This window comes from Cyprinus carpio, chromosome A3, assembly GCF_018340385.1.
Source record: "Cyprinus carpio isolate SPL01 chromosome A3, ASM1834038v1, whole genome shotgun sequence".
Lineage (NCBI taxonomy): Eukaryota > Metazoa > Chordata > Actinopteri > Cypriniformes > Cyprinidae > Cyprinus > Cyprinus carpio.
The window spans coordinates 3,480,234-3,602,129 of record NC_056574.1 but is presented as its reverse complement, the minus strand read 5'-3'; the positions used below and the strand labels follow the sequence as shown (position 1 = coordinate 3,602,129).

Below are 121,896 nucleotides of genomic sequence, written 5' to 3'. Positions count from 1 at the left end.
GAGCCGAGATTTCTTTCAGTGATACAGTGTTGAACAGGGGACTTTTCCCCACGTGTTCCCTCTACCAAAAAATAAAAAATAAAAAAAATTTAAAATACACTTATACTCGTGAATCCTTTCCTTTGGAATTAAATACAACATTATTAATGCATACAAAAACTGTTTAGAATATCGCAAAAATGTTTCTGTGCATTAAAAAAGTTCAGTGCAGTGTATCATCCGGTTGGGCTACGGAGTTGAGAGAATGATCTACTTCAGCAAGAGTCGGCTGTTTCAAAACCTAGTAAGCTGCCTAGATAGGCAGCATTTTTGAGCATCACTGAAAGAGAAAATTTCAGTATTTCATTGAGACTTGAGATTAAATAAACTGCTTGTAGTATTAATTTTCACATGCAGTTACACATTGTCGGTTTAAAACAAGAAAGTGGCTGGTAAAAAAATTGAGTGGCTGGTAGATTTTGAAATTGAGTTTGAAATTGACAAAAAAAGTTTATTTCCATCCCTGAAAATATAATATATAAATAAATAAAAAACATAAATATAAAACAAATACTTAAATAAAACAAATATTCTATCATCCTATCAGTGAGTTGTGGGAACATAAGGAAAAGATATATCTGTCTTTCAAAAATGCACCAAATAAAAGCCCCTTAGACATGATGTTTACACAAACTTGGCATTCAGACAATTCTTTGTGAATGGACGTGCTTCCCTTTACCACTTACGAAAGCAACATTTTTTTCAGCTCTAAGTTTAGAGGGTTATCATTTTGCATATTTCTGAAGTAGACTTGTGTCTCACAGAATGCTTTATCATTACATCAAATATTACTCATAATTACTCAATCAAAAACTATGAGGTCTTAATTTTAATTAGGTTTCATCATTGGCTAAATTTAATATGTTGATATCAGGAGATCTAAAGAAATGCAGGTGTAACCTGATTTTTAACATATTGTGTGTAATAAAAAATAAATAAAAATAAAAATAAAACCAAGAGCATAGTATAGATTATTTTGCTTCCAGCTCACACATATCTTTTATGCTTGGTTTTCTCAAAATATTTAACTTATTTAATTGATTTATTCGTGGCCCTAATAGTGGGTGATATTTTGTTTCCAGCAAGTTGTAGATAAGATGATGGCGGAATTATCTAGTAAGACAACTTAAACAAGTGAAGGCTCATTTTCAAACTATGAGGGTAACTGAACTAATCAGATTTTAAATTGCAGTAACTACAATCAGTTTGAGAGTTTTCTCTACAATATTTAATGGTCTCCAGTGATGCAGATACTAAAGGAGAGAGATGAGGGTATTACAGGCAGAATGATTGAAGTCTGTTTCAGCCATTACGAGAAAGTATTCTATTATAGACTGATACATTATTCAACAAAGCAGAATGATTATTACGGAGAGATCAGAGTCAAGTCTTTTCTCTCTAAGTCCATTGTGACTGATACTTTCTGACCCACAGCCAAATTCTATCAGTGTTTGAAATAACACGCCATTGGAACATACTGAGTAATACTTTCCCTACACTCCCTGCTCCAATCATGCTGTTTGACCCCCACTATTTAAACTCAAATCAGAGACCACAGAGCAAATACAAACTCTTCCTCATGGGAAAGTTTCAATATGTATATATTTAGGATGTAGAACAACATTTTTGCTACCTAATGATCGTTGAATTATTTGCTGTATCTGCAATAAAACTACTGTGGCTGCTGTCACAAAGATCAGATTTTAGATTTTCAGATTTGTTTTCTGAGACAACATTTTTATCACTGAACAGTGTAAGTACTGAAACTGAGCTTTATATAATGTCCTGTGACCTAAATGGAGCCCTTTTTTTCCAGAAAAAAAGCTCTTTATTTGTTATTGATAAAGAAAATATATATGTTCTATTTGTATGCAAGGTCTACCAACAAATAATAAATTGTTGACCTTCTCCAGAATGTAAATGTGGTGCATGTGGTACAGATGCTTTTTGCATAGTTGCTGAAGTCATAGATTTCAACTTCAGCAACTATGCCAAAACGACTAAGAACTGATTTAGCAAATAGACCGACTAAGAACTAAGAACAACCTCTAGGCAATAATTAAGTTTGGCCATTAAATATTTGTTTTTCTGCCTCCTTTATGCCTAAAGCATGGCACTGTGCTGACTGGAAGGTGTGCAATCAATGATTAAACAAATGATCAAAACCTTAAGAGTCAGTTTTCCCTTAATGCAACTGCATGCCCAGTTACTGCTCACTGCACCATTCCGGATGAAAAATAAATATATAAATCAAATTAGGAGATCAAATAGGAGAACAATGGTTTATGTTTATAGTAACTGCTTGATGCTGAACTAGATATTAATACAGAGACATTAATATGACATTTTAAATACTTTTGAGAGTCACTGGTAGGACTATTCTTATAGGCTAATTAAGTATTAAAACATAAATTAATTGTATAAAATGAATTGTTTAAGCATTATGATATACAAAGGAATGTAACCGATATTCCAGAGAAATCACAGTAAGCAGTTCTTGATAGAACTTAAACCAGTTGTGACTCGTGAGCTAAGAGCATCCAAACATTACCAGGCATGTGATTGGCTAAGGACAAAAAAGCAGGATCAAACTGGTGGCGGATCAATATGGACAGTAAAGCAGGACCCATAACAACTTATTTGAACAAAAAAATACATTTTATTTTATAGCTAGATGTGCAACGTGCAACTTTTTTTGTACAGTATGAAAAATAACAAATTATTTGGTGGATGCATTTTTACCCAACTTTAACAGCTAAATGTGCAACATGCACATTTTCATGTCAAAAGAAGGCCTCAATTTTTGTACGACTCTTTAGCCTTTGTAGCAAGCTTTTTTAGAGCCTCTACACGTTTCTTTTGGAATTTGCGCCTGGCACTCACAGCTGCTGCCACGATGGCATCTTTTGCCATTTTCTTGCCGGCCGTTGGCTTCTCAGAGTGATAAGGCCTTTTGTTCAGTTCTTCTTTATCTCTGAGCAGAGCTCTGTACCTTTGGCTCGATCGTTTTACATTTCTGCACAGCTGTACATTAACAGGACTCTCCTTTGTCTTCCGGGAGTAGTGCTGAATGGCCGACACCTGCATGGCCTTCAGGTTGTATTTGACCACTTGATAGGACTCATATGTCTCAACACTTAGGTTTGCAGCTTTGGCTTGCAGGATGTTGGACATTACACTGAATGCTGATTCCACCTGTGGACCATGAAATGGGCATAGTGCAGACAGTGCAAGCTTGCAGAGCGCCGGGTACCTCTGAGTCTTTCTCACAACATTCCACCATAAATCAACTCTTGCCTCCTCTGTCATCTGAGGTAGTGTCATGTCACTTGCATATCTAGGATGGGAAACAACAGTTTAAGCTCATTATTTGACAATAAAATAATTCCTTACAAACAACAGGCTACATTGTACAATTACTAGCAAAATAATCAAACATTTGACTTATTAAGAATCTGTGTAAATGGCATTCCAACAATTATATACACCTGTGTATTTCATGTTGAAATCCAGCTCTCTCCAGTTCATTAAGCTTCACATCTGGAAACATGTTCGGCAACTTCTGGAGATGAGGAAGAATGTGATGGCTTCCCCGTGCATCTGGGTCCAAGCATGACAGAGTCCTTAGGGTTGGACTGTCAAGAGGTAGCTTTGTTTGAAGGTCACCTGCACAGCTGGTGTAGGCTTGGATTACCTTTTATAAATAGAGTACAGTTTAAGAAACAAGTAAAGACATACTGTATATGTGGAGCCTGCTCCAAGATAAATTGCTTAGGAAGTGTTTTTCTTTTAAATGAATTAAATGTGTATAGTTATGGTGTGATGTCATTATGTCGTGTCTAATATTGAGGACCATGTTGGAAATAAGTGTTTAATTCGCTTTCACAGGCTATTCTCATCCTACGATGACATGTTTCAATGTTTTACCTAAATAAAGCCATACCATACCTTAGTTTTGAAAGCCTTCACCACAGGGTGTTCCCTCCCTAGTTGGTCAAGGAGGGATGAGGCCTCAGAGCCAACAAAAGGTGCTGCGAGATGGGCCTCTGTCGATGTCAGGTCAAGCAACTTCATCTTTGGCCCAGACAGATTCCTTCCTTTGCTGTTAATTAATTTTTCTGGCTTGATGAAGCAAGATAAAAACTCCCTGACAAGTTTCTCCTGCTCATCATGGAGTTTATGAACCTTTGGGTCCTTGGACTGAAAAAGCAGGACGTAATGTTTCAGCATGGGAAGGACTGCTGAATAGAAGTGGAGCTCAAGAAGGGTTTTCTTGTCCTCAAATAGCACCTGTTAAAACATAGAAACATATTTTCTCTCTGCACCAATCACAGCAATGTACATCTAACAAGCACCTTGAATAAATAAATAAATATTTACTTTTTAAATGTGGCTGACACAGTGAATAAGACACATGCCTTTGGTGTGAGAGATTCGAGGTTCGAATCCACTGTGAGACACTATTGTGTTCCTGAGCAAGACACTTAACCCCTAGTTGCTACAGAGGCGTGCAACCTCTGACATCTATTGCAATTGTAAATCGCTTTGGATTAAAGAGTCATCTGAATGTAATGTAAACATTAATCTGACGCTTTTATCAAAATTTACTTATAAGTTAGAGGTTGCACGCCTCTGGAGCAACTAGGGGTTAAGTGTCTTGCTCAGGGACATATTGGTGAACGTGTCGCAGTGGGAATCAAAGGCAAGTGTCATATCCACTGCTCCATCGCTACAATTCTCTATAATAATAATAATAATCTTATTAATAATAATGATAATAACCAATAAGTAAATGTAATGTTTGAATTTTTAAATTTTGCCCACTCCCCCCACCAATATAGCTTCAGCTGATGTCTAGGGCGTTTTTCTCACCTTCTTGCAAATCCTGACCTTCCTCATCTTCCCCTCGTTTGTGAAGTTCTTGGACCTGTTCCCCAACTCCTTCCACAACTCCTTGATCCGGGCCCTGCCTGTTCCCTGTACTTCACGCTTCTGTAGAATAGCACTGACAATGTCCTTGTATGTACACTTATCTTCATTGCTCAGGAAGGCATAGTAAAACATGACCAGTGCATCCCACATTCGCAGTGTTTCCAGACTGACATCCAAGACTGAGAGCCACCGGTGTGGAATATAGCACTCTGGCTGCGAGAAATGGATTCCAAATATGCTGCAAATTTCTTTCATGTCAGCTGACCATTTGTGGTCTGTGTGCAGGTCTGACAGCAAAGACTCAACCCAACGCTCAAAAGGACAGCACAATTTCTTGCTGGCATTATGAAGGTGGTGACATGAGTCACCATCGATGTCAAGGAGATGAGGGGCACGACGGTCTCTGATCTTCTTTTCCAAGCCATTTTTAGAGCCCCTCATAACAGCACAGAATGAGAATTGACACCAGATTATCCCATGGGAGATTCATCCTTTCAAAAAGCCCATCCAGTGCACTGAAGAGAGATTCTGCCGTTACAGATATGAGCTCCAAAGCTGCAAGGTGTTGGACAACCATCCTCTCATGTTTCTCGGACCAGTAGCTGACAAGCACACCTAATACTCTTTTGTTTGTCTTGCTTGTGGCCTCATCTATGTTGAGGGAGAAGGGGACATTTCTGATTTCCTCAAGTACTTCATCCAGGATAGTCTTCTTCACACCATGGGTGAGCTTGTATGAGGCAGATGTCCTGTCCATTGACAGTTCAGCAAGTGCTTTTGGATCTTTGGCCAACTCTTGAGCCAATTTAATAATCCCAGACGTGACTGACAGGGGAAGAGAATTTTCAGCAATGAATCCAAGAATGAGTGCCTGCAAAACAGAATTTGATTAAACACCATACATCCTAAATAAAATCATTTTTAATAATTAAATGAACAGGTTTATAATATCATCTTCACTGATTATAATGTAGTCAAAACAATTATTTTAAAGGAGTAGTAGGAGTATTTGTTTTTGAGTATTCGCCCCATTGGAAGCAATCTTATTTGCTGCTTTTGACAGCAAATTTGTAGATTTGTTTAAATTCAGTCCACCTCTAGTTATGTCTAAGTTAATAAACACCTGTTTCAAACATAGTAAAAAAGAAAAGAAGAGTTGACTGAAAAAGAGTTACTACAAAATCAGAAAACACTTACTTGATCCTGAGCAACACGGTTGCAAAGAGAAGGAATTGATCTGGGTTGCGCCGAGTTGTTGTGCAGAGCCGCAACAATTATGTTATCAGCTCGTGCGATCTCAATGTGCATGTTCTGCTGTTGGATCTTCCACAGTTTCACATGTTTTGGATGCATCATATGTTTCCGGAGTGCAATCTTCCCACTTGTGCCATAGTTAATAGGGTGGTTGCAAATGTTGCAAATAGCTTTGCCTGGTTCTCTAATTTTGCTAAAGCAATTGAGTGAGAAAGTGTTTCCCTCAACTTGGACAGTCTCCAGCAAACAGCTCCATTTGAACCGATTCTTGACCCCCTGTTCGATAGAATTTAATTCAGGGCTGTTCAGTGCTAGCTTGGCCATGAGTCTGTGTATGCTGGAAATCAAGAATAATGGAAAATTTTCATTAGAATGTAAGAATCCATATCAGAAAATATATTCATTTTTACATGTTTGACTATGTACTGTATGTCTATCCGCTCTTCAGAAAGGTTGAAAACTAGAGCAGAGGTGCGCGAGCCCAAAATGGAATAACACTTGCTATAGCTTAGAAAGTTAATACTTTCCATGTCTGCTCTGCCATTAAACATATTGGATCCACGGGGTCACTGGGCTCCTCATGTGAACAGACAGGCACAGAAGTGCTGCGCGATTAAACTAAAACACCACTCTATGGGTAGTAACCACATACATCATACAACGATTCATACAGCAAAGTTTTAAGGGTGGCTAGTAGTAGCTAACTTAGCTATCTTATTATGGGATGCAAACACATGTATGGTCAAAAAAGAATAAATATTTTCAAATCCAACACAAAACACAAAAAACAAATATAAATACATAAATTTAATCCTTTGTAAATTATTATTTTGCAGTGTAAGATAAATTACAGTTAACAACTTTAAATATTACATAAATTTATTATGTATTTTTATTAAACTTAGTGAGTGTATAAATCAAAAGCAAAAAGTAATTCTTGAAAAAATCTGCACAGTAATTTTATAAAATCTAAACATGTTAATAAAAACAAATTACTATTAGTGCTCTTATAAAATTGAATCAGGCAATCATAAATTTCACAATTATATATTTATATATGAATGTCAAGAATTCAGAAGTGTTTATATTTATATAGCCTACACTAGGGCTGCACAATTAATCGAATTTCTAATCGCGATTACAATTATGGATGCCACAATTACGTAATCGTTCAAAGCGGCAATTAATCGTTCAAAGTTCACTTATGTTATTCTGCACACTTAAGATATGTTTTTTTCTTTCTACATGTTATCTTAAGGGTCTTTCCATTGTTTTAGTTTTAGTATAACATTATAATACCATTCATATTTTTACAACTTTTTTTATATTTTAAAGAAACCAATCCGATGTATATTTGACATTTGAGGCTTATTGCTATAGAAATGCACTAAAGGTTTTTCAGTTAGTGTTTTCGGCTTGTTTGTTTTCATATAAAAATATGGCATGCAGTTGCATCAAACAATGGTATAAACATCATTCAATGTAAAATGTGATAATCGTAATTAATAATCGCAATTACAATTTCAAGGGAATAATCGACAATTATGATTTTTGTCATAATCGTGCAGCCCTAGCCTACACTACACTACACAGAAATAACATACAAGTGCGCATTTAAAAGTTCACGGCACAAAGCCAAGAAATGTCGAGCGCACAAATCCTAGTGTTATCTGTCCAACAGTTTATTGATCATTTAATTCTTCAAAGTTTTAAATTCCAGTTACTGTGCGCGTTTGATGCCGATTCCTTGTGATGTGTGTGATCTAACAAGCACACGGTAGCGAGTCTTTTAAAAACAGCAACAAACTCCAACAATTTAAAATAAAGTAATTTTATGCAAATCCACAGCCTTTTATCCACAGATCAAGCATTATAGTGTGAATATAACGAGGCTGAATCCAGCTTCTTATTCGCAGCTTCTTATTGACGCTATCCGTTCCACCTTAAATGACGCGAACTTCCGCGTTTGCTTGGCTTCTTATTGACGCTCAACTTAGGGACCGTGCGGTTTTTTTCTCTTTTTCGCGTTTTTTAACGGAATTGTGTTACTTTTGTGTCTATTTTCAGAATAAAAGAATATATATATATATATATATTTTTATGCAAATAACACTGATATATATCAGCGAACATGGACTGTAAAAATATAAAGGCACATAATTAGGCTACAGTATTCTTCAATAATTGTACATGTCATCAGCTCAACTTAGGGACCATATTTCTCTTATTTACACTTTTTAGGGACCCTGATCATATTGTAGGCCTATCTATTTTCAGAAAAGAATAATACACTATTTTGAAAGGTAAATAACAAATAATAATAATAACATAAAATGACTGTAAAAAATATGATGAGGCCTATACATCAACCTTTAATTATTGCAAATAACATAATTTGAATGTATTTGAAAAATAAATATATTGAATACCCATTGAATTGTTACTGTACATTTTTAAGTTACGGACCCAATCTGACAATACAGAAGAGTTATCACATTGTTGGCCCATTTGGGGGTGTTTCACTGATGCTTTATCCTGCATCTGTGCTTGAATATAATCATACACAATTTCTGATATTTATACTGAAGAATTTTGAAATTATGAACCCATGAAATGGGCCAAAATTACCCATTACCCATTGGGGGATATCTCAGCTGCCTTTGAGGGTGCATTAAAAGTTGCACTGGGACCTTACCCATTGTGCTTGACTGTCACCATAAACAAATTTAGACATTTTTACTGTAGCATTGTGAAGTAGTAGAGCTACTACTCTAACGAAATACAAATTTTCAGCAGTTTTTACTGTAGAATGTTTTTTATGAATTTTTGAATTTGACAATACACAATGTACAATCCGCCTATTGCATTTTCTGCACAATTCGCGGCGCTGTTTTTCGGTAACCTCAGAGGGTGCGTTAGATTGGACATTACCACGTAAGACTAGAGCTACTTCCCTAACAAAATCCAAATTTTCAGCAGTTTTTACTGTAGAACTATTTTTTTATGAATTTTTGAACTTGGCACTTTACACAACGTACAATAATCTGCCTATTGCATTTTCTGCACAATTCGCGGCGCTGTTTCTCGGTAACCTCAGAGGGTGCGTTAGATTGGACATTATCGCGTTAGACTAAAGCTACTACCCTAACAAAATCCAAATTTTCAGCAGTTTTTACTTTAGAATTATTATTTTATGAATTTTTGAACTTGACACATTACACAATGTACAATAATCTGCCTATTGCATTTTCTGCACAATTCGCGGCGCTGTTTCTCGGCAACCTCAGAGGGTGCGTTATATTGGACATTATCCCGTTAGACTACTACCCTAACAAAATCCAAATTTTCAGCAGTTTTTACTGTAGAATTATTTTGTTATGAATTTTTGAACTTGGCACTTTACACAATGTACAATAATCTGCCTATTGCATTTTCTGCACAATTCGCAGCGCTGTTTCTCGGCAACCTCAGAGGGTGCGTTAGATTGGACATTATCCCGTTAGACTAGAGCTACTACCATAACAAAATCCAAATTTTCAGCAGTTTTTACTGTAGAATTATTTTTTTATGAATTTTTGAACTTGACACAATACACAATGTACAATCCACCTATTGCATTTTCTGCACAATTTGCGGCGCTGTTTCTCGGCAACCTCAGAGGGTGCGTTAGATTGGACATTGTCCCGTTAGACTAGAGCTACTACCCTAACAAAATCCAAATTTTCAGCAGTTTTTACTGTAGAATTATTATTTTATGAATTTTTTAACTTGACACATTAATGTACAATAATCTGCCTATGGCATTTTCTGCACAATTCGCGGCGCTGTTTCTCGGCAACCTCAGAGGGTGCGTTAGATTGGACATTATCCCGTTAGACTAGAGCTACTACCCTAACAAAATCCAAATTTTCAGCAGTTTTTACTGTAGAATTATTTTTTTATGAATTTTTGAACTTGGCACTTTACACAATGTACAATAATCTACCTATTGCATTTTCTGCACAATTCGCAGCGCTGTTTCTCGGCAACCTCAGAGGGTGCGTTAGATTGGACATTATCCCGTTAGACTAGAGCTACTACCATAACAAAATCCAAATTTTCAGCAGTTTTTACTGTAGAATTATTTTTTTTATGAATTTTTGAACTTGACACAATACACAATGTACAATCCACCTACTGCATTTTCTGCACAATTCGCGGCGCTGTTTCTCAGTCGCCTCAGAGGGTGCGTTAAATTGGACATGATCCCATTATAGTAAAGCTACAACTCTAACGAAATACTAATTTTCAGCAGTTTTTACTGTAGCATTATTTTGGTAGGAATTTTTGAACTTGACACATTATACAATGTACAATCCGCCTATTGCATTTTCTGCCCATTTCGCGGCGCTGTTTCTCAGTCGCCTCAGAGGGTGCGTTAAATTGGACATGATCCCATTATAGTAAAGCTACGACTCTTAACGAAATACAGATTTTCAGCAGTTTTTACTGTAGCATTATTTTGGTAGGAATTTTTGAACTTGACACATTACACAATGTACAATCCGCCTATTGCATTTTCTGCACAATTCGAGGCGCTGTTTTTCGGCAACCTCAGAGGGTGCGTTAGATTGGACATTATCCCGTTAGACTAGAGCTACTACCCTAACAAAATCCAAATTTTCAGCAGTTTTTACTGTAGAATTTTTATTTTATTTAATTTTTGAATTTGGCACTTTACACAATGTACAATCCGCCTATTGCATTTTCTGCACAATTCGCGGCGCTGTTTCTCGGCAACCTCAGAGGGTGCGTTAGATTGGACATTATCCCCTTGGACTAGAGCTACTACTCTAACAAAACCCAATTTTTTTTTTAGCAGTTTTTACTGTAGAATTATTTATGAATTTTTGAACTTGACACAATACACAATGTACAATCCGCCTATTGCATTTTCTGCACAACTCGAGGCGCTGTTTCTCAGTCGCTTCAGAGGGTGCGTTAAGTTGGACATGATCCCATTATAGTAAAGCTACAACTCTAACGAAATACAAATTTTCAGCAGTTTTTACAGTAGAATTATTTTTTAATTAATTTTTGAACTTGACACATTACACAATGTACAATCCGCCTTTTGCATTTTCTGCACAATTCGCGGCGCTGTTTCTCGGTAACCTCAGAGGGTGCGTTAGATTGGACATTATCCCGTTAGACCAGAGCTACTACCCTAACAAAATCCAAAGTTTAAGCAGTTTTTACTGTAGAATTTTTTTTTATGAAGCTTTAAACTTGGCACTTTACACAGTGCACAATGAACTGCCTAATGTATTTTCTGCCCATTTCGCGGCGCTGTTTCTCAGTCGCCTCAGAGGGTGCGTTAAATTGGACATGATCCCATTATAGTAAAGCGTACGACTCTAACGAAATACTAATTTTCAGCAGTTTTTACTGTAGCATTATTTTGGTAGGAATTTTTGAACTTGACACATTATACAATGTACAATCCGCCTATTGCATTTTCTGCACAATTCGAGGCGCTGTTTTTCGGCAACCTCAGAGGGTGCGTTAGATTGGACATTATCCCGTTAGACCAGAGCTACTACCCTAACAAAATCCAAATTTTCAGCAGTTTTTACTGTAGAATTATTTTTTTATGAATTTTTTACCGAAAAGCGCGCTGTTTGCATCCCTATAGCTAGTGCTAGCAAATACACGTAACGTTAGCTGCTAAGTTAATGTTAAATGCAGCTTAAACATCCTGCCATAGTGGAAAATCAATCAAAATCGATCATCTAATCAATCGACAACAAAGTCAAATTAGTAACTTACAGGTTATATATAGACACAAGCAATAATACATACCCAGATCATCCGATCCGGCGATGTTCTTGTCACGATACAGTCCTTGTTGCGCATCCCGCGATTGTGGTTCCGTCCCGGGTTACCATGGTGATGGCTGTGAGATGACGGCCAACCCCCCCCAGATCTGCATGATTCACGTAGGTCACATTTTCAGGTCGGAAAATCCGGAATTCCGGATTAATCCGGAAAAATCACATCCCAGATTACATCTTATTTGCTAAATCAGTTATTTACTTGAACAACGATCAAAACAACCTCTCATAAGACCATTCCCAGATAGCAGACCAACACTGAATCAACGCTGAATCAATGTTAATGCATTAACCAAATTATCATGTTGAAGTTTAACATTGATTTTTCGTCAGGGTATCACCCTCAAATAATGTTATTTCAATTATGAAAAATAGATCAAGATGGTCATAAAAATCAACATTTCTTCAACTTAAACTAAACCACTTATTTAACATTGAATCTACATGGAAATATGATCAAACCAATCTTGATTTTTTTACTCTTTTCAATCAGAGAACATACAGGACTGCAATTAATATGGTTTTGAATCAAAAGGTCACTCAAAGTAAACAACATCCTTCAGTTTATATGCAAATATTTATTTTCCCCCCCAGACGATTTAAACAAACTACTTGAACAGGAAAATAGCATCACATTTAAGTAAAACAAGTGATTATTTAATTTAAAACAAAACAAAAACAAACAAACAAACTTTGTGGTGCCCTCAATACATATAGGCCCTGATTCACAGACATGGTTGAGCTTTTAACAAAGGGTTCTGCCTTAGTAAAAATAGGATATTTAAAGTATTTTATAAAAATGCATTAGGAAAAACACATTACTGGTGTGCATCTTGAGACAACATAATGACACTGACATATTTGAAGATCTGTCAGCGGAAGTTATTTTCAGCTCAAACTTGCATTTTAGTCTGGGACTAGGCTTAAAGGGATACTCCATCCCAAAATGAAAATTTTGTCCTTATTCACTTATCCCTATGTCGTTCCAAACCCGTAAAAGCTTAGTTCGTCTTCGGAACAAATGTTCTAAATCTGTATGAGTTTCTTTCTTCTGTTGAACACAAAAGAAGATGTACATGTTAAAGAATGTTGGTAACCAGACAGCTGACGGTAGCATTGACTTCCATAGTATTTTTATTTTAGTCCTACTATGAAAGTCAATGGTTACCGTCAGCTGCTGGGTTACTAAAATTCTCTGGGTTACTAACATTCTTTACTAACGTTCTCCCCGTACGGGCCACACATGTCTGGGGGCAGCTGTGGCCTAATGGTTAGAGATTTGGACTTGTAACCAGAAGGTCCCAGGTTCGAGTCTCGGTGCTGGCAGGAGTTGGTGGGAAGGAGTGAATGAACAGCGCTCTCTTCCACCCTCAATACCCATGGCTGAAGTGCCCTTGAGCAAGGCACTGAACCCCCAGTTGCTCCCCGGGCGCTGGATATAGCTGCCCACTGCTCCGGGTGTGTGTTCACGGTGTGTTCACTTCTCAGTGCTGTGTGTGTGCACTTGAATGGGTTAAATGCAGAGCACCAATTTCGAGTATGGGTTACCATACTTGACAAATGTCACGACTTTCACTTTCACTTTAACATATCTCATATATTGTGTCCAACACAAGAAAGAAACTAATACAGATTTGGAACATAGTGCAGGTGAGTAAATTACCATTTGAATTTCTGGCTGAACTATCCCTTTAATAATCATATTAAGCCATTTTGCATTTTAAGTTTAAGACATCTTGAAAAGATAATTAAGACTTTTCTCATTCCATTTAAGATACCCAAGACTTTTTATGGACTTAAATTTGATCAAACTGAATTTAGGATCAAAGGACCCATGTGGACTCTGACTTACCAAACAAACACACCTTTTTCCTCCAAACTCATCTTTCATTCTCATGCTAACCCTTCAACCCGCTACTGCCAGGTTCATCTGAGAGGCCGGCTCATTGGTTAGACTACAGCCCAGCATCCTACATGCCTCAACTGATGCTCCTCCCACAACAGCAAAACGGCCAACCTAAAAGAGTGTCAGGGACATATTTGCACAAAACATGGATAGGTTACAAATAAATGTTATGGGAATGTATTTTTCCTGCTAAAAAACATTAAAAACAACATTCACCTGGTAGATGTGTGTTGAATTAAAAATTTATTTTCTCAAAATAAATAAATAAAAAATAAGAAAAGAAAAAAAACTCTTAAAATTTAAATTACCATCACACGTCTGGCATCTTCACATTGAAGAGTCTGCTTTGGTTCTTCTAACTTGGTCAAATCCTTTAGAGGGAGTGAAATGTAATGAGGAGAGATGAAACCCCAGACAGAGTTCTTTCACTTTGGACACTTGTTCAGCCAGTATTACAGTCTTGAAAGTGAAACCCACCCACCATCCTCTGACCTAGATTTAAAAAACAAAGTAAAAATGAAGAGTATGCAACACCTGTCGCAGGTAACAATTAACATTAATTCATTCTTACCTTATGCAAGCAAACCTGGGAAATATCCTTCTGATGGGCCTACGAAAAGGGAAAAAAGTAAAGGGTGAAAAACATAGCCATTGGTACACCAAACATTGGTTGTAATTAGTTTTGTGACATACTGACTTAAGGTGTGTTAAAAGTGTAAAGTAAAACAAAAGTAATTTATAAAACTGGTCACATAGAACATAAAAATTACATAAAATCAAACAATGCTAGGTTTTCCTTTATTATCAAACTCAAAGTAGGAGCACGAATAATAATTTTTGTACAAATATTTATTGCATATTGATATATTCGAGATTTTTTTCAGGAAAAAAAAACGTCAAAATCGTGATCAGCATGCTCGTGCTGTCACACGCAGTGTTCAAATACATACATTACACTCTCACGCTCATATCTGTTTTATACGGTGCCTGTGAGAGGACATGGTGGGAACGTGAAAATATGTCGTGGCCACGAAATATTAATTCGTGGGAACGTCTTATTATGTCGTGGCCACGAGATCATTTTGTCGAGGTAACGACATCCATTTCTTGTGGCCACGACTTCTTATGTTGAGGGAACGACATATTTTTCTCGTGGCCACGAGTTTAATGCGTAAACAAACCTGCGTGACCATAGCAACCCGAGATTATCAGAGATGTATTCATTATAATATTTTATTTTGAATTAAGAAAATATTAAATTATTATAGAAAATATTTTATTATTAAATTATTATATTAACCATATGCCTTGGCTACCGGACTTTATTACATGCCAGTGACGGCTGTGGTGCTTGAAGGGGCTATAACTAGTTTAATTTGTAAATGAATACACAACAGGCTCATTTATCATTTATCTGACAATTATGCCAATAAAGTTTTGACGTAATGTGATGATAAATGAACATGTTGTGTTTTCATTTACAAATGAATCTATTTATTCATTCATTATAACAATTATTCATTCTATTTATTATTTATTCATGATAAACTTCATTTGAATGCAGAGTTTTTCCTACATTGAAAATTTTTTGGCGGCCGCCAAAAGATTTTTTCTATATCCAAACCCACATCCGAATTCCAATTGGGTTTTGTGAGTGAAGCAGGCTACAGACCTATTTTTTTACAGTCTATGCTACAGACGGAGTGACGGAGAGAACGAGCAGCGCCCCTCCCCCGCGCGCGCACTCTCCGTCTTCAGTTCTGCCTTTGCTCTCTCCCTCGCATCAAAATCAACTGATCCTAAAGGTCGGAAGACCGAATCCATGTTTCACGTGGTGCATTCGGAGAATATTTTTGCTGAATTACCGGCGGGGTGTGAATTGCAGTCAAAAAAAAAAGTTGCCTTATCTTCTCTTACAACTTGTGACAAGCGTTCCGCACATGCAGCTGACGTAACTTTAAATAAACGCAAAAAAAGTTCATAAAACAGTTATGAAGTGTTTTGTGTGTGTGTGTGTGTGTGTGTGTGTTGACAAATCTTTCGCGATGTCCTAACAGCCAGGATTCCCACACAACACATCCGCTAAAGTCCGATTCGCGACCTAATGACTCCTTTGAGCCGATTCATTATAATGAATGGTTAAAGCAATTGGTCTGCCCGTCAGCGTCTGAAACGGTATATAATAAAACATTACTTCTTAGAAGAACATACACATCTGAAATGAGAAAGTAAGTGGGCTTACCCCATTTAGCAAGAGTGTTTAGTCTTAATAATCCACAGTATGTATAGGCCTCTGCCAATGTGTAGTAAATTACCTATAAAATCATTTAGTTTAAAGATAGACTGGAGTGAGATGAAACTAGATCAAAGCACAAAGCAAGCTGTTGCTAGCTAGCTGCTAATTTTATATGGTAAAAAAATTACACTATTACACCTTTTAACGTTTTTAATGCTACTTTTTAATTTTTATGATTATGCTAAAATAATTATCAGGTCTATCAAAAAAGGATTTTATCTTTCAAAACTATGAAAGCCAGTCGTGGAAAAATCACAGCTTTTTTTTGCAAATAAGGCAAGAAAGGATGACAGTGAGAGTGACAGGTAATATCTGTGTCTGATAATTGCATAATTTGTAAACAGATAAATTGTGATACCTTTGACGTTTCAAATATACTTTGGTATCAATGATGTTTACATGTAAAATAAGTTGTAATCGCTTTCTTTTACTACCTAGCCTAACAGTGATCGTTTTTTCATGAATAAATAAGGATAAGAAAAAAAATCACAAACTGTTTCTTTGTATTTATTTTAAATTTAACATTTATTGTCAATATTGGGCTTGCGGATCATGTGGGTACTAGGGTACTCTTTGCTGTGTGTGGATGACCATGTCGGGCAGCCACCACCTAAGACCAATTTTGACCCAGGAAAAACCCTGGAATGCTGACTATCACACGCAATAACGTCCCGTAGCCAAGGCATATGGTTATTATAATAATTTAAGAATGAAATATTTTCTATAATAAATTATATAATAATTTCGTAATTCAAAATAAAATATGAATGAATACACTTGGGTAAAGTTGGTTTTATATTCGCACATTCGCAACTTTTCCCACATTTCCGCGTTCAATAACTTTCAAATTATATGTGCAATAAAGGTTTTTTTGGCATATTCTAATCAGCGACATCATTATGAACCAAATTCATTGGTTTCAAAATCGATCAAAATGGCCAAATATTGTTTTTATGGCATATTTAGAAGCGAATGTCTGCTGAATGTCCAATGTAGTGCTGGAAATTCGTTAGGGACCGTCTAAAAATTTCGAGTTTTTTTCATTGTGTGCGAACAGACAAGTATTCTGTAGCCAACTACAGATGTGCCAGCAAGTATCACTTACATTGTTATCACTTACACTTACTTACTTGTAATGCTGTAGAATTTATTTTAGCCACAATAAAAATGGCATTATAATGATGGTGTTTGAAAAGATGTTTAGGAATTTAAAAAGAATGAACGTACATGAACTGTAATGTAGTAACAATTCAGACAAGTGGGAAATCACGTGTAATCTCCTGAACATAGTTAATGACAGTTAAAACAACTTTTTTATTTATGTATTTGCCTCAAAATAAACAAGAACTGTGTTGATGTATTGCTTGTAACAATGACATATGATTTATTTCAATAGGTTTTGAAAGCATGGCTTACCTTCTCTGAAGCAAGTTGGAAAATCTTGTCTGGACCCTACAGAACATACTACAACCCACATCTTGTTTTATTCACTTTTTTTTCTCCTTTCTGATTTTAAGTAAGTATAATAAAGACTTAACAGTGGTCTCCAGGTGTTGAATAAAAATAATGTCTAAACTATCTTTTATGGTTTTCTATTGTATGACATCTTTGTTTAACATGAAACTCTCACAATTCACGTGCATTGATTAATGTTTGCAGTCCTGCAAAAATATCGCTTTGCATGGTACTGAATCCATCAGATTATTGACAAGTACTCAGAACTCCTGACAGCAAACAGGATGTTCATTTTGGGTGAACATTTAGAAAACTATGGCAAAACTGTCTTTAAGATGGTTTATAAAGAATTTGTGCCTCACATATATATTTAATTTGGACCATCACTGATTTTATGGGATTCCTCAATGTCACGTCATCCACTTTAGTAGCTTTTGAAAGAAGGGAACAGGTGCTAAGTAGCAATATATGTATCTGACAAAAAATAACATACATCAAGTCTGTAATGTACAAGTATTTAGTGTAGATGTTCAAAAAGAACCATCACTATGTATTTGTCCATTGACACAAATTCCAGTGCAATAACTTTTCAAAATAGTCTCATATTGTAGCAAAACAAGCTGCTAAATAATTAGGTGACCTTGCAGAACAGAGCAGAAGTCCTGAAATATGAGTATAGGCCTTCAAACAGACATCTGCAGCATACCTGTATTTCTTCATAGACACACCATAACTTCACTTCCAGTTCAATACCTTTTTAAAAGAGGCTCACACGATTACAAAACAATCTGCTAAATAATTATGTGACCTTGTAGAACATATCAGAACTCTTGAAATAGAAGTATCGGCCGGAAAAACAGACATTTGCAGCATCCCAGAGTTTCTTCATAGACACACCATGACTGCGTTTCCAGTTCAATAGCTTTTTACAAGAGGCTCACACGGTTACAGAACAAGCTGCTACATAATCATGTGACCTTGTAGAACAGATCAGAAGTCCTGAAATATGAGTATCGGCCGTCAAACAGACATCTGCAGCATCCCAAAGTTTCTTCATAGACACACCATTACGGGGCTCCCAGTTCAATACCATTTCACAAGTGGCACACACCGCTACAAAACAAGTGACGACATGTTTATGTGACCTTGCAGAACAGATCAGAAGCCCTGAAGTACGAGTATCAGCCATAAAACAGACATTTGCGGCATCCCTGTATTTCTTCATAGACACACCATAACTTCACTTCCAGTTCAATACCTTTTTACAAGAGGCTCACACGGTTACAAAACAAGCTGCTAAATAATTATGTGACCTTGTAGAGCATATCAGAAGTATTGAAATACAAGTATTGGCCATAAAACATTCATTTGCAGCATCCCTGTGTTTCTTCATAGACACACCATAACTTCACTTCCAGTTCAATACCTTTTTAAAAGAGGCTCACATGGTTACAGAACAAGCTGCTAAATAATCATGTGACCTTGTAGAGCATATCAGAAGTCTTGAAATACAAGTATTGGCCATAAAACATTAATTTGCAGCATCCCTGTGTTTCTTCATAGACACACCATAACTTCACTTCCAGTTCAATACCTTTTTAAAAGAGGCTCACACCGTTACAAAACAAGCTGCTAAATAATCATGTGACCTTGTAGAACATATCAGAAGTCTTAAAAGTACAAGTATTTGCCATGAATTATACATTTAAAGCATCTCTTTATTCTATGGGTTTCTTCATAGAGACACCTTCCAGTTTAATAACTTTCCAAAGGAGGCTCACACCGTTACAAAACAAGTTGCTAAATAATTATCTGACCCTCTACATCATATCAGAAGTCTTGAAATACAAGTATTGCCCATAAAACATACATTTGCAGCATCCCTGTATTTCTTCATAGACACACCATAACTTCACTTCCAGTTCAATACCTTTCCAAAGAAGGCTCACACGGTTACAAAACAAGCTGCTAAATAATCATGTGACCTTGTAGAACATATCAGAAGTGTTGAAATACAAGTATTGGCCATAAAACATTCATTTTCAGCATCCCTGTGTTTCTTCATAGACACACCATAACTTCACTTCAAGTTCAATACCTTTCCATAGAAGGCTCACACGGTTACAAAACCAGCCGCTAAATAATCATGTGACCTTGTAGAACATATCAGAAGTCTTAAAAGTACAAGTATTTGCCCTAAATTATACATTTACAGCATCTCTTTATTCTATGGGTTTCTTCATAGATACTCCTTCCAGTTTAATAACTTTCCAAAGGAGGCTCACACCGTTACAGAACAAGCTGCTAAATAATCATGTGACCTTGTAGAACATATCAGAAGTCTTGAAATACAAGTATTTGCACTAAATTATACATTTATAGCATCCCTGTATTCAATGGGTTTCTTCATAGAGACACCTTCCAGTTCAATAACTTTCCAAAGGAGGCTCACACCGTTACAAAACAAGTTGCTAAATAATTATCTGACCCTCTACATCATATCAGAAGTCTTGAAAGTACAAGTAATTGCTCTACGTTATACATTTACAGCATCTCTGTATTTCTTCATAGAGACGACTACCTTTACTTCCAGTTCAATAACTTTTTAAAAGAGGCTCACAATGTTGCAAAACAAGCTAATACATAATTATGTGACCCTCTACATCATATCAGAAGTCTTGAAAGTACAAGTATTTGCTCTAAAAGATACATTTACAACATCCATGTATCATATTATATAAATGGCACTGTCCGTGGTCCTGATGCTACCTGCACCTTAACATTGCCATACTTTTTCAGTGTTTGCCCAAGTTAACCCCAAATGACTTTGTTATTAAGCACACTCCAAAGGGCACACTACACCATGGGGATTGGCTCATTTATTACATTTAGTTGACTTTGAAAAGCAGCTATACATAAAGCTAAACAAAAAATAAATAAATAAATAAAGACCTAAAACATTTAGGTCTTTTAAGTATTTTGTAGATAATGAATAAAGAGTGAACTATCAACATATCTAATGTCACAATAATTTCTCCTTCACAAATCCACGTAAGTTCTTACAAACTGCATTCACTTAAAAGGCCAGCAGAAGACATCATGCACTACAACAATATGTGATGCAGAGAGAGATCCAGGCAGACAAAGTCTTTCCCTAAAATGTATTAACAACAATTATCAGTAATATGAATACAATGCAACAACAAAAAAAATACATATAAAAAAAATGACTTGGAATTATTATACTGTACTGCCTAAAGGAATATGTTGTATTAATGAATATGAAAAAGAACAACACACATAAGCACATTGGAAATTTTCATACACCAATAGACCCATATCAAACATAAACCAAACACTACAAAAGTAATTCCATAACATATCAAATACGCAAGACACATTTCTTGCTGTTTAAACACACTTTCAGCATAAGCTCCTATAAGAGCTTACCATCACAAATCCATGCTTGTTCTTCTGGTGGCACATTACTGTTGAGGCACCGAACATGAAACAAATCACATTGAATCTGGAAGGGAAATATGACATGTTGTTAGATATATTTAGAAATTGTAGAAATAGTTAAAAGTAGTTGTGAAAACGCTTGTTTTCAATTTACATATGTAGTCAGCAGGCAGAAATGGCATAGTGAATACCCAGGTGCTTTGGTCCTCTGTTTGGCCTTTTTCTGATTTTCCACATACAGAGCAGTACACCTGTTTTGACACTGCAGTTATTAGAATGTAGATGGGATTATAAGTAATCTCTGTGTGTCTAACATGGAAATAAACTGTTTGTTCAAAGTGCTTTATACCTGATGCCAGCAAAATCTGCAGCAACTGCATGATGCTGTCATGTCAATATGGACCAAAATCTCTGAGGAATGTTTCCAACACCTTTTTGAATCTATGCAACAAAGAATTAAGGCAGTTCTGAAGACAAAAGGGGGTCCAGCCCTCTAGCAAGGTGCACCTCATAAAATGGCCAGTGAGTGTATGTGTACTGTATGTGAGTCCTGTATTGCACGGAGATGATGTGCCACTACTGGAAAAGTTTGGCCAAAGACATTTGACACTGAAAAATTATGGAAATGTTAAGGTGCAGGTAACCTCATGACCATGGACAGTGCCATGAAATACAAACATAGCCTAGTTTTCCTTTGAAATTAAAAATTCCAAGTTCATTTCAGGTTTAATGCTTAGTACAATATTCTGTACAGTTCATAAATATAATATTACCTATCTATCTAGCTATCTATATATATATATATATATAAATATATATATACATATATACAAACCCGATTCCAAAAAAGTTGGGGGACACTGTACAAATTGTGAATAAAAACAGAATGCAATTATGTGGAAGTTTCAAATTTCAATATTTTATTCAGAATACAAAATAGATGACATATCAAATGTTTAAACTGAGAAAATGTATAATTTTAAGGGGAAAATTAGTTGATTTTAAATTTCATGGCATCAACACATCTCAAAAAAAGTTGGGACAAGCCCATGTTTACCACTGTGTGGCATTCCCTCTTCTTTTTATAACAGTCTGCAAAGTCTGGGGACTGAGGAGACAAGTTGCTCAAGTTTAGGAATAGGAATGTTGTCCCATTCTTGTGTAATACAGGCTTCTAGTTGCTCAACTGTCTTAGGTCTTCTTTGTCGCATCTTCCTCTTTATGATGCGCCAAATGTTTTCTATGGGTGAAAGATCTGGACTGCAGCTTGGCCAGTTCAGTACCCAGATCCTTCTTCTACGCAGCCATGATGTTGTAATTGATGCAGTATGTGGTCTGGCATTGTCACGTTGGAAAATGCAAGATCTTCCCTGAAAGAGACAATGTCTGGATGGGAGCATATGTTGTTCTAGAACTTGGATATACCTTTCAGCATTGATGGTGCCTTTCCAGATGTGCTGCCCATGCCACACGCACTCATGCAACCCCATACCATCAGAGATGCAGGCTTCTGAACTGAGCGCTGATAACAACTTGGGTTGTCCTTGTCCTCTTTAGTCCGGATGACATGGTGTCCCAGTTTTCCAAAAAGAACTTCAAATTGTGATTTGTCTGACCACAGAACAGTTTTCCACTTTGCCACAGTCCATTTTAAATGAGCCTTGTCCCAGAGAAAACGCCTGTGCTTCTGAATCATGTTTAGATATGGCTTCTTTTTTGACCTATAGAGTTTTAGCCAGCAACGGCTAATGGCACGGTGGATTGTTTTCACCGACAATGTTTTCTGGAAGTATTCCTGAGCCCATGTTGTGATTTCCATTACTGTAGCATTCCTGTATGTGATGCAGTGCCGTCTAAAGGCCCGAAGATCACGGGCATCCAGTATGGTTTTCCAGCCTTGACCCTTACGCACTGAGATTGTTCCAGATTTTCTGAATCTTTGGATGATATTATGCACGGTAGATGATGATAACTTCAAAATCTTTGCAGTTTTTCTCTGAGAAACTCCTTTCTGATATTGCTCCACTATTTTTGGCCGCAGCATTGGGGGAATTGGTGATCCTCTGCCCATCTTGACTTCTGAGAGACACTGCCACTCTGAGAGGCTCTTTTTATACCCAATCATGTTGCCAATTGACCTAATAAGTTGCAAAATGGTCCTCCAGCTGTTCCTTATATGTACATTTAACTTTTCCGGCCTCTTATTGTTACCTGTCCCAACTTTTTTGGAATGTGTAGCTCTCATGAAATCCAAAATGAGCCAATATTTGGCATGACATTTCAAAATGGTCTCACTTTCAACATTTGATATGTTATCTATATTCTATTGTGAATAAAATATAAGTTTATGAGATTTGTAAATTATTCCATTCCTTTTTTACTCACAATTTGTACAGTGTCCCAACTTTTTTGGAATCGGGTTTCTATATATAATACATGCATGTTGTAAATGTATCTTTTATAGCAAAATACTTGTATTTCAAGACTTCTGATATGATGTAGAGGGTCAGATAATTATTTAGCAACTTGTTTTGTAACGGTGTGAGCCTCCTTTGGAAAGTTATTAAACTGGAAGGTGTCTCTATGAAGAAACCCATTGAATACAGGGATGCTATAAATGTATAATTTAGTGCAAATACTTGTATTTCAAGACTTCTGATATGTTCTACAAGGTCACATGATTATTTAGCAACTTGTTTTGTAACGGTGTGAGCCTCCTTTGGAAAAGTTATTAAACTGGAAGGGTGTCTCTATGAAGAAACCAATAGAATAAAGATAATGCTGTTTAAATGTATAATTTAGGGCAAATACTTGTACTTTTAACACTTCTGATATGTTCTACAAGGTCACATGATTATTTAGCAGCTTGTTTTGTAACCGTGTGAGCCTTCTATGGAAAGGTATTGAACTTGAAGTGAAGTTATGGTGTGTCTATGAGGAAACACAGGGATGCTGAAAATGAATGTTTTATGGCCAATACTTGTATTTCAACACTTCTGATATGTTCTACAAGGTCACATGATTATTTAGCAACTTGTTTTGTAACGGTGTGAGCCTCCTCCTTTGGAAAGTTATTGAACTGGAAGGTGTCTCTATGAAGAAACCCATTGAATACAGGGATGCTATAAATGTATAATTTAGTGCAAATACTTGTATTTCAAGACTTCTGATATGTTCTACAAGGTCACATGATTATTTAGCAGCTTGTTCTGTAACGGTGTGAGCCTCCTTTGGAAAGTTATTAAACTGGAAGGTGTCTCTATGAAGAAACCAATAGAATAAAGATATGCTGTAAATGTATAATTTAGGGCAAATACTTGTACTTTTAACACTTCTGATATGTTCTACAAGGTCACATGATTATTTAGCAACTTGTTTTGTAACCGTGTGAGCCTTCTATTGAAAGGTATTGAACTTGAAGTGAAGTTATGGTGTGTCTATGAAGAAACACAGGGATGCTGAAAATGAATGTTTTATGGCCAATACTTGTATTTCAAAACTTCTGATATGTTCTACAAGGTCACATGATTATTTAGCAGCTTGTTTTTGTAACCGTGTGAGCCTTCTATGGAAAGGTATTGAACTGGAAGTGAAGTTATGGTGTGTCTATGAAGAAATACAGGGATGCTACAAATGTATGTTTTATGGCCAATACTTGTATTTCAAGACTTCTGATATGATGTAGAGGGTCAGATAATTATTTAGCAATTTGTTTTGTAACGGTGTGAGCCTCCTTTGGAAAGTTATTGAACTGGAAGATGTCTCTATGAAGAAACCCATTGAATACAGGGATGCTATAAATGTATACTTTAGAGCAAATACTTGTATTTCAACACTTCTGATATGTTCTACAAGGTCACATGATTATTTAGCAGCTTGTTTTGTAACCGTGTGAGCCTTCTATGGAAAGGTATTGAACTTGAAGTGAAGTTATGCTGTGTCTATGAAGAAACACAGGGATGCTGAAAATCAATGTTTTATGGCCAATACTTGTATTTCAACACTTCTGATATGTTCTACAAGGTCACATAATTATTTAGCAACTTGTTTTGTAAATGGTGTAAGCCTCTTGTAAAAAGTTATTGAACTGTAAGGTGTCTCTATGAAGAAAAAACATGCAGGTGCATCTCAATAAATTAGAATGTTGTGGAAAACATTTAACAAAAAAACCCCCACCAATTCACTATCTCAACAAATTAGAATTCTTAAGAATAAAATAAATTGGCATGTCACCATATTCTAATTTGTTGAGATGAAACAAGACACCAAATATTGCAGATGAGCTGAAGGCCACTGTCAAAGAAACCTGGGCTTCCATATCACCTCAGCAGTGCCACAAACTGATCACCTCCATGCCACGCCGAATTGAGGCAGTAATTAAAGCAAAAGGAGCCCCTACCAAGTATTGATTACATGTTCAGTAAATGAACATACTTTCCAGAAGGCCAACAATTCACTAAAAACGTTTTATTTATTTATTTTTATTGATCTTATGAAGTATTCTAATTTGTTTAGATAGTAAATTGGTGGGTTTTTGTTAAATGTGAGCCAAAATCATCACAATTAAAAGAACCAAAGACTTCTTTAGTCTATCTGCATTGAATTTATTTGAGTTGAATTACTGAAATAATGAACTTTTCCACGAAATTATAATTTATTGATGCACCTGTAATAATACAGATGCTGTAAATGTATCTTTTAGAGCAAATACTTGTAATTTCAAGACTTCTGATATGTTATAGAGGATAGATATTTATAATGATTTATGTTTTGTAACAGTGTGAGCCTTTTTTAAAAAAGTTATTGAACTGAAGGGGGTGTCTCTATGAAAAAAAAAACATACAGTATAATACAGGGATGCTGCAAATGTATCTTTTAGAGCAAATACTTGTACTTTCAGTACTCCTGATATGATGAAGAGGGTCAGATAATTATTTAGCAACTTGTTTTGTTTTGAGACTCTTTTAAAAAGTTATAACTGAAGGTGTGTCAATAGACAAATTGAATACAGTGATGGTACTGTACTTTTTGAACATCTTTAACACTAATACTTGTACATTAAACACTTGATGTATGTCATTTATGGTCAAATAAATATTTTGCAACTTAGCATTAGGTTCCTTCTTTCAAAAGCTGTTGAAGTGGATTGTGGAAAAGTCATTGCAGTAACCCATAAAAACAGTGATGGTACAAATTTAATATATATGTGAAGCACAAATTCTTTATAAACCATCTTGAAGAAAGTTTTGCCATAGTTTTAGAAATGTTCACCCAAAATCAACATTGTGTTTGCTGTCATGAGTTCTGAGTACTTTTCAATAATCTGATAGATTCAGTACCATGCAAAGTGATATTTCTGCAGGAATGTAAACAATCAATGCACATGAATTGTGTTTAATGTTAAACAAAGATGACATAAAACAGAAAAACATAAAAGATAGTTTAGCCATTCTTTTCATTCAACACCTAGAGAACACTGTTACACTGTTAAGTCTTTATTATACTTAAAATCAGAAAAACAGAGGTGAATAAAACAGCAAGACATGGACTGTAGTATGTTCTGTAGGGTCCAGACTACATGCTCCAACTTGCTGCAGAGAAGTTGGCCCATGCTTTCAAAACCTATTGAAATAAATCATGTCATTGTTAAAACCGACAAATCAACACAGTTCTTGTTCATCTGGAGGCAAATAAATAAAAACAGTTGTGTTTTTATTTATTTTTAATAGAAACACGTAATTTGTAGATAGTCCCTCAGATAAGCGATGACGTCACGAAACTCCATAGAGGTAAGCGTGTTTATCAGCTTCTTTAAAACGTCGAGTTCGACATAATAATGTGTTCTGAATTGTGCTCATCATGGTCGGTAATGATAATTGACCGAAAGTGGCTTTTTAAGTGCATGTTAACAAAGTTATTGATCGCGGAAGTCCGAATGTCTGAATATAAAACCAACTTTACCCAAGTAATGAATACATCTCTGATAATCCTGGGTTGCTATGGTCACGCAGGTTTGTTTACGCATTAAACTCGTGGCCACGAGAAAAACATGTTGTTCCCTCAATATAAGAAGTCGTGGCCACAAGAAATGGATGTCGTTCCTTCAACATAACATCTCGAGGCCACGACATAAGGATGTCGTTACCTCGACAAAATGATCTCGTGACCACGACATAAATACGTTCCCACGAGTTAATATGACGTTCCCACGAATTAATATTTCGTGGCCACGACATATTTTCACATTCCCACGAGTTATTATGTCGTGGCCACGACAAAACTAAGTGAACCGACCATGTCCTCTCACGGGCACCGTAGTTTTATGCCGCTTTTTGAAAGTAATATTTTATTACTTACCTCTAAAAACCACTTTGTTGCTGCCCTTTGCCTTTAGGCCTCGTCTCTGTCTGTTGCTCATTTGAAATCTGTTACGGCGCGCTTTGATTTGATTGGCGGTTGGCAGCCAGCTTGAAGTTAAATTACTGCCACCTAATGGACTGGATTGAGGCGCATGAAGAAACCTGAATTCTCGCTATTAACGTATTCTTTAGGTGAATTGTTAAATGTACGTAAATTATACATGACTTAAAAATATTAATTATGTTGAATATATAAATAATTAATACTATAAATAATAATTACAAAAATATGTATTTTAAACTAATGATATAACTATGACCACAAGGATTAGAAGGATCATTATCAGTCTCTGACTGTATGTGCTCCTCTAGCAAGCCAAAAACAGTTAATGAAACCATTAATTACTAAAAAACATTACTACTACTACTGTTAATATTACTTCCACCACCACTATTACTATTTTTTTGTTAATCCAAACACTCAGCAGGCAGATTTTTATTTTATTTATTTATATATTTTTTGGTGCTAGTGGTGATGAGTTCACAAAATTAACAGGATTCATCCTCTGATGAGCATGTGCTCACTACATTTCACAAAAATGTACCAAATTTATTTGCATTTGCATTAAAGTGTTGAATGAGGGATTGACAGTCTAAATTCCACAATGGGAGAACACAGAACGGTCCCCTAACGTTAGTTTTTGGTTCCCGTTTGGTTATTTAGAAAAAAAAAAAAAAAAAAATAACCTTAAGGGAATGTTCTTTTTAGGTTAGTTTTTTCCAAACCATAAAATAACGTTCCCGGAACGTTGCAGGATGGTTCTTTTTAAATAACCTATAGAGAACGTTCCCTTATGGTTATTTTTAGGTTTTTTTTTTTTTTTTGCAACCATAAAATAACGTTCCAAAAACGTTGCAGGGTGGTTATTTTAAAAATAACCTAAAAATAACCTATAGAGAACGTTCCCTCATGGTTATTTTTAGGTTATTTTTTGCAAACATTCCCAGAATTCTCTCTTGGTCAGTTTTAGTTTATTCTTTTCATTCCTGATTATTTATTTTTGTGCAATAGGACTAGGAATTTACAAATAACACTCAAATGGTAACATTGTTTCATTTCATTAATCATAACTATTCAGAATTGCTGGACATATCACTGACATTAATAAATAAATTTGGTTCATCAGAGCAAAAACTAACTTACTGTTATTCGACTTTAACTGTTACACTATTGTTTTTGAAAGATCTTGTGACACTGAAGACTGCAATAATGATGCAGAAAATTCAGCTTTGAATCACAGGAATGTGTTACATTTTAAAATATATTCACATAGAAAATTTTTTTTTAAATTTATTCTAAATTGTATTAATATTTCACCCCAGATAGCACATGTACGTTGCGGAGACATCTGTGAAAAAGCAAATGAATCAGTAGAACTCGGGTTTTTAATGTAACACCATGTCACACCATACGCAACCGTTGTTGCAAAGAGCCTGGACTACGCCAAAAATAGAACAAGGAATGATTTTACTGAAGGGGATTTGTCCAGTCCCGTCGCTTTGGTTTCCTTAATACAAGCAAAGTATTTCTAGAGTAAACACTAGAGACAGACTTTTTTTTATTCCCTTAATACCCTTGGCTACTTTCACTCTCTACGAAAATACAACAGAATATATATATATTAATTAAAATAATATTTAGTATAGAAATTGTAAATTGATAAATTTGCATTTATTTGTACAAATGTAGATAATGTAAACATGTCAATATAAATTGTTACATTTCCTGTACAAGTGTGTTGGTGTAATAATATAAAACTCCATAATTACGGGAAGAAAGGAGGCGGGAACCGGCGAACATTCAAATTAAACTTTAATAACAAAATAAACACAAAAACAGCGCGGCAGCCCCTCACGGTCGACTGCCGCGCACAAACAAAAACCAAACACAAAATAAAACCCAGGCCTGGTCCTCTCTCGTCCTTCACTGTCGTCGCTCCTCTTTTGTATCCTCCCGATCTCCTCCGTGGGACTCGAGACCGGTGAGTGGAGCAGGTGTCGCTCATTTCCCAATCACTCCACCGGCCTCGCTCCGTTCCCACGGCTCTCGGCCCCGCCCCACTCATCACAGACTGGAATCAGTGATGAGAACTGCAGTACAGGACAGGAGAGTGTGGAAAACAATGTTAACGAAGAGAACTGCAGCTCAGGACATAGGAGTGTGCCTGAAGTCAATGAAGAGAACTTCAGTTCAGGCCTTGAAGATGTGGATGAAATGCATCCAGCCTCTCTTGCGATGTTTCTTCAGGAATGGGCTACAAAACACAACATTGCACATAATGCCATTGATGACCTTCTGAAGGAACTTAAAAATCATGGTCATCCAGAACTGCCTTCAACAGCAAGAACCTTGTTGCAAACTCCAAGAATTGTCAAAACAGTGACAAAGTCGGTGATGGAGTCTGTCCATTTTAACTTAAGGGAGAGCCTTAGTCGGCAGTTGCAACACTACCCGAGAGATATAACTGAAGGAATAACAACACTGGAGATTTCATTCAATATAGATGGACTGCCCATTTTCAAAAGCAGCAAAGCACATCTATGGCCCATACTCTGTGCCATTCACCTGAATCCTGTCAGAGTTTTTCCTGTGACACTGACACTTGGTCCCTTCCAAACCATCAAATTTGGATTTTGTTGAGGATGCCATCAAAGACATCCAGGAACTCCTTGACAATGGTTTGGAGGGAAAACAGATTAAAATTAAATGTGTTGTCTGTGATGCACCTGCAAGAGCCATGGTTAAAAAGATAAAACAGTTCTCAGGATATTATGGGTGCGATAAATGCACTCAGAGGGGCATGTGGGTGTCTGGACGAGTGACCTACCCAGAGGTAGAGAATCTCACTCTACACACGAATGAGATCTACCGTACCGAAATGGCAAGACGGCAGAAAGATGAGGCCATTTCAATGTCACCATTTGTGAGGCTCCCTTTGGACATGGTTAATCAATTTCCAATAGACTATATGCATCAAGCCTGCCTGGGGGTCACAAAAAAAATTATCACAGAGTGGATGAGAGGAGAGAGGAATGTGCGGATGTCTGCTGGACAAATCAATCAAGTGTCCCAAAGGCTGCTCTCACTTCGGAAAGCCATTCCAAGCTGTTTTCCACGAAAACCAAGGCGTTGTAGCGTGAACCAGACAAATTAAAGATTCGATCGGGAGCCTGGTTGAAACATGAGCCGAATTCCACAGAAAGGCAACAGGATGTTGTAAATCAACTCCTAGCACCACAGTCTGATAACCCAACCAACTCTTTCACAGAACACATTTCAACAATAAAACCATCAAAACAATTAAACCCCCTTTCAATCCAAAAAAAAGATTGTCTAATTTGGGGCAAGTAATCGAAGAGATGGACAGTCTGACCCTCACATGTAAAAGCCATGAGAGTAAACAAGATCGTTGGATTGACTTCCCCCCACCTAGCAAAACCAGACTGAAATTCCTAAGGAGACCTGTTAACCCCTCTGGTCTTCACAGGACATATCCTTACTCCCCAGAATGGCACAGAGAATGCCTTCCAATACATATATGCACCAAAATGAACTCAAGAAAGACTTCTAAATGGATATCAGTCCATTGCTCAACTCCATATCATACATGAACCCACACATTTGATTTTAATGTTTTCTAATCACTTATTGTGTATGTCTTTTTAAATAACTCTTGAATAGCTTAAGGGATCATATTCACGTTTAGTATGTGTGTGTTTCGAATCTTCCTGCTTGAAACGTTTCTGACCATCAGTTATTTGTCAAATGTATCATATTCTTGTTATAGGAATCATGTCCAAATTATACCCTGCAAGAGCGGGAAAATTCGGACCTCGTGCTTGATAAGATAACATATGATTTAAGAATGGGTGGGACAAACAATGCAACACCCCGAGAAAAGACAATATCTAATTGGTCAAGACAACATTTGAGGTGTGGCCAAAAGGCCAGTTTAAATACTCAGGACACCATCAAATTTTGCTTTTAGCTTTGCTTGTAGTTTAAGCTTTTAGTCATGCTTTTAGCTTTTAGCTTGCGTTTAGCTTTTGCTATCAGTCATGCTGGCTTTTAGCCTGCTTTTAGTCATGCTTTGTCATCACTTTTAGCTTTCTTTGAGCGCCGTTCCAGCGTGCTTCGGCCTGCACGCCTGCTGCTACTTAGCCACAATCAGAAGAAACACCACCTAGTCTCGTCAAACTTTACTTCTGTTCTTTTACTTTGGTTTCTTTTCTTTTCCGTTTGAGAGTTCGTGTTCTGAGTTAAGTTTTGTAACGCCGTGTCTCCGAGTCTGACCTCGAGTGCCCGTACAACTTCAGCCAGCCCACAACTCCGCATCTTCAGTCAACGCCCAACCACGGGCTTCCCAAGACATCACTTCAACGACTACTGAACTTCCAGCCAGTCAGCAACCTCGGGAAACCCCCTTTTCAGCGACAACAAAGGGAACCCCGTTAAACAGCCAACGCAAGTAACCTCCAGACTCACATCTGTACTGGTGTTATCTAATATAATTTTAACCTCATTGAGGAACACAGTGCGAGGGTTAATTAAGTGATTAATGGTTGTTCATGTCTATGCAATTTCACGGTATTGCTGTAAACTTGGGATTCCACATTTTCATTCTCTTAAACTCATTCTTCCCTAACTTTCTATCTTCCTGCAACTTGTTTGAATGTGTGAGTGCTTGTGCTTATGTGTTAGATTAGTTTATATGTCTTAGATTTATCTAATAAAGCCTTTTTCATATTGAAAAGAGAAGTATCTTGTGTTTTGTGCTTACAAGTTAATGCCTTAAAACTGCCGATCTTGTTACTGTGCTAATTAATAGTGTTTTCACTATACTTTGGATATTAATATCCAGCGCAGATTTGATGTTAAACGGCTCGTTCAGTGAATCGCTGGCCGTTTCAGTGATCAGCCGTGAAACAGTGATTCTGTTCAAATTCCCTTTAAAATCTTAAATGATTCCATTTGAGCTAAATTGACCTGTTTCCCTTACAGCGTCTAGAAGACATCGATAGGTGGAAGGCAACTGAATTGCGGCAGTTTGCAGTATACACTGGCAAGATTGTGCTAAAAGGAATTCTGGCAGATGAGTTGTATGACCACTTCATGGCATTCAGTGTTGCCTTGAGCCTTCTTCTTTCACCAAACCTGGCAGTGGAACACAACAGCTACAGCAGTGAGCTGATGACTTTCTTTGTTGCAAAAACAAAAGAGCTCTATGGAGATCACTTCATGGTGTACAACATACATTCCATGCTACATCTAGCAGCAGAAGCAATGAATTTTGGCACTCTTGATGCTTGCAGTGCTTTCCCATTTGAGAACTTTCTAGGAAAGCTTAAGCGACTCATAAGATCAGGAAGTCAACCACTTGTCCAAGTGGCCAAACGGTATGTGGAGCAGGCAAATTTTCCACACATACAATCTGTGGCGACAAAAAAGTTGAAAGTCACAAGACCGAACAACGCTTTCATTCTCCGGGAGGGGAAGTGTTGTGTGGCCATGGAAGAAAGAGAAGAGATGGATGAGTCCGGATCTCCAAAGATATTATGCAAGGTTTTTGAGAAATCTGAACCGCTTTTCAGAGATCCATGTGACTCACGTCTGATTGGCTGTTTCAAAGGGCAGTCAAGGCAATCTGTAATGAAACTCATCCCAGAACAACAGCTGACAAGAACTGCCATAATGGTGGAAGAAAACCAGGAGATTTTTTTTTTGGCTGTCCTGCATACAATTTAACTCTCTCTCTCTCTCTCTCTCCAGCCAGCATTAAATGGTGAGGCCAATGTGGGTCCCATATTGGCTTTAAATAAGGGTCCCATAAGTTCCATGTGGGCCCCTCCTGAATGAGCCCATATGAATCTCACATACAAATCTGACTAGGGCTATCTGGCCATGGCCCAGTATGTGTCTTATGTGAGTTGCCCAATTGGGGAGTAGCCCCAGAGTGCTTGGATGATGGGACGGGGCGACACATTAGGGCGGAGTGACACATGTAGCCCAGCCCACCCCCAAATTTCATTGGTTTATAATACAGCAGAGCTTATTGGCATAGACACTTGAGACATGAGCATGCGCATTCCTTTGTGTATGTTTTGAACGATCTACGCTGTTTGACTGTACTACAGAATTATTAATCGCTAATCACAGGGATTTCAGTTAGAATCCTACTGGCTAATGTTTTTTGAACTTAAGACGAATTAGTTACCTTGGGCAGAACAGAACAGAGCTGTGTAACATGTATTATAATACATGCCGATTTTCATAAAAGCAGACATATGTTTTAACATTGAGCAGTTTAAGAGCTGGGCAATATGCTAATAATGAAAATGATCCACTGTTTGAGATTTAGCTATTTTGTATAATAATATTTTTATAATATATATTTAAATGTATATTCTTCGTGTTAACATTAAGGTCGAATAAGCACAAACTGATGATGATAATATGATAAATTACTGTAGTTTGGTAAGACATCATGCAGCTAGGCATGTGGCTACAATGAGTGCCGTTACCGAGTGTTTATTTGTAAACAATAACTTCATCTAACTAAAATTACCACGGTTACTAGACAGATAACAAGATACGATTCTAGAGTTAGCACATAATATTTCTTTAATATGGCCAAATCAATAAACAAATTGTACATAAAGGAATGTGCATGCACAATCTGTTGCCTGGCCCCATCGTCCAGGCTGCACTCTGGAGTACTTGCAATTGGGACCAACAAACCCATAAGGGACCCTTATTTAAAGCCTATATGGAACCCACATTGGCCTCACCATTTAATGTTGGCTGCTCTCTCTCTCTCTCTCTCTCTCTCTCTCTCTCTTCTGCTCCCTCGCTCTCTTTTACACACATACACATAAATACACATTACCAGAACATAGAACCAAGGAATATTGCCCTTAATGAACAACAAAATGCAACCATATAAAAAAATCCCATCTGATGACCTCATGACAAACAGGTAGAACTTTCAACTATCATAAGTTTAGCTATTAAAAAAACAAGAAATCTAATGAGTATTTTATTTTATGTTGTTCTTGTTACATTACATGTACTTACTATAATAATAACAATACATTATTCATCAGAGAAGGAAGAGTATGTGTAAGAGATGGTAGGAGATAGAAGCAAGAAAATGACGAAGATCAAATCCTTGGAGGCGGTTTCTTAGAGGCTATGTCTACCACAAGCATGCAGCCCCTCAGCTCTGCCCCTCCATCCCTATAGGCAAAAGTACACAAGCTGCGTAGGGCCCCCGAGACACCAGGGGGACCCCTTGCTCTCAAAGATGATGTAATTTTTTTTTTTATTATTATTTGGCCAGTGATTATGGAAAAAATTAGTTTTACGCCCTTTCTATGTAAAAATTTTGTGAAACAAAGTAACGTGTATGTCACACAGTGTGCAAGCACAGAGACACTGTTTCTCAAGCACTGTCCATGAGCAAGATTTGAGATGTAGTGAACATGGACAAAGGCATTTCATTCATTAATAATGCCAACACCCCCTCACCCACCCATAAGTTTTGTGTAGGGCCCCCAGAAGTCAAGGATCAGCACTGAGCACGCGCACACACACACACACACACACACACACACACACACACACACACACACACAGAGACACAAGTATTTATTTGTTTATTTATTTTGTTTTAACAGATGGAAACAAAGACATTCTCAGTGGTAGAATTTGCAGATGACAATTCTGTGGAAATTGTCCCAACCACATGGCTGGAGGAAACCACCAAAGTATTTATATACAAAACTTTATACAGTAACTAACAACATAAAAACCCAACTGGTAATGCAAAACCCTTTCTTTTTTTGTTTTTTGTTTACAGGGAACCATTTGCTTTTGGACGTTTTTGAACACAAGGCAGCTGGTGAGAAATAAAGCATTGCTTGACAAGCAAAAGTGGAGGGCGGTTATCATTAAAGAAAATTTGGCTACAAACAGGTAATAGTGATAGTATTTCAGGTCTAAGTGTATTGTCTTTTGACTTGTTGTTGATAAAGCTGTTCATTTGAAATCAAATATTTTCCAGACTCGTATACCAAAGCCTTGCAAAAATGCCAGCTTGTCACAGAAACATCTAATATCGAAACAGAGGACACAACACATAAAAAGAGGGCACACAAAAAGTCTTGGCGATATCAGTCAGAATCAGGAATCTCCTCAGAAGGTAAATGTTCAAATTGCTTAAAATGTTTTTTTTTTTTTTTTTTTTTTTTTTTAAACACAGTATTTTTTTTATTTGCTTTGGTATTTTTTTTAAGTCAGCTAAGGAATAACATTTATTCCATGTGATCTTCTGAGTCACAGATACTAAGAAATGTGAATTAATTTGATGTAAATAAAAATCCAAAATGTTTTTCCAACTAGTCTGAGTTGTTGTCACAGTATCACCAGGCTCCACCATAAATCAACACTTGTACAGTGCATTCCAAACCCTCTAAAGGGCACTTTGGAGTGAAAACAATCAAGGCCGCCATATTGAAGTGTTGTTTCAAACCAAAACTGGCCAATTCAATGGGCCAATCGGAATGAAGGATTTCGAAAGGTATAACTGATGGACACTTATGGCCCCCATGATCCTTTGCACAGATGCTTTGCATGATCATGGCACCTCCATGTGGGCATGGGATGATGCTGCAGAAAGGGCACTTCAAGTCTGGCATAGTGGATTTTTTCCACATAGTTCACAGTGCACCAGCCATCACCACTGCTCCTTCTGGGTGTGATCAGTGAGTCTCTTCTCTGACATTTTGCCTTAGAGTAATAGGCAGACAGAACATAAAATCAAGGAAATCACAAATTGGTCATTGTGCCATGACCAACCAGAACATTACCTCACCTGGGCAGAGTACACCAGAAACTCCTTACGCTAACCATCTAACACCTTTCCAGAGCATACTCTGCTACCAGCCCCTATTGTTCCTGTGGTCCAGGGAACTTTTGGGATGTTACATCTGTCACCCATTGGTTTTAAGAAACTGAGATGGTCTGAGATGGCTTACCAACACCTTCAGCGGGTAGCAGGTAGCTGTAAACAGAGTCATGCTGGTGCCCGCAGGATGACCAGATTTCAGCCTGGCTTAACAAAATCATATTGCTTGGGACTATTAAAGTATTTATTGAGGAAACTTAAACACCCTGATTTTTTTTTTTTTATTAATCGAGTTATACATACAACTCATTTAAACATAATCGTATACATTCAGTTTACATTCTGCAACTTTATTTCATCTTTCAAAATTATATAAACTAAGGGTTAAAAGCATTTGTGATTTTTTTTTTATTTTTTATATAAACATTGAAAAATATTTTCTTTTCAGATGAAAGCAGAGTTATAAAGAAAAAAAAGTGTCAAAACCTGTTCCACCTAAATGTAAGTTGTTACATAGCTCATGCAGACAGTGATATTAAATTTTATTACTTTTTGTTTTGTTTGTTATTCATATTCATATTCATTTTAAGGCTCTAAAATGCAAATCAACCTACTAAATGTCTTTTCATATTTCTGTTGTATTTTTAGATCAGCCACTTCCCAAAACTTATCCTGAATACAAGGGTATATACAGTATATATGTAGTATGATATATATATATATATATATATATATATATATATATATATATATATATATATATATACAGTGTATATATATATATGTAGTATGTTTGTGTGTGTTTAAGGTACAATCCAATATAGACTTAAAGTAATATATTTTCTTTCCAATCCACAGACAATCGAGAAAAGCCAAGTTCTCCGGATTTATTCTGTAGGAGGAAGTTTCTTATTTTAATAAACGTTTAATGTCTATTTGTAATTGCAGCTCTATTTAAAATAAATAAATATATTTACAGCAGAGGCATCATTGCCACAGTTCTCACTGCAGAATGTGTCACCACCCCAACAAGGTGTGTAACAATATTTAATTGTGATATATTCATAAACTTGTATGTAATATTTACATTTTGAAACATAGATATTTTGTTTTTAAGTTTCAGCAGTGTCACATCTGTTAAGAGAGCCAGAGTCCTCATCTGATGAAGCCACAAAGAGTAAGCAAACAGTTCTTAGTCACAATCATGCATACACATTTAAGGAACTGACTCTATATAATATTTAATTTTTCCTTAGACTACCGCACAAAAGTCTTACAGAAGTTGCAAGAACTCTGTGAGAACCAGCAAGATATCCTTGCTATGCAACGGAAAATTCTGGCTGCTGTGGCTGGTAGGGGTACTCCAGGACAGGTTTGAGAATCAGTGCTCTACGGCAGGGGTGTCCAATCCTGCTTCTGGAGGGCCACTTTATTTTAGCTCCTACCCTAATTAAGCACACCTGAACCAGCTAATCAAGGTCTTACTATGAATACTAGAAAGACGTGTGTTGAGTCAAGTTGGAGTTAAACTCTGCAGGAAAGTGGCCTCCAGAACCGAGTTTGAACATTCCTGATCTGCAGGTTTTCTGTAGGCCTTAAAAAGGTCTTAAAGCGGAGGATCACCCCTGCCCTTTTTATCGCCAACGGTAAAGTGTCCTTTCGGTCCGGTCAATGTTCCCCCGGACGGCGATGCGAACCGCGATTTCCACCCAAATTTTGTATTATTTTTTAAATTGGTTAAAACGTTACGGGGACAAAGTTTTTTTTTCTTCTTCTTCTTCTTCTTCAAACTTTTAAGTGTGCCTAATATAATCTAGACCACACATTAATGCACTGTGTCCCTTAAAATAATTAAATTTACCTGGTCTTAAAAAAGGTCCTTACTTGGTCTTAAAAAGTTCAAAGTTATTTATGAAGTATTCATTTTAACCTTCAGAAACCTGCAGACACCCTGCTCTACAATAAAATGCTCACCCAACTATGTCATCAGAATTTTGAACTGTAGTATTGTTACATTGTGAGTTTAAGTTAATGGTATTTATCTCCCATCTTTGTTAATATATATTAGGTGAACTACCTACGGTCAATCGGGGGTTCGAATCCAGGAGCAGCTGTTCGGAAAATGCTGCGTAAGGTGGCAACCAATGAGGTCCTGGGTGCATACAGCCTTCGGGGGAAGAAATCAAAACTAGCCTTCCAAGACCTCAGGATTTGTTCCATTATTATAGGTAAGTTCAAATCAAACTGAAAATTACTTTAAAGGATTATAATAAAGTAACTATCTTGAATATTACATTGTAGAATAAAATACGTTTTATGCTTTCAGGGGAGCGTTTCCCTAAACCTTCTTAACGCTGTACGTCGTTCTTAAGTTAAGCTGTAGGCCACCTTATCATTAAAGTGAAAGTCGTAACATTTGCCAAGTAGCCCTACTCGGAATTGGTGCTCTCTATTTAACCCATCCAAGTGCACACACACAGCAGTGAGAAGTGAACACATCGTGAACACACACCCGGAGCAGTGGGCAGCTCCAGCGCCAGGGAGCAACTTGGGGGTTCAGTGCCTTGCTCAAGGGCACTTCAGCCGTGGGTATTGAGGGTGGAAGGGAGCACTGTTCATTCGCTCCCCCCACCTACAACTACTGCCACCTACAACCCATCAGGTTACAAGTCCAACTCCCTAACCATAAGGCCACAGATGACCCCATTAATACGTAATAGTAATACCTTCTGTAAGTCATACTTTCGTAAGATTGGTCTGGACCACTATTTGACAATTAACAGTTCTTTTACATCGCATTCTAAACGAATATAATAGTAGTGCAAAATAAAACAATGTGCCGTCCGCGAAGCCATTTATGTGCACTAAGTCTTTAGAAATCTAAACTAACTAATTAATTAATCGCACCGCAGCAAATTAAGCAGGTTTTTTTTTTTTTGGTATTTGGAGGGGTACAAATGGACGCAATTTGATGAATATTTAACTTTGTAGTCTGCCGGCTTAAACCATAGACTGTAAAAATGTCGCCAGTGGACGGGTAAGTCAATTGTGTTGTTAGCTAACGTAATCGACCCCGGCCTTTGTAGCGCGCTAAGAGACAGCATTATAGGGAAACGCACCCCAGAAATGCATAGGCTATACAATGCACAGTATGCATGGTTTTATTTCATTCTACTTCTAGGAGCAACACAGAAGACTTTTAAATCACTGAATTCAGTTGAGGTGGAGGATCGGATTTCACTGGCCCTAAAATTTGCCCCCCACAGGAATTGAAAATGGTAATTACATTTTATTAAAATCTATTTTGAGATGAGTATCAACTGTCAATAGAACTGAGGCAAAAGTATCTTATCTAATTTTACTGTTAGATTGAACAATATTGCCAGCAAGCACCCCTTTTAGCACTCTTCAACTGCAAAAATGCAAGTAATCGCGCTGGCGCTTCAGTTAAAAAAGTGCATTCCCCACACTGCACAAACATTTGAATATGGGCCAATAATAGAGCGGATTTATAGGCCTATAGGTTTTTTAAAACAAATATTCACCGGTCTACATCAGACCGATATGAGTTATAACCTATAAATTGAAGGATTTTAGACGTTTTAATATGATCTAACTCATAGGCGGAGGATGAACCAACTCCAGGGCACGGCTACAAGCAGCCAAATGCATTACACATCATGTAATTTGTTTTTTTTAGATAAAAACCAGTCATGGGTGTCATGGCTAATAATGTTTAATCTGACTGAATTTGTATTTAACAATGTTAAATACAACAGCAAATAAATTATAGCATTATCAATAACTCTGATCTATGGCGAGTTTAAGCGCGCGCACACACACAAAAACTACCGTTATAAATAACTGAGGCTATATACTCTGTGAAATTAATCTCTTTCTTACTTTGTACGTCCATCTGCGCTTTGTTGTTTATGATGAGAGAATTCACGGAAAACTGATGAGTTTCATCGATGACTCACTTTAAAAACGCCTAAAATGAAATGTGGTGCAACATGCAGATCTTAATTTGATTCCACAATCGACACTGTTTTATTTGTTGATCATTAGTTGTTGTTGATTAAGATTAAACGAATGTCACTCATTTAAAAAAAAAAAAAAAAAAAAAAAAAAAAAAACTTATTTTAATGACTCATTTATGGATCAAATCATTAAGATACAAAACCGGTTAAGTAAAATAGGCTGAATATATAATATTGTACAAATATGTATAAAATGCTATAAATAGCCAGGCTGCTAATAAGACTGCAGTTTTGCATCTGCATAACAAAATAAATTTTAAAACATGTGATGATACGAAATGAAGACGTATAATGAAGAAAAACATTTAGAAAAAAACAAGTAAAAATCAATTACTTTTTTTAACATTTAAGGCCTGAAGGCAAACTCCCATTTCTTGAAAGCTGTCCTACGTGATCGTGAATAGAACACATTTGACCGCCCAGTTAAAAGCGAATTTAAAAATCTTGCATAATGATAGCAGCTCCCAAACGCGCGAAAATTATAATTAAGTACTGAAGTAAACAGTTCCCCGCAGTACATTGATATCAACAAATTCAGCACCACCGCCATGGACAGCACCTCGCAACGACGCACGTAAGAAGGTATACCTCAAGTAACCCCCTAAGGCAGAAAAGTTGGCATTTTGAGATATATCTAAAAAACAGAATTGTGAGGAAAAAGTCGCAAATACCTTTTTATTTATCCGAAAACAGGCTTCCATTAACTTGTACACATGGAATAAAAATCTCGCACGGGAAATTCAAAGCATAAACAAATGGTTTACATTCCACAAACTTTAACAGCCCTAAATATTTGTTCGCATGCGTTAAAAGGTTAACTTGACAGTGCCATATATTACGATTTGACAAGCTGATCGTAAAAGTATGCTGAAGTGACTCTTTATGGTTATGCATTAATGTATATGTATTAATTTATGAAGTAGAGTATTTATTTAACTGCTCATGTAATTTAATCTGATTTTCATGCTCCTTAAGCTACATTTATTTCTTTGTTACTTTTACAGATGACTGAGGCAGAAGAAGAGAAAGACGAGTACAGAGGAAAATGATTATAAACATTTTGTAGTTAGCTAGTAGTAATTTATAGTTATAGGTAATTTAGTTAATTTATTTGTTCATGCTACATGCTTGCTTTTGTGTGTGTTTTTTATATATATTGATAATTAAATGTATTGGAATTCGACAATAAAACTATGGATATGAACATGGATTGTGGACTGATTTATTTATATAAATTTACTGTTTTATCTGTAACTATGTACCAATGGAGAAAAAGGTAAGAATTAATAAACGTGGTGAAACAAACCAGGTTCCCCTAACGTTAGTCTAAGGTTCTCCTAACGTTCTACAAACCAGAAACTAACGTTCTATTTCCGTAAAAAAAACTTTCCTGGCTAACCAAAAACTAACCTTAAAAATAACGTTTTGGGAACCAAAAACTAACGTTCCCAGAACGTTTTGGGAACCAAAAACTAACGTTCCCAGAACGTTCTGGGAACCAAGAATTGTTAGTAAGGTACAGACCAAAAATCAACATTGATTCAATATTTGTCTTTTCAACACTAAAAAAAGCATTGAATTATCAACATTGATCCAATGTTATTTAGCATTTAATTTTCAATCTCAACTAAAATGATGATTGTGATGGAATTTCAACGTTGAATCAATGTCACCCTGCTATCTATTTGCGCATTTTGTAGCTCTGTTGTTGAGCGTCTCCTGGACCTCTTATATCGCATTAATATCATGCTCTCCAGTTCTTTAGGAAATTGACGCAAACCTGTTAAATAAATTATGAGTCCATGTTTCGTTGGTAGGCTATGATCCAAGATTTAAACTGTATGTAAACATTATTTGCCCCTTCCTTGAGTCTTTATTTTTGTATACACGTTGGTTTGTTATTTGAAGAAGGTGCTGAGGGAAGAAGGAGGGTGATTCAAAACTCCATGGTCATCATATGGTGCCTTATGTCCAATGGGATTTGTCGTGTCAAGACTGAATACTTGAGTATTCTACTATACTAAAAGCCTGAAAGTGCTCTATCGGTATAAACACACATTAAATGGAAAACAGTTTATTGTCATGACTGGGACGTGTGAGTATTAATCCTTGCCCGTGAAAGAATTTCTGTCCATGCATGCATGCTGAATGGGCTAGAGATCAGATCCGCGGGTAGTAAAACCCAACCCTTACTCCACAGGGCCACCAATCGGGCACTGGACCAACAACCCAATGAAATCGAAGAGGGTCCAGTCTTAAGGTGGAACCAGATACGCCGATGTTCTACCGCAATGTCTCATAAGGTTAATACAATTTTTATGATGTTCAATATTAAGGTTGTATAAATACTGTTTTTTTTTTTTTTTTTTTTGCGCTTTTTTTTTGCGCTTTTTTAATGAGACGGCAAGAGAAACTTTAGAAACATTTTTAGGATATTGCTTAAATAAAATACACTTCAGAACATCTAAATATATAACTAATCTGCATCAGTAGGCTACTGGACACAAACATAGTGTTGATATGATCTTACCGATGTTTCTGTAAGAATGTTGTTCAGTTGCCATTATGCTTAAAGGCTGAGTTCCTTGAGCTGATGTATCAGTTCAGCACATACTTTTACTTTGCTAACTCATATTTTGCTTTATCTTTTTGCTTTTGTTGATGAATTGTTTTTATGAAATGTGTTTAACAGCGCAATAAATGGTGTATTTGTACTCTGTTCTAGGAATGCTATACATACATAAACAAAAAGAAATAAAACAAAACAAAGCAACACAACACCAACATCGGCTTATCCTATTGTTCTGGGTCGTTTTTTTTTTTTACTGTATTGATATATGCTGAAAGCATGGCACTACTGAGAGATGATGAAGATCTAATTTTTGTAATAAAATTGTGATATATATATATATATATATATATATATATATATATATATATATATATATATATATAAAAATAAGTAAAACTAAAACTACTCACAAAATGTGAATTGTTTGCTGTGCTTCACATTGTAATTACCACTTTAAAGACAATACGTCTGAATTATCTCTCAGTTCCACCTTAAGAAATACACTTGACATGATTAGAGAGCACGAACGAGCTGCAGCGGATCTGCGCTGTGCCTCTGCTGCTCTATTTAAGCCCATACGCGCTGCATAGATCAGAGGACAGCTCCGTGGTGTTGAAACAACTCGTTACTCACACAACAAACATTGGCAAAGAAGGCAACCCGCAATGGAGAGAATCTCATGGACACTTTTTCTGCTCTCTCTCACATATCTGGAGGGATCTTCGCAAGATTTTGGACAGACCCAGTTTATCTGCACGTCTGTGCCCAAGGATATGGACCTGTGCGCAGCCACTATGCAGAACAGCGGACCAGCGGAGGATCTGAAGACCACAGTAATGCGGTTAAGGGAGACAGTCTTACAGCAGAAGGAAACTATCATGAACCAGAAGGAGACGATCAGGGAACTAATTTCGAAGTTGAGCCGCTGTGAGAGTCAGAGTGTTCTGGTGCCCGTGGCCGGAGGTCGGAGAAAAGAACCGGGCAAAAAAAACACAATGGGAGACGTGTCCCGCGGCCCGCCAGATACTCTAGCCCAACTCGGGCAGACTTTAGCCACGCTTAAACAGAGATTGGAAAAACCTGGAGGTATTTATGAAATAATGATTTGGACTTTTCAGTTTAAGACGTGTGACTTCAACTAGTCTATTACTATAAAGTAATATGCTGGAGTCCCTTATTAGTCAATGTGTCACTGGTTCACAGCAAGCTGTGCTTATCCTGAAATTGTCTTATCTAATCTCTTATAAATTTCCCATGCGTGCGTTATAAAGTATTCCTTTGAATACCCCTGTCCTGTTTTCCCGTAGCAGTTCAGCAGGAACAACGGCTCTGTCCAGGCGAGCAGCCTTAAAGAACTGCTTCAAAATAAGATCGATGATATGGAGAAGCAGGTGCTGTCCCGGGTCAATACTCTGGAGGAGAGAAAACCCGGGCAGAAGAATGACACGGATCAGCGCAATCGAGTGGAGTCAACCCTCACCTCCTTACATCAAAAAAATTAACGACCTAGAGAAAGGTCAGAGATCTCATTCCATGAGAAATTTTACTTATGTGTAATGCAAATAATAAATATGAACTACTACAGTAATGATGTGTTTGAGAAGCATATTTCAGTAAAACACCCATGTTTAAGCGGTGTAATGTCACAGAGGAAGGTTTGGGAGGGGGAGCTGCATTACTTAGCATATTGAGCCCATAAAACACAATTGCGATGTAGCCTAATTATGTTAGAATAAGAGAAGAGCCCACGTCCTTCTCAAAGCAAGTATGTCTTGCCTGCATAGCTGCGTAAAGTTTGCTGCTCAAAGCCCAGCCTGTTTAACTAACGCAGCATGCGAGAGATTCAAAGTAGTGTTATTTCTTTACTTCTTTACTATAACCACCAGTTTCACAAAATACAATAAATACAGATAATGTACTATGCTCATACAAATAAGTATAAAACGGAATAAAAAAGAAAGAACACCAAAGAATGGTCAAATTCTGCCTGCATTAAAACGTGTTTGGCTGGTTTAACTTAAAGTAGGTGGTTTAATCCCTGAGTAAAATCTGTTAATTTATAGAGTAGGGTGTGGCATAAAAGTAATTTATAGTAGTGCAATGAATAGTCCGAGAATAATAATTACAGTCACTTAAGCATCCGAGCAGAAGATACAAGCAATTGAAGCATTTGGGTTTATTAGAAGTCCTTGTCAGAAAGATGTAGAGCGAGATTTCATTTAGAGGAAGATAGAGTGTTAGAAACTCTAACAGTCCATACCTTTTACTCTGCAGGTTCAAAAAGTAGCAGGCCACTGGACAAGTTTCAGATAACATTCCCCTTGAGAACAAATTACATGTATGGCAAAGTGAAGAAAAGTCTACCAGAAATGTATGCCTTCTCTTTCTGCTTGTGGATAAAGTCCAATGCATCACCCGGGGTGGGAACCCCCTTCTCCTATGCTGTTCCTGGACAAGCTAATGAGCTCGTTCTCATAGAATGGGGGAACAACCCAATGGAGATTCTCATAAATGACAAGGTAAAGTGTCAAAAATAATAATGCAATTATGTATAAAATTACAGCAGTAAGTGGCAGCAGTAGGGGCTATAGGTATTTCCCAATGTGTATCTCTGAGTTTGCTTAGTAGTAAATGATGAGGTCTTTTCATTTATAAAATGTAGTCTTTTGGCACTTGTAAACAGAAGAGCAATAAAAAAAATAATCCACAGTGTAACTTTATAGGTTGCAAAATTACCTTTCGTCATCAACGATGGTAAATGGCATCATATCTGCATTACATGGACGACTCGTGATGGAGTATGGGAGGCATTTCAGGATGGTGTTCTACGTGGAACTGGAGAGAATCTGGCACCCTACCATCCAATAAAACCAAGCGGTGTACTGGTTTTAGGTCAGGAGCAGGTAAGACTCAGAAGTATGCCTATTAGGTTTGTGTAGTCTTTATGTTGAAGATGTCAGTTGACTTTAGTCACAGGCAAAAAAGTAAATCTATAGCTTAAATGGTTTGCCTGCTTTACAGTAACCTGATATTGAATTTGGATGATTTTTGTTCTTGCAGGACACACTTGGTGGAGGTTTTGATGCAACCCAAGCCTTTGTAGGTGAACTGGCAAATTTTAATATATGGGACAGAAAATTAACAGTTGGAGAAATCTACAACCTGGCAACCTGCAACAACAGAGCACCAGCTGGAAATGTGTTGTCATGGTTGGAAAGTAATATCGATCTGTTCGGTGGAGCCACTAAATGGACTTTTGAGCCCTGCCGTCAGCTCGACTGAACTGCAAAGTGGGGGCCATAGCCAATCCCAGATCCATGTTTCTAATTTTTGTCTTTCTTTTCCTTAGTTTGACATTCCTGAAAAAGAAGAAATCTATGAAAACCTAAATATTTCTGTGCAAAACTTAGAATTTTTGTTTTTTTTTCTTGATAAAATGGTTTCAATTTGGTTGTTTTGCACACCTCAAAGCGACAGTTTTAAGCCAGGTCACATTTAGTATTAGATTTCTTTCTTTCTTTCTTTTCTTTTTTTTTTTTGCTGCTTTATTTATTTATTTGCAAGTGGACACAGTTCTTTGCTTATTTTGTCATTCATATATTTTTTTGAGGGGCCAGCAGCTGAAGAACTGTCTCTTTGCAGCTTTTTGACAGTAAAGCAACACTGCATCAGAACATCACTCGTATTTTCTGAACAAGACTTCAAAAAGCCAATCACAAATTGTAAAATGATGGTTTATTTATAATCTGCACTTAACAGTACCCCACTCACACCGGATTTTGCACTGTGATGGACTTGAAAATAGGACAGAAAAAGTATTAATTAATTAATTAATTCGTTCATTCATTCAGAAAATAATTGTTTAAGAAGATGGCACTTCATTCGTTTCCAGTGATCTTCATTCGTTTCCAGTGACCGATGTTTCTGTAAGAATGTTGTTCAGTTGCCATTATGCTTAAAGGCTGAGTTCCTTGAGCTGATGTATCAGTTCAGCACATACTTTTACTTTGCTTACTCATATTTTGCTTTATCTTTTTGCTTTTGTTGATGAATTGTTTTTATGAAATGTGTTTAACAGCGATGGTTAAGACTCTGGTGTGTTTTAGCAATAACTGGTGTATTTGTACTCTGTTCTAGGAATGTTATTCGTACAGTAACGGCATGAAATCAAATCAAATGCTGCAACACCAACATCGGCTTATCCTATTGGTCTGGGTCGTTTTTTTTTTTGTTTGTTTTTTTACTGTATTGATATATGCTGAAAGCATGGCACTACTGAGAGATGATGAAGATCTAATTTTTTTTAATAAAATTGTGATATATATATACAGTACAGGTCAAAAGTTTGGAAACATTACTATTTTTAATGTTATTGAAAGAAGTCTCTTCTGCTCATCAAGCCTGAATTTAGTTGATCAAAAATACAGAAAAAAACAACAGTAATATTGTGAAATATTATTACAACTTAAAATAATAGTTTTCTATTTGAATATACTGTAAAAAAATAATTTATTCCTGTGATGCAAAGCTGAATTTTCAGCATCATTACTCCAGCCTTCAGTGTCACATGTAACATCCAGTCTATCACATGATCATTTAGAAATCATTCTAATATTCTGATTTATTATGAGTGTTGGAAACAGTTCTGCTGTCTAATATATTTGATGAATAAAAGGTTAAAAAGAACTGCATTTATTCAAAATATTTTTTTTTCTAATAATATATTTTCTTTACTATCACTTTTTATCAATTTAACACATCCTTGCTAAATAAAAGTATTGATTTTATTTATAAAAAAGAAAGAAAAAAAATTACTGACCCCAAATTACTGACCAGTAGTGTATATTGTTATTACAAAATATTTATATTTTAAAAACATAGCTATTTTTTTTTTTTTTACTATTTATTCATCAAAGTATCCTAAAAAAGTATCACATGTTCTGAAAAAATATTAAGCAGCAGAACTGTTTCCAACTTTGATAATGAATCATCATATTAGAATGATTTCTAAAGGATCATGTGATAATGATCCTAAAAATTCAGCTTTGCATCACAGAAATAAATGATAATTTAAAATATAATAAATTAAAAAAAAAAATCATTTTAAATGGTAATAATATATCACAATGTTACATTTTTTTTTCTGTATTTTTGATCAAATAAATGCAGGCTTGATGAGCAGAAAAAAACTTCTTTCAAAAACATTAAAAATAGTAATGTTTCCAAACTTTTGACCTGTACTGTATATATATATATATATATATATATATATATATATATATACAGACAGAATATATATTCACACACACACACACACACACACATATATATATATATATATATATATATATATATATATATATATATATATATATATATATATATATATATATATATATATTTAATTTACCTCTGCAGTTATTTTTTTTTAAATACTGTTTATTAGAAAGTTACAGAGATATGGAGAGAGTATTAACTCTCTGTTATTAACTGGACATGCTTAACTGAAAATGTGTTCAATTGCACCTTAAAAATCCTTCATTCTTTCATTCTCTAAATCTCACTCGCGCTCTCTGTTTGTGTACATGGGGCATTTGTATTTGCTGATAAGCACTGCCCTCTATATTTGGTTTGTGTGCATGGTAACTATAATAGTTATCATATTATGAGGAAAAAAAACTGATTTAAAAAGGTGAAATAAAGATAATTAAAGCAAAAACACAGAATGAAAATTGGACATAACCAAATTTTGGAGCTGAATTTTAATATTTTTTATTAAATATGTTACAGAGATAGGTAAATAATAAGTGGCACTTATGAGTAAGTAAATGAAGTGAAGTGAAATGTGGCCAAGTATGGTGACCCATACTCTGGATTTTGTGCTCTGCAATTAACCCACCTAAGTGTGCGCACATACAATAGACCCCTTAAAAGTTTGTAAACATTGCAACGTCTCCGGGTGGGCGCGGCTTAGCTGGAGGCAAAAAGAGGCGCGGACGCAATGTTGACAAGCGTAAACTAGCACGTTTTAGGAGGGATTTATTAAACATGGATGCAGAAGAAGGTTCGGAACTGTCCGAATATGTACAGTCACTGACTCTGCGGGACCGTGACAAAAAATAATAATAATAAAAAAAAGTGGGAGTTAGCATACATTTATCAATTAATTCAGTTGATCACTCAGTTCACTGACCAAACTGGTTATCTGACCAAAAATATAATGACGAGTGGATAACATTACAGTAGCCTAATTTATTTATTTAATTATTTTTAGCTAAGCCTGGTGTAGTTCTTGTATCTTGTTCTCATTGGAAACATTTTAACCAGGTTTTGGATATTTCCTAGACAACATATGAATTACTTTCGGGTGGTTTGGGGAATTTTGTCAAGGCTTATTGTCTAATGTAACCAACACAAGCACCAACTATGATTAGCAATGTGGATTGTTTTAAGAGACCATTCAAAGGATGGCACACACATCTATCGCTGTATTTTTGTTTAACATTTAAGCTAGCTAGTGCGCTGAAGGTTGGCGACTTTTCACCTATAAAACATAAACTTGCTGATTTGGTACTAGATAAAACCAACACACCAGTACATATGCATAGATTATTTTACCTAATATGAAGTGCCCTGCTAACAAAAGTACGTAACTGTTACGTAACTGCAACGTAATCTGGTGACCAAAGTTTCTTCGTGACGACGTAACTAGTTACGTCGTGGCAACCGGAAAAGTGAAAGGTGCGTATACGTCGCCACAACGTAACTTTGTGACGTTGCCAGTAAGTAACTGCGACGTCGTGGCAACGTCGCGAATCAGTAGTTGTGTGCTGGTAATCAGTTGGTAATTTTTGATAATTATTTATTTTTTATGGGCGGACATGCAGTAGTCTAATTTATGTCCTCATATGCCCAAACTAATTTAAAGGCTGTTTCAGCAGCTGTGAATGATGAATACAGACTCGAAATGAATTCAGTTCATTTATTAACAAACAAATATGACCAGTAATACAACCAAATTATTAATAAAAACATAGGATATACAGCAAAATGTGAATGAAAGCATTCAGCCCATACAGAAGCACATAGATTAAAATATATTAATAATAAATAAATGTCCATATATTTAAATATCTATATCCTTCTGTAAGCATCCAGGATCAAAACATTATGCACAAATATTCAAGTCTTAGTAGGCACTCAGCCCATTGCATTTAAATATTTAAGAGAGCCATCATTAACCATGCACACATCAACTAATCACATGCTCCCACAATAATACATCAGCTAATCGCACCCTTAACCAAACCACTACAAATAATTAACTGAAAATCATATGCAATATCTTATGAACAGATGTATTATAGCAAATCAGGTTTAATGAATCTCACACCTAACATACAGCATTATGGCCAGTTCACACTGCCAAAAAAACTATTTAAAAAACATGCTTATTTTGTTTGAACTGCTGGAGTATGGTGGTGTGAACTGGCTTTTAGGTGCTTTGGACACCAAAAAAACAAACAAAAAAAAAACTATTAATGTTAATTGCTAAAACAGTATATATAATGTTTAAGCAATTAATATTAAATTCTTAAATCTTCAGTAATTCTTACTTTCTCTATGCTTGCAATATTCAAGTGTTCATGTCCCTGAGAAATATCTGCATCCACCGAAGTATGCTAGTAGACAGCAGTCCATATGAGAGAGAGGTCTGGTGTGGAGGGTGGATCTGGAACTGACTTCTGTACAGTTTGTCACATCTCTTGATTATCTGTCTTCACAAACTGCCCTGAAATACAATTCAAACATTAACAATGATTGTTATAAATGTAACGTAAGGCTCTTACATTCATAATGCTCATTTTGGCCTCTACAGCTCATTTTGGAAATATTGTTAATATCAGTAATATGCAGCATGCTCAATACAAGGAAGTGGTCAGTAACATCGTCACTTCGAGGTATTATATCAGTGATATATATATATATATATATATATATATATATATATATATATATATATATATATATATATATATATATATATATATATATCAGTAAGGCTACTTTAAGAAAAAATAAAATGAATAAATTAAGTTGTGGTATGCATTCAAATAGTTAAACATGCTAAAACAGAATTTGGTAACAATAATAATAAAAAAAAAAAAAATGGTGAGAAAAAATAAAACATTGCATAGGGCCCTAAACGTATTTTTTTATTTTTTTTTTTTTTTTCAACTTTTAATAAATTAATGTGAAAATGTATATACTATTAAAAAGGAGTTGAGAAAAATTAAATGGGAAAAAAAAACTTTTTTTTTATTAAAGTGTTTTTCAGTTGAATAAAAGACAAATTTTCCCTTTATATTTCATCATTGAGGATTTCTTTAAAAAAAGGTTTAAAAATATCGTCTCCTCTCGTTTTCGTGAACCCAGTCTCGTGTCTCATCTCCTGGGATAAGTGTCTCGTCACACCCCTAGTAGCCAGACCAAGAGATACAATAGATTTCTTTTGCATATCTGACAGTGTAACATTAAGCATAAGTATTTCAAATGATTTAAACCTGTATCCTGTTTTCTGGGTAACACTGAGAATATCACTATATATTGTTGCAACACCGCCCCTACGACCAGTCTGACGGGGCTCATGTTTATAACAGTAGTTTGATGGAGTAGACTCATTTAGACCAATATAATCATTTGGTTTTAGCCAGGTTTCAGTCAAGCAGAGTACATCAAAACTATTATCTGTGATAATTTCATTTACAATAACTGCTTTGGGTGTGAGTGTGATCTAATGATTATGAGCCCAAACTTATTATTTTTTTTTTGTTTGTTTATTAATTTTTTGGTTTAATCACAATCAGATTTTTTTCTAGAACATGCATTAAATTTATATTTTGACCTCACTATTCGGGGAACAGACCAGTGTGATTTAAAACAAAAAAAACTGAAAATATTCGTTAATGTACATTTTTTCTGTAACTAAGATGAGACGTTGACGAGCTAAAACTAATATCTCATGATAAAAACTATGACGAAATTTACGCTGCGTCTTCGTTAATAAGACGAGACGGGACTATAATGTTATTTGAGGTCTACCGGATATTCAAAATACAGTCGGACTCGTAACACAAAAAGGTTGCAGGTTCAAGTCTCATACCGGCAGGGATTGTAGTTGGGGGAGTGAATGTACAGCGCTTTCTCCAAACTTCAATACCACGACTGAGGTTCTCTTGAGCAAGGCACCGAACCCCCAACTGCAAAAAATGGCTGCTCACTGCTCCGGGTGTGTGTTCACGGTGTGTGTGTGTGTTCACTGCTGTGTGTGTGCACTTTGGATGGGATAAATGCAGAGCACGAATTCTGAGTATGGGTCACCATACTTTTTATCACTTTCTTAATAAAGTACCCACCCGAGTCATTAATGTAAACAACAAAAGATGTTAAATAAATATGTAAAGTGAACCTACTGTATCTGAAAAATGAGTTTAATTTGTATTAGAGTTTAATATCTCTTTCGTATTTGTCTTATTGTCTTATTCTGCATCTTTCAAAAATGATAAATTATATATATTATATATGAACAACTATAATTTTTTATAACTTGCTCCCTTTTCACTACTGTTAAAGGTATAGTTCACCCAAAAATGAAAATTGTCATCATTTTTTCAAGTTTTTCCAAATTCAATCCTTGATTCAAATTTCTTATAAGCTTAATTGATTAGGTCTAAAGAGAGAAGAATTAATTACTATTTTTGTTTGAAGACTACATATAATGACTAAAAGTTGAAAAAAATGCAATGACTTTTCATAGACTAAAACTATGAAAGACTCAAAAGACTAAAATGTGACTAAGACTATTAATCATTTTCGTCTCAAGATAAAGACTAATGCTAAATCAAAAATGCCTGTCAAAATTAACACTGGAACAGACACAGTCTTAATAGATTGGACAGCGCAAGTACTTCTATTTAAGCGGGTAGAACAAAAGCCATCATAGCAGTTATTTGAGAATTGGCTTACTAGTCAAATGGAGCGTAGAGTCCTGGAGATGTTGTCCGAGAGCAGCTCCGCTCCGACTCTGCTGGTGTTCAGGCCATCAGCGCGAAAAAGCCTAGGACGCTTCCAGAAAAGATTCCAATTATTAACAAAGAGCAGTTTCTGTTCTTTACACCATGACAATAACCATTCATTTAGAGCAAAAACTCTACTGAACCTTTCGTGTCCTCATCTATACATGAGAAGAGGTGCTGAGATGATGATCATCGTGCAGGCGATATGCTGCACACCGTCTCGATCAGGCTCCTAAAGTCCCTCTTTAGTGTCTGCGTCTGCCGCAGCTTTGGTGTTGTTAACCCCGGCGTGAAGCACGACCGCTCCGATGCTCTCTTCACCCTTCAGGATCACGGGTATCTGCGCAGAAATATCAAGAACACGAGCACCAGGGAAACAGTGAGTGTGCACATTACCTCCAGCTAACATAGCACGAATATGCCGGATGATGGAGTCTCCGACGAACACAGAGTCGTGTTCTGTCTCGTGAAGTGGAGCAAATCGGTTTCCAGTGGAGTTCCCGAAGACCGGAGGCGACGGGGGGAGAGAGAGGTTGTCGCCCAGGACCTGGCTCATGTCTTACGCTGTGGCACAGGGTGAAGGACATCTGGGAAGATTGCGTCCTGGCTACACCGGGCCTGTGCAAAGAACCACACAGAGTAGAGGTGGTGGGAGAGTTAGCAGCGTGCTGTATACTTACCCCAGACTTATGAGCGTCAACCCCTGAATGTTTCCATCACGGCTCTCCGCTCTCTCAGCTGAGCCTGCTTCTCCACGAGGTCACGGATCTGCTTCTCCACGGCCTCCAGCTCCTTATTAGAAATAAACAAACTAGAGAAATGCAGAAAAGAACAATAGTAATATGGAAAAAAAATACAAAAAAATGTTAAGATACCTGAATTTGTTTACAATGAAAAATCAAAACGTGTTTGAAATAGTTTCAGCCCATTTTAGACTGCGTGCAAGTGACGTCACTGACAGACTCTACAGTGCAGACTTTCAGGTTAAATTAATTAGCTTACTTCCATTTATCTATTGACAAATTATCAGCAAAAACATTTACAAAGCTATGAAAACCGCCCCTTTACACATAAGATGTGATTAAAAGCCCAAACTTTCATTAATAAGAGCTCAAATCTAGTACGTTATGCTATAATTATGTTTCTACGCTAGCGTAATATTTGCTAGCAGACATTTCAGATAATTAAGGAAATATACCATAATCACAGAGTTATAAATATTAACAAAAGTACTTAAAGTAGACTGTGGATGATATTAATATGTGTTACTTAAGCAATCTGTCGCAGTTGTTGAACTTTTCTTTGGTATAACTGACGAGAAACAGAGAAAGTGTCAGACGCGTCCTCTCCTCTCCAGCAGCTGATGTGTCCGCGGTTGCCATGGTAACTCTCAACGGCTAATAGGCTAATAAAAACAATATTATTAAAAAAGGGTTTTAGCGTCTTTACAGAGTTCAAGACGTTTGTTTTTACTTTGTTTTATACATTTTATCAACCTATTTATTTATTATAAATTGTAAGACTCACCTCAGAAAAGCTAATTCTCCGGTCAGACACAGTTGAAGTGAAAAGTGCCTCAAACAAACGCGCTGTCCTCCTGATACAGTATCTGCGGCAGATGAGATGGTATAGCCAGTCTGTGTCATTATTTCACGTTCATAACTCCTTACGAAATAGAAAGTTTCACAACTCAGAAAAAATGTATTTCCTTTCTTGTCAGTATACTGTGCGCGCGGTGTGTCAGCTGTGGAAGCGCGCGCGCTGTATGTCACGTCATTATATATTAAAAGCATGTCCATATTCTGACTTGGTGAAAAGAAACACATTTTATCTTTAAGGAACGTTTAATCTTGTGTCTGAAGTTTAATTACACTTTTTAAATATCACTATACTCAGAAAGCATATAAAGAACAAAAGTTATGGTAATGAAATTACGTGCAAACGACGTCGTAGTTACGTTGCCAGTAAGTCATGAAGTTACCAATATATTACGAATAGAGAACCTATCTGGGACGTTCTTGGTTATCTGGTCACGTTGGAAGGACGTACTGACGACGTTGCGAGTTGGTAATGTGATGGTATTAAAATTACGGGCATGCGACGTCGTAGTTACGTTGTCAATTGGTAAGTCACGGAATTACCAAAAATTACCAATACGTTACGTAACTGTTACGTCGTGTGTTAGCAGGGTGTGCACTGCAAACACGAGCATTAATTATGATCGTCTCTGTCTAGTCTGTACGCCGTATTTCATTCAACCACAATTGTCTTCTTGATTTCTGTGAAGGAATGTCAGCCGGAATCCGGTGAAACTTTAGTTTTGAACCAAAAGTGCTGTTCCTTCTATTCTGGCAGCCAAAAACACAACAAGACGACATTGTAAAGTTAAAACCTCAAACTTTTAGCGCGCCTGCTATGAGTTCTTCCTTATGTTTTGCCTCCAGCTAGAGCGGTGACGTCACAGTGACGTAGGCGATTAAGGGGTCTATAGTGAACACACACACACACACTGTAAAAATCCATTAACAAAATATCGGAAGGGCAAAAATATTTAAGTTGAGCTAATTTTATTGCTTGGGCTTAGTTGAGAGTAAATATTATATTAAGTCTACACAAATATATTTGAAAAACATTGAATGAACGGTTAATTTCAAATCCAGTTAACAATTAGCTATGCTAATGTTGGCTAAACTGATAAAAACTAATCAAGCCAACACTGAGATCATTCTGCACGTGCACGTGCTTGAGTGACTTCGCGGGAGAAACAGCACCATCTTGTCAAATTCACGAGTCAGGTAAGTGCCACTAAATAAATGTTATTTTTTAGACTAAATTTATGGACAAAAACACACAGCATATACGATGTTTTGAGTGGATATTTTGAAGTGTTTTAAGTCGTGTGTGCGAAGAAAAATTAATATTTAGTTGGGTTATGTTAAATGTATGTCAAGTTCACGCGTCAGGTCAGTGGAACTGAATTTGTACTTATACTTAATTTATCAATACTTGTATATTTAAAAAAGGTGTAAACGTATTATTTAAAAGGTATGTATTTATACACAAACGTACAACATATATAAAAACATCGAATAAGCGTTGTATGAATATAAATGAGCTGTTTAAGTGAAGAGAACGTGGTCTCCTCTCGTTTAATCCATAAAACACTTAATGTCAAAAGCTATGTTACTATAATGAATTTTAGGTTTAATTTTGGCGTGTTGTATGTATGACATTTTTTGTGTTTCCGTGATGTTAAAAATATATAAAGAAATCGCGCGCTCTCTCTCTCTTTTATAAGCCAATGTGTACTACGACGAAACATGTAATGTAAACCACAGTAATACGCTCATTTGAAGTTAACATGGGCGTGTTGAATGGGTTTTTACGTGTGCAAACTTTTGCAATTGTCCCGTCAATTTAAAAGTCGACATTAAACGTGACTAACAACCAGGCTCTTTTCAAACGGGGCGGATTACACGGCGTTTCTGGTCTCGTGAAGGGGCTTCGGAGAGAAGGAATAAACAACTGAATCCTTTCACAAGGCTGTTATCAAAGCAGACTGCGTCTCGGTCTGTTCCCTAGTGAATCCCTAGATCGTGCACTAGTCCCTGCACTGGTAAAGAGACCATGGCTTATTGTACATTGGAACAATTGATCAATCAATTTGTAAAACGTCACCACCACTGGTATTTATCAACAACAGGCAGGCATATTTTGATATTATTTTAATGTTGTTTAAGGTAGACTTATGAAATGTGCATGTTCTGTTACAAATCCTTGCAACTAATGAACAGTCAACATCAATGCTCCGAAAAAAAAAAAAAAAAAAATGGTTGCAACTTATGTTTCATCACAGATTTAATTAACTGGTATTACATTTTAAATGATTTAAAAGGCATAATTTCATTTCTTGAGATAAATTGTACTTTATTTCTAGCCCCAGAGACAGGTCCCCTCCGAAGACCTCGTCACCTAGGCAGCTGTCAGGACAAGACCACAGGAACCAGAACAGTCCTCTGCACAATCTGACCTGTGTTACAGACTGCAATTAAACTCCTGGAGTCATGTGGCCAGAGAAGAATGATGGAGTTTTGGTTACTTTGACACACAAATTTTCTGATTAGTACTGTAAAGCTGCTTTGACATAATCTGTAGTGTAAAAGCACTATGTAAATACAGTGACTGGACTTTACTTGACTCAGTTCAGTTGAACTTTAATACCTGGTTCGTTAATTTTTTTTCTGACTTCTGCCTCATTTTAAAGATGTAATTGTGAACAGTAGTAATATTTGTACATGTTTGTTTGCAAACATTTTGTTTAACTTGTTTAGTCTTTTTAAGTTCATTAAACAAATGTTTAAAATAAAATTTCCAGTTGTATTACAAATGTAATGTTTGACAACTGGAGTACTTTAAATGGATAGCTCACCCAAAAATGGAAATTTGCTGTCAATTTTAATGACCCTCAGACCATTCCAGATGTCAATTACTTTTTTCTTCAGTAGAACAGTAAAGAAGATTTTTATCTGAAATGGTGATCCTTGGTGATTCATACACTGCACAGTTGTGGCAGCTTATTTTGGATTGTTTAGCTTCATAAGGCCTCAATGTGTCCTCAGGAGCCTTTGGTAATTTGGTCTTGTCTGTATATGTTTATTTGACTCTCAAAAGCCGGCAGCCAGAGTCATGCAGTTTATGAATTACAATGTTTTTTAAAGACAATGTTTTCATCTAAAAATTTCCTTTACTGTTCAATTGAAGAAAAAAAGTTAACTACATCTTGGATGGCTTGAGGGTGAGTCAATTAACAGCAAATTTTAATTTTTGGGTGAACTATCCCTTTAAGCCTGCATGTTTAGTCTGTATGACAAATGTTATAATTGCAGATTGTTATTAAATAAAGGCTATTATTTGTTGTAATATGTGAGTTTTAGTGATAGTGTTTAGACACCAGGTAGTAATTTTCTTTAACTCAATATAAAATATTATAAATAGTTCCACAGCAATTTCTTATGATGCCCAAATAATAAATCTTAGTTGAGGTAACATATGAAACACATGTAGTGAATGGTTACATTTTAATTGACACAATTTGCTGTAGTTTTCTAAATGTTTGACCAATTAAATAATTTTAGTTAAATGGACTATAAAACTATTTCAGTAAAGGTTGAGCCAACTAAAAAAATAACAATTCAGGCAACACTTTGAAGACAGAAATTGACTGAACGTAAAATTTCTGTGGAACTTGTTACGAAATAATTAGTTGAAACGGCTTGAATTTTTTTACAGTGCACCATCAGGGACATGCAAATACATTGTGTCACATATTTATTTTAATTTGTTTCTAAACAAAACGTTAAATATATTAACACAATTCTGACTTACCAGTTTATTTTAATTCCCTCACACTCACCCAATTGTTTCATGTTTCATTTTTCCAACAGATTTCTACAAAATAATCAGTTCACATAGAGACCATGGTCTTCTTCACTAATTTTATCACAAGAACAGGCCACAACAAAGGAAACTAAGCCACAATGTGCATGTTTTCATGGAGGAAATTGTGGCCTAGTGGTTAGAAAGTTTAACTCCCAACCCTAAAGTTGTGGGTTTGAGTCTCAGGCCGGCAATACCACCACTGAGGTGCCCTTGAGCAAGACACTTGCTGTATGTCACTTTCACTTTTTCTTCTATGCTACTAGTTTCAAGTATAAATTAAGAATAAATGACTGCACAAAGGAGAGGGACATATGTTCAGTTATAATTTGTTTATTTTGCACAAGACAATACATTTTTTTAATTTCAATGCAGCGATTCAGCCCATACAGAAGTGACTTAAACAGTAATTTATCGACTGGCCGCTAGAGGCTGTCTGCAAAAGGGAGTCAATCCTAAAGACTTCCCATGTTAAAATGCCCAAATTTACAGCAGAAAAAAACATGTTTACAGCCTGGTTCAAAAAATAATTTTGGTCTATATAGCTAATTTTGCCCTTCATGACAACTGTGAGGAGGGTGAATTATTTTATAACTCATCCGTTTAAATTTGATTAAGCATTAAAATTCTGCATAATTAAGGGCGCGGCCACTTGAGTGACTGGTGGATTGCCGCTGCTGTCACCGTCGTTGAGCTAGGTGGGCGTGGTTTCAGTAACCAGCTCCCGCCTTTTTGCCCATTTTCGATTATATGGGAGTGATGCGCGGTGACGCGCTGCCAAGATGGTGACGGCTGGCTCCGCCTACTTTTGGCTTCAAAAATGCTCTTCGGAGACCTGTGGGTGACGTCACGGACACAACATCCATGTTTTTGTACAGTCAATTTTGCTACACCACAATGTTGTGCACCGTGAGCACCTGCGCGAAGACATGGAGGGTAGAACCCCTTCCGGGTCGGAAACGCTGTGCACGTTTGGCTTCCTGGACAGCTCTTTTTGTGTTTTCACCCCTTTGCTTGACAATTTTTTTGGTCTTTTTTGTTTCTTTTACTCCACCACTTGTTGGCGTTTTGGACTCGCTTTTGAACTTGACAACTGATAGTAAAGAACTTTGGTACCTTTGAGTTCTGCCATCGGGCCGCTGCCAGCTCTCTGCTCTCTTACGTCTTCTACAGCGTCTAGGTCATGGGTTGGGTGAGTTGCCGCTCTCGCTCTATCAGTTGCGCTGTATTGTTACCTGCTTGCTATTTGGGTGTGCTGCTTCCCACTTAGTTTGCTGTTTCTGTGATGTGACGTTCAGGTTAGGCTAGCGTGGTTTTCACTCTGGCTGGCATTACTGTTCAGTACCAACATGCCTCGGGCAACAGCTTTCCTTTTTTTGTTTTGTCTCCTTCCTTTTGTCATTGATTCAATGATGTATGATTATTGTTGGTGGCTAGGGATTCTCCAACGTCCTCGATATTTACATCGCTCCTCAAGTATTTTCATGCACAGCTCTCGCTCTAAGCCCGATACTCTTCCATGCATCTGGTCTGGCCGTTGGAAATCATCCAAACCAAGTGCATCCCCTACCAACCGCTCTTTGCAGCGGTCTCTGATTCATCTCACTGGTAGCAACTGTCAACTAACCTCGTTGTGTAATTTGTCTGCAATCATACTGTCACGCTGCTCTCTTAAACTGTTGTTCCAACTCGGATAAAGCTCCTTACCTCAACAAATTCATAACTGACAATATGCTTGACATTTTGTTTCTCACGGAAACTTGGCAAGTCCCTGATGACTTCCTGAAGTTAAACATACTCATGCCGTATGGATATAAACATCTGTCGAGGCCAAGACTGCATGGCAAAGGGGGTGGTCTCGCTGTCATCTATCGTGATAACCTCTGAATCAAACAACTCGATTTCCACGACACCGATACATTTGAATATATGGTACTGAAGGTTGACTCTGTTATTATCATCCTACTCTATCGTCCTCCTAAAACATTTTTAAAGGACTTTTTTTTCAGCCTAGTGAACTGTTAACCCTCGCCTGTTCCATGTCTTCTCCTGTTCTCCTGCTTGGTGAATTTAATATACATGTTGATGTTGTTTGCCCTAACACCACTAAACTCACTACTGTGAGTTTTTGATTGTTTTAATCTGTCTCTGCATGTTCAGTTTCCTACTTATTCTCATGGTCATATCCTTGATTTGATCTGTACCCAGGGGTTGGTATTTGCTCCATCTCTTCCTCTGACACTGGTATCTCTGATCATAAACTCATAGACTTTAATTATTATTATTATTAATATTATTATTATTTTATGAATAGTTAACTCGTATCAATGAATGAAATGGTGCTTTAAAACACAATGCATATTCATACTTCATAAACTGATTTTATAAATACAAAATTAAATTGGAATTGTCTGAATAAATAAACAGTAATTCTCTATTAATTTCCCTAATGCCCCTCCAGTGACATTCCAATACCATGACAATTTGGAATTATTATTAATATTTTTATTATTATCCTGAGTAAAAGTTGTTTTTCTTTAATATGGTATTTTAACAAGGACATTTTTTTTACGTTTACTAAACACATCCTAGAAAAGAATCTGTACATCTTGTTTTTTTTTTTGTTTTTGTTTTTTACTGTTGTTTTCCTTTCTGTAGGTGACGGCAGTGTCCTTATTATATGTCATCTTTCTGACAAAATTATTTAAATTTTTAGTATCACCCTGATTCAACTAAGCACAAAAGTGCTATTTGTAATGTGATCTTGTATATACAGTATATTTAAACAAATTTGTTATGCAGAGGCTCTTAAGAAGGCTGCACTGATTGGCAAGAAGCTGATGGGAAACTCAAAATTGGGACGGAAAGAGACGGAAGAGGACAGAGAAAGTCTAGAATGCAAAAATAACTGTCTACATTGTAAAAATTACTGACAAATGTATAGTTGCTGCTGCTTCTAACTGTCCCCAGTTTCTTTCCTGTTTGTTTAAATGTTCGAAGCTTTCAGTAAAGACTGGGTCAAATACAGGTTAAAAATGTATTAACTATAACTGTTACATCAATTATAACAATTAGGTGTATAACTTTGAAGAGATGCTCTTTAATCTGACATTAATCTGCTTCTTTAAATATTGTCTTTGAAAATATTAGAATATAGCATATGATGGGTAGCTCCAATAAAATTGAAATTTGAAAATATTTCAATCTCACTGCGTGCCTTGATCCTTTAAAACTTATTTGTGTGGTGTTGCTACTCATTTAGATGGAAGCCAAATGATCCCTATCTGGGCCCCATGCATATGATCCTCTACCTAAAGACCTGTGAAATCCTGCATAAAACCCACATGAGTAAGTTGCTGGGGCCATCATGGAACCCATGGACAAACCCAGTTACAGCCCGTATTTCAGCCCATGCAGTAACCTTGTAGTAACCACGTAAAACCTAAAACTGGGACAGAGAGGGGTCTTGTGCCTGTAGCCCACTTGGGCCCCACCCAGTGGCAAGTGCAATCCTATATGAAATCCATGTGGGCAGTTAACATGGGGCCATTATGGAACCTGCGGACAGTCCCATATTTAGCCCATTTTTCAGCCCATTTCAAATCCACATGGGCCCCATATACAAATGTTGGCTGGGTTAAAGCTGGGACCGAGGTGGGTCTTGTGCATGTTCCCCAGTTGGGTCCCATCTAGTGGTAAGTGCAATCCTATATGAAATCCATGTGGGCAATTAACATGGGGCCATTATAGAACCTGCGGACAATCCTACATGGGGCCCATTTTTCAGCCAATTTCAAACCCATATGGGCCCCACATACAAATGTTGGCTGGGGAGATGCAAAACAGTGCTTTGATCTTTGTTTGGAACTATTTTCGTTAAAAAAATTGAGCAAAAACAAGCAATATTATGTTTAAAATGTAAGTCACTTATTGCTTTACTGAACTTGTATGAAATGATTATTAAATGTGTTCATGCCGATATCTGTAGAAAAATGGTACACTTTGTGTGATATAGATTAAGTTAACTACACTGAACAAAATTATAAATGCAACACTTTTGTTTTTGCCCCCATTTTTCATGAGCTGAACTCAAAAATCTAAGACTTTTTCTATGTACACAAAAGGCCTATTTCTCTCAAATATTGTTCACAAATCTGTCTAAATCTGTGTTAGTGAGCACTTCTCCTTTGTCGAAATAATCCATCCACCTCACAGATTATTACACAGGTGTGCCTTAGGCTGGCCACAATAAAAGGCCACTCTAAAATGTGCAGTTTTGGGGGGTCCGGGGGGTCCGAAAACCATTCAGTATCTGGTGTGACCACCATTTGCCTCAAGCAGTGTAACACATCTCCTTCGCATAGAGTTAATCAGGTTGTTGATCGTGGCCTGTGGAATGTTGATCCACTCCTCTTCAATGGCTGGAACTGGAACACGCTGTCGTATATACCGATCCATGGTATCTCTGTGTGCATTCAAAATGCCATCAATAAAATTCACCTGTGTTCGTTGTCCATAACATACGCCTGCCCATACCATAACCCCACCGCCACCATGGGCCACTCGATCCACAACGCTGACATCAGCAAACCGCTCACCCACACGACACCATACAAGCTGTTTGCCACCTGCCCTGTACAGTGAAAACCGGGATTCATCCGTGAAGAGAACACCTCTCCAAAGTACCAGACACCATCGAATGTGAGCATTTGCCCACTCAAGTCGGTTACGACGACAAACTGCAGTCAGGTTGAGACCCCGATGAGGATGATGAGCATGCAGATGAGCTTCCCTGATACAGTTTCTGACAGTTTGTGCAGAAATTCTTTGGTTATGCAAACTGATTGTTGCAGCATGCTGGATGTGGAGGTCGTGGGCTGGTGTGGTTACACTTGGTCTGTGGTTGTGAGGCCAGTTGGATGCACTGCCAAATTCTCTGAAACGCCTTTGGAGATGGCTTATGGTAGAGAAATGAACATTCAATTCACAGGCAACAGCTCTGGTGGACATTCCTGCAGTCAGCATTCCAATTGCATGCTCCCTCAAAACTCGCAACATCTGTGGCATTTTACTGTGTGATAAAACTGCACATTTTAGAGTGGCTTTTTATTATGGCCAGCCTAAGGCACACTTGTGCAATAATCATGCTGTCTAATCAGCATCTTGATATGCCACACCTGTGAGGTGGATTGATTATCTCGGCAAAGGAGAATTGCTCACTAACACAGATTTAGACTGATTTTCGAACAATATTTGAGAGAAATAGGCCTTTTGCGTACACAGAAAAAGTCTTAGATCTTTGTGTTCAGCTCATGAAAAATGGGGGCAAAAACAAAAATGTTGCGTTTATAATTTTGTTCAGTGTATATTAAATTATATTAATATAAAAAGCATACAGAAGCAATTTTGCCGTCTACAATTTAGAATGCCTTGAATTTTGAGTTTAATAGACTAATAAATCAAAATGCGTGCAGTCTGTGTGTGATCTGGTGATATAGCCTACTTGATAATGTCAGATTGCACATCATTACAACAACACTTACCATATTATCGCAGATGGTGCTGTATCCATGGCTGGGCTTACCATTAGGCTTGAGTGGGCTGCAGCCCATGGGCCCAGCCTTATAGGGGGCCCCGCCTTTGCCCGTTTATGTTTGTTTGATTTGTTCGTTATTTGCCAGTCAGAATTCAGAAATTATTAGCCGCATTTCCATTGCGCACACAAGATCTTAACGGGCCAGCTGGGGCTATAGCTTACAATTACAACCTTCGAGGCCACAATCAAACAGCATAAACTGGTATTTGTTATTATTTTACATAGAAGAAGGACACACGTATTGAACCACTTCTGCACCGATTGGTTTGTTATCATATGGCTACTTTAAACAGCTCCATTAAGCTTTTAGCCACAAAGAGCGCATATTTAAAAAGATAATGATAATTCTCAAATGTTCACACATCATTTCTTTACAGAGGATGATTCTATATTACTATATTAATGTTCCACTAAATTATGTGATCATCTGATGAGTTTTGAGCGCTCTCTCTCGTCTTACTGCAATTACAGATAGTGGGGAAGAAATGTCATCAAAATGATTTTAAATAAAAAATATTAATTTAATGAGTTCTGTTTTTATAACATAGCTATGCCTATGATATAGGACTTAGCCTATTACACAAACAAAAACTTTTAGTGTTTTCAAACTTTTTGGTCCGGCTTTCTCAAGCCAATTTAAAGTTTGTCTTGACAAAGTGTGTGTGTGTGTGTAACTGAAACCCTTGTGTCAGTTTGTAAGATCTCGAGCTCACTGCAGCGGCCTCATTAATCTTATTTATTTGCACGTCTTAATGAATTTACAGAATATAATTGTAAGAACATATTAAATATCTAAGTTGAGGCATGTGAGCTTTATTTACAGGTCCTTCTCAAAAAATTAGCATATTGTGAAAAAGTTCATTATTTTCCATAATGTAATGATAAAAATTAAACTTTCATATATTTTAGATTCATTGCACACCAACTGAAATATTTCAGGTCTTTTATTGTTTTAATACTGGTGATTTTGGCATACAGCTCATGAAAACCCAAAATTCCTATCTCAAAAAAATAGCATATTTCATCTGACCAATAAAAGAAAAGTGTTTTTAATACAAAAAAAGTCAACCTTCAAATAATTATGTTCAGTTATGCACTCAATACTTTGTCGGGAATCCTTTTGCAGAAATGACTGCTTCAATGCGGCGTGGCATGGAGGCAATCAGCCTGTGGCACTGCTGAGGTGTTATGGAGGCCCAGGATGCTTCGATAGCGGCCTTAAGCTCATCCAGAGTGTTGGGTCTTGCGTCTCTCAACTTTCTCTTCACAATATCCCACAGATTCTCTATGGGGTTCAGGTCAGGAGAGTTGGCAGGCCAATTGAGCACAGTAATACCATGGTCAGTAAACCATTTACCAGTGGTTTTGGCACTGTGAGCAGGTGCCAGGTCGTGCTGAAAAATGAAATCTTCATCTCCATAAAGCTTTTCAGCAGATGGAAGCATGAAGTGCTCCAAAATCTCCTGATCGCTAGCTGCATTGACCCTGCCCTTGATAAAAACACAGTGGACCAACACCAGCAGCTGACATGGCACCCCAGACCATCACTGACTGTGGGTACTTGACACTGGACTTCAGGCATTTTGGCATTTCCTTCTCCCCAGTCTTCCTCCAGACTCTGGCACCTTGATTTCTGAATGACATGCAAAATTTGCTTTCATCCGAAAAAAGTACTTTGGACCACTGAGCAACAGTCCAGTGCTGCTTCTCTGTAGCCCAGGTCAGGCGCTTCTGCCGCTGTTTCTGGTTCAAAAACACATGCCTGTGCACGGTGGTTCTGGATGTTTCTACTCCAGACTCAGTCCACTGCTTCCGCAGGTCCCCCAAGGTCTCGAATCGGTCCTTCTCCACAATCTTCCTCAGGGTCCGGTCACCTCTTCTCGTTGTGCAGCGTTTTTTTTGCCACACTTTTTCCTTCCCACAGACTTCCCACTGAGGTGCCTTGATACAGCACTCTGGGAACAGCCTATTCGTTCAGAAATTTCTTTTCTGTGTCTTACCCTCTCGCTTGAGGGTGTCAATGATGGCCTTCTGGACAGCAGTCAGGTCTTACCCATGATTGCGGTTTTGAGTAATGAACCAGGCTGGGAGTTTTTAAAAGCCTCAGGAATCTTTTGCAGGTGTTTAGAGTTAATTAGTTGATTCAGATGGATTAGGTTAATAGATCGTTTAGAGAACCTTTTCATGATATGCTAATTTTTTTGAGATAGGAATTTTGGGTTTTCATGAGCTGTATGCCAAAATCATCAGTATTAAAACAATAAAAAGACCTGAAATATTTCAGTTGGTGTGCAATGAATCTAAAATATATGAAAGTTTAATTTTTATCATTACATTATGGAAAATAATGAACTTTTTCACAATATGCTAATTTTTTGAGAAGGACCTGTATTGTGAAAAGGTTCAATATTGAAGACAGCTGGAGCCACACTCTAATCAGCTAATTAACTCAAAACACCTGCAAAGGCCTTTAAATGGTCTCTCAGTCTTGTTCTGTAGGCTACACAATCATGGGGAAGACTGCTGACTTGACAGTTGTCCAAAAGATGACCATTGACACCTTGCACAAGGAGGGCAAAACACAAAAGGTCATTGCAAAAGAGGCTGGCTGTTCACAGAGCTCTGTGTCCAAGCACATTAACAGAGAGGCGAAGGGAAGGAAAAGATGTGGTAGCAAAAAGTGTACAAGCAGTAGGGATAACCGCACCCTGGAGAGGATTGTGAAACAAAACCCATTCAAAAATGTGGGGGATATTCACAAAGAGTGGACTGCAGCTGGAGTCAGTGCTTCAAAAACCACTACGCACAGACGTATGCAAGACATGGGTTTCAGCTGTTGCATTCCTTGTGTCAAGCCACTCTTGAACAACAGACAGCGTCAGAAGCATCTCGCCTGGGCTAAAGACAAAAAGTACTGGACTGCTGCTGAGTGGTCCAAAGTGGTCCAAAGTGGTCACGTTGCTTGAGGTCCAGTGTAAAGTGTCCACAGTCAGTGATGGTTTGGGATGCCATGTCATCTGCTGGTGTTTGTCCACTGTGTTTTCTGAGGTCCAAGGTCAACACAGCCGTATACCAGGAAGTTTTAGAGCACTTCATGCTTCCTGCTGCTGACCAACTTTATGGAGATGCAGATTTAATTTTCCAACAGGACATGGCACCTGCACACAGTGCCAAAGCTACCAGTACCTGGTTTAAGGACCATGGTATCCCTGTTCTTAATTGGCCAGCAAACTCACCTGACCTTAACCCCATAGAAAATCTATTGGGTATTGTGAAGAGGAAGATGCGATATGCCAGAACCAAGAATGCAGAAGAGCTGAAGGTCACTATCAGAGCAACCTGGGCTCTCATAACACCTGAGCAGTGCCACAGACTGATCGACTCCATGCCACGCCACATTGCTGCAGTAATTCAGGCAAAAGGAGCCCCAAATAAGTATTGAGTGCTGTACATGCTCATACTTTTCATGTTCATACTTTTCAGTTGGCCAAGATTTCTAAAAATCCTTTCTTTGTATTGGTATTAGGTAATATTCTAATTTTCTGAGATACTGAATTTGGGATTTTCCTTAGTTGTCAGTTATAATCATCAAAATTAAAAGAAATAAACATTTAAAGTATATCAGTCTGTGTGTAATGAATGAATATAATATACAAGTTTCACTTTTTGAATGGAATTAGTGAAATAAATCAACTTTTTGATGATATTCTAATTATATGACCAGCACCTGTATAATGAAAGAGTTTTCATTTTCGATTTGTTTTGTTTTCTTTCATTAAGTAGGCCTTGTCATTTAAATCTTTCTATAGATATATTTATCGTGTCTGTGAGGCATGTATTCACTGAGTTTCGGTTAATTTTTGTACCCCTGTTAAAGACGAGAGGGCAGAAAGCACATTGTTTGTTTTCTTTATTTTATAAAAGCAAAAAGTTTTGTTGATATTGTGAGTGCACACAAATAAAAGTAGACCCTTTGCAGTAATGAATGATTACTCTTACCTCTATGAGCAAAAATGACGGCATATCCACTGAAAAAAATGCAAGTGATCATTATCTAGGTTTAACGTTTAAACATTGTTATATGCTTGAACTGTTTTATATCCATATAATTTTGTTTTTTGTTTTTTTTGCCAAGTCGTGATGATTTGAGAAGGCTAAACTGATCAAACATAAGCTCACTGTCTGCCGCTGGCCGCTTGGTCTACATTGGTGACAAGGATTATGAAAATTCTATGGTATCAAAGATCTTAATATCACAAAAAAAACCTTATTAAAAGAAAAAATAACTATATATCAAGATGTATATTGTTATCGTGATATAAAATTTATTATATCGTGATATAAGATTTTGGTCATATCGCCCACCCCTACATGCTGATAGGTGAAAGGCCAGTAAAATTTCAATTAGACTGTGGAGCTAGTTGCAACGTCATACCCATCCAACTGTTAAACCCTGACACAGTAATGGAAAAGATGGACCAGATTCTGGTCATGTATAATAAATGCACCCTCAAACCCATAGGAAAATGCAGAATAAAAATAAGAAACCCCAGAAACAGAAAACTCTACTGGCTGGAATTCATTGTAGTTGATGAAAGCTCATCAGTACCCCTTCTAGGAAACAAGGCTGTGCAAGCAATGGATCTGGTAAGAATTCAGCATGAAAATATTCTTGCGATTGATGATATTGTCACCTCAGAGACAAACAGAGAAAAGGAACAGTGGGACAAGAGTGACATACAATGAGAGTATGCTGATATACTTGAAGGAGCCAGATACTTGGAAGGAAAATACAACCTCGAAGTGGATCCTGAAATTAAACCGGTGCTGCTTCTGAAGCGGAGAGTTCCAGTGGCACTAATGAAACCTAAAAGATGAGCTGGGAAATCTGTTTGAGAGAGGCATCATAGCTAAGGTGGAAAAGAGCACTGATTGGATTAGCAGCATGGTGGTGGTGAAGAAACCATCTGGACAAATAAGAATTTGTATTGACCCAAGACCACTAAACAAAGCACTCAAGCGTCAACACTTGCCTTTGCCCACTATAGATGATGTTCTTCCTGATCTGACTAAAGCGAGAGTTTTCACAGTATGTGATGTGAAGAACGGATTCTGGCACATCAGGATTTCAGAAGAGTCAAGTTAACTCACTACCTTCGCAACTCCATTTGGCAGGTATAGATGGATCAGAATCCCCATGGGTATCAGCCCGGCGCCAGAAGTGTTCCAGCACAGGTTGACCCAGGCGTTGGAGGGGCTACCAGGGATCTGGATAATAGCAGATGACATTCTCGAAAAAACTAAGACAACTACTGGAACGTTGCAGAAAAAGAAACATCAAGCTAAACTTCAACAAACTCAAGCTGAGACAAAAAGAGGTGGCATACATCGGACACAGACTGACCTCAGAAGGTCTAAAGATTGACCCAGAGAAAGTGAGAGCCACAGTGGAGATGCCCAGAACATCAGATTTGAAGGGGCTACAGAGATTATTAGGTATGGTGAACTATTTGTCCAAATTTTGTGCACACTTATCAGATAGCTGTGACGCGTTAAGACAACTGACACAAAGACATGTGGTGTGGGAGTGGACCAATGTACAGGAAGAAGCATTCAATAAACTGTAACAAATGATTGCCTCTGCACCTGTTCTGAAGTACAATAATCCAGAAGAAGACCTGGTTCTTCAGTGTGACTCCTCTGAGACAGGCCTGGGTGCAGCACTTCTACAGGCAGGACAACCAGTTGCTTTTTGCAGTAGAGCGCTTACACCCACAGAAAAGGGGTATGCAAAAATCAGGCATGTGATCAGCTAGAGACAAAAAAGAAGGAAAATCTGACCATGCCCACAAGTCACGCCCCCAGCACTCATTATTAAAAAATATATATTTTAGCACATTAAAAGATATATCTTATATTGTAAAAATACATACTGTCCTGTAAAAAATATAAAGCAGCATTTAATAATCATGACAACAATATAATAATATATTATAAAAAAAGTACTATAAAATATTATAGTAAAGTATATAGAATTGTTATTATTATTAAAGTTATTATTATTAAACAAGGCTGAATTTATTTGATCAAAATAAAGTAAAAAAAAAAAAGAGAGAGAGAGAGAGATATTGTGAAATATTTGTAGGGAAACAGGTCAATTTAGCTCAAAGGGAATCATTTAAGATTTTAAAGGGAATTTGAACAGAATCACTGTTTCACGGCTGATCACTGAAACGGCCAGCGATTCACTGAACAAGCCGTTTAACATCAAATCTGCGCTGGATATTAATATACAAAGTATAGTGAAAAACACTATTATTAGCACAGTAACAAGATCGGCAGTTTTATAAGACATTAACTTGTAAGCACAAAACACAAGATACTTCTCTTTTCAATATGAAAAAGGCTTTATTAGATAAATCTAAGACATATAAACTAATCTAACACATAAGCACACGCACTCACATTCACACAAGTTGCAGGAAGATAGAACGTTAGGAAAGAATGAGTTTAAGCGAATGAAAATGTGAAATCCCAATTTTACAGCAATACGTGAAATTGCATAGACATGAACAACCATCAATCACTTAATTAACCCTCGCACTGAGTTCCTCAATGAGGTTAAAATTATATTAGATAACACCAGTACAGATCAGAGTCTGGAGGTACGTTACTTGTGATGCCTGTGTAATGGGGTTCCCTTTGTTGTCGCTGAAAAGGGGGTTTCCCGAGGTTGCTGATTGGCTGGAAGTTCAGTAGTCATTGAAGTGACGTCTTGGGAAGCCCGTGGTTGGGCGTTGGCTGACGATGCGGAGTTGTGGGCTGGACGAAGTTTCAGACAGACACACCATTTCAGACTCGGAGACACGGCGTTACAAAACTTAACTCACAACACAAACTCTCAAACGGAAAAGAAAAGAAACTAAAGTAAAAAAATAGAAGTAAAGTTTGACGAGACTAGGTGGTGTTTCTTCTCATCGTGGCTAAGTAGCAGCAGGAGTGCAGGCCGAAGCATGCTGGAACGGCACTCGAAGAACGCTAAAAGTGATGACAAAGCATGACTAAAAGCATCAGCTAAAAAGCAGGCTAAAAGCCGGCATGACTGATAGCAAAAGCTAAACGAAAGCTAAGAGTTAAAAGCAAAATTTGATGGTGTCCTGAGTAATTAAACTGCCATTTTGGCCACACCTCAAATGTTGTCTTGACCAATTAGATATTGTCTTTTCTTGGGGTGTTGCATTGTTTGTCCCACCCATTCATAAATCATATGTTATCTTATCAAGCATGTGGTCCGAATTTTCCCGCTCTTGCAGGGTATAATTTGGACATGATTCCTATAACAAGAATATGATACATTTGACAAATAACTGATGGTCAGAAACGTTTCAAGCAAGAAGATTCGAAAACACACATACTAAACATGAATATGATCCCTTAAGCTATTCAAGAGTTATTTAAAAAGACATACACAATAAGTGATTAGAAACATTATAATCAAATGTGTGGGTTACAGGTATGATATGGAGTTAAGCAATGGACTGATATCCATTTAGAAGTCTTTTTTGAGTTCATTTTGGTGCATATATGCATTGGAAGGCATTCTCTGTGCCATTCTGGGGAGTAAGGATATGTCCTGTGAAGACCAGAGGGGTTAACAGGTCTCCTTAGGAATTTCACTCTGGTTCTGCTAGGTGGGGGGAAGTCAATCCAACGATCTTGTTTACTCTCATGGCTTTACATGTGAGGGTCAGACTGTCCATCTCTTCGATTACTTTCCCCAAATTAGACAATGTCTTCTTCGAATTGAAATTGTCAATAATTGATCTAATGGTGTTAATGTTGAAAGCTGTTCTCTGAAAGAGTTGGTTAGTTATCTTGCTTCAGACTGTGGTGCTAGGAGTTGATTTAGAACATCCTGCCTTTCAGTGGAATTCGGCTCATGTTTCAACCAGGCTCCCGATCGAATCTTTAATTTGTCTGGTTCAGGCCTCATACGCTACATATTACAAATTCAAAAAGTCAATTTTAATATATTATAAAATGTAATGTTATTCCTGTGATGCAAAGCAGAATTTTCTTAATCACTACTCCAGTTTTCAGCTATCACATTATCTTTTAGAAATCATTACAATTTACTTGACTCTCAAGAAACATTTCTTATTATTATCAATGTTGAAAACAATTTTGCTGCTTCATATTTTGTGGAAATGATGATGCACTTTATTTTTTGATAAATATAAAGTTTAATGAACAGCATTGTTTGCATTTATCAGATATATTAATTAAATTTGTTAAAATTAGAAATAATTTTAAATGTCTTAACTCACTTTTTGTCACTTTCATGCATGATGAATAAAATTAATTTCTTTCTCTTTTTTAAATCTTATGCAAATGTTTGAGAGTGGTATAATTGTTTCCAAAAAAATATTAAGCATCAAAACTGTTTTTAATATTGATAATAATGAGAAATGTTTCTTGAGCAGCAAATCAGCATATGTGTGTGAATAATTTCTGAAGGATTATGTGACACTGATTTGCATTCCAAAATGCAAATTAAAGCGGCTCAAACCAAGCGGAGTACAAACAGTGAATCACAACTAAAAACAGTACTGTAACAGCAGACATGTAACGTGTCTCACTACAGCCTATTATATAATTACAGCACAACCGTTGTAAATTTTATGACAGCACTACCCTAACAGCAAGCAGTTTCGACCCAGATCCGGCCCACATCTGCCTGCATGGATTTCACACGGGCCAGATGTGGGCCAGATCTGGACCAACACTATGTTGCTGTCTGGGTAGCAATCTCAAATTCTCACTGCCATTCATAAAAAGTCACCGGGTCAAGTAACACGTTTAAGCGCTGATTCTGCTCGCATTTGGTGCTTTGAATCATTTAAATTATTTGAACTGTCCTGCAGATGGCCCCGCGAGCTTGTGCAGTACTCTCAGGACCATTCTGTCCGTGATGTTTCTTTTCGCAGTTTATTTAGGTAATAACTTAAGCCCATTTGTGCTATTTCAATCATCATGCAGTAACCAACCAACCCCCGCCCCCCAAAAAAATACAAAAACTTGGATCTACGCAAACCACATGGGTCGTTCCTCAAGGGCGGTAAATACGGAAATCTATATTGATACGGAAAAATCACATCCCTGACAAATAGAAAAAGAATGCCTGGCAATCCTGTTTGGGATGGAAAAATTCCACCAGTACACCTACGGCAGGAACGTCCATTCTGACCACAAAACCCTTGAAACCATCACAAGAAAGCCGCTTCTGGATGCGCCTAAGAGATTGCAGAGAATGCTTATGAGGCTCCAGCGTTATGATATTAATGTTGTCTATGTTCCAGGTCGACTAATGCACTTTGCAGACACCCTCAGCAGAGCTTACTTACCGGAGTGTGCGGCAGAAGGTTCTGTAGAGACAGAAATAGAGACAATTAACATGCTACAGCAAGTGATAGTCCAGGAAGGAAGTCTACAAAAGATACAGGCAGAAACGGCTAAGGATGGAACATTTCAGATGTTACAGCAAGTGATAGTCCAGGGATGGCCAGAAGAGAAAACTCAGCTGAAAGAAGAGGTGAGACAGTTTTTTTCTGTGAGAAAAGAACTGGGTGTGCAAAATGGTGTGATTTTTATAGGAGAGAGAGCAGTAATACCAGCAAAACTGAGAACAGAAATCATGGAGAGAATTCATGCATCAAACTTAGGCATTGAAAGTTGCTTACGCAGAGCAAGAGACTGTGTATACTGGCCTGGGATGAGTGCGGCCATCAGAGCATACATTGGAAAATGTGCGGTTTGCAGAGCGGTGGATGCACGACAGCAGAATGTGCCCACACGACATCCCAATGAGACCATGGGCAAAAGTGGGAACAGATTTGTTTTCATTTGACAACAGAGCTTACCTCATTACTGTTGACTATTTTTCCGACTTCTGGGAAGTGGACTATCTTACAGACACCAGCTCAAGCACAGTGATACACAAGTTGAAAGCCCATTAGGCACGTCATGGGATCCAAGACACAGTGATCTCGGATAACGGGCCACAGTACAGCTCATAAGAATTCAGACAATTCAGCACGGCATGGGAATTCAGGCACAGAACATCATCTCCAGCATACTCGCAGAGCAACGTCAAAGCAGAGTCTTGAAGTTGCTCAAGTTTAGGAATAGAATTGTTATCCCATTCTTGTCTAATACAGACTTCTAGTTGCTCAACTGTCTTAGGTCTTCTTTGTCGCATCTTCCTCTTTATGATGCACTAAATGTTTTCTATGGGTAAAAAGATCTGGACTGCAGGTTGGCCATTTCAGTACCCGGATCCTTCTTCTACGCAGCCATGATGTTGTACTTGATGCAGTATGTGGTCTGGCATTGTCCTGTTGGAAAATGCAAGGTCTTCCCTGAAAGAGACGACGTCTGGGTGGGAGCGTATGTTGTTCTAGAACTTGGATATACCTTTCCACTTTGCCACAGTCCATTTTAAATGAGCCTTGGCCCAGCGAAAACGCCTGCGCTTCTGGATCATGTTTAGATATGGCTTCTTTTTTGACCTAAAGAGTTTTAGTCGGCAACGGCGAATAGCATGGTGGATTGTGTTCACCGACAATGTTTTCTGGAAGTATTTCTGAGCCCATGTTGTGATTTCCATTACAGTAGCATTCCTGTATGTGATGCAGTGCTGTCTAAGGGCCCGAAGATCACGAGCATCCAGTATAGTTTTCTGGTCTTGAACCTTACGCACAAGATTGTTCCAGATTCTCTAAATCTATGGATGATATTATGCACTGTAGATGATGATAACTTCCAACTCTTTGCAATTTTTCTATGAGAAACTCGTTTCTGGTATTGCTCCACTATTTTTCGCCACAGCATTGGGGGAATTGGTGATCCTCTGCCCATCTTGACTTCTGAGAGACACTGCCACTCTGAGAGGCTCTTTTTATACCCAATCATGCTGCCAATTGACCTAATAAGTTGCAAACTGGTCCTCCAGCTGTTCCTTATATGTACATTTAACTCTTATTACTACCTGTCCCAACTTTTTTGGAATGTGTAGCTCTCATGAAATCCAAAATAAGCCAATATTTGGCCTGACATTTCAAAATGTCTCACTTTCAACATTTGATATGTTATCTATATTCTATTGTGAATAAAATATAAGTTTATGAGATTTGTAAATTATTCCATTCCTTTTTTACTCACAATTTGTACAGTGTCCCAACTTTTTTGGAATCGGGTTTGTTTAGGGTTATAATGGAATAATAACTGGCAATATAAATGGCTAAATTCACATTGATTAGTATAAATAAAAATCTTATTAATGAAAATCTTCTACATTTCCCCCCTTTGAGACTTAGTAAGTCTCACATTTGCTTATTTTTATCCAGAGTGCTACTCCATAATTCAGTCTTATTAGTTAACACTACCTAGTGACTAAATAAGTCACACTTTATTATCACCAATGACTAAATTATGTAATTTCACTCTGGGGGAGCAACAGGACCAAACGTCTCCCTCCACACTTGACTAGGAGGGAGTAAAAGATCCAGCCTCCCTAAACCCTTTCTTTAATAGAAAACAAAGTTATAAGCATGAGCGTGCAATTGGATCAGCAATTGCCTGTGGTTGTCACAGTTGTGTATAAAAGACATAAAAATACATACAAAACATAACACATTGAATATCACAAGATTATAATAATTGATCTTCAGCCCAGATACCTTATGCATCATAGAGGACCACCCTGGGCAGAAGTTAGGCTAGCACTTACACCCAGGGTATGGTTCATCTTTAGACCTCTTCATCGTCCTCGTTAGAGTCACTAGAACTATCATCAAAAGTTTGTTCATTTAAGTTTAGTTTGTTTAGCCATCCTTCATAATATTACTTCAGGCTCCTTTCTGTGATCATTTGTTGATTATTTGGGACTTTTATCACTTCCATTTGCTTTAGCAGCAGCCTTGCGCAATGGTCAAAACCATTCACATCTGCAATAAGAATATTCAAAAGTCAAGTCAAGTCAAGTCACCTTTATTTATATAGCGCTTTAAACAAAAAAGATTGCGTCAAAGCAACTGAACAACATTAATTAGAAAAAAAAGTGTGTCAATAATGCAAAATGACAGTTAAAGGCAGTTCATCATTGAATTCAGTGATGTCATCATGCAGCTCAGTTCAGTTTAAATAGTATCTGTGCAATAATTTGCAATTAAGTCAACGATATCGCTGTAAATGAAGTGTCCCCAACTAAGCAAGCCAGAGGCGACAGCGGCAAGAACCAAAACTCCATCGGTGACAGAATGGAGAAAAAACCTTGGGAGAAACCAGGCTCAGTCGGGGGGCCAGTTCTCCTCTGACCAGACGAAACTAGCAGTTCAATTCCAGGCTGCAGCAAAGTGAGATTGTGCAGAAGAATCATCTGTTTCCTGTGGTCTTGTCCCAGTGGTCGTCTGAGACAAGGTCTTTAAAGGGGATCTGTCTGGGGCTCTAGTTGTCCTGGTCTCCGCTGTCTTTCAGGGCTGTAGAGGTCCTTTCTAGGTGCTGATCCACCATCTGGGCTCGATACGTACTAAATCCGGATGACTGCAGTGACCCTCTGACTTGGATACAGACTGGATCTGGTTGCTATGGTGACCTCGGAATAAGAGAGAAACAGACTAATATTAGCGTAGATTTTGTGTTATGGGAAGTGTTCCCGGTTCCGGTTTACCTAATTAATGCAGCCTAAAAATCCTTTAACAGATTTGGATATTAGAAGCGTATTAGTGTGCTATGTGTAAGCCAGGTTAAAGAGATGGGTCTTTAATCTAGATTTAAACTGCAAGAGTGTGTCTGCCTCCCGAACAATGTTAGGTAGGTTATTCCAGAGTTTAGGCACTAAATAAGAAAAGGATCTGCCGCCCGCAGTTGACTTTGATATTCTAGGTATTATCAAATTGCCAGAGTTTTGAGAACTCAGAGGACGTGGAGGACTAGAATGTTACAAGAGCTCGTTCAAATACTGAGGTGCTAAACTATTCAGGGCTTTATAAGTAATAAGCAAGATTTTAAAATCTATACAATGTTTGATAGGGAGCCAGTGCAGTGTTGACAGAACCGTGCTAAATGATCATATTTCCTGGTTCTAGTAAGAACTCTAGCTGCTGCATTTTGGACTAACTGGAGTTTGTTTACTAAGCGTGCAGAACAACCACCCAATAAAGCATTACAATAATCTAACCTTGAGGTCATAAACGCATGGATTAACATTTCTGCATTTGATATTGAGAGCATAGGCCGTAATTTAGATATATTTTTGAGATGGAAAAAATGCAGTTTTACAAATGCAAAAGTGAAGTAGGTGCAACCATGTTTTCTTTCATGTGTATGCCAAATCTCTTGTGAGTCTTTTTTAGCTCTCCTTCTGTGACAAATTTATTGTTCATAGGAGCCTGCTTGTTGTTTAATTCAAATTATATAATCCAATTGAGGTTGAGGTTTAATAAGTACTACAGGTGCTAATATGGCTACCTGACACCCTGAAGCTTTTTTAGCTTCTAAATCTACTGTAATGTTTCCCTTAATGACACTGTTTACATGTATATGTAAAGGCAAACAAATACCTACTCTCTTCTGCAAGCGGCACACTGTAGTTAATTGAATAAAGATCAGTTATGGTAGAATATTTGGCATCAGTAGGGACATTCATCAGTAACATGTGATGTGCTTCCTTCTTCTCTGTTTAAGCAGGTACTTGATTCAATTGGCCCAAGTATTCTGTCTATTATTAATATTAGTTTGTCATCTGGTGTTGTTCCGGTTAGTTTTAAGCACACGGTTATTCAGCCCCTTTTAAAAAAACCCAGCTTAGATCCATTTGACATGAGTAGTTTTTCGTCCGATTTCAAAATTGCCTTTTATTTCAAAAATACTACAAAAAATTGTGCACGCACAGCTTAATGACTTTTTAATTAGGAATAACATCTGCGATATATTCCAGTCAGGTTTTAGAGTTAGTCATAGTACAGAATTGGCTCTTTTGAGGGTGTCTAATGATATCCTACGAGGTGTTGATTCTGGAAACCGTGTTGTCTTGCTGTTGTTAGATCTTACAGCGGCATTTGATACGGTTGATCATAACATTCTCATTGATCGTCTTAGGGATCAGGTTGGTATTCAGGGCTTAGCCCTGAAATGGTTCTCTTCCTATTTGAGGGATAGGACTCTTTCAGTCAGTTTAGGGGATTATTTTTCTTCCATTGCCCCCCTTGTGCGTGGGGTTCCACAGGGCTCAATACTGGGACCAATTTTATTTTCCCTTTATATGCTCCCTATAGGTTCTATTTTTGAGAAATTTGGGATTCAGTATCATCTTTATGCAGATGATTCTCAAATTTATGTACCACTGAAACATGGGCATAAAAATGCCATTCAGTCTCTTCATGCATGTTTGGCAGAAGTTAAGTGCTGGCTTGCAAATAACTTTCTCCAATTAAATGAGGATAAGACTGAGATCATTTTATTTCGAAATAAGGGGTGTGTGGATGATGACTGCCTGGGCTTGTTTCCTGGGAAAAAAACTGTCTAGCGTGAGGAACCTTGGTGTCATTTTTGACTCTGAGCTTAAATTTGAGCAGCAAATCAATGCTGTTGTTAAGAATAGTTTCTTCCATCTTAGATCAATATCTAAATTGAAATTTATTCTTACTTTTAATGATATGGAGAAGGTTGTTCACGCCTTTGTGTCTTCACGTTTGGATTATTGTAATGTATTGTATCTGGGTGTGAGTCAGGCTTCTCTCTCCCGTTTGCAGCTCGTTCAGAACTCAACTGCCAGACTTTTAACGGGTACTAAGAAGAGAGAACACATTACTCCGGTTTTAATTAAACTACATTGGTTATACAATACAGAATTCAATACAAAGCACTGTTGTACATTTTTAAGTCTCTGCATGGTCTAGTCCCTGATTATGTTACTGATTTAATCAGCCGCTGTCAATCCAGCAGATCTCTGCGCTCAAATGATCAGTTGCTTCTTGTGGTTCCACGAACGCGTTTAAAATTTAAAGGTGATCGGGCGTTTTCTGTTGCAGCTCCTAGGCTTTGGAATGATCTTCCTCTGTCTATAAAAACTTGTCCTTCATTGGGTGTTTTTCAGAGTGCGCTTAAAACTTGTTTTCTTTAGCTTTTGACAATGCTTTGTAAGTGTGTATGTCATATGTCTGTTTTGTTTTTTATGTTTCTCTTTTATACTTTCTCTACAGCACTTTGGTTCCACTTGTGGTGTTGAAAGTGCTTTATAAATAAAGTTGAGTTGAATGAGTTGAGTGTGTGGGTTTGGAACTTCAGCTAGCAAATGTTCTATTATTTATTATTATTTGTAAGTCTTTTTCATCATTGGTCCTAAATCTTTTGCTTCCCAATTTTTTTCTACATATACTTCAATATGTGGGACAGAATTAGTTACACTGAGCCAATTTTTTTTTTTTTTTTTTTTACAAATTTACCATCTGGTATATTTCAAACTGTTCCATTTACCTGTTATGATGTACTGGGAGACTATCTCAATTTGCTGTCCTTTTGTTTCTTTCTTGCCATTTTTATTCTATTTTTTCATCCCTCTGTTGATCATATATCATTGTGCAATAAAATTCTGATTTTAATAGCTGTGTTTCAGGAATCTGTGCTTCAATAAACTTCCCCACTTATTTACTGTCTGTCTCACATCTTGTTCTATCTGTTCATCCAATAGACATTTGATTTTGTCTCTGCAACTGCCATTTGTGTTTTTGATCCTATTGCTTCAATATATTTTCCTTCTGGATAACATCAAATTTCAAGCCCTAATTTGCATAATGCATCTCTGTAACGGTAACAAATGGGTGAGGAAGCAAATGCAAGAGTTAAATGTAATGTTTATTGATAACAGGAATGTAATGGAGTCCAAGGGAAACAATGGTGATAACAGCGATGGCAGACGATGATCCAGGAAGTGGTGGTGAGTAGATGCAGCAGGAGAGCGTGACACAGGCCTGAGATGAGCAGTCCGTGGTGGTAGTCGGTGCATCCGGTGGTGAAGAGTGGACGGGGTTCCGGGGAAGACAACAGCGAACAAAACAGCACAGAGGAACAAGGACAAGAACCAGGCAACCAGACGGGAAACTGCAAAAACGCTCTGACAAACACAAGACGGAAGGCAATAAATAGGGATCAGGTGATGAGTAACAGCTGGTGCAAATGAACAATCAACGGCGACACCCACATGAAACAATCAGTGCAGACGAGCGACACACAAAACTCCACCCACATAGTGAAAACCTGAGACCACGGTTTACCAACCGTGACAGTACCCTCCCCTCTAGGAACGCCCCCTGGCATTCCCAACCGACCCTACCTGTCGATTGTAATCATCAATCAGGGAGTGATCCAATATGTCCCTAGCAGGTACCCAACTCCTCTCCTCCGGACCGTAACCTTCCCAGTCCACCAAATACTGGAATCCTCGTCCCCTCCGTCTCGAGTCCAGAATACGATTAACCGAAAAAGTGGGTTCCCCATCTACGAGACGCGGCGGGGGGAAACCGGGGTGGGCGGGTTAATTCGTGAATAAAACACAGGTTTAATTTTGGACACATGGAAGGCGGGATGAATCCTCCTGTACGCCGGAGGTAGTTTGAGGTGGACTGTCACCGGACTAATGATCTTGGTGACAGGAAACGGGCCAATAAATTTGGGAGCTAACTTATTAGAAACGGAACGGAGAGGAATGTTAGTAGTAGAAAGCCACACTTTTTGACCCACGACGTATACGGGAGGCTTCGACCGGTGGCGATCGGCTTTGGCCTTGGTACGCCTCCTCACTTGGAGCAGAATCTCACGGGCTCTGGTCCACGTGCGGTGGCACCTCTGGACAAAAGTGTGAGCGGAGGGGACCGCGACTTCAGATTCCAGACTGGGAAAAATAGGTGGCTGGTAACCTAAACTACATTCAAACGGAGAGAGGCCCGTGGATGACACTGGTAACGAGTTATGAGCGTACTCCACCATAGAGAGTTGTTGGCTCCAGGAAGAAGGATTCTTGGAGACCAAACGTCGCAATGTTCGCTCTAAATCTTGGTTGGCTCGCTCAGACTGACCGTTGCTCTGGGGGTGGTAACCCGAAGACAGACTAACCGTCGCTCCTAACAATTTACAAAACTCCTTCCAAAATTTGGATACAAATTGGGATCCCCTGTCAGAAACCACGTCTACCGGGAGGCCATGTAACCGAAAGACGTGATCAATAACAGTGACCGCTGTCTCCTTGGCTGAAGGTAATTTGGGCAAGGGAATGAAATGTGCCGCCTTCGAGAACCGGTCCACTACGGTTAAAACAACCGTCATGCCATTAGAGGGCGGGAGGGCGGTAACAAAATCTAGAGCGATATGGGACCAGGGTCTCGAAGGGACAGACAGCGGCTGAAGAAGCCCATCCGGAGGTCGGTTAGACGACTTACCACTGGCGCAAACTGAACAAGCCAAAACAAAATCGTGAACGTCGCGAGCCATACGTGGCCACCAGAATCGTTGCTTAACTAAACCCTTGGTTCGGCTTATCCCTGGATGACAAGCTACCTTAGAGCAGTGACCCCACTGAATAACGTTGGACCGTAACTCCTCCGGCACAAATAAGGCGGAGGCGTTACCCCTTCTAAGGCCGTCCTGACCTTCGATTCGACCTCCCATACGAGTGCTGAGACGACTATATTCTCAGGTAAAATACACTCGGGAGTCACCGGGCGTTCGGAAGGATCAAAAAGACGTGACAAAGAATCGGGTTTAACGTTTTTGGAACCCGGGCGGTACGATAGAGAAAAATCAAAACGACCGAAAAAAAAAGTGCCCACCGAGCCTGCCTGGAATTGAGTCTTTTGGCAGTTCTAATGTATTCTAGGTTCTTATGATCGGTCCAAACGATGAAAGGTACCCCTGACCCCTCCAACCAGTGCCGCCACTCCTCTAATGCTAATTTGACGGCCAACAATTCTCTGTTACCAATGTCATAATTGCATTCTGCAGGAGATAACCGATGCGAAAAAAAAAAAACGCGCATGGATGCATCTTGTCGTCTGAGGCAGCACGTTGGGAAAGAACTGCACCTACTCCCACCTCTGATGCGTCGACCTCCACCACGAACTCCTGATGCGGACCAAATGATAAGCGTTACGTAAATCCAGTTTTGTGAAGACGGATGCTCCCTGTAACCTCTCGAAAGCCGAAGACATCAACGGCAAAGGATAAGTATTCTTTACCGTGATGTTGTTCAGCTCTCGGTAATCAATACAAGGTCGCAGAGAACCATCCTTCTTCCCCACAAAAAAGAATCCCGCCCCCGCTGGAGAAGAAGAAGGACGGATGAACCTCGATGCTAGAGAATCAGAAATATATTTCTCCATGGCCTCCCTCTCAGGAACTGACAGAGAGTAAAGCTTGCCCTTAGGTGGAGACTTCCCTGGTACTAAGTCTATGGCACAGTCATAGGGACGATGCGGAGGAAGAGAAGCAGCGCGGGACTTACTGAACACTTCCTTCAGGTCCAGGTACTCCGCGGGCACGTTAGACAAAACCGTATCCTCCTCCTGAAACACAGACACAGACACAGCAGAGCAAGCAGAAACAAGACAAGACTCATGACAACATTTACTCCACGAAGTGATGGTGTTGGAACCCCAATCCACTCGTGGGTTGTGTTTGACAAGCCAGGGGTGACCAAGTACGATGGGAGCCACAGGGGAGTCCATGAGGAGGAAGGGGATGTTCTCAGTGTGGTTGCCGGAGGTAAGAAGGGTAATGGGACCAGTCGTATGGGTGATGCAGGGTAGTACTTGGCCATTGAGTGCGTTGACGGTGATCTGATGGGAAAGGGGAGTGATGGGGAGTTTCAGGTGTTGTGCGAGGTTAGTGTCCATGAAGTTACCCTCTGCCCCCGAGTCCAGAAGGGCGTGACAGGTGTGCGTGTTGTTGGCCCATCTCAGTTTCACCGGAAGGAGAGTTGATGTTGTTGAGGACTTCCCGGCGGAGATCCCACCCGATAGTAGCCTCAAATTTACTACCGGGCTGGCTCTTTTACTGGGCAAGAGAGTAGAAAGTGTCCAGAGCCACCACAATACAGGCACAGTCCTCGGGACCTCCGCCTCTCTCTCTCCTCCCGGGTCAGTCGAGCTCTACCCACCTGCATGGGCTCATAATCGAAGACGGGACCAACCGTGTTCTCTCTACTCGAGCTGCCACTCTCTAGGGTGCTTGGGAGACGTGGGGGACAGGCGTGTGCCCCCAGACGCTCGATGCGGGCATCCACGCGGAGCGCCAGGTCGATGAGTCCATTGAGGCTGGTGGGCAACTCGAGGAGGTAGATCTCCTTGTGAACACGGTCGGCCAACCCATGCAGGAACATATCCCACTGCGCCTCCTCGTTCCACTTGCACGCAGCCGCCAAGGTGCGAAACCTGATGGAGTAATCCGCCACGGAGAGATTCCCTTGCTTGAGTTCCGTCAGCTCGCGGGCCGCCTCCTTGCCGGCCGCAGCACGGTCGAATACCCTCTTCATCTCCTCGGAGAGGGAGTGGAACGAGGCGCAGCATGGATCTCGGTTCTCCCACACCGCCGTTCCCCACAGGGCAGCCCTCCCAGAGAGCAGAGTCAGCACAAACGCCACCTTGGACTCCTCGATCTCAAAGGTGCGAGGCTGCAGAGAGAAATGCATGGAACACTTGGTTATGAATGTTCTGCAGTAATTAGGCTCACCGGAGTAGTTCTCGGGAACTGGTAGGCGTGGTTCGGGTCGATAGCTGGGTTCGGTGCTAGCCCGGGGAACCGACGGTGCGGGTGGCTCAGCGGGAATGGTCAGCTGTTGGATCTGCTGGGTGAGCTCGGACACCTGTGTCACCAGCGCTTGGACAGCGCGTCCGGTGTTGACGATGCTCTCCTGCTGCTGATCTGCGGTTGACACTGTGGTGAATGAATTCGGAGAGTGAGGTGGAACTTGCTGAACTTCGGAGAGTTAAATGTAATGTTTATTGATAACAGGAATGTAACTGAGTCCAAGGGAAACAATGGTGATAACAGCGATGGCAGACGATGATCCAGGAAGTGGTGGTGAGTAGATGCAGCAGGAGAGCGTGACACAGGCCTGAGATGAGCAGTCCGTGGTGGTAGTCGGTGCATCCGGTGGTGAAGAGTGGACGGGGTTCCGGGGAAGACAACAGCGAACAAACAGCACAGAGGAACAAGGACAAGAACCAGGCAACCAGACGGGAAACTGCATAAAACGCTCTGACAAACACAAGACGGAAGACAGGGCAATAAATAGGGATCAGGTGATGAGTAACAGCTGGTGCAAATGAACAATCAACGGCGACGCCCACATGAAACAATCAGTGCAGACGAGCGACACACAAAACTCCACCCACATAGTGAAAACCTGAGACCACGGTTTACCAACCGTGACAATCTCTTCCTAACAAATTGATAGGAGTCTGATTTGATACCAGAATGGTCATTTTTGTTTGTTTGTAGACTCACTGGAGCTGTTATTGGAATTAATTGCATTTTCCCCTGAGAATCCTATTTTCTTTGCAAAGTTTTCAGACAAGGGGAGATGTGAGACATATTTTAAATTTAAACAGGTATAAAAACACCTCTGTCTACCATCATGGGTGTGTTTTCTTCCTTCTATTTTAATTTGCATTATAGGCTCTTGATCAGCTTTATTTGTTAAAATTGGAAGCTGATTCTCCCTTTTAGGATTCTCTGGGCACCCCTAATAGCCTAGATTGGGACCCCCCAAGGGTTTACTGGGCCCTGTACTGGACCTTGCTTAGGTTGTTGCCAGCTCTGCTCCCTTCCACAATGAGGGTACTGTTAAGGTGGATAGGTGGGATAGTCATTTTTATTATGTCCAGGCTGTCCATATGTTCAGCTCACACCTAGAGGACCAGTATAAGGCTTGCCTCTTCCTCTCTGGCCTAGCTGTATGGGGTTTTTTTTCTCCATCCCATTGGTCCTGGCTGTTGAGTACAAACATTAATTATGGGCACAGGGATCGGGTGTGCATTTGGAGGGACTGCTGTAAGTGGGCTAAACAATGTTGCCATTAATGGGTCTCTTTCTGGATCCCCCTCAGTTTCTTGCTTCCACCTTTTCAGCTGTTTCTGAACATATGTGGTTGGATTTTCTGTGTTTCCCAGCTCTTGTCTCTTCAATGATTTAGGATTCAGTCTGATCGGGTACTCCATACGCAATGCCTGCCACACTGCTGGAACGAATGCATCAAAAAACAATTACATCCACATTATGAGAGTTCACTGCTCTGTTTAGAGTAGTTGGTTGAAGAATTTCATTCATCTTTGCCCCTCCTACAATTTAAGCCAGCAAAGCTTTAATGTCCCCCACAGCCAAAAGTTTGTCCATAGTTTCTTCAACACCCTGATCCACTTTCCAGCCCCCTCATGAATGTCTGGAAGGCGATTGACCAGCCCCTTGAGGTCCTGTGAAGCCCAGGGGACATACTGTCCCTGCTCACCCTTGATTAAAATTGGGAGTTGTGCAGCCAGTGGTCTGAGTGTCCCCTTTTCTCTGCCTTGTTCCCATTTTCCGTTATCAAATAACTCCTTTCCTTCATACACATCCTCATTACTGCCAAACAACTTACTTATCCCCCTTTCTAATTTATTTACCTATTGTATCTTTTATTTATTCTTTCAGTTTCTCTTCTATTTCTTCTTCCATAGTCTCTACTTGTGCTTCTATTTCTCTATTTTCTCTTCATTTTTTTTCTACTCCTTCCTCAAATCTTGTTTTATCTTCCTGGTTTGTTTCCATTTTTTTCTAATGCTGTACGTGCCTGTCTATAACAATCAAGTTGTAAATACCCTTTACTTTTCTTTCTGTTTTGCCTCTGTGTTTTTACAGCTGGTTCCTCTCTACCGTCCATCTCTATATGCCCCTCCATCTCCAGTTCTCTGTTACTCCCACTGTTCCCTTGAGAATTGGGAACTCTACCTCTGAGGGAAATAGGGGGAGGCTCAGAAAATACCTTTCCCTTTTTCTCTGTCCTCTTCAGTATTTTCCTGGCCTGTTTTAAACTTTTCAACATGCCCTCACCTTCCTTCTTAATTATGGCTATTACTTATTTTTCTCTTTTTCCCTCTTTGCTTCTCTTTACTTACTGATGCTTTTAGTTTTGTGGTTTTTTAATTTATCAGAGTTTCCCTCTCCTCACACAGTGCTACATCGAATGTCCCTTCCTTTGGCCATTTTGTCATCATATTTTTGTTCTCTTCTGCCATTTGTTTGAGATCTTTTTTATTAGCTATTTACACAGTGGACATTTTAATCCTATTATTTCCTGCCATATCTGAGTGGCTGCCATATCTTTTCCTATAATATTACAATCCAATATATATATTTTAATTCTATATATTTATTTCTTTATTTAATTATCTATATTTGTCTATATATTTATCTATCAACTTAACTTATCTATTTTAACCAGTTTTTCCTAATTTTGTCTTTATTCTGTGACATGCCTCTTTGTATTTAGTTTTTAATTCTGTCTGATGCATTTACACTTTTTTGTATAAATTGATAATCTCAACTCTAATTTACTATCACTCAGTATATATAAAAATTTCTAAAAATAATTTTATTCTTATAATAATTTTTAATCTTATTTATCTTTACTTCTCTTTATTATTTTGTCTGCACTAATATATTTTTTTATATATATATACTTATTTAACTTAATGCCTTGCTCTCACTTCTACTGCACTGGTCTCAGAGAATTTTCTCCTACTCTTTTACACAGACATCCAAAATGCAAAAGCCTATAAAAGATCTTGATTAAAATTTTATTGATACTATTTTCCTTAACGCATTCACTCCTTCTAAACCCTTTCATCCTTAGTCCCTTCATCCTATAGGGCTCAATCTCTCATACTTTTGTCCCTTAATTTATAGGGCTCATCAATCAATCATCCCTCTCGAATGCGGTACCAGCTGCGTCCAATCCTGTCAAATCACACTTAAGTGACGGTCCAGGAACAGTGCGCAGCTTTTACCCACCCAATACGGAATTTATTTATTCAAACATTCATCATCACTCACACAGACATTCGTCCAGACACAGTTTCACACACACAACAAAACATAACACTCTCCCTTGAGTGACCTGTCAGTTCTACTCGCTCTTTCACTGATGCACTTCCTCCATACAGTAAAAAAGCAGTACTCTGCAGGAATTTATGCCCATCCGTTCTGACCTTTGAGTAACCTTTCACCTTATTCTTTCTCAAAGCGGTAGCCATGGGTCTTTCCGCGCGATTCTACATCTGCTTCTCATTTATTGCTGTCCTTCTTAAGACCAGTCTTCAATAAGCACAGACCCTTACATGCAATGAATTTCTGCCTACACCATTTAGTCTTAATTTAGGTCACCTATCAAGCCCTTCCTTACATTATACTAAATAGGTGTATGCAGTTTTTCTTCCGGAAACAAAACCCCCCATTTTAATTTATTTAATTCTAAATTAGGAAGAGCAGATTTTAAGTGACCTTACCACTCAGAACCGACCGTCTAACAACACACACACTAATTATATAAGCAAAAATGCTTACCTTATTCTATGGTGGCCACCACTGTGTGTTGCTCATCAGTCAGCTCAAAAGCGGCCGTCCACTCTGCTACTCCTTTCCAGTCCCTGTTCGGGCGCCAAATTAAGTGTAGTATTGTCTGCCATGGATCTGAGGAATTACACTCAGTCTTGGGGTTTTGTTTCCAGAAGATAGACTTTATTTCAGAGAGAAACAAAGCCGAGATGTTCTCTGTGAGAAGATCTCTCAAATGTTATGTGGTATCTCCTTATATACAGTATACAGGGCGTTACAAATATTTCATAATTTTACTTAGGCTTACAATTAGATTCCTCCCTAGAGAGAAGGGCCCCCCTACTTGTTATGGTAACGAGAAAGGCCCTTTTGTATGTCTTTCCAGATGTTTCTCATCTGGGTCTGTACATCCTGGCCACGTAGGCATCTTTCTTCCTATACTTAAACTATAGGATTATAATTGAATAATAACTGGCAATATAAATGGCTAGATTCACATTGATTATACTTGAATAAATAAAAATCTTATTAATAAAAATCTTCTACAACATCTGCATGAACGAGACACACACTGCTGTGCTTAATAATATACATAAAAAAAAACAAAAAACAAAAAAACAATATCTGTATGTTTGTCATTCTTTACAGTTTACAGCCAGATGCAAGAACAGTTTTCCCCCAGGTCATATCCTACCTGAACAAGACAACACATCTCAGGACTGCACATCTGTAAATAGCTTTCATCTGTAAATAGCACACATGCACATTTACAATTCTGTCTATTGACATTTTATTTTTCTCTATATTTTATTACTATATTGTTATTTATAATTGATTGTCTAGTCTCTTTATTATTAGTGTTTTTATTACATTAAATGATATGTCTGCACTTTGTTGGTACTTTCTTTACTGGGCAACAAAGCTCTTACTGATTCTGATTAGTTAATATCAGACACACACAAAGGAGGAACACAGAATAGGCATCTCTTTAATTCAAATTTAATAACTTTGAAAAATGTAAAGGCGCTATAATTGTATATTACTTCAATATTTTTTCACATACAGAATTTGTCAAAGGAAAAAAACAGATATGTAACATCTCACAAAAAAAAAGGTACAAGCAGAGGAAGAAAAAAATGGACATAACAGCTAATAGCCCTCAAACACATAAGACCACATAAACACTTGAGATATTCAAACATAATCCAGGTTGGTGTTTTTTATAATGAGAATTATCATTACATAGAAAAGATGGGATTCTGTGAAAAACGCAAACACACATTGATTTAATTCAGCTGGTTCATTCTCATTCTAAACATTCTAAACTCAATTTACAGAATGAGAATATTGGTGCTTGTTTATGGAATGCTGGGTGGGTGTGAAAGCCCCTAGATTTACTTCTTAAACACACTTTTCTGATCAGTTAAAGGCAGGTGTATAAGGAAGACTACACTGTGATGTGTAGACTGACTAGACTGTGTGTGTGTGTGTGTGTGTGTGTGTGTGTGTGTGTGTGTGCACACATGTCAGAAAGAGAGTGTGATTTTGGACACATTAGTGGCCCTTATACATTTACTGTATAGATGCTTGCATATGGCAATATCATGGGTCTGATCTAGCCAACAGAGTAAGACACACAAATTAAAATGACTGACACCGATAAGTGAAGGAGGTGAAAAAACAACCACAAGTTCATACAAATCATATAGAATTCTCTTTACAGTAAAGCATTACCGAGTTACACTTAACACACTGGTCTTATTTGATCTTTGCATTATTCAAACAGCAATTTGTTAAAGATTTTAAGAATTGTACTGTAAATAGAATCTCTCACTTTTTCCTAAACTCTAAGCATAAAACAAGTCTACTAACCTGTGCATGGTTAAACAATGTTAAATTCTAGAACCATAAGCTCAAACTCTTATCTGACTGGCAGCTTGTAGTCAAATGAGAGGATTTCAAAGTACACATGGTTCAGAGTATGTGCTTCACAGGTGTTTAGAAGTTTTAAGGGATGGTAGCTTGATATAGGATTTCTGTAGAAACCCAAATTGCATTTAAAGTTGTACTGTATTTACACCCATTTGACACGCTAAAAACATTGACCTATAAACTTGACAGTTGTAAAATAATCCTAAACGTTTTCACGACAAAATGTCATTTTTTAAACCATTAAACAAAATATTACTTGTTCCTCCTTTACTTTTTTTTACTGTTATTACACTTCTAGAATACTAGTACACTGTAAATGTATCATATTACGATCAACATTCTACAAATGACATCTAAAAAGTAGTTGTTAAGTGTAACAATCTCCTTTTCCCTAAAGTGTCCTGACCATGAGATCAGGACTAATAAGGCTAAGAAATGAAGGAGAGGGAGTATTTTTATTGGCTACAGCACGATTTAAACAACTGGTGCAAGATAAATATGAGTACATCCATTGTCCTTAGGTAAAAATCACCTGGATGCAGGCATATTCTCACAGGACATTAAGCAGGTGAGACTATTTGCAGGTTGTCAAACATGTTCAAATCACCTGGATTAAAGGAAATGCTCTCATCAAATTATTGAGCATTTTGTTTTAAACTCTGATTGATATTCTAACCTGAACAAAGTCTTTAAAGAGCATGCTTCAGTAGATTGTGTAACCTCACACCATTTCAAGTTTTTGCTAATAGAAACTGTCAAACAAAAGAGGCAACCGCCCCCCAAAAAATAACTTTTCTTTCCTTTTTCTTTTCCTTTATAATACAGAAAAAAACAAAAACAAATGAAACTATTCTGTTGGAGCAACAATAAAATTCAATACGAATCTTACACTGCCTCTCTTCCAGTAAAGCTGTCTTTAAAGAATGCTTTGACCAATTAATACGAATGACCGTTCCAAGCACTGATTGGCTGACTGCATAGGAACTGATCAGCAGCAAGTCTGAGGTTCGATATCAAGGCATTTCCAAAAAGCCAAAATGCAAGCTAACACTAGTAGTAAGCACTGAAGCGTACTGTGACTATTTCACTAAACACTTTGCCATTTTCAAACCGCAAGTCTAGCCACACACTAACAATGAGGAAACAAGCTTGTAGCACCCAAGAAGGCTTAACCGTCTCCTTAAACATTTTATGATAAACAGAATTTCAAATAGTACAAATTTCTTCTAAATTATTGCAGAAGCCCTCCCACTGACCTACCTGATGAGCTCCTAGTGATATGGCAGAACTAAGTGCATATATGCAGGTATGTGCAGTATTTGAGATGTTTAAGTGGGCACGTTCATTTTAGGCTCTTTCCCAATCTGAAGAACGTGTATTGCTTAGTTCAGCATGCAGTCCATGGGAAATGTAGAAATGCACAGTAAAGTGTGAGCTCCTTCAGACATTCATACAAAGCACAATCAGCCTATGAACTGACCTGCGGCTCAGCTGAGCACTATGGCGAAGCAGATTCAAGCCCTTTAACAAACAAACAAAAACATACCAAAAAAAAAAAAAAACTACCACCACCAGAATCCTTTCAGGTAAGGATATCTTTTATACTCTTTTTGTTGTGCGACCATGCTTCAGGTCCTTGACATAGAGTGATACAGTGTTGGGATAGATAACAGAGGAAGAGTAGTAATGGTTTATTGGGAATCTAGAAACTGAACTGATAAAACATTTTGGAGGTTAAATCTCTTTCTATTCTACCTGGAGATCATAGAGCTGGACTGTGACTTGCTGGAGGATGTGGTGACGGTGCTGAGCTGAGAGAAACCACTGTGACTGGATTCCAGACTGGTCATTGAGCCCCTGAGATTAAAACAGAATCGAATAGCGTGTGAGAAATTAATAAGCCTGAAAACTGTAAATAAAATTCTGTAAGAAAAAAGGTTTAAGGAAAACGTGTAGATCAGTGGTTTCCAACCATGCTCATGGAGGCCCCCCAACACTGCATTATTTCCATGTCTCCTTAATCAAACACACCTGATTCAGATCATCAGCACATTAGAACAGACTCAAAGACCTGAAATGGTTGTGTCAGACAAAGGAGAGATGCAAAATGTGCATTGTTGGGGGGCCTCCAGGAACGTGGTTGGGAACCACTGGTCTAGATACTTTAATTGAATAAAAACCTGTAAAGCTACACTTGCTCATGCATATTGGCTTTATCTGTGTTCACATACAGACGTATATGCCTTTTCTCATACTTGACATTAAAGTTAAATGTGCTGAAAATTTATCTTAAAATAAAAAAGGTTATTAGTGCAAATATTCAAGTTATCAAAGCCCATGCGAGTTTAGAATCCTCACAAAAAAAAAAAAAAAAAAAAAAAAAAAAAAAAAAGATGTAAACCTTACAGGCAGACAATGTTTTTTTTTTTTTTTTTTCTGCTCATTTACAAGCCATAAGACTACTTTAAAAAATGTACATTAAATGCTGTTGCTTATACAAAAAACACACTTGAAACATTTTATCATCTTGGGCATTCATTGGCTGGTTGGCAAAAAATAAATATCATACCCTGCTTACACAATCAAGTAAAGTAGCATGTCATTTGCCAAAAACATTTGACAAGCACTAGACAGAGCATTTTATTAGTATTCAATGTTCCTGTTCTTCATGGCTTCAGAATACATTATTCAAACTCCCTACATAAAGCTCACAAAACTACCATATTAAGGCTTTTTCAGACCAAGTCTGATGCAATAACTAAAAAGTTTGCTAAAAAAATGGCCCAGTATAATGTAAATCTACAAGAAATTTTCTTGAATAAATAAATAAAATACAAATTTGCATGCCTGAATCAAAATGCACTCCAGTCATTCACATGCAAATTACAACCCACCCCAAAACAGAAATGCTTGCACTCTTCTGCAGTGGAACTATGGAAATAGTAAAAATAGTGTGACTAAAAAGCACTGAAATATAGGAATACCAAGGTTTTTGGTAATAAGTGGTCAAATACTACTATTATACATAAATGGTTAATACTAATATTAACACAGATATGCAACAGACATGATATAAGGAGAGTATATTAAAATTCCTTGCCATATCACATCTTTTCCTTGATTGTTCCCACTGTTTTTCATCATACAGTGCTATGTAAAAATTCCATGTAAAATCAACCTGCAAGGGCTTATATGGAGGTTGGAGGTTGAAGGGCTTATATGCTCTGAGAACAGACACTGCACTAGTGATACAAAACACACAGGTCTGTTAAGAACAATACTTTTAATATAGACAAATTATTATTAGGCTGGGCTACTTTACATTTTTTATGTCTCCTGTATTCCAAGTATTTTCCAAGCAAATTAACTGCACGTTTTTATCATGTGTAAAATTACTGATTAACATGTCAGATAAAAGCAGCTCGTTTTTTTTTTTTTTTTTTTTTTTTTTACACCAACAATATACTATAGGCATACTAACAGAAATTAGGTGATTTTTCAAACTTGATGTGCTGTTATGGTAGGCCAGTTTCAAATCGCATATTTGGCACACTGCCTTTCTTGTCCTCATTCAATTTAAAGTGCTCCCACACAGCTGAGGTCTTCAGCATGTTTGTCTTCTCTTCCAAATGAAACTAATCATGACGTTCATGATGTTCACTCATGGGCGATTCATATTCAAGCAAATGAGAACCGTTTCACAGGGGATAACAGGTTCGAGAAAAAAAGAAAGAAAAGAAAATAATATTCAAATCTCAAAATTAAAAATTCTGGTCCAGCCCTAGTGTGAACAGGCATTGTATAAAACCAAGTAGAGACTTAAGTGGATAGGAATTCTATAAAATCAAGTAAAAGGAAATTTTACCATGATACTAGACAATGCGATAAATGCTGAACCTACACAGCCAAGAACATACTGGAATTTCAAAAAAGACACACACTTGCATTTGAGGTTTACGGGGACTCTCGATAGGTGTAATGGTTTTTATACTGTACAAACTGTATTTTCTTTCGCCCTACACCCACCCGACACCTAAACCTACCCCTTACAAAAAACTACTGACAATTTTTTCATAAAACACCATTTTGTATGTTTTTTAAGCGTTTTGTTTTCCGGGGACACAGGAAGTGTCCTCATAAACTATATATACACCAGTACACACACACACACAGAGTATGCCTGCATCCAAAAGCTGAAAAATTCTGTCTGCAGGTGGGGTAGGAAGGCGACTAGGCATATCCGAATACAATGATCATGTCTACTGAGATACCTTCATCTGATCGATTTTTGAAGGCAGATAAGATTAGATGTTGGCCTATCCTTCGCTGCCTTTGATATCCCACAAACCTGTGCATTCCATTCTGTAACAGTTCATGTAACGATTGATGGCCAATTTATGTGTGTGTGTTTTTTTCTTCACTTTTTATGTGATTTCTAGAAAGAAATTTGTATTATAGTAGTTGAATATTCGCTTAATTATCACCAAAAAAAAATTGCTGTAGATTTTTAAATGGTTAAGCTGCTTCAGAAGTAAGTTTCTTGAGGTACCTCCATGCACAAATGTTACCTGCAAAGTCATTGCCTGTTAGGGCATCAAGTCAGCTTTGGGACACACCTCTTAATCGTTGAATTCAGGTGTTTCAATCAGACCCATTGCGGCAGGTGTATAAAATCAAGCACCTACCTAGCCATCCAGTCTACATTTAAAAAAAAAAAAAAAAAAGGGTCATTCTGAAGAGCTCAATGAATTCAAGCGTGGTAATGTGATGAGTCAGTTCATGAAATTTCATCCCTGCTACAAATTCCATGGTCAACTGTAAGTGGTTTTATTGGAAAGTGGAACCATTTAGGAAAAGCACCAGCTCAGCCATAAAGAAGACCACATAAAGTCACAGAGCAGGGCCACAGACATCTGAGGTGCGTGGTGCATAAAAGCCTAATTCCATGGCTGAAGAGTTCCAAACTTCCCCTGGCATTAATATTAGCACAAAAACTGTGTTTATGTTTATACTACAATAAGGGTGTCACAATATACCGGTATTGACGATAACCGTTATATTCAAAGCAACGATTATCGATACTGTGTTAATTTAGTGTGTGACGATATACCTGTATTAGCGATAACCGCAATATTTAAAATGAACTGTTCTCTTATGATAACACCACATGTAAAATACTCCAGCGCCAGTACCTTGTTAAGCGCCCAGGTGGCAGTATTGTGCCTAACGCTGACACCTGTCACACAAGGAGACGACGCAGAGCTCGCAGCTACTCTGAGGACAGTCGTGTTTGTCAGAGTAAGTTGCCATTATTTTACTAGTCATAGAATGGGAAACGTTATATTAACCTGTTAACAGCGGTTTTCTGTGTTCATATATTTAAGTAAAGGTTGATTATTCTAATAAGTACCACGTTTTCTTTACTCGTCTTATTTTTGTATTTGCAATCCATACAGCCTGTGTGTAGTAACACTTTATTTCCTTGTTCAAATCTATTAATAGTTACATGATTAAAACTCATCTTGAAAAACTGAGTGACCACATTGCTACATTAAACTTTGTAAAATGTTAAGTTGGTCGCAGTGCCATGCACTTAATGCCTCATCTGCGGTCATTCTTTAATAAGGTTCATTAGTTAACATTAGTTAACATTTATAAATAACAAATAATAATGAACTATTTCCACAGTGTTTAAGTTGATTAGCTGATTGGCATGTCACCATATTCTAATTTGTTGAGTGAATTGGTGGGTTTTTGTTAAATGTGAGCCAAAATCATCACAATTAAAAGAACCAAAGACTTAAACTACTTCAGTCTGTGTGCACTGACTTTATTTAATACACAAGTTTCACAATTTAAGTTGAATTACTGAAATAAATTAACTTTGCCACGACATTCTAATTCCTTTAATGTTAATAAAACAACAAAACACAAAGAGAAAAATCACTCACTGCTCTTGATTGAAGAAATTTAAAACAGTTGCTTTAGGAATCAGTTTATATAGTGTTTTATATTTGTTCATTCAATTTCTTGAATGTTCCTGCTAAATACACCTATTCTACCTGAAAATAAAACACACTGTTTGTTTTATTTGTATATTATGTGTAGTTGTAATGTGTATCTTTAGCCCTATTCGGACGGGACTAGTTTTCTAAACTACGTTTGAGTTTCGATTCTTACCACCTGACGTCTGCGATTTTCATGTACCAATTTGGACGGGACTAACATCTTCGTGTTTATTACAGAGGTGGGAGGGTCTGTTTTGTGCATCCAGGCGTCACAGAGATCACGCGTTCTGTATGCGTGCATTGCATATAACGTTAGTCATTCGGGTCGATTACCATTAGTATTATTACACAATAAATACTAAAAACTAAATGGCTAGTATAGCAAAACCATGTTAATGTGTGGTTTCTTTAGTTTAATTTGTTTTTTGTAGTAGGCTAAACCCATTTTTAATTTTCATAAAGGTACATCTGTAATTAAAACATTATGTAACTGAGTGCATAAATGAACGTGAGTAACGTTAATCTTACCTGACGCTGATATTACAATAGCCAGTATTAACAGTTCACGTGATCTGGCTCTTGATTTTATTATTTTTATTTTTTTATTATTATTATTTCTTTGCCGGGAAGCAAATATATCAAACATGCCCACGGTAAGAGCATCTACGGTAATTCACGTTGGCCAAAACACACAAGGAAACGCGTTGTGAAATAAAATATCACCGGCAATCACAGACATTTGCATTCGGACAGGATTAGATTTCTCAGAGGATCACTGAGTTTGCTGAAAAACAGTAGGTAATTCGCTCTGGAATTATTACAGAGGTTGTGTGAGAAAAACACATACATGGCAGATTCGGACGGGATTAAAATCACCAAGTAACGTTACGTCTGTGAAACACAGATTTCTCTAGACCCCCTGTAAAAGTAGTCCCGTCCGAATAGGGCTTAAGTCATTCTTTTATTTTTGTTATTAAAAAATAAGAACAAAGATTTTTTTTATCATTTACTCTCTGACAGCAGATCGTCAGCCATATCACCCTGCAGCCCAAGACCGGTTGCCCACTGAAGCTAAGCAGGGCTGAGCCTGGTCAGTACCTGGATTGGAGACCTCCTGGGAAAACTAGGTTGCTGCTGGAAGAGGTGCTAGTGAGGCCAGCAGGGGGTATTCACCCTGTAGTCTGTGTGGGTCCTAGCGCCCCAGTGTAGTGATGGGGACACTATACTGTCAACAAGCACGATCCTTCGGATGAGACATTAATCCGAGGTCCTGACTCTCTGTGGTCATTAAAAATCCCAGGATCTCTTTCAAAAATAGTAGAGGTGTGACCTCGGCATCCTGGCCAAATTCACCCATTGGCCTCTGACCATCATGGCCTCCTAACAATCCCCATATATACTGATTGGCTTCATCACTCTGTCTCCTCTCCACCAATAAGCTGGTGTGTGGTGGGCATTCTGGCGCAATATGGCTGCCGTCGCATCATCAAGGTGGATGCTGCACACTGGTGGTGGATGAGGAGATACCCCCTGACAATGTAAAGCGCTCTGAGTGCTTAGGAAAGCGCTATATAAATGTAAGAAATTATTATTATTATTAAATATTTATACTTAATACTTAATTTTTTTATTTATTTTTTTTAATCTGGACTACAACATGCCCTAGATATGTAGCGTATCAGACCCGAACCAGACAAATGAAAGATTCGACCGTGAGCATGGTTGAAACATGAGGACCCAAATTCCACAGAAAGGCAACAGGATGTTGTAAATGAACTCCTAGCACCACAGTCTGAAGCAAGATAACCAACCAACTCTTTTCAGAGAACCAACTCTTGACAATTTCAATTCAGAGAAGAGATTGTCAAATTTGGGGCAAGTAATCCAGATTGATGGTCAAAGAGATGCACAGCCTGACCATCACATGTAAACCCATGAGAGTAAACAAAATCGTTGGATTGACTTCCCCCACCTAGCAGAACCAGACTGAAATTCCTAAGGGGACCTTTTAACCTCTGGTCTTCACAGAACATCCTTATGTCAAAGAAAAGCAGAGAAACTGTTTTCATCTTCATTTTGTGTTCATCTACAGAGGAAGTAATCTAAAGGAATATCAGTCCATTGCTTAACTCCATATCATAATATGAAACCCACACATTTGACTATCATGTTTCTAATCACTTATGGTGTATGTCTTTTTAATAACTATTGAATAGCTTAAGTATTCATATTCATGTTTAGTATGTGTGTGTTCGAATCTTCTTGCTTGAAACGTTTCTGACCATCAGTTATTTGTCAAATGTATCATATTCTTATCATAGGAATCATGTCCAAAATTATACCCTGCAAGAGCGGGAAAATTCGGACCACGTGATTGATAAGATAACATATGATTTATGAATGGGTAGGACAAACATCGCAATACCCTGAGCAAAGACAATATCTAATTGGTCAAGACAACATTTGAGGCCTGCACAAATGCCCATTCTAAAATACTCAGGACACCATCAAATTTGGCTTTTCAAATTTTGCTTTTAGCTATTGCATTTAGTCATCACTTTAGCGTTCTTTGAGCGCGGTTCCAGCGTGCTTCGGCCTGCACGCCTGCTGCTTCTTCGCCACGATGAGAAGAAACACCACCTAGTCTCGTCAAACTTTACTTCTGTTCTTTTACTTTAGTTTCTTTTCTTTTCCATTGAGAGTTTTGTGTTCTGAGTTAAGTTTTGTCTCCGAGTCCGATCTCGAGTACCCATCTAAAACTACAACCAGCCTACAACTCTGCATCATCAGCCAACGCCCAACCACGGGCTTCCCCAGACGTCACTTCAATGACTACTGAACTTCCAGCCAATCAGCAACCTAGGGAAACCACCTTTTCAAGGACAACAAAGGGAACCCCCTTTACACAGGCAACACAAGTAATGTACCTCCAGACTCTGATCTGTACTGGTGTATCTAGTATACTTTTAACCTCACTGAGGAACTCAATATGAGGGTTAATTAGATAACTGATTGTTGTTCATGTCTATGCAATTTCACGTATTGCTGTAAACTTGGGATTTCACATTTTCATTCTCTTAAACCCATTCTTCCCTAACTTTCTATCCTCCTGCGACTTTTGTGAATGTGAGTGCGTGTGCTTATTTGTTAGGTTAGTTTATATGTCTTAGATTTATCTAATAAAGCCTTATTCATATTGGAAAGAGAAGTATCTTGTGTTTTGTGCTTACAAGTTAATGTCTTAAACTGCCGATCTTGTTACTGTGCTAGTTAATAGTGTTTTCACTATACTTTGGATATTAATATCCATTGCAGATTTTATGTTACACGGCTCGTTCAATGAATCGCTGGCCGTTTCAGTGATCAGCCGTGAAACAGTGATTCTGTTCAAATTCCCTTTGAAATCTTAAATGATTCCCTTTGAGCTAAATTGACCTGTTTCCCTTACAGATATTGTTTGAAATTGTTTTGATTCTTTATTGTTCATTCACACTTTAGGGCTTCATTAGCTAACATTAATTAATTAATTAATTAACAAACCTCCAATGAAAAAAAAAATTCTGAACATTCATTAATCTTAGGTATTCCAATATTTAATAACACATTGTTTAAATCGAAAGTTGCAACTGTGTTATTTAATGAGCTAACATGAACTAAGACCTAACAAAGATTAATTACTTCTGTAGCAAATGTAGCTATTGCTCATTGTGAATGTTAATGCATTAACTAAGGTTAACTAATGAGGTCTTATTGTAAAGTGATACCTAGTGTTGTCAAAAGACCCGGTACTTTGGTACCAAGTCGGTACTAAAAAAATTAAAATCTCACGGTACCAGGTTTCTTTAAGTACCGGTGGTACCGAGTACCCGGTCAACCCGGTTCTTGACGCATACAGCGCTATGATTTCAGCGAAGCAGAAAACGCGGACGGAATCTCAAAATCCAGTCATGAAAATTAAATTTACATTTTAATATGGACAGTCACGGAATTTGTCAAAGTAAGCATAAATTAATCAAATCAAATCTATGGACCAGTATCTGTAAATGTTAAGCTGCAAAAGTTTGTTGAAATATGAAACCTGCATGTTCTGCGCGTCTCTGTGTGAGTGAATGAATGAATGGCAGAGACGTGCAGTTTTGTTTACTACATAGACTGAAGCGCGTGACGCTTGCAGTAATTTCAGCATCTGCCGTCTCAATGAGGACATAAATACATAAACATCATCACCAGAACTGTTCTGAGTCATTTCACAAGCATTTTACAGTCTCATTTGAGTAAAACCAGTGTCAATTTAAAGGTATTCACGGCAACCCATCAAAATAAAAGTTCATTTTTCCATAAAGGCATTGTGCTAGAAATATTACTATTATTTAGTAGAATGTGTGATACTGCTACTACTGTTGAAAAAATTAATAAAACTATTTTTTAAAGAAATAAAATCACACAATATTTCTTCCATGTTTTAATTTTAATAGCAAATCCCCTTTATTTACCAAAAAATAAATGTGTTTAAATTTCATTAATTAAAAGACAAATTAAATTTGGGTGAAACTTGTTTACTGTTTTTCTTAATTATATTACTAGTAGAAAAACTTTAAACACAACTGTAAATAAGTATAAAGAATGGCATTGGTTTTATTTTTAGTGATAAAAAGTGTGTGTGTTTTTTTTTTAATTAGCATATTTTTGTGTTTTGCTTTGGTACCGAAATTGGTACCGAGAACCGTGGATTTTCACTGGTATCGGTACCAAATACTGAAACTACAGCACCTATACAAAACTACAGATACCTATGGGTCTTTATAGTTCTTTTGCATTTCAATCTGTGTAAAACTTTATGTTTATGTATAATATGACCCCTTTAATAAGACTATATTGGTAAAACTCAGAAGCAGCCAAAACAGAAAAGTAATAGTTAGTTTAAAATAAAGAAGCTGGAATTATGGCAAACAAACAAACAAACAAACAAAACAAAAAACATTCAAGTCATTTGGATTAAAATAAAATTTAAAATGACATTAACTAGACAGTGATGAAATGATTACAACAGATATCACACAATTCAGTACTGTTCAGTATGTTTACCTAAAGTCCTCTGAGCACAGAACCTCAGTGTAGTACATGACTTTGCACTTGTCAGAGGACACCTGTAGAGTTGCCAGAACATCATCCACCCGAGGTAGGTTTGTGGTGGCACATGCTGGCATAGAGTGGAACTTACATTGCAAAATATAGAATCCTGGCCATCGCGTCACATGTGAACCCTAAATGGTGTGTACATATGTTAAGCAGAGTGGTTAAAACAAGGGAAGGAAAAAAGATGGAATACAATTTTCAAGACAACTCTTTTAACTCTCTCTCTCACATGCAAAGAGGGCATTTACATAGTCTTAAAGGTACAGAAGCAAAGTATGGTATGACCACTATGAACCTTTACTATGGCAACTCAATCAGCATAAAACTGGATGCTGGTTGTAACTGACATACCTGTACACTTTCTCCCTCTTTGCAGGTGAGGGGTGACTCCACCATGCTATAGTCCTGTCCCAGCAACCAAGATTTATCTATAAGCTGCATGTTGTTGCCTGCAGGAGAGGTGATGCCATGGGTAGCCAGCGGATCTTTCCTCGGTGGCTGTGGAGCCCGTTTAGAGTGATAGATATTGAAGATCACATCACCTTTACATACATCAAAGTCCCAAGTGATGACTGAGGAGGCATCAATGATCTCAATCAGTAGCTGAAGGGGGAGATATAAAAAGAGAAATTGTTTGTTAACTAAAACTGTAGTTTCATTGCTGTCCAGTATGTGGTATTCTGCGTATAATAAAATAATAATAATAATAACGTTAGACCATAAGGTGAAGCCATTTTTTGTTCCCATACATGGGGCACTAAATTCTTTTCATTCCAATAAAATATCTATTGTTTTTGAGCAAGAAAATAAAAGTTCTCCATGTGTAATCCTACCGTTAATTTTTTTTATTAGAGTTTAAAGTCGGCAATAGTTATTTCCTCGCATAATTGTATTTTGATCATGAGCTTCACGTCACATGTTTCCCGCTAGACCAATAAGGTGGCCGCTTTTCAGAATGACGTAAATATGAGTTCAAGATGTTTGCGCCCTTGTTGTCACTACCGAGTAGTGAAGAGGAGGAACTTATGGCCAGACCTCCTTCAAAACTATGTAAAATTAATCACAAACAACGCTATAAGCATCTCACATCCACAAAGGATTTTACACCACACGGTGGATACATTCAGAAACAGTGTCAAGCAGTGTTGCAGGTAGTCCACTGCAGTTGCAAGCAAGGCAAATGTAAGACTGAAAGATGTTCCTGTATGTCTCCAAGACTGTGTTGTACTGATTTATGTCAGTTAAGGTGACCAGACGTGCCACTTCCCGGGGACACATTCTGCACAGGATTTCTAAATGGCCTAAAATAACCAGGTGTTGGTTGTTTGCGCTGTGCAGAATGATCATTGTATAACATCAAAGTACGTGTCCCCGAGAAGTGGCATGTCTGGTCACCTTAATGTCATTGTCAATATTGTGCAAATGTTTCCCAAAAAATAGGAAAGACACACATAGGTTGAAACTCTGATTAGAGTGACAAGGGATTACTGATGAGTAAAGATGTGCTGTGTCATATTTTAGGCTGATTTTGAGCTGTAATGAATCTTTTGTAGAGTTGTCCATTTTTGGCCTTATTGAAAATTAAAGGGGGCGGGGTAGCATTTTAATTTCTATGATTACACAGTGCCTACTAAAAATTTCTATGTATAAAACATAACAGTTTTTTTAAATTTACAATGTGTATCTTTGATTATGCTTGGTGACATTCCGTGAAGTGTTTTTCCTATGAATTTTCCATATTTCATGGTCTGCATTCACACTTGAATATACTGCATTCACACTTGAATATACTAATGCACCAATACTGGTCTCAAATACTTAGGTACATGTATAAATGTCAGTTTGAGAGTTATTTTGTGTTGCTAAAATGAATATAAATGAAGTTAAAAGCAAAACCAGCAGTATAAGATTTTAGTTTTTTTTAATTCAAAATTATATTCATTTATGGTTTGTGACAAAAAACTGCAGGATATTTTGCAGATAACTTTTAACCTACAGTCCAAATGGTTGTTGTCTATGGAAAATGCATTGAAAAAGTAGTGCCCAGGTGCGGGAATGAAAATCACTTTTTACCTACTTTTTCCTAGTTAACCTTATGGCCTATGTTTCTCAGACCCTGTTTACACTAGACCATTTTCATTTTAAAACGCATAACTTTTGCTACGGTTACGCCTATCGTTTACACTACTCCAGTGTTTTCGACCCTCGAAAACGGAGACTTTTGAAAATGCTGCAGACCCCATTTTAGTTTGAACGCTCCAGGGTTGCGTTTCAGTGTAAACGGACCAAAATTGAGACTTTTGAAAATGATGGCGTGGCTGCCCACATTTGTTCTGTGTATCCTTGACGACCGTGTAAACAATAACATCATGCGCATTGTTATACCCATATATGTATAGGTAGATTCCCCATTCAATCGCTCCAAGCACATAGACGCGTCCGCGATCTAAATAACAGGGAATCTACCTATTCATATCTATGGCTGTACATGGATGAATGGTCACATGACATGCGTTTTAGGCTGTGTAGTGTAGATGGAGATCGTTTCTGAAACTCAGCGGAAATGCCAGTGTAGACGAGAATCGTTTTCATTCTAAAACGCCGTTTTAAAACGAAAACGCACTAGTGTAAATGAGGCCTCAGACTAAAATCAAGTTTTTATTTTTTTTTATAAATAAATCGTAGATTGTGTGTTCATACTATGCAAATGCACCAAACTCGTGCTGCATCATTTTGTTTATAATGCATAAGTCTGACCTCATTTGGTGCTCCTTTGAAGATGCTGGCACTTTGGTAAATAGTCTCTGTCCAAAGTCTGATCTCATCATTCTCCAGTTCTTCTGCAGTTCTGTACAGAGATTTGGGAACCAGGCCACCCTGGCACTTCACACTGCACATATTTCACAGTGCTATAACTTTAGTTCAGTAAGCCACTAAAACCATACTAAGGTGAGACACATACTGTAATATCCAAATTTGAATACATGCATACAGATAATCTTACTGGGAGCAAGTTTTACTATTATGCAAGTGAATAGACACCATTCAGTCGCAAAACCAAAATACAATTACACACCATACACTCTCCTCCAAGGAAGTCAGGGATGATCTCTTTATCAATGTAGTCCACAAGACCGCCAGGGCCCTGGTAGTTATTTCCTGCATGGATCAGGAACTTCTTTCGTGTATTCTCATCAATGAAAGGGCTCACCTGTAAAGAGATAAAAGAATAACTTCTTACAAATGGGGGTTAATGACTTGAACAAATTAATATGGCATGTCATGTTAAAATGCCATTACCATCTTTATTTTAGCAGAGAAGATCAATTTAAAAGCAAAAGCAAACAGCTGTGTCTCTAACCAGTGTCCACAGGACAGGAAAGACTCTGGGAGCTCTGAGGATGAGTAGACGGCCCAGGGTCTCTGGGTAATTGGCCTCCACCACCTCAATAATCCTCAGCAAAGCTTTGACTCCAGGACGCCACAGATGCCTCATATTGAGCCCCTCAAGATCAACAAGACATGTCCAACAACTATAGGATGATAGAATGCGTATTTAAACAAAAGATTATAGGGGGCCTCTCATAGGGCTTGTTGTAGACAAAATGCAATTGACTGTATTAACTGTAAATACTGGAAGTGTGTGTTCACGGTGTATGTGTGTTCACTTGGATGGGTTAAATGCAGAGCACAAATTCCGAGTATGGGTCACCCTACTTGGCCACACATCACTTTAATTCATAATATTACACTTTATGGTTACAGAAGAAAAATCTGCTTGTCCTGTTAGTACCTAATTGGCCGACCAAAGACTTTGGTGTTCTCCTCACAGCATCTCAGACCCTCTTCATTGATTGACAGCACCTTAAAATTCATATATGCTGTTAGATTCTGCATTACTCATTTGAATTCATATGAATGGAATACACCGGAGAATATGATGGAAAAGTTAATTATAGAATCTCTTACATGCCTGAGCAGGGATTCTTCTGCAAGTGCTTGAACCAGTCCTTTAATGTCCATATGTCCTAGGCGTAGGATATACAGAGGCCTGCCATCTGTAGAAAGCAACACAGAACCACAAAGGTTTAAGCATGTGAGAACACAACAGACCAGATTTTTTTACTAACATGTTAATATTGTCATGTCATGCATTCGTTTGTTATTTATTGGCACCATCCTGTGGCAGTTTGGTGTAGCGGCAGGGAACGCTAATAATTGTTAGCCATTTTCTTAGTGGTTGATTAGACCATGTGACTCTTGGATTAAAGGTTAACCAGGAATTAATTGCAGTGTTCCAGAGTTTCTCCACGCGGTTGTCCAAGAAGTTTTTTACTTTTTTCCTTTGCGTTGTGTGCCTTGGAAAGGCTTTCCATGTAAGTCTATTACTTTTCTTCAGTGTTTGTAAGAATGTGTATGCATGTATAAATGTGAAATTCATAAGTTTAAAACTATTACTCTTAGGTGATGACAATGCCAAGCAGAGGTTGAATGTAGCCCTTTGTTATGTTTGTTCAGATAACATTGTAAATTAATAAGCATTTATTTGTGAACTCTCTGTAGCAAAATGTTTGTAATTTTTATGTGTTTGACTAACAGATCGAGAAGCTCATTAGCTAGTATGGCTGCTGTAATTGGAAGGCTGAATTCCTCAAAAAATAATCTGAAATCTTGATTGAAACAGCTCAACTGCAAGTGACAGAGGCTCACATAGGAGCATCCCTAGCAACACTAAAGCAAGAGAGTAAGGTGGCAGCAACCCTTGCTGAGGCAAAGGTGTTGGAGGCAGCGGCAGAAAGTGAGCTCGGAGAAGGGATTTCCGATGTAAGAGATATTCCTGATCACACCCATGATTACAGTAGGTGGACAGCCAGAAGGGGTAATACCGCCGCTTGTACTGCCGCAGCAGGGCCGCGGCGTTAAAAGCAAGTCAGTCATGTGTTAAAATCATTCGCGAAACTACCGCCAGATGGCGCAAAGGCACGGGTTGCAAACTAACGGTAGCACTTTATTTTACAGTCCTGTTCCTCATGTACATACTTTGTACTTATTTCAGTAATTACAATAACTATGTAATAACTAGGTACTAACCCTGAACCTACCCCTAAACCTAACCCTACCCCATGTAGTTACCTTGTATTACCAGAACTTTCTTAGATAAATACACTGTAAGTACACTATAAGTACATATAAGTACACGTACTGTAAAATAAAGTGCAACCAAACTAACTGTAATTTTAAAATGTTGGTTTGTAAATGGAGATGAAAGGATGAAGTAAAACAACTATAACATTAAAATATAACATTGTAACATCCTTAAAAAACATTAGAAAATTTACAGTGAGTTCATTTTAAAACCTGGGATAGTCTTAGGCTACAGTCTATGCATCAAAAATTAAAAGAAAGGCTCTTACTGCATCCTATTTTTATTAAACAATCATTACATATATAGGCCTATATATATATATATATATATATATATAATATATAAATATAAATATATATATATATATATATATATATATATATATATATATATATGAGATATATATATATATATATATATATATATATATATACGGATTAAAAAACTAAATGTTTTCATTTCGGTTCATTCTTAGTAAGAAAAAAAAAAATCCTTCAGGCTCCATATACAGAGCGAAATGAGAACGGTCCTGCATTTAGAAATAATTATTATTAACTCTGCTATTATTCTTGATTCTTCAAACTGCTAACACTTTGCATTTTCAAATTATGCCTTTACTATGTGACCAAAAATTGAGAATTTTCTGTTTCAGCAGTTTGATCGCGCTGGTGCCTCATGCGCACATACAGATGGTAGACAACCAAACTGCAAGTCAGTCGCGTGTTAAATTAATTCGCGAAACTACCGCCAGGTGGCGCAAAGGGACGGATTGCGAACTGAATGTAATTGTAAAATGAGATAAAAGGAGGAGGTAAAACAACAATAACATTATGATATAACATTGTACCATCTTTAAAAACCATTAAAAAATGTACAGTGAGTTAATTTCAAAATGTAGGATAGTCTTAGGCTACAGTCTACTCATCCAGCAACAACCGAAAAAACAATAACAGAACTGAGGAAACTCACCTATAATGCCTTTAGTTGGTCCAAAAATCCATTACATTCCAAAAAAAATGGTGTAGTTACACTGGAAAGGGTCCAGACTATCCAATTCAGTGAAATATTTAGTCCATAGCACATGTATATGTTGATAAACATCCATAGACTGAAGCAGTACAATCAAAGATTAGCCGATAGAGCAATCAATACATCTGTGTTTTCTCATGTGTAACTTGTGTTTGCCTGCACAGATTGAGACACCCCTCGCTGCAGACTGTAGCGCGGTGACGTCACGTACATACGTCACGTATGTGTTTACCGCGCATGCGCAAAGTGACGTAAGGTATGTCTTTAGCACGCATGCATGTGTAATTTGCATTGCTTGATGACGTTAGTTGTTTTCGCGTCTTGCGTGCATTAAAATGCATGCACGTACTTAAAAGAATACTCTAATAAAATGTTAAAGTATTAAAGAACATTAAGGTGTAAAAAAGACGGGAAAAACAACAGTAAAATATAATACAGCAAACACCACATATCCATTATTTTAACCATGTTTCATCTGAGGTAAAATTATACGGAATTACAGAGTTTATTCTGTAATATCTGCATAGTATTTTATTTACAATATATTAACATTATGTTGCACTTTACTTCACTGTCTATATTGTAATATTACACTTTAATGACACCTCATATATGTCTTATTGAGCTATTCAAGAGTAAAACAGATGAAAATCAGTCGTCAGCTCTAGTAGTGCAGATGGTAAAACGTGTGTTGTTTACAATTTGATGCAATCGACCCGGGTTTGAGTGTTCCTTTTGACTTAAAGGAGCCGTATGTAGGATTGTGGCCTAAACTGGTACTGCAATCACTATAAAAATACTGTAGAGCGGTGTATCCCCTCCCCCTACCCCCTGACTCGAGGTTGCCAGATGACGAACAGACGTACACAGTAAGTTTTTTTTTCTGTTAATTATGTTTATGCTTCATGAGAGATATTTTGATAAGTAATTATGTATTTAAAAAATGTACTAATTGTCATTAGTTAAATATAATCGTAAAGATTTATGCTCGTATGTGACAGTATAATAGTAAAGATTTATGCTCGTATGTGACAGTATAATCGTAAAGATTTATGCTCGTATGTGACAGACAGAACGGTAACTGTTAGTCTAGGCTACTGTCTCAATTACGTTTCAAATTGCCATAATGGGCGTGCTAATGTTGTTTTCCTCAGCGTCTCAGCATAATGACAGAGAAACGGGCTCCTGTAATGCATTAGTTTGCATACGTCCATGTGAGCTAACGTTATGTTACTTTGCACAAACATAAATAACTTTGTTCGACTGTCATGAATATATGAAATGTCCATTGACATCAAGTACAAGTTAGCCAAGCATAGATGAATCTTACCTGTCCAGGAGAAAATTAGCAACGTTGGCGTCTGTGCTTCAAATTCTTCTCCGTTTTCAGCCGTCTCCATCTTTCAAAAGCATCTCCAATACAAATTCTGGTTTTATTTCGGACTTTGTCACGACGAATTTCCGAATTGTAACGAGGTCTTTTTGATTTAGTAACATTAGACATTTTTATCCGACTGGAGTTAGGGTAGGTTACAGCAAAGCTGGCAACACGGATCCCGAAACACTACTGACTTCGTGATTGGTAGATAGGTGGAGGGAGGCGCGTCAGGCCAAAACACAAAATGACAACATCAACATCAGTTGAGGGCTGCAAGTCCACTTTTTAAATGACAATATCCTGGCCGGACTACTGTTGTCAGTGATATAAGTATTTGAAATGAACATGATTTCTTAATGTCCAGTGACACATCAGGGCTATTGTATGATTAATTGAAATAGATTTCTTACATACTGCTCCTTTAAGTTTTTTTTTCTCCTTTTTCAAATTTCAAATCACATCAGAAAAGCATGTATTTTCAATAAAAATGAAGGAAATAATCAAAAAGTTGTGAGGGAGGGCTTTATTGTCCCAATAAGGTGGCATCCATTTAATAATTTGAATTAAAATTATAATTTACCACTCAATAAGTTATTATTGCATACTGTTTTATAATGTACTACAATACTGAGGTGCAGATACTTGCCACTATTTGCAATAAGTATAAGTTGCAACCTGGAACTCAGGTTGTATTGTGCAGAAAATGCACACCAGTTCACAACACTTAATTTATATAAAAGAACAAACGATATTAAAGCAATATTAAATCATTTTGAAGAGCCATACAAAGAAAAGACTTTAAATGTATTTTCAAATATATTATAGGATGGTGTTAGAAAAAGTGTTATTTGCTTTTTCTGTAAAGTGATTTAATTTATAACCAGCATTAACATCAACTAAATTAATAAAGTTTGTCAAGTCAAAATTTAGGTTGGCTTGGCTTGAGAAAGTATAGCCTGAAATTTGAAGTTTTTTCAATGTGAAAATTTTACAGTTGAGGGCAATTTTATTTTATTTTTTTAGATTAGATTAGATTCAACTTTATTGTCATTGTACATGTAAGGTACAAGGCAACTTAATGCAGTAAGCATCTAGCTAGAAGTGCAGTAAGCACTAAGAACAGGATATACAGTGTTTACAATATGTTACAAATGTACAATAAATCTACAAATAAGGCAGTATTATGGACATAATTTACAGATTTTAAATACTAGCAGCATGATATACAGATAGGTGTACTATGAACATACTATACAGATGGATTATGTAAAAGTGTATGTACACTATAAGCAGAAACTATGAACATATGAACATCATTTACACTAGTGCAATGGACAGTAATAAAGTGCATAAAAAATATTTCAGTGTGCAAATGGATTACTCAGTATTCTGGATGAACAGACAGTAGTTCAAGTAATAACAAGTTACTGTTTTTTGCTTGTTTGTAAATAAATAAATAAATCAGATGTAGTGATGAGGAGGGGGAGGAGTCTGTGTGTGTGTGTGGGGTGGGGGGGTGTTGGGGGGGGGTGGGGGGGTGTCAGAGGGCAGAATTCACTAAGTGAGTGAGTGAGTTAAGTGACGTGACATACAGCCAAGTATGGTGACCCATACTCGGAATTCGTGCTCTGCATTTAACCCATCCAAAGTGCACACACACAACACTGAACACACACACACCATCTGCACCTTTGTGATCCTATCTCCGACAGTGTTATTCCTGCTTCCTGCTTGCCGTGCTGCTGTTTTGTGATCGTAGCTCCGTGTATATTTTTTTTTCTGTAGAATTTATATTTTATATTATATACTTTATATTACTATCACTCTCTGTTGTTTAAAGTGATAAAATATAACTTAATTCCCACCATATTTCTGATATTATCTATCAATCTAATCTGATTAATTTGATCGTTCACTTTTATTTTAAATCCGCGAGTGCAGTGCACCTGCATCGCGTTAGCACTCGTAAGCTTGTCATTAGCGTTTCCATTTGTGCCTATCGCTGTTTTCTTTCCTCCTCTCCTCTCTCTCGTTACTCTCTCTCTCCGGTTTTCACAAGTTCATCAAACAACTGTGGTAAGAACCCTTTCATCAAGCACGGTGAGCAATGGCTTCTCCTGCTATTGTTATTTGCACTGCTTGCCACATGTATAGTTTATCTATCTCTGTCGGTGATGAGTGATTCACATGTGATAAATGCAGGGAAATAGTTAGGCTGACAGAGAAGATTTCAGAATTAGAGACACGCATCCAAACTTTAATTGAGGACAGAAAGAATGTTAGGGGCTCTAGATACGGCTTTGGATGCGTCTAGCTCAGGGAGTCCTGTACATTGTTCGGTTTTCGGTAACAGGGCCTTTGCAGCAGGGCAACTGGGTGACTGTGAGGCGGCATAGTCGTGGGTCTAAACACCACTCTTCTGTTCCGATCAAAACATTAAACAGGTTCTCCCCACTCAGTGATGCACCTACTGAGAAACCTGATGAAAGTGCTCTAGTTATTGGCGATTCTATCGTACGGAATGTGAAAATAGAGACACCAGCCACCATAGTCCAATGTTTACCGGTAGCCAGAGCGCCTGACATCTTAGCAAATTTAAAAGTGCTGGCTAATGCTAAACGTAAATACAGTAAGATTGTTATTCACGCCGGTGCTAATGATGTTCGACTTCGCCAGTCGGAGAACACTAAAAATAACATTAAAGAGGTGTGTGAACTTGCAAGCATGATCTCAGACACTGTAATATGCTCTGGTCCCCTCCCTGCTTACCATGGTGATGAGATACATAGCAGATTGTCATCACTCAATGGCTGGATGTCTAAGTGGTGCCCGCAGAATAACATAGGTTTCATAGACAATTGGACAAGCTTTTGGGGCAAACCTGACCTGTTGAAAAGAGATGGTCTTCATCCCTCCTGGGGTGGTGCCGCTCTTCTTTCAAAAAAAATCTCACATAGTCTTAGAGTTTGTACTTGACTAACTGGGGCCCAGGTCAGGAAGCAGACAGACTGGCTAAACCGACTGTCTGCTAGCCGCCTCCAGTCACAGAAGTCAGCTAATTCTCAGCACATAGAGACTCTTTCACCTAGATATCACACTATAGAGACTGTGTCTGTTCCCCGGGCTAGAAAATACAAAAAACGTCCAAACCAATTTAAGAGCGACAATTTAATTGAGGTTCAACAAATAAAAAACAGATGCAATACGGATAAACAAATGATAAAGCTTGGCTTATTGAATATCAGGTCCCTTTCTACGAAAGCACTTTTTGTAAATAATATGATCACTGATCATAATCTAGATGCACTCTGTTTTTGACAGAAAACCTGGCTAAAACCTGATGATTACATTATTTTAAATGAGTCTACACCCCAAGATTACTGTTATAAAACATGAGCCACGTCCAAAAGGTAAAGGGGGAGGTGTTGCTTCAATTTATAACAATGTTTTCAGGATTTCTCAGAGGGCAGGCTTCAAGTATAACTCGTTTGAAGTATTGGTGCATAATATAACATTATCCAGAGAAACAAATGTTAATGATAAATCCCCTGTGATGTTTGTACTGGCTACTGTATACAGGCCACCAGGGCACCAGACTTTATTAAAGAGTTTGCTGATTTTACATCCGAGTTAGTGCTGGCTGCAGATAAAGTTTTAATTGTTGGTGATTTTAATACCCATGTTGATAATGAAAAAGATGCATTGGGATCAGCATTTATAGACATTCCGAACTCTATTGGGGTTAGACAACACGTCTCAGGACCTACACATTGTCGAAATCATACTCTAGATTTAATACTGTCACATGGAATTGATGTTGATGGTGTTGAAATTATGCAGCCAAGCAATGATATCTCAGATCATTATTTAGTTTTGTGCAAACTTCATATAGCTAAAACTGTAAATTCCACTTCTTGTTACAAGTATGGTAGAACCATCACTTCTACCACAAAAGACTGCTTTGTAAGTAATCTTCCTGATGTATCCCAATTCCTTAGCATATCCAAAACCTCAGAACAACTGGATGATGTAACAGAAACTATGGACTCTTTAATACACTAGCATTTTAAATACAGTTGCTCCTTTACGCTTAAGAAAGGTTAAGAAAAACAGTCTGACACCGTGGTGTAATGAGCACACTCGCACCCTAAAGAGAGCAGCCCGGAAAATGGAGCGCAGCTGGAGGAAAACAAAACTAGAAGTATTTCGTATTGCTTGGAGGGAAAGGTAACCTATCTTACAGAAAAGCATTAAAAACTGCTAAATCTGATTACTTTTCGTCTCTTTTAGAAGAAAAACAAACATAACCCCAGGTATTTATTCAACACAGTGGCTAAATTAACGAAAAATAAAGCATCAACAAGTGTTGACATTTCTCAACATCACAGCAGTAATGACTTTATGAACTACTTTACTTCTAAAGTCGATACTATTAGAGATAAAATTGTAACCCATGCAGCCATCAGCTACAGTATCACATCAGACAGTGCACTATAGATCCCCTGAGGAACAGTTCCACTCATTCTCTACTATAGGAGAGGAAGAATTGTATAAACTTGTTAAATCATCTAAACCAACAACATGTATGTTAGACCCTATTCCATCTAAGCTCCTAAAAGAGGTGCTTCCAGAAGTCATAGATCCTCTTCTGACTATTATTAATTCCTCATTGTTATTAGGGTATGTCCCAAAATCCTTCAAACCTCTCATCAAAAAAACACAACTTGACCCCAAAGAACTAGTTAATTATAGACCGATCTCGAATCTCCCTTTTCTTTCAAAGATACTAGAAAAGGTAGTATCCTCACAATTATATTCCTTCTTAGAGAAAAATGGCATCTGTGAGGATTTCCAGTCAGGATTTAGACCGTATCATAGTACTGAGACTGCTCTCCTTAGAGTTACAAATGACCTGCTCTAATCATCTGATCGTGGTTGTATCTCTCTATTAGTGCTATTGGATCTTAGCGCTGTTCGTTTGACACTATTGACCACACTATTCTTTTGCATAGACTAGAACACTTTGTTGGCATTAATGGAAGTGTATTAGCATGGTTTAAATCGTACTTATATGGACCGCCATCAATTCGTAGCAGTGAATGAAGAGGTATCATATCGTTCACAAGTGCAGTATGGAGTACCGCAAGGCTCAGTACTAGGGCCATTACTCTTCACGCTTTACATGTTACCCTTGGGACATATCATCAGGAAACACGGTGTTAGCTTTCACTGTTATGCTGATGATACTCAGCTCTATATTTCATTGCGGCCTGGCGAAACATACCAATTTGAAAAACTAACGGAATGCATAGTCGATATAAAAAACTGGATGACGAGTAATTTCTTACTGCTAAATTCTGAAAAAAACAGAGGTGTTAATTATAGGGCCTAAAAGCTCTGCATGTAATGACCTAGAACGCTGTCTAAGCCTTGATGGCCGCTCTGTCAATTCTTCGTCATCAGTTAGGAACCTAGGTGTGCTATTTGATAGCAACCTTTCCTTAGAAAGCCACGTTTCTAGCATTTGTAAAACTGCATTTTTCCATCTCAAAAATATATCTAAATTACAGCCGATGCTCTCAATGTCAAATGCAGAAATGTTAATCCATGCGTTTATGACCTCAAGGTTAGACTATTGTAATGCTCTATTGGGTGGTTGTTCTGCACGCTTAGTAAACAAACTCCAGTTAGTTCAAAATGCAGCAGCTAGAGTTCTTACTAGAACCAAGAAGTATGATCATATTAGCCCGGTCCTGTCAACACTGCACCGGCTCCCTATCAAACATTGTATAGATTTTAAAATCTTGCTTATTACTTATAAAGCCCTGAATGGTTTAGCACCTCAGTATTTGAACGAGCTCTTGTTACATTATAGTCCTCCACGTCCGCTGCGTTCTCAAAACTCTGGCAACTTGATAATACATAGAATATCAAAGTCAACTGCGGGCGGCAGATCCTTCTCCTATTTAGCGCCCAAACTCTGGAATAACCTACCTAACATTGTTCGGGAGGCAGACACACTCTTGCAGTTTAAATCTAGATTAAAGACCCATCTCTTTAACCTGGCTTACACATAACATACTAATACACTTCTAATATCCAAATCCGTTAAAGGATTTTTAGGCTGCATTAATTGGGTAAACCGGAACCGGGAACACTTCCCATAACACCCGATGTACTTGCTACATCGTTAAAAGAATGGCATCTACGCTCATATTAGTCTGTTTCTCTCTTATTCCGAGGTCACCGTGGCCACCAGATCCAGTCTGTATCCAAGTCAGATGGTCACTGCAGTCACCCGGATCCAGTATGTATCCAGCCCAGATGGTGGATTAGCACCTAGAAAGGACCTCTACAGCCCTGAAAGACAGCGGAGACCAGGACTAGAGCCCCAGAGACAGATCCCCTGTAAAGACCTTGTCTCAGACGACCACCGGGACAAGACCACAGGAAACAGATGATTGTTCTGCACAACCTGACTTTGCTGCAGCCTGGAATTGAACTGCTGGTTTCGTCTGGTCAGAGGAGAACTGGCCCCCCAACTGAGCCTGGTTTCTCCCAAGGTTTTTCTCCATTCTGTCACCGATGGAGTTTTAGCTCCTTGCCGCTGTCACCTCTGGCTTGCTTAGTTGGGGACACTTCATTTACAGCGATATCGTTGACTTGATTGCAAATTATTGCACAGATACCATTTAAACTAAACTGAGCTGCATGATGACATCACTGAATTCAATGATGAACTGCCTTTAACTGTCATTTTGTATTATGGACACACTGTTTTCCTAATTAATGTTGTTCAGTTGCTTTGAAGCAATCTTTTTTGTTTAAAGCGCTATATAAATAAAGATGACTTGACTTGACACAGCCATTTATGCTGTGGTGCCCGGGGAGCAGTTGGGGGTTCGGTGCCTTGCTCAAGGGCACCTCAGTCGTGGTATTGAGGGTGGAGAGAGCACTCTACATGCACTCCCCCACCTACAATTCCTGCCGGCCCGAGACTCGAACTTACAACCCTTGGATTGCAAGTCCGACTCTCTAACCATTAGGCCACGACTTCCCGACAGCTGTAGGGAAAAAGCTGTTCCTGGATCTGCTGGTCTTTGTCCGTAGGCTCCTGAAGCGCCTCCTGTCCTTAATGCTGCGAGCTCGACATAAACAGCGTTTCCTCTGGATGTCCTCAATAGCAGGAAGTGGTGTCCCTGTGATGCGTTGGGCAGTTTTCACCACCCTCTGCAGTGCCTTGCGGTCAGCAACTGAGCAGTTCCCATACCAGACTGTGATACAACTGGTCAGGATGCTCTCGATCGCACAATGGTAGAAGTTTACCACTATGGCTGAAGACAGCTGGTTCTTCTTCATTGTCCTGAGGAAGAAGAGGCGCTGGTGAGCCTGTGAGCCTCTGATACAGTCTATCAGAGAAAAACAAAAACAGATAGTTGAGAAGAGACAGACAGAGAGATGAAAAGAGACAGACACTCAAATACTTTTTATAGTACTCACTACATGGTAAGGAGTTAAAGAACTATCTAGCCACATGAAGTGGGTCTCTTCTCTGAATTTCTTCTCACTGACAGTGTCCCTAAAAAGTCATATGAAGTCACATGAAGGTAAATTTAAGAGGTAACACTTTACAATGAGGTGTCATTGGTAAACACTAGTTAATGTATTAATTAACATGAACTAACAATGAACAATACATTCTATAAATCATCTATAAATCTATTTAAATAAAAATAATTTAAAAAAAATACAAAAAAAATAAAAAAAAATGCATTGTTTGTTTTTTTTAAATGCATGCAACCAACAGTGGCATTACATTAATAAAGTCTTTCTGCTCTATTTTAAGACATCTTTAAAGGCTCATTTTAGGCGAAATAAGACTTTTAAAGACCCTTTAAAGAGCAGCAGAATTCCTGTCACTTCGAATAATATATCATGAGACATGTCATAAATGTTTGAAATCACACAAATTTGCAATGACACGCTCTATGATTATGACCAAAGCATCCTTACAATTAAAAGCCATTAACACAAACTCACATTTTTAAGAAAACAAAAGTAATTAAATGTTTTTTTGACTTTACTGCCACCGAATCTCAAATCCACCATACCTTACGAACATCCGGAAGTGAATAAAAACTGGATATGCGCATTAATGCCAGTCAGTAGGGCGCGCACTCGTATTTACCGTAAATACATAAACGTGACGTCACCACGTTACTGCGCATGCATTTCATAGGCATACCTTACGTCACTTTGCGCATGCGCGGTAAACACATACGTGACATACATACGTGACGTCACCGCGCTACAGTCTGCAGCGAGGAGTACTTGGTATTTTTCCGAACAGTCTAGTTTGCTGTAGTTGTCATCGTCATCATGCAACTGACCGATAAAGAAACAACAAAAGAAAATTCACCTCCGCAAACCTAGTAAACATTAATGGGTCAGGGTCATAGTTGCCAACTCTCACGAGACAAATAAGCAACCGCAGCTTCAAAAACAAGCCCAAAACAAGCCCAATATTTTTGGATAATTTATTATCATCAATATTATTTATTATCAATTATTTATTTCCAATAGCTGAGCCTGCAACATATTAAACTGAAATTACCCCTTTATCTGAAAAGCAAAAACATAAGTTATTTACAAAAATCAGCAAACTGCAACAAAGCAGGAACAAAACTCACATCTCCAGTCACCTGTGAGCAGAGTAGGATTGGAGAGATGGAAAAGGCCAAATATAAAATATAAAAAAACAAATATACTCTTAGTATTAGTAGGCTATAGGCCTACTATATACTATAGGCCTACTTGTTTTTTTATTACAGTGATAACAAAACATTGATACAAAACATTGTAAAAAAAAAAATATATATATATATATATATATATATATATATATATTAGGCTGCCTTATAAAGGCAAGAAAGTCATCCCACTCCTCTACATCTACTACTATCATTGCTTGGATTACAGCGTCACGCACATTCTTTTAAAATGAGATTTCTCAACAATTGCCAATTGAAGAAAAATCACGTTAAAAAAAAGGCCTCTGAGAAGGGGGCAGAATATTTGGCAAATTGTGCTTATATTTTTGCACTGATTGGCTATTAACTGTGAGCAGACAGAGTGTCAATCAATGCATTGGCGAATACAGTGAACATAAATGAAAAGAAACGAAGTTGCTTGTCAGGTTTTCCTAACAAGCAACCATATTTTATAAAATAAGCCCAAAAAAACGCAACCCCCAACCCGGGATTTTTTCACGCAACTTTACAAAAAAAGAAGCCCAAAGTTGCGTATAATACGCAGACTTGGCAACTATGGTCGGAACTATGTGTAGGATATATAACTATTTTCCTGCTCATCTGAACACGAGCAAATGTTGCAAGACATAATCAATCCATCCCAGACAGCGTTCACTCACTTCTGACAGTGCATTCAAACAGGGCTGCGTTTCCCAAAAGTGTCATAAGAAAGTATTAAAGCTTTTGGGAATGGCAGCCCTGAACAATGCTTATCAGAGGAAAGAAAAAAAATAACATTTATATTCGAGTTATTTCACAATAAACAAACTGAAATTGTAGCCTACATAGTTTGTGCAATTACATTTATTTAAACTGAACATTGAAAGATAATATTGATCATGTTCTATTCTGTAATGTTAATAGAAATCATATGTACAATAACAATATAGGCCTACAATAAAACACGATATAAGAAAAATCAGAGATGGTTTAAATGTTCTTTGAAATAACGCTAACCACTTGTTTTGGTATGGTGGAAATTTTGAGTAGATCATTAATTATTAAATATATATACATTTAGTCATTTGCTTTTATGCAAAGCAAATTGCAAATGAGAACAACAGAAGCAACCAATACCAACGAAAGAGCTATAAAATGCAAATGCCTCAGTTCGCCCAACGCAGTACATGTAGCAAGGTTTTTATTTTATTTTATTTTATTTTTGTATATAAATATACACATATCACACACACACACACACACACACACACACACACACACAAAGAAGTCAAGTCAAGTCACCACACACACACACACACACACACAAAGAAGTCAAGTCAAGTCACCATTATTTATATAGCACTTTAGGGATCACTTAGTTATGTACAACAACAATATAGGCCTACAATAAAAGCAAAATATAAGAAAAATCAGAGATGGTTTAAATGTCCTTTGAAATAACACTGAGCACTTGTATTGGTATCGTGGTAATTTTTAGTAGATTATTAATTGTTACATTTACATTTAGTCATTTAGCAGATGCTTTTATCCAAAGCAACTTACTAATGAGGACACCAGAAGCAATCAAAACCAACAAAAGAGCAATAAAATGCAAATGCTATGACAAGTCTTGGTTAGCCCAACACAGTAAACGTAGCAAGGTTTTTTTGTATAGCCTATATAAAGACACAAACACACACACACACACACACACACAAACACACATACAAAGAAAACAAGTAGGTAGAATAGAAATATATAGAATATAGAAAGCTAGTGTTTTTATGAAAAACAAACAGTTTGAAAACGAATAGAGCAAGCAAGTAGAGGGTCAAGTGTTTTTATTTAAATGTAAACAAATATGTACAAAACTATGTGAAGTTTCATGTTTACATTATTTTTACAGTTACATTGTGTGGCATGATAGGATAGTAGCCAAGTTCTCAGAAGTGAATGGGTGGGGCAGGTATTTTTTTGTTGTCATCAAACCAAAGTCACAGTATGGCGCATATAGTGGTGTATCATTCCTGAATGCTGATATGAATCAGTCTTTGAAAGACCCATTATTATAGACAATAATTCAATAACTAACTATTAAAGAAAAAACTTGAATTTATTCCTGAATGAATCAGAATCTTGAACCAATAGATTGAATAAAAGGCTTCTTTATTAAAGGGGTCATATGATGTGATTTCAATTTTTCCTTTCTCTTTGGACTGTTACAAGCTCTTGGTGCATAAATAAGATCTGTAAAGTTGCAAAGACTAAAGTATCAAATCCAAAGAGATATTCTTTATAAAAGTTAAGGGTCAACCACACCCCCAAAACAGCTCGTTCAATTCTAAAACTCTATGTCACTATGTGGGAAAATGTGCATAATGCCGGCCAAATGTCCATGCAAAGAAAGAAGGCGTGACTTTTATTCTCTGTTGCCGCAGCTGCCATGTTATGGAGTCACTGTCTGTTTCATTGAAGTGAAACTTTGTTTGGCATTCCAAAAGAGGACAACTAGAAATCAGTGGTTAAGTTGTATTTCAACACTGTTCCAGAACATTTCAACCCAAATATTTCGATGTGTGCTGTGCATTTTATGTAGGATGAGGACTGTTTCCTGAACAAGTAGCCTGCAATGCGTCTGTTGCACAATGGCTGTTTCTATAAAGTTGGGCAGTTCAAACTTTGCAAGGACAGTCTGGCGCTTCTGACTCATAGCCTGTAAGTATGTTTTTTATATTTAAATAATTTGCCAATGATGATGATTCAAACGTGAGTTTTGAGCAGTAGAGTAGGCTTGTAGTTTGTTGTTTCTCAGATTACAAATGCAGACATGGTTTTATGTTTACACAGTGCAATACGCAACGCAACGTGTAAAAAGAGAGTATAAGTTATTAAAGCTGAAAGCAGCGATGAAAGGGCCCTCGCACCCGGGCTCACCGCCACCCGGTGGCCATAGGAGAAAAGTGAACATTGGGCAATATGCTATGCAAATGGTTAATATTTGTGTAAAATTTTCTGCTGCCAACAGGTGGCGCTATGATTATAACTGAATACTGGCATGTAGATGTCTTCAACCCAGGACTCTTAAAAAACTTGGACGTTTGGGGCAGATCGGACATTGCATGTTTAAGTTAGTTTAAAACAGGTAATTTCCTGTTGCCAGCAGGTGTCGGTATGATTATAACTGAAATATTGGTCTTAAGATCTGTTAAGCCCAGGACTCTTATCAAACATGTGAAGTTTAGGGCAGATCAGACATTGCACGTTTAAGTTAGTGTGAAACAAGATATTTCCTGAATATTGGCCTTTAGATGTGGATGCCAGGACTCTTATAAAATGTGTGACGTCTGAGGTAGATTGGGCATTGTATGCATGAGTTAAAACAACTTCCTGTTTCATAGTATTAATAGCATGCTTTAGCACTTTAAGTGTTGCTAGCATGTTTGAGAATATTTCTAGCATGTTTCTGCTCGCCTCCAACTAGACACATGTATTTTATAATAAAATACAAATACAACAACAAACACACACAGGAACTCTCTTTGGAACCCAGTCATTCACAGCCAGCCTTTAAATATGTTTGTTTGTTCATCTATCCCATTGTTTGCTTGATCCCTCTGCAGACAAAAATACATGCAAAAATTGTCAGCCCAGTTTCTTATTTAAAGTGACTTGTTTCAAGCTAACTGTAATTTTACTTGCGTTATCACTGGCTAATATTACTTCTCTGTTATCTTGTAGAAAGCATAAATTAGACTCTTTGTAGCCTACCACACTTGACTGCTGTTTAGAATTTCTAGTATTAACATTACAAGCTTGATAATTTGAGTAACACTTTAATTTATAGCATGTCTGTATGAAGGTGAATGGTTTGTGTCAGGTGGTTCTTTCACTCCGTGCAATGCACTGAAATCCAAAGCCATTTTCATATCATTCTTATTTTCTTCCAAATAATGATGCTCACAATTTCCAATGAGAAAGTTAAAGGTGACAAAGGCAAAGAAAACCCTTGATGTTTAACTGAATGAGGAAGAAGCCTTTGGATGAAACACTATACAAATGTTAATTTGATAAATATTGCCTCACAGAATTAATGATACTGACAAACGTCCCAGACTTGATTATGACAGTTTATATTACACTTTATTTTCTAGTGAAAGAAAATTCACTGAGCCTGTAATAAACTTTAAAACAATATTTAAATAATAAAACATTAAGGACACACTTTAATGTATTTACTGCTGAAAGCATCGAGGTGGGTGGGATTGACTTTATTCACAACATAACAGACTACATAACAGTCTCAAAAAAATATTAGAAAGATCTCTAATAGAATAATCCATAACATCTGCAATGGACAAGGTACAGACCATGCATGGCAGACACTGGTTATGGACTGCACTTAATGAAACAGATGTGGGAATGATGGAGGGCTATAGGTAGATCTGTGCTTCTTAGGATGTTGTCCTAGGGTGTCTGGTGGAGAAAAGAAGTGGAAAAAATGTTAGAGTATTTTATAAGGAAATAATGTTGAAGTTACTGAAGGTCTAAACAATAATACACTATTGGGCAGTGAACACCATGTACAATGCAGCAACATGCACACAATACTGTCAAC

The 121,896-nt window shown here is 37.7% G+C and overlaps 3 protein-coding genes, 3 long non-coding RNA genes and 1 pseudogene across 8 annotated transcripts; 3 read left to right on the top strand and 4 right to left on the bottom strand.

Moving 5' to 3' along the window:
* Window positions 1-2,629: 2,629 nt before the first annotated feature.
* On the bottom strand, window positions 2,630-12,185 carry LOC109083544. Of its 2 annotated transcripts, XM_042716118.1 has the most exons (6): window positions 12,067-12,185; window positions 6,169-6,562; window positions 4,912-5,842; window positions 3,988-4,329; window positions 3,528-3,733; window positions 2,630-3,376 (listed from the first exon to the last, which is right to left on the bottom strand). In XM_042716118.1, the coding sequence occupies exons 3-6, from the start codon at window positions 5,410-5,412 to the stop codon at window positions 2,836-2,838; spliced, it is 1,590 nt and encodes a 529-aa protein (XP_042572052.1). In that variant the 5' UTR covers window positions 5,413-5,842; window positions 6,169-6,562; window positions 12,067-12,185; the 3' UTR covers window positions 2,630-2,835. The 2 variants fall into 2 exon arrangements, with proteins under 2 accessions (XP_042572052.1, XP_042572045.1); XM_042716111.1 differs by lacking the exon at window positions 12,067-12,185 and having other exon boundaries at window positions 6,169-6,989.
* Window positions 12,186-14,003: 1,818 nt separating this feature from the next.
* Window positions 14,004-27,627, bottom strand: LOC122135859. Its single transcript, XR_006153706.1, has 3 exons — window positions 27,575-27,627; window positions 14,313-14,614; window positions 14,004-14,115 (listed from the first exon to the last, which is right to left on the bottom strand). It is a non-coding gene; the product is annotated as an uncharacterized LOC122135859 (long non-coding RNA).
* Window positions 27,628-30,238: 2,611 nt separating this feature from the next.
* Window positions 30,239-33,961, top strand: LOC122135835. Its single transcript, XM_042716247.1, has 2 exons — window positions 30,239-30,763; window positions 32,638-33,961. The coding sequence occupies exons 1-2, from the start codon at window positions 30,375-30,377 to the stop codon at window positions 33,380-33,382; spliced, it is 1,134 nt and encodes a 377-aa protein (XP_042572181.1). The 5' UTR covers window positions 30,239-30,374; the 3' UTR covers window positions 33,383-33,961.
* Window positions 33,962-33,966: 5 nt separating this feature from the next.
* On the top strand, window positions 33,967-41,786 carry LOC109057188. Of its 2 annotated transcripts, XR_006153696.1 has the most exons (13): window positions 33,967-34,945; window positions 35,314-35,403; window positions 35,496-35,611; window positions 35,700-35,837; window positions 36,991-37,043; window positions 37,191-37,226; window positions 37,401-37,436; window positions 37,522-37,575; window positions 37,660-37,719; window positions 37,799-38,188; window positions 38,611-38,770; window positions 39,724-39,820; window positions 41,587-41,786. It is a non-coding gene; the product is annotated as an uncharacterized LOC109057188 (long non-coding RNA). The 2 variants fall into 2 exon arrangements; XR_006153698.1 differs by lacking the exon at window positions 33,967-34,945 and having other exon boundaries at window positions 35,238-35,403; window positions 37,799-37,837.
* Window positions 41,787-43,692: 1,906 nt separating this feature from the next.
* LOC109086105 lies at window positions 43,693-47,355 on the top strand (annotated as a pseudogene).
* Window positions 47,356-50,643: 3,288 nt separating this feature from the next.
* On the bottom strand, window positions 50,644-53,240 carry LOC122135853. Its single transcript, XR_006153700.1, has 2 exons — window positions 53,181-53,240; window positions 50,644-50,946 (listed from the first exon to the last, which is right to left on the bottom strand). It is a non-coding gene; the product is annotated as an uncharacterized LOC122135853 (long non-coding RNA).
* A 37,845-nt stretch (window positions 53,241-91,085) lies between these two features.
* On the bottom strand, window positions 91,086-105,829 carry LOC109109400 (SEC14-like protein 1). The gene is made up of 9 exons (XM_042715402.1): window positions 105,826-105,829; window positions 104,948-105,036; window positions 104,772-104,842; window positions 104,340-104,511; window positions 104,062-104,189; window positions 103,736-103,868; window positions 101,330-101,581; window positions 100,928-101,106; window positions 91,086-91,691 (listed from the first exon to the last, which is right to left on the bottom strand). The coding sequence occupies exons 1-9, from the start codon at window positions 105,827-105,829 to the stop codon at window positions 91,586-91,588; spliced, it is 1,134 nt and encodes a 377-aa protein (XP_042571336.1). The 3' UTR covers window positions 91,086-91,585.
* Between the last annotated feature and the right edge of the window lie 16,067 nt (window positions 105,830-121,896).

Coding starts and splice junctions, on each gene's coding strand:
- LOC109083544 (XM_042716118.1), bottom strand. CDS start 5,412: ATGAGGGGCTCTAAAAATGGCTTGGAAAAGAAGATCAGAGACCGTCGT. Junction 3,734..3,987: donor TGAAGGCTTTCAAAACTAAG/GTATGGTATGGC, acceptor TATTTATAAAAG/GTAATCCAAGCCTACACCAG. Junction 3,377..3,527: donor TTTCAACATGAAATACACAG/GTGTATATAATT, acceptor TTCCCATCCTAG/ATATGCAAGTGACATGACAC.
- LOC122135835 (XM_042716247.1), top strand. CDS start 30,375: ATGGTTAAAAAGATAAAACAGTTCTCAGGATATTATGGGTGCGATAAA. Junction 30,764..32,637: donor TGTTTTCCACGAAAACCAAG/GCGTTGTAGCGT, acceptor GTTTCCCTTACA/GCGTCTAGAAGACATCGATA.
- LOC109109400 (XM_042715402.1), bottom strand. Junction 104,190..104,339: donor TTCCTGTCCTGTGGACACTG/GTTAGAGACACA, acceptor ATCTCTTTACAG/GTGAGCCCTTTCATTGATGA. Junction 103,869..104,061: donor CCTGACTTCCTTGGAGGAGA/GTGTATGGTGTG, acceptor AAATATGTGCAG/TGTGAAGTGCCAGGGTGGCC.